Raw genomic sequence first — 144,179 nt, 5'->3', positions numbered from 1 at the left:
CCAAACATGGTATAGTTGTCTTGTGACCTTCTACACACACAGATTGTTCAACTAACTGGAGTATATAGGGGATCCCACAATGAGAAAAGACGCCTCAGTCTTTCAAGCCAGAAGCCCAGCATCTCCATCCATGGGATTCTTCTGCCAGAGGTATGTGGAGTAACCAGTGGAGATACAAAGAACTCTGAAAAAACAGTGTGACATTATAACTGCCCCAAAACCTGAATAGGGAGCCTTTTAAGAGCTGGCCTTGAGGAATGATGCTGGAAGTCTAAGGTTCCCATTAACTACCGAGGAAAGCCAGGAGCTTTTTTGAGAAGGTCTTTGGAATTCAAGTTCTTTAAAATTTAACATTTTAAGTTTTAATGGTATTCCAAGGAAATAGAAGTCAGGAGCTACAGGCAATCGCTTGGAGCAGTGATCACCAGCAGGAAGATCTGCTGGGAGGTATTGCCACTGGTTAGGACCTGTGACAATGTGGGTGGTCACTGGAAGCTACTGCTATGGAAACTCGTGCTAACCACTGTTGGAAGCAGTGGTCAATGGAAACTGTCATGGCCAAGAACAACAGATCCAAGAGCCAAGAGGCTCTATTGGGAATGTCGACTAGAAGCATTAGGTGTCTCTAATAGAAAGCTGTGTCTGCAGTATTCTACCTGAGTTTTGGGGGAGGAGGTGGTTTGTTTTCTTTAAACATGCTTAGCTGAGTCATTCTTGATGTTAAGGGAAAAAAGAAGTATACTATTGGTCTTATTGCGCTCTAAACTAAAAGCATCATAGTTTCCCTCAAACCCAGCTTCTCCATGTGATTCTGCATTTCTATTAATAGCACTATTAATCTACTTGTTTCCCAAGTGGAAACACTCCATTATCATGGAATCCTCCACTTCCCTTTTACCCACGCTCAGATATTTTAACTTTTATTTAAAACTCATTTATAGGGAAAGTAGTCTCAGACCCAGTCACAGTGGGCTCCAGTCACAGTGGTCTTTCATGAGTTTTACCTCCAGGAGGTCTCTGAATATTAAAGGAAAATCCCCTCTTGCTTCATTCAGAGGAAAGGGAAAATTAACCATTTTTAAATATACCAAAGCACTCTCTTCTTAACAAGGTCAGCCCTCTGGAGAAATTATTTTATCACAGCCTAGCCTATTGGGGTGTTTTCAGAACTTAACCTATCTGGAGAAAGATAGATACCTAATTACAGAATCCTCTAGCTATGTGGCCACACCTAAGGAGTGAAAATAAAAACTGAGAAGTATTGGTGAAGTTCATAGGGGCACAAGCTCACCAAAGGACTGAGACCTAATCTTAAAACTATAGATTGCTTACCCTCCCCCTACACCTTATGACTATGTTACTAAAGGCTTATTTACTATAGTTTCTTTTATTCAGTACATCATGTGTACCTTCCACAAAATATTACAAATCACAGGGCACATGGGTGGCTCAGTCAGTTAAGGGTCTGCCTTTGGTTCATGTCAAGATCTCAGAGTCCTGGGATCGAATCCTGCATTGGGTTCTCTGCTCAGTGGGGAGCCTGCTTTTTCCCTCTTACTCTCCCTCTGTGCTATCTCTCAAATAAATAAATAAAATCTTAAAAAAAATACTAATGTCTACTCTCAGACTACAACAGAATTAAACTAGAAATCAGCAACAGAAAGCTAGCTAGAACATCCCCTAGTACCTATAGATTCAACAATACACTTCTCAATAACACGTGGGTCACAGAAAAAAAAATCTCAAGGGAAATTTTAAAATATTTTGAACTAAATGACTGTCTAAGTAGAGCTTCCGGGGCCCAAGTAGTCACTGGGTATTTCTGTCACTTCTGCCTCTTCTTAACCTCTCAGATGCTTCAGTGAGGAGTGGAAACTACTAAGGTCATTCTTTTCTCTCTCTGAAAGCTTCATAAACTGATACTGGGTTGGTCTTTCCTCCATCATATTTCACCTTGATGGTTGAAAGCTACTTCTGCGAGCTATTCCTGTCTTCACAAATCTCTAGACAAAAAGTAGGTACTAGGGACGCCTGGGTGGCCCAGTTGGTTAAGCGGCTGCCTTCGGCTCAGGTCATGATCCCGGCGTCCTGGGATCGAGTCCCACATCGGGCTCCTTGCTCAGCGGGGAGCCTGCTTCTCCCTCTGCCTCTGCCTACCACTCTGTCTGCCTGTGCTCATGCTCGCTCCCTCTCTCTCTCTCTCTTAAAAAAGAAAAAAAAAAAAAAAAAGTAGGTACTAGTCTCTATTCACATGCTTCCAAACTGAAAAAATTCTAAACCATCTTCCAACTTTCCATGTTCATCATTCTTATCACAGATCTCACTATTTGTTGCCAATGACATTTGTTTGGGGCTACTAATTAGCTTTCCTGTTCCTCCACAATTTTCCTTCATTAATGCCACCACCTTAGTATCTCTGGTCCCATAAGTTGGATGCTCCAAAACAGGAAGCAAAAATTATTGTCAAGGTAAACACTATCCTTTCAACGTAGCATTCGAAATCTTCAAAAATTGATATCAAAGGACCTAGTCAGAATAATTTCCTATTACTCTGATATACTTATGCCAAAAACCAAACGGACTTACTCATATTTCCTAAATAGCTTCGCTCTGACTCAATCTAGTCGCTCTATCTGTAAAATTCTTACACTGCTCCTTCCATAACGTGTGTGTGTGCATGTGTATGTGTATGCACGCGTGTGCACACACACTTACATCCACATTTTTATTACAAGTTTTTATTTAAATTCCAGTTAACATACTGTGTAATATTAGTGTCAGGCATAGGATTTAGTGATTCATTACTTACATACAACATTCAGTGTTCATCACAAGTCCTGTCCTTAATACCCATCACCCATTGAAGCCATCCCCAGCATATATTTACATATAAATCAACTCTACCCACCTTTTAAGCTCTTCCCAGAAGTCACTTCCATGAACCCTCTCACCTGCAATGCTTCTTTTTCCTTTAAATGCTCTACGAAACACTCTGTTTATAACTGTATTATGTCACTTAGATCATTTTTACCCATACTCTAGTTCTTTGCTGTCCAGATGGTAGACATAGACACATGTGGTTACTAAATTTGAGAAAATAAAAATTAAATAAAATATGAAATTCAGGTTCTTTGTAATACTAGACATGTATCAAATGCTGAGGAAAGACATGTGGCTACTGGATTCCACATTGGATGATACAGATGTAGAACACTTTCATCATCTGTGAGCGCAGTCAGCTTCACCCCAAGCACCTAGGCTAAAAGCTGGGCGATGATGGTTCCACCAATGCAATGATCAGCAATTTTTTTCCCCATAATAAATACTTTATGCTTTGGTAAAAAGTATGACCCATACAGTATCTGTCTATTTGACTCTACAGTTAGAGCTTAAAAGCAGTCATGGATATCACATCAACAAATAGGGATAGCTATGTACCAAATAGCTATCTTTACAAAATAGGGAGATGAGCCAGATTGTGCCTCCAGGCCATAGTTTGCTGACTCCTGCACTAGAGAGAAATTGAATACAATTATCAAGATGGGAGTCAGGGAACAAGAACAACAAATGTCTACTGTATGTGTAATATAGTATAGATATGCCTATTTTCTGGGTCTTTGAACCATCTCCTCCTTTATAATGAGAATCTTAACAGATGACTTTTAGGAGGCTGCTTTTCTTCCATATTTACCCAGCTTCAAATAAAAATGGCCTACTGAGTGTCCAGGGGGGCTCTTGCAACTCTTGGAACCCAGGAGAAAAAGTGATAGCCATCATGGTAACAAGCCTGTGGGCAGTGGCAGCTCCAGTAAAAAATAATTTGCCTCTAGACTACAACAATTTCATATGCTAAGACATGCATTGTCTCCCCTTCAGCCTCCCCCAGATAATCTGCTACTTTCCCAATCTTTCCCATGACAGGTAATGGTACTGCCTTTTACCTAATCATCCAAGCCAAAGCTGAAGTGTCATCCTTGACTTTTTTCTGCTCACACTGCAGAGTTAGCCAGTCACCAAGTTCTATATCCAAATTACATACTGAATCTGACCTCTTCTTCCTACCTCCACTGCCACAACTCCCATCCATGTCACTACAGACCCTCTCTTAGGTTCCTCCAAAAGCCTCCCCATGGGTCTCCTTCCTGCTTGCTCTTTTACTATCTTTTCTCTATTCAGCAGTGAGAGTGATCTTTCTCAAACATAAATCTTCCCATGGCTTCCCATTAGAATAAAATCCAAATTCCTTAGCATAGTTCACAAGGCTTTCATGGCCTAGACTTTCTCAACCTTCCCAGTGACACTGACTTCTTTCATTCCAGCAACATTGTCTTCTGGCCATTCACTAAATGCCCTGTGCTCAGCTCTGTCTCATGGCTACTCCCTCCACCTAGGCAGACCTTGTCCTGAGAATTTCTAAATCCACTAAAACAGGGTGTCTCTTATTCTCTACCATATCTGTAGGGTACAGAACAGTACTAGAGATAGTCATTAAATATTTTCTGAATGAATGAATATAGAGAATATGGTAAAACAAATGTGGGTGGATATATAGACAATGGAATAATGCAAAAATGTGCCAACTGATGCACTAATTCCAAGGTTCCAAAAGACAAATATCTCTGCTTTGTTTCGCTGCCTGGTCAGATGACTACATTAAGAAAACTTAAAAGTAGCATTCACTCGATACATAAAAATAAACCAGAAACAACAACAACAAATCTTAGTAGTTGCTACTTTGCTGTGATTGATGAAAGATTATGTTCTCTGAGTCAAGGTACTTCATTTATCTAGAGTTCAGAAAAACAGCTTCCCACCACAGAGAAATAAGGACCAAACTAAATTAAGCCACTGGGAAATGAGTTGACTTAATTAATGCTGATTTTCTCAGAAGTGCAGAAAGAATTTTGCAAAGAATTCCTAACACTAGCAAAATTGGCAACAAAGAATGTTTCACACTTGTAATTGAAAAATGTAAAATGCCTATGTCAGTAAATCCCAAAAGTTATCATTAAGGACAAATAAGCCACTTTATTGGCCATCGAAACAGTTCCATGACCTCACCCCAGGCATCCTGACATAGACTGTTGTGGCTGCGTGACATTGGTGGCACAAGGATTAACTTTAATGTTAACTTTCTAATACCATGCTAATTACTGTAAAGTATGTACAACATAATTATGGAGAGAGTGGAACTGGCTGGTTTTCTTTATTGCTGATTAATGTGAAACTCTTTTTTTTTTTTTTTCAAATTAGTCCAATGAAAGGACAATGAGTATAGCCCTCTCTCTTTCAGGGGATCTTTCTTCCCAAACACCTGCATTAATCAGCTCTCCTGGAGTGACAAACCAATCCCATATCTCATGGCTTTTACCAACAAAATTTTATTTCTTACACAATTCCATGTTAGCAGCTCTACCTCAGCAGCTGTGGCTCTGCTCCCATGTGCCTTCACATGCCAGGATCCAGGCTAAAGGAGCAGCCCCTATTTGAGACACAACATCATTATTAGGCTGAGGGTAAAGGACAGGAGATGGAGCCAAATCACACAAGTGCCCTTAAAGCTGTTGCTTGCATGTGGCATTCATACTTCCATTGGGTAAAGCAAATCACATGGCCAAGCTGATAGAGGCAGGAAATGTATTCTACCCATAGGCTGGTTCAGCAAGTTACATGGCAATGGGTGGGAATGGATACACACCCTACAGGGAAGGGAATGAGTCGGCGGAGACAATAACACAAGCTACCCAAGAGCCAGGAGCACAGTCATGCTGAATTATCCTTCCCCTGAATTTTACAACGTTTGAGCTTCTGAAGCCTCCTACAGTTTTTAACTCCTTAATTAAATCCTTGGCCTTGAGTTCCATTCTATTCCTCCATTCAATTCTGTTCTCCCATAGGGCACAAGAATGTAACCCATCTCTTTTTGTAGACTCTACTACCAAACTATGAGGTACCAGACCCACTTGTCATCTTATGTAATCCTCTGTGTATTCAAATAAATAGAAGTCTGAGACGCTAGTGAAGTTGCCAGATTTCTCACTGCTAGAAATTGATATGTCCAGGATGTGAATTCCACTGACTTTCCAACACATCATACTGTTACTATGTGAAGCTGTCTTGTCCAGGAAAGGAAAGGCTGAATATTGGCTGGGTGGAGAGTGGTTTCCAGGGTCATATTAAGGCCTTGGTAAGCTCTGAATTCTTTTACTATGGAGGCTCCATTCTGCATCATATAAAACATATCAAAACAAACCCTCATCCCACACTAAATATAATTTGCAGCTATAAATTTTTTTGAAAGGATGTTTATAATTTTACTTTTAAAATTATTTGGCTACAGGTAGTATTTGATTTATGGTTGGCTATGATTTGTTATTTATTACTATGTATACTTAGGAAATATTTCAAAGTAAGAAATCCCAACTTCCAAAATTATATTCAAATGCAACAAAATTTATATAAATACTAAAATTGACAAGACAGTTGACATACAGTTATATCTGTAGATTTTAATTAATAGTTTATTACTTTCAAAAATTTTTTTTACTTCATTTGAAGTCCATACATATTTTTTTTTCCCCAGGACTCAAACATTTTTCTCAGTCTCTGAAAAGCTCATAGGCTCCAGGATTTGTGCCTATGTTACTCAACGGACTGAATAGCCCCAAAGATGATTTATCCCAGAACCATTCTGGGTGAGGAAAAATGTGTCCTCAAAACGTGGAGTCCAAGAAAAGACAAAGCCTTGAGAAGAAATTAAAATAAGGTCAAATATTGTCCAAAAATCAAAGAATAGAATCTATGTGTGAGACAGCAGGACAAAAGCAAGAAATCTGAGATTAAACCTGAGGAATGGGAGTGAATGGGATGGAGGGGGAAGGGAGAACTTACACAGAGAGATCACTGTAGGCACTGGTGTCTCTGTGCCCTCTGTGGAGATGGGCCTGCTAAAAAGCCGGCATTTAAGTATGGCATCTTCCTGTGGTTGACCTGGGCCAAAAAATGTGCTTTTACATTCTCACTCCAGGTGACTATTCCCCAGGACTTCAGAATTCCTGCACTGACACAGTTCTTACCCTCCTAAGTTTTCTGAGAGCTGTACCTCCCCTTCTGGTCTCCTTCCTTGCAGGAGGGACTCCCTGCCCTCAGTTTCCTCCCTTGGACCTTTGGCTATCCTGAATTTAGAATGAAGGGCCGTTGACTCTGATCCTGGAAAAGAACGTATCTTTTCTGATGTGTTTCTTTCTTCTTGATTGGACTTGTCCAATAGAAATAGTCTGTTCTGTTGTTGAGGTAGATTCCTTCTGTGGGTGAAGTTGATTTCTGCTCCCAAGATTCAAAGTGATGTTCATGTCCACACTCTCTCCCTTATACTTAGACTAATTTACTCATAGTGCCATGTGGCCTCCACAATTAAAGGGTTTCTCTGTGCTGGAACAGCTCGTCCCTCTAACTTTTCCCATTTCCCACTGAATTCATGTTTCCAGTCTGAAGAAGACCACTAGGTTTTCATTTGATTTCAAAGCAGAGATGACGGATGTACCATTTGTAAAACTGTTTCCATAGCTTCTCTCTAATGGTAAAATCAAGTGTCTGTTTACCTAATGCCTGTAAAAGAACTTCTGGAACATATTTTTTTTAAACCAAAAAGAAATATTTTTTTCATCTATAGTAATGAGACCCTGTTTCATGAGGAGTTTGATGACCCTGTTTGATTATGAGTCTGACTCCCAGGCCTTATCTCATCCCTTCTTCACCATGGTGGATAAGGATAAGATTTTTTTCTCAAACTGTCTCTGATCATGGAGTCATTATGTAGGTCTGTCCAAGGTAAAACTCTTCCCGAGAGAAGTATCATCAGAGATAACTTGGCTGCCAGCCCTGGACAGATGTGGAGAAAGGTTGAGGAGATGGAGCAGAGCACATCATGAAGGAGGATAATGGAGGGAGAATCTGGAGCTAAGGGGGCCCTCTATATCTCAACCCATCCCACCAGGCTTCGGGTGAGAAGGCATCTGACCTGAGAGTAACACTGGAGGCCACTGGCTGTGCGTGACAGTGTGAGTGGCGTTCCTTGGAATCACACAGTGCACCAGCTTTGCAATTGCCCACTGTGGACCTGACAAAGGGACCTCAGCCTAGCAACAGAGAAATGGTGTTGGAAGCAGGACAAGCCAGCAGAGGGCAGAGCCTCCGTTGTCCTGGGATTCAGAACAGAAAAAGCCAACCTGTGGGTCTGGAGGAGACCGCATAGTTTGAGACTTGATGGAAGTAACTTTACCACAGTGATGTCCCAAATGGCAATTGTTGAGCATTTGAAATGTGTCAAGTGTAACTGAGAAACTAATGTTTAAATTTATTTAATTTTAATTAATTTAAAATTAATATTTAATGCAGTTGTTGGAAAACTTCATGTGACTGGAATAACTTGGGCATGTGAATCTGATTTTCAGCTTTAAATTTACGCAATCTAAATGCATCATGTTTGTCCCCAAAATTTAGTGTCTAAATTGAGATGGGCTATACATGCAAAATACACACCAGATTTCACAGACTAAGTATGAAAGAAATGTAAAATATTCAATCATTTTATATAATATCATGTTAAAATAATAATGTTATATTGGGTTAAATAAAATATATCATTAATTATTAAAATTAAAAAGTAAAGATTAATGTATTATTAAATGTATTCATACAGTAACAATATATACTTACATATAAATGTCAATCATTTACATACTTTATATAAAACAGATAATTACATATGTAAAATTAATGTGTTTTAGAATAAATTAATATATCATTACAATTAATACATTTTTCTTGTTTCTTTTTACTTTTTAAGTGTGACTTTTAGAAACTTAAAACTTACATGTGGTTCATATTTCTATCACCTATTCCTGTATGTCCTCTAAATTATTTAAAAGTTCAATTTTTCATGGTAAAATACTATGTGAACTATTGAATAACCTCTTCTCCACTTCCAAACATGCCAAGAACATCTTCTCCTATGAATAGGTATCATCTGTGACCTCATCTGTGCTAAAATGTGTGAGACATCCTTGTTTATTGGCATGAAGGAGGCTAATGGAGGGAGCTTCTCAGCAAGAAGCATGAGCTTCTTGCTAAGAAGACTGCATGAGTTGAATCTCCATTCCTTAATCAGACTTTTTCCTAAAATATTGAGGGTGGAGAGCTAACAGGTGGCAGAGCCCTGGACCATTCAATGACATGTGTCTCCAGAAGTCTACTCCAGGAGTAGGGTGATGGATGACATATTTATGAGCTAAACCTTGGCATCTGTCCTGGCTGCAGAAATGAGAACAGACTATTGTCTCTCAGTGGTAGCTGTGGGCTATTCTCTCGCACAGGCTTATGATCAAGCAATAACACTATTTTTAGGAGGTGACTCTGTATAGTTGACAAATCCTGCAATAGTTACATACTGCCTCTAAGCAACTAACACAAAACAGATTGATGAGACTTGCTGCATTTAAAGAAGTATAAGAGAACAGGGAGTAATAAAGTCTCAAAACATATTTTCTTATAAGAAGCTTTCCCCTTACATGTCAACTTCAAAAGTTCAACTCCAATATAGCCAACCTAGACTTTTCATCCATAAGGCATAATTATTTTGTATATGTGCCTACATGGACTAACATAGATAAGTTAAATGACTTTGCAAATTGCCAGGTCCTAAAGCAATAGTTAATGGCACCCATATTCCTTGCAGAGTAAAAATTGTTCAGAAACATTACTCCCTGACAATTCTACATCTCAGAGAGGTAGCACAGTAGTGTGGGAAAATCATGAATTTCTAGTTCCTCAAAGGCTGGCAGGCATTTAAATCCTGAATGCACATTCACTGGTTGTGGGATGTTAGAATGTAATTAAAGCTTCCTAAACCTCACTTTTCCCATCTGTAAAAAGAAGCAGTAATAAATGCCTTATACTTCAATATGAATATCAAATTTATTTGATATTTGCATTCAGTGGATTCTTTCAAGCACTTACTATGTGCGAGGCACATAGTAACTTATACATAATAACCAATCAGTAAATATTCTTTTTTTTCCCCACCTCATTTTATTACTTGAACATCTAATCTGGTTAGTGAATACCCAGGTAAAAGAGCAAAGATAAGGAGAAAATTGAAATAAAGCCCAGCATCATGCCAGTGTAGGCTAATAGGACAACATATAGTCTGTTTTTTTTTCTTTCTACTTGCTTATAATTATTTAGTTTTAAAAGATATTTTAGTGGAAGTCTACTGAAATATAGTCATTTGTTCTTTCCTTTAATTATACTGATATTTGTTGTCACCTAAACATGTCTTGGGGAATGCCTGGGTGTCTCAGTGAGTAAAGCCCCTGCCTTTGGCTCAGTTCATGATCCCAGGGTCCTGGGATGGAGTCCCACATGGAGTTCCTTGCTCAGTAGGGAGCCTGCTTCCCTCTCTGCCTGCTGCTCCCCCTGCTTGTACTCTCTCTCTCTGACAAGTAAATAAGTAAAATCTTTAAAAAAAAAAAAAAGTAGAAAAAAAAGTAAAAATGTCTGGAAATTGACAAAATATAATTCCCATATATTAAACCTGCAGAGATGCCAGATGAGGAATTGAGTCTCTACATTCAAGAATTAACTAACAAAACAAGATGGAAGTATACACTTATTTTGGGGGCTGTATTACACATCATATCAAATGTATTAAAATGCACCCATATTCTTAATTAAACACCCTGTATAGATAATTATGAGAATTGAAATTAGCTCACTAATTGGCATGTTGTTTTGTGCTACAGATAGTTAATGAACTACTTATTAAATCTGATTTACAGTTTGGTATTTTCTTCTTTTGACATGGAGACCAAACCTGTTTATCAAATTACAAACATTTTGTAGGCCTAAGAAAACTTTTGTCCCTGGGCAAGTGTTTATCTGGAATACCCAACAGATGAAAGCCCCTAACATGTTCTAGGGCAGGGCTTCCCATACTTCAGTGATCACCAGAATCCCTGCAAGACTTATTAAAATAAAAACTGCTGGCTCCCACTTTCTGAATTTTTGACTCAGGAAGTCTGGGGTGAGATCTGAGATTCGCATTTCTAACATGTTCCCTAGGGATGCTGCTACTCTTGATCTAGGGACCACAGTTCAAAAATGTACTAGAATCCAGACCTTCCAGGACAGACCCCTAGTGAGGGGAACTGCACTTGTATAAGCGAGGATGTATGGAGCGTCACAGAGGATATTTGGTTTTTACCTCAAATTGCTTACTGTGTGGCAGAACTTAGTGTCTGAAAGACACGGTGTTGGTGCAAGGACCAGTGTAGTTCCATTTTTTTGATCCAATTGTAGAATTCTCTTCGGAAAGTCACTTCCCGTCTCTGAGCTTCCGAGGTGTCTTCATAGAGTGGGTGTGGAGTGTCAGTGAATTCTGAAATGGTAAGGCACAACATCAATGAATGTGATTCTTTTTCTTAGGACTGAAAATGAAAAGAAAGGAGAGCTTCCTACCCTGGAAGAATGTATGCCATCTGGACACTATTGCAAAGCAGAAGGGCAGGACAAATCTTGATGAGAAGGAGCCAGTGTGGCACAGTGTTTGGCTGAGACTAAAGGCCTTCTTCTGTCACAGCTCTGGAACACAGACAGCTGCTGAAAATCTGGGAGGGAACTAAAAGAGCTGTAACCTTGCTGTCCAAATGAGGGTGCCAGCAAGGAAGAAACTGTGGCAGTCAACAACTGGTCGACCCAGCAGGACCCATGTCAACAGAAACACCATGTGACAATGACTGATAATAGCTGTGGTGAGGGACAGAACCATTCTATCAGCCCAGGGCTTGGAAGAGGACTGCCTCCCTTTGTATTCAATAATCCCTAGGAGTTCTTGAATAATTTGCTGGTGGGAGTGGGGCCTTAAAAGAGAGACATTGGGCTCTTTTAATAAAGGTGCTTAGATTTAAGGGCTAACACAGAATAAGAAAGAAAAGTGATTATATTTGTACACTAAAATTGGTGATTTGGTTCATGCTTGAGCTGTATTATTTGTTTCTGCAATGGGGAGAATCAGCAGAACTCAATTTTCTATATCCCAGACCTGGAAAGATCCAAATAATCAGATAAGAAACAGCTGTCATAGGTATTAACACCCTGTTGTCATATGTGTCTATGGATGCTAAGGACTGCTTGAATGACATCAGGTATTAAGGATTTGCTGGATAGATTTCTGGTTTTTGGAACGTAGAGAACTTGAACATTCTCCCACTACAAAGCTAGAAATTCTGGGTAAAATATAACCAACATTCTTTAAAATGCATTGTTGAGCTCTCAAGAATAAAAAGGGGGGAGAATTTTATAGAACTTTCAATTATAAGAAATTTTAAAAGCAAAGCTATGAGTGCAAAATAACACAGAGGCTACCTTGGAAGGGAAGAGGGTTTCCACTCCAGTAACCAAAAGTCTGGGATCTTAGCACCCACATAAGCACAGAATATGAAGCCATTACACCAGGAGGTGGTGATGAAAATAAGACCACCACCTTATGCTTCTCCCCCAAAAGCCTGACTACTTAAAAGTGTAGCCTAGGAAAAAACCAAAAACTAAAAAACCATTAGCACAGGAGAAAAAGTTTTGTCTGACTGAATAGGAAAAGTTCCTTCTGGCATACATAGCTGTTGGCATCCCATGAGCAGTCTGAAGTTTGAAATAGCCCTATTTATGTAGTCTGGGAACCTCCCAGTTAGAGGGTTAATATAAAGTTAGTTTTACAATGCTAATGTCCTCAGTGTGGCTGACTAAAGCAAAGTGGAAATCTTTGTGAAGAGACATGTTCCCAAGGAGGCTGTGAATCAGTTTCATAGATAAAGATGAATTCACAATTCAAAATTACAAAACATATATTAAAAGAATCTCTCATGAGGGAATGTTAGGGCAGAAAAATTGAACTTTTAGACCCCTAAGAATTAACAAAAAAGAGAAACAGAACAACATTTTGGGACAGAGTGGGGATGAGAAATAGGTCTCTACTCAGCAAATGGGAATGGCAGCTAGCAGCTCCCCGAGCTGTGAGCTGTGTTGAGAGGACCCAGAGGCCATGTCCAGGCTCAGTGGAAAAGCCTCATTGTCATGTATGGTGTTCTCTTCCTATCAGAAAAGGTTGCTTGTGGTTTTTTTTGTTTGTTTGTTTGTTTGTTTTGTTTTGTTTTGTTTTTTAATCTCTCTCATTAGGAATGACAGGATCTCTCAGCGACGAAAAAGTTTGTGACCAAAAGAGAAAGAAGTCGCAGTGAAATGTCAGGTCCTTCCCCAGCTCAATCCCTCCTGTATGTTCCTATTGCACTTTGTACACCTGTTTTGATCACTTTCAGGGACTAAGGTTAGAAGCTTACAAATCTGTCTCCAGCAGGACACAGTGAGCTCCCTGGAGAAAGAGGAACAATATTTCATCCAAGTGTGTCTCCCTTGGGCCGACCGAAGTCCTTAGCACCTAGCATGGGTTTAAGGAAGGCGTGCGAAATTGTACTGAAGAAGAGGAGTGAGTGAGCAGAATTAAAAGCCAGAAGGCAGAATCATTTCTAACATTCTTTACATCGTCTTCCCGAATGAGAACCATTCACCCTATCCAGAGCATCCAAAAAAAAAAAAAAAAAAAGATTCACGTATTCATTTTTGTATGCTTTCCCTCCCCCAGCACCTGTCACTATTTTTTGCACATAACAGGTGCTCAACACTTTTTGGGTAATTGATTGATAGATCCCAAAACAAAGCTTCTTGAACAACCTGTCTTTCTGGAATCCTTGAATCCATGGCCTGAGTGGTGACAACAGTTGGTTAGAGGTATCGAAAGCAGCAGTCAGCCCTGGAAGAACCATCCCAGTGGGGCACAGGAAGTCAGCTAATGAAAGGGTGAGCAGCAGAACTGCCTCATAGGCCACGTAAAAAGCCACTATTTTTACTCCTTAAGATATTTTCCACTTCAGGATTGTTGACTTTTCTTCCTTGATCTATCTCTTATTTCCCAGTTCAGTCTCAGGCTTGCTTTCTTCCAGTTTCAAACCAAAATTCCCTCCCCAGAGATATCTCTCCAAACATGGTTTTATGAGGAAGGCTAACAGACCCGGGCTGTGGGCATCTTTGATATGGATGAGAGCACAAACAGCCCTCTCGCCTCCAAGGAGGGCTGCCAAACAGGCCGCCGCTTTAAATAGACAGAACTCCAGCTCTGTCAGCCTTGCCCTCCTCCCATTCAACATGCCCCACATCCGAAATCTCTATCCATCTTTCACACTCCTGTTTGGTCTGGACAAGGGAGTGACTTTGGCAAGGCTCTCAGAATATTCCTCATGACCTCCAGCATTCCTCTTTGCGGTCTAGTCAACCACAGTGGATTTGTTCAGTTTCCCATTTTAACAGAATTTCAGGAGTTAGTGGACCAATTTCAAGACTCCCGTCTGGAGAGATCAGATTACTTAGAGTGGCAGCATCAAATGGATAAGGAGAGAAAAGCTCCATGGGGGGAAAAATGGCATTTGAGCAAGAGCTGAAGGAAGTGGGGAAGACATCCATGGGGACAGGGAGAAGCAGACACAAGGACAGAGAAGGTGGGAGGTAGCTATGGGCATACCAAGGACCTCAGTTTGAGTAAAGTGTGACAAATATAACTGGATGAATGAAGATGAGGAATAAAAAATCATGTTAATAAGTTGGTTGGGGTCAGAGGTGAATGTAGAAGAAGTACAAAGTTATTTTGTGGCAATCCCCAAACACAACCATTTCACTATCAGCTATGCGCCAAGTTCTACCATAGCCACTCAGGTTAACAATGTCTCAGACACAGCCCTCAAAGTTCCCTCTAAGAACCTACAGTCTACTATCTAGTCAGGAGACTCTTGGGAAACACACATTACAGAATAAGGCTATTTTAACCTGCAATGAACAAAGTGCCTCAGGAAGCCAGAGGTACAGGGAAAGTAGGCAAGCGGGGGGCGGGGGAGCAAGTTCAATGTCCTTACAGGAGGAGGTGAATTTTGTTTTGGCTTTTATATTTTGACCACCTTCACTCGTTTTCCCTACCCCCACCAATCTGTTCTCTGTTTCTATGAATTCAGGTTTTTTTGTTTGTTTGTTGTTTGTTTGTTTAGATTTCACATATAAGTGAGATCATACAGTCTTTGTCTTTCTCTGCCTGACTGATTTCTCCTAGCATAATGCCCTCAGTGTCCATTCATGTTGTTGCAAATGGCAAGTTTTGTTTCTTTTTTTATGGCTGAATAATATTTCATTGCATATAGATACCATGTTTTCTTTATTTCTTTATCTATCAATGGACACTTAGGTTGTTTCCATGTCTTGGCTCTTGTAAATAATGCTGCATTCAACGTGGGGGTGCAGATATCCCTTTAAGATAGTGATTTTATTTCCTTTGGATATATACCCAGAAGGGGGATTGCTGGCTCATATGATAGTTCTCTCTTTTTTTTTTTTTTTAAAGAATTTATTTATTTGACAGAGAGAGATCATAAGTAGGCAGAGAGGCAGGCAGAGAGAGGGAAGCAGGCTCCCTGCTGAGCAGAGAGCCCGATGCGGGGCTCGATCCCAGAACCCTGAGATCATGACCTGAGCCAAAGGCAGAGGCTTAAACCACTGAGCCACCCTCATATGATAGTTCTATTGGTAATTTTTTGAGGAACCTCCATATTGTTTCCCATAATGGCTGTACCAACTTACATTTATACCAATAGGGCAGAGAGTTTCCCTTCTCTCTACATCTTCACCAATACTTACTATCTTGTCTTTTTGATGATAGTCTTCTAAAAGGTGTAAGGTTTTCATGTTGTTTGTGGTTCTGGTTTACATTTCCCTGATGATTAGTGATGTTGAACACATTTTCATGTACCTGTTGAATGTCTTTTTTTTTTTAAGATTTTATTTATTTATTTGACAGACAGAGATCACAAGCAGGCAGAGAGGCAGGCAGAGAGAGGGGGAAGCAGGCTCCCCAGTGAGCAGAGAGTCCAATGTGGGGTTTCATCCCAGGACCCTCGGATTATGACCTGAGCCAAAGGCAGAGGCTTTAACCCACTGAACCACCCAGGCACCCCTGTTGAATGTCCTTTAGACAAATGTCTACTCAGTTCCTTTGCCCATTTTAAAATTCAATTATTAGGGGCACCTGGGTGGCTCAGTGAGTTAAAGCCTCTGCCTTTGGCTCAGGTCATGATCCCAGGGTCCTAGGATCCAGCCCCACATCGGGCTCTCTGCTCAGCAGGGAACCTGCTTCCTCCTCTCTCTGCCTGCTTCTCTGCCTACTTATGATCTCTGTCTGTCAAATGAATAAATAAAATATTTTTTAAAAATTCAATTATTATTATTATTGTTTTTAAGTTTTCTGGGTTCCTTATATATTTTGGATATGAACCCCTTTCAGACATATGGTTTGCAAATATGTGAGTTCCTTATTTATTTTGGATATTGATCCTTTATCAGATATATGGTATACAAACATTTTTTTTCCTATTCTATAGGTTGCTTTTTTATTTTAACAATCATTTCTTTTGCTGTGCAGAAGCTTTTTTTTTTTTTTTAAAGATTTTATTTATTTATTTGACACACACAGAGAGAGAGATCACAGGTAGGAAGAGAGGCAGGCAGAGAGAGAAGAGGAAGCAGGCTCTCCACTGAGCAGAGAGCCCGATGCAGGGCTCAATCCCAGGATCTTGAGATCATGACCTGAGCCAAAGGAAGAGGCTTAACCCTCTGAGTCACCCAGGTGCCCCTGTGCAGAAACTTTTTAGGTGATATAGTCTCACTCACTTATTTTTGCTTTTGTTGCTTTGTGCTTTCGGTGTCGTAGCCAAAATATCCTTGCCAAGACCCATGTCAAGATGCTTTACCCCTAGGTTTTCTTCTAGGCATTTAATGGTGTCAGGTCTTACATTTAAGTTTTCAATTGATTTTGAGTTTAATTTAGTGACTGGTGTAAAATAGGGGTCCAGTGTCATTCTTTTATATGTGAACATCCCATTTTCCTGCACTATTTATTAAAGAGACTATCTTTTCTCCATTGAACATTCTTGGATAATATTAGTTGACCATGGGAAGAGATGAATTTGAACAGGGCTTTGGAGAGTGAGATAACCAGAGATTTGGGAATTAATAGGACACTTGAGTAAGAGAAGAAGTATAATTAAGGGACAAAACAACCATGTCTGAATTAGTGGAATACAGGTAAATATTCAACAGCCAGCTGAAAGAGGTGGAAGGTCCTGGTTTACAACAACTGAAAATTTCTAGTGCAAATGCTTCCATGAAAGCCAATTTCAAACAACCAAGGTGAAGTCCATCAGCTTGCAAAATCCCTGACAAATTATCAGTTGGCTCTGTTGAACCCCTAGAGGCTGGCCCCATCACACCCTTGCCTACTTTGAACATACTGAATTTGAGATGATTATCAGACATCTAGATGAAGGTGTCTGGTAAGAACTACAAGTCTTTTGTTCCTCTGAGAAGCTGAGCTAAGGCAGGGTCTTCAAAGTCTCAAGGGTCTGCTGTATTTGGGGAAAGGGGCACTGAGAAGTGAAGCTCTAAGCCTCATGTGCCTATTCAAGGAAAGTAGATGTGTTCTAAATCTGTTTTATGCTTAAAGAGTAAGTATCACTTCGCCAATTTAGAGCACCAAATAGAAGAGTATTTCAGATTATATTCACATTGAAAGTTAACTGCAGATCAGCAGCATGTCCAATATGCTTTTGGAATTACCCTTCCAAATGCCCCGCTCCTAGGTTCTGTACCTGGATGCCTGTTACAGATTTTCCATAATCACTTACTGCCACCTGGTGGGTGAAGGGGTGTAGCACTCAAGGTCAAAGGACCTCAAGCATCAGTTGAACTATCTACATAGTTACAACTTCCGGGCTATACAACTAGGTACTCTGGTGTCATTGTTATTGTTAAAGGGAAAGCCATTTGGAAAAAGATAGTCCCCGCAGTTCAGAGAAATGTACCCAGTGGCAACTTCAGTTATTGCTGGCCGTTCTCAGAGTTTCGACATGGCTGGTGAAGATCTCCGCTGATTTGCCCAGACTTCAGTGACCTTTGAGATACAAGGGAAGCCACTTCTTGAATAGGATGCTCCTGTAAATAGCTCCTCTTAGTGGTCAGTATTCTGGATGGATACTCAGACACACCATGGTTCCCAAGGAATTTCTATGGCATCCGTACATTTAGTTCATATGCCTCTAGTATTTCCTAAATTTAAAGATATCCTATGGGGATATGTCACTGAGATCTAACGATATTTTTAAAAGTTCGTTTTAACCATTTTATTCTATCAATAAGATGAGAGTCCTTTTTGGCAGTCATTATGCAAAACAAAACAAAACAAAACAAAAAACCAAAACCAAAAAACAAAACCCCACACCAATTTTATATATACCTAATTATAAGGGCCAACTAACCAGTTGCTGACTTATTTTATTTTCTTTAATTCATAAGGATGAGAACTTCCTTATGAAAAGAAAAACAAGAGAAGACACAAAAGGTATTTCAAATTAATTGGTTAGGTAACTAAAAATGTAATCACTGCTTTTCATATAATTACCGCAAGGTGAAATTTAAAATTATTTATGAATATGCCCATATGGTTACTATAAAATCTGACTAGGAATGCCAGTTTTCAGTATTATTTATTTTTCCCAATTTTTTAAAAAACTTACTATTTTTACAGAAAAATAATGAACACTCTTCTTAAACCTAGCAACTAATGTTCAGATTTAATTTGAGCAAAATTAAATAAAATATCATTTCTTGCATTTTAGAATGGTAGATAAATGATTACATATGTTTCTATCAAGAGGAAACACCAACATTTGCCAAAAAGACTACAACTAACATCATTGTTAAGGGTGAAAGACAAAGTTTCGGGGCGCCTGCGTGGCTCAGTTGGTTAAGCAACTGCCTTCGGCTCAGGTCATGATCCTGGAGTCCCGGTATTGAGTCCCACACAGGCTCCCTGCTCACCGGGGAGACTGCTTCTCCCACTGACCTCTCTCCTCTCATGCTCTCTCTCTCTCATTCTCTCTCTCTCAAATAAATAAATAAAATCTTTTTAAAAAAAAAAAAAAAAGGAAAGAAATGCAATGTTTCCCTGCTAGGATTGGGAACAAGGTAAAAATTCCACTCACCACTATTACTCCCCGTGATCCTCTAAATTCCAGCCGGTGAAATAGAACACAAGAAAGGAAATAAAAGGAAGATAGATTGGATACAAGATAAAAACTGTCCTGATTTGCAGTTGTTATGATGGCCTACATAAAAAACCCCAAGGAATGTGTCCCGAAAGTCAGACACAAATTGTGATATATTTCCACAAAATTCCACCAAGTGTGCCTGTCTCTCCTGCCTCCCCTCCCACCTCCTTCTCTGAGGCCTCTGCCACCCCTGAGACAGCAGGACCCCGACTCCTCTTACTCCTTCTTTATGATGTTCTACTTCTACGTAATGAATAGTAAATAATCATCATGCCATATAGTTCAGCAACCCGTCTGTTGCATATGTATGAGTGCCTTCATGTGGAAATCTAATAACTATGACAAGAACTGTACAAGATGTTTTTGTGTCTTCCTTATTATCAACTAAGTCATTATATAGAACATCATGTGTAGGACTGGTACGGAAGTGGGTAGCCTATCCTCAAGTAGGCATCAGGTGGGTGATGTTTAACATAGAATAACTAATGTGTAAGTTTTCTTCCTGTTTTATAACTTTGCTTTTAAAGAATTACCTTGTCATACAGTATACCTCTCTCATAATTGGAGAAATGGTAGGTCAGCCTCCTATCACACACAAGTTTTTCTTTTTTTTTTAAGACCATAACAATGTTTCCAATGGTTGTATGGTATATAGGACTGCAATGTTGTATGCTATGAAATTTTATGATGATCTATCACTGTAGAAGCTAGGCTACTGGGAAGCAATCATGTTGATTGTACAAGGCTACCATAAAGCAATCATATTGCTACTTCTTCATTTTTGCTGCATGAATCATTACACCTATAAGTAAATATGAATTTCTTCCTCACATTATCTTTTCATTTTTTTATGTCTAGTATTAGTAGTATGTGTAACACCTACACATATGATACAAATAAGAATATTTATGTAGATAGGGCAGAGATTTATCCTGTAAATGGATGACAAATCCTTGCAGTATGGATAAGTACATATTATCCTGTAAGTGTATATTCTCTTCCTTATGATTTTATTAATAATTTTAATAACATTTTCTTTTCTTTAGCTTACTTTTCTCCAAGAATACAGTGTGCAATACATAACATACGAAACATGTATTAACTATTTATGCTTACTGATAAGGCTCTGGTCAACAGTAGGCTATTACTAGGTAAGTCTTGGGGAAGTCAAAAGTTATCTGAGAACTTTTTGATTATACTGGGGTTGGCAACACTAACCTCCACACTGTTCAAGGGTCGACTGTAATTATTTAAAAATAAAAAACTGCTTGGGTACCTGGGTGGCTCAGTGGGTTAAGCCTCTGCCTTCGGCTCAGGTCATGATCTCAGGGTCCTGGGATCAAGTCCCGCATCGGGCTCTCTGCTTGGCGGGGAGCCTGCTTCCTCCTCTCTGCCTGCCTCTCTGCCTACTTGTGATGTCTCTCTGTCAAATAAATAAATAAAATCTTAAAAAAATAATAAAAATAATTTAAAAATAAATAAATAACTGCTTAAAAAAATCCAACTAGAAAAAAATGCTCGTTGACAATTAATATATATATGTACCGATGTATGGTCTGATAACCTCTTATTACTGAATTCTAAGGGCAAGAATCCAATGTACAAATTATAGCTCTGCTGAACTGTTTTACTGTCCTGTTTATGCCCCAATTCTCATACTCCAGTACATGAGCAACTGCTTAACTCCTTAATGCCTTTGATTTAATGATTCACATGTGTATATCATTCTATTAGGTGTCAAACCCAGGTCCACACCAATGTCTTCTTTGAAACCTCAGAGTTTATAGTACAGTGCCTGGCCTGTATTAGGATTGTATAAAGGTCAGTGAATGAAGGAGCTAGAGCCAAATAAACTGTATGTTAATTTGAAGAAATGGAAGAACGAATGCATGAAAAATTTCAGATAACGGCAACAAGAGTTTACAGGAAATATTGTGGTGAATGGAAAGGTAGACATTTTCACGACAGGAAAATCTTCCAGGGAATGTTCCTCACTCTAGCTGCCCTGGTTAAAACTGAACAATTCCAAGATGGCCAGCAGGGGGAGAACTACTCCTTAGTTTAGAGTTAGAACCCGAACCACTTAACAGGTATCTCCAGCTTTTTTGAAAGTTCACATTAGGCAACTTTGCTTTAACAAAATAAACCTACATGAGTACCTGTTTTCGCTAATCAGAAGAAATATGAAGAGGATCTTTGGCTTTAAAAAGAAGAAAAAAAGCAAAAGTAGCATTCAGCATTTGTTTTGCAGTGCATCTTTACCACGGCAGCACTCCCAGCAGGGAGAGGGGCTCACACCTCCCAGCAGTAAGAGAAACTAAGCCAAGTTCCTTCCCCGGAACTACCCTCATCATCTCAGCATCAAACTGCCACAGCTTAGAATTGTATGTGAGCATCTGTGTTTTATCCTGATTTATTTTGTGCCTGTTAGCAAGAAGGGTCCTAAGGTATCAGAAAAGCCTAAGAGGGGTCACATGGATGACTCAGTCGGTTAAGCGTCTGCTTTCAGCTCAGGGTATGATCTGAGGGTCTTTGGACCCAGTCCCATTTCAGGCTCTTTGCTCAGTGGGGAGCCTGCTTCTCCCTCTCCCTGCTTGTGTGCCCTCTCTCTGGCAAATAAATACATAAAATCTTTAAAAAAAGAAAAAGAAAGAAAAGAGAGAATGAAAGAAAAAGAAAGAAAGAAAGAAAGAAAGAAAGAAAGAAAGAAAGAAAGAAAGAAAGAAAGAAAGAAAAGAAAAGAAGGGAGGAAGAAAGACATAAGAGAAGATACTTTTCGGGTCGGGCAATGCTCAAAACAATTTCCACATAAGTTAATTGTCATTGCTTCTTGTCTGTATGCCATTTCTCCTTAGGAAAATCTTCATAGGAAGGTTCCACTTTCGGGGAGTGGGGGAGAGCCATATTTGTGGCTCTGGTAGTTTCCTATGTTCAATTTTATACAATGCCGGCATTTTGGGGCTAACAACGTTTCTAAAGTAACAGTTGTTTTCTGGTATTTTACTGCTGTTACACACACTGCTGTGAAGCATAGTCATAAACTTGCTGATTACCCCATCTACAATCAGGGCTTACCATCTATTCTGTCGTCATGTCCTTCTCCTTCCTCATTTTTAAAAAAATTATGGTAAAACAAATAAAACATATAACACAAAAGTTGCCTTAACCATTTAAGTGCACAGTGTCATAGAGGTAAGTATATTAATATTGCTGTTCAACAGATCTACAGAAATTTTCCATCTTGCAAAATTGAAGCTCTGTACCTATTAAATAACTCACATATCCTTCCTCTTCCCATCCCCTGGGAACTACCTTCTAACCCTCTATTTCTACGAGTTCGACTGCTCTCGATGGTTCATGTACATAGAACTGTACAATATTGGCTTTTTGTGTTTGGCATATTTTACTTAGCCTAATGTCCTCAAGGTTCATCTATGCTGTGGCATGTGATGGATTTTTCTTCCTTTTTAAGGCTGTATAATATTTTATTGTATGTATAGACCACATTTTGTTTATCCATTCATCTGTCAATGTACATTCCAGTTGTTTTCACCTCTTGGTTATTGTGAATAGTTCTGCTACAAACATGGTTTACATCAACATGGCTTTTTAAATATAAAATCAAAAGATGTGGATCTCAATTTTTAACTCAGCCTTGTTGTTTTCACAAACAACAGAAGATAGATTTTTGAAGCATCCCAACATTCTTAGCACATAATAACATAGGTAGTCCTTTCCTCTGCCTTCAACAGTCTTTGTACCATTTTCCAGCCTCTGTCCACTCCCTGGTCCCAAAGCCAATGCCACACATTTCATGTTGCACTTAGTACCACCTACTCTCAGGTACCAAATCTAATTTGTTGCATAAAAACACTCCAAGACACAGTAGCTTAAAAGAATGATTTAATAATTCTCATGATTCTATGGTTGTGCTCAGCAGGATGGTTCTTCTGGTGGTCTCACTGGGGTCATTCATACCACTGCAGCCATCAGGCAGTTCTATTAGGGCTGGAGGGCATAGAATGGCCTTACCCTCTCATCAGGGGCCTTGGTGCCAACTTTGAACTGAGTCTCTCTTCTACACTGTCTCTTATCATCCAGTGGGTTGGCCCTGACTTCCTTAACTGGTGGTAGGAATGTTTTCAGAGCCCAAAGCATAAGGTGCAAGGACACTTAAGGACAATCTCGTAAGTGGAAAAATGTCACTTTGGCCACATTCTATAGGTCAAAGCAAGTGCCAAGGCTAGCCCACATTTGAAGTTTGAAGCAACAAGATTACACCGAGAAGAAGCATGAAGGACAGAAAGAGCAAACAATCTATTCCAATGGTGAAATGGGGAATGTAATGAAACTGTTCTGGGAGAAAACCCAGGGACATAGAGAAAGAGAAAAAGTGGTTGATGGAGATGTGCAATCTTTTGAGCATGCACTAAATTGAGGAAATGAACCACAGTCCAAGAGTTTCCAACACAGAAACTGTTTATACGCCAACAAAGTGAACAGTTGTATGAGACACAATCTCAGAAGAGGGAAGGAAACAAAATATCATAGAAAGTCGAAGATAACTTCAAGTCCTCTTTTCTCCCACCACTAGTTTAACCTTGGGCTTCAAAACAACAACAAAAAAAATGGATAGGAAGCAAAATATTTCTCCCTGAAACCATAGTTTGAAGGAATAAACAAATGACTCTCAGATACAATTGGAAGATGATCACCAACTCCATCTCTGAGTAAAACAGAATGTGAAACAGGGGTAAGATAAAAAGAAATGGCATTAAACTCAGCAAATATACTCTGGACTAAAACAGGAGGGAGGGAGGGAAGAAAGGAAGGAAGCAGGGCAGAGTGGGAGGGGAGGAAGGAAAGTTTATTTCATCTATTCTGCCTAGACAAAAACATAGGTCAAACAATAAAAAGAAAATAGACACATGAATCCAATAAATAAAAATAAGTTCAAAGAAGATATGATAAAACAATAAAGGTTTTTAAAAAATATTTTATTTATTTATTTGAGAGAGAACAGGCAAAAGTGGCACAGGGTGGGGGGAGGCAGAGGGAGAAGCAGACTCCCCGCTGAGCAGGGATCCTGATGTGGAACCCCATCCCAGCACCTCAGGATCATGACCCGAACCAAAAGCAGATGTTTAACTGACTGAGCCACCCAGATACTCCTAAAAGGAGATTTTAAAAGAGAGGATAACATGCCTAAAGAAATAATACACAAATAATAAATTACAAATAGCAAAGAAGAGAATAAACATGCTGGAAAATGGAATCAGGGGCAGACAGGGATGCTTGAGATAATTACAGTGGTTGGAAATATATTTAAGAAAGATTAATGCAATAATTGAGAAGCTAATAAACGGATCCAGGATGTTAACAGTAAGAGGCTGTCTGGGATGATGGTTATTTTGCTCCTTATGCTTTACAGTACATTTTTACATTTCCAAAATAAAAATGAAATCTGTCAGTGAGGAAATCATTGTTCTTTTAAAAAAAAAGAGGTTAATGGAAGATGGGGAGGTGGTCAGAAACCAGATTATTGGAGTTTCAAACAAGGGGAGAAGTTAGTGAGGAAATAACATCAGGGAATGTAAGCCAGGCACCTGTTGGTCCTGTCTCACTGTACCCTGAACTCCAGGGACAGATGCAACATGGCAGACGCTGTAGGGAAATGAAAGGACCAGGACATACTCAACGCAGAAAGATGGCAGCAGCGAGAGGTGGGAATCACAGATGTGTGGTTGAGGAAGAAGGGTTAATAACAAGGAAAACAAAGCCCTGGAGGAAGTGAGAATTCAGGTCTGAGAAAATAAAAAGAAATCACACTTTCTCCATGAGAGACAAGAAGGAAGGTATGTAGGTGTGAACCCAGAAGCTTGGAAGGGAAAGGAAAATGACAGAAGACAAACGTTTTGTGTAATCTGGAGGAATTCAAGTCGAAATGGGCTTTTTGGAACTGTGATAACCTCATCACAGTGAACAGCAATGCGATGAGGGAATATCATTCACAAAGTGTTAATACGCATCTATTGATACCCGAGGTGCTGGACATTTTCTGCTCTTTGGATGCTTATCGTCACATATACAGAAATGGGTGAAGACACTTCAAATACATTATAAGACTCAAGAGTATTTTTTTTCTAAACAAATTCTACTGATTTTTTTTTCCACATTATAAAAGTAGTGAATTATAGAGGAATAAAAAAGTGAGGCTCACAGTAAGCCCCAGCACTCAGATATAATCACTATAAATATTTTACTGCATTAATGTCCAGAGACAACAAGAGGGGAGAAACTGAACAGGAAAGATATAGAAGAGGAAGGGAAGGAAGAGGAGGAAAAGAGATTTTAGTTTTCCTTTCACCAAAATGGATACATTATCATATGCTATTTTGGAAGCTCTCATTGTTGATTCCTGTACTGTGAAGTTTTTCCACTTTAGTAGAGTTAGATAAAGATCACATCTCTGAGAATATTCTATTGTAAGGATACATTATACTAGTACTATTTTCTCCAACAAGAGTCAACCATTCCAACTGAGTAACATTTGAGATCTTCGTACAATTGTACAATGGCTTCCTCAGAATAATCTGAGGGAACTGATACGTGAGCCATAGTTTATGAACAGTTTTTAGACTTTTGGAATGCAATTATCAAAGACCTTCACCTGGGCCATAACAACTTGTGTGGCCACCCTCAAGGTGCCACTACTGCAGACTAACTTTGCAGCACTGGAGACCCGCCTCTGTTAAAATTCCCACATGGTAAGCCCCAAAATAATGTCACTTGCATATTTTTAAGAGCTAAAACATTTTTTATTTTTACAGCTCTTTTCCTTATGAATGTTTTAATGCAGACGTTTGCCCACTTTTCACTTGAAGAGTTAACAATTTTTGGTTTTGCTTTTAAGTGCTCTTTTTATTTATTTATTTATTTTAAGATTTTATTTATTTATTTGACAGAGAGAGAGAGATCACAAGTAGGCAGAGAGGCAGGCAGAGAGAGAGGAGGAAGCAGGCTCCCTACTGAGCAGAGAGCCTGACGCGGGACTCGATTCCAGGACCCTGAGATCATGACCTGAGCCGAAGGCAGAGGCTTAACCCACTGAGCCACCCAGGCGCCCTTAAGTGCTCTTTTTAAATGGTCATATCTCATGCTATTAATACGCTATTAATGAATTTAATTCTGACTTGGAATTCAGCTGCTGATGGAGTAGAACTTGACGAATCTGAACATTTTCAACATATTCTTCAAGGAGGCAGTGTGACCTGCTGTTTAAGTATATGAGCCTAACTAAGACCTGGGCTCCAGTCCCTGCCAGTGATAACCCACCAGCCAGAGCTAGGTTTAGTATTTTCACTTTACAGAACTGTTGAGAAAATTTATATCACCCATTTAGCACAATGTCTGGAACCAAAGAAACACCCAGTTAAGTACGTTACTATTGTAATTATCACCATATTTGATCTAGTTTCAGAGATGTCTTTGTCATCATAATAATGTGACTGATTCATTGGGTAAATGAATAATCAAATTTGTTATGGTCAACCTTCCATGATGGGAAGGGAGGATTTCACATCACTAATACTTCTTTGTCCATCACTATGTTAGCCAATGTGAGATACCATGGCCCTGAATTTCAAAGAGAGTGAGAAGAGGTAGGAAAACCTCTCTCCTCTGGAGTACAGCAAAGTTGCCTCAAAATGTTTGGTCTAGATCTCCAGCAGGGTTGCTACCGCCGACTTATTTCATCCAGGCCGATGTGTTTTTCCTCACAGCAAAAGCTATTCCCTGAAGCTGATGGATTTGAGGACTGAGAGATGCCCCGTGTGTCTCCACATTTGCCAGTAAACGTTTACAACAGCTCTTTGTGGCTGGAGGGACACTACACACCTTGTAGAGAGGTTCTCACGTGAGATGTCAAAACTCTGAGAAGTTCATTCTTTTCCTCTTCAGTTCACCACGCATGACACTTCCCACAGTAAAGTCAATGAAACTGTATAGTCCACGAAAGGCATTCTTGATCTTATATGTATTGTATTTTTATTTTTATATTTGTATTAGATATATTTTTAAAATTCTACCTCGTGTACTAGGAAGATATCTAGAGATGTACTCCTTTTGAAACATACCCCAGGGAAAACACCATCTGGTATTTAAAAACTAGGAATGCAAAGAATAATTAATGTCAGTGTGGTTGTCCTCTAGCTGCATTTCAATAACCTATGATTCCTGAGCTGTCTTAAATGGATATTTTGGTAGGATCAGCTTATTGGGTTTTATTCACCTGGACATTGTCTTTATTAACCAACTACTATGTGTCAGGCACTGTTCTAGAAACACTGGCTAAAAGATTATGTCTGTTCTCAATGACAGATGAGTTTGGAGACAAGACAAAGAAATTCCTGAAAAGGAATCTATCAATTTAAAAAACATATGCTTAAATGTCAAATGAGAGTTATAACCACTGGGGGGAAAATCCCACAGGGCTGAGTTGTATATCTTATGAAACAGCACACCCTTGACATAAATCTCATCAAAGTTATAGTTTTAGGGAAGAAACTCGAAGGGTATAGTCTTAGCAAATGTAACAAAAGATCACCGGCTAGAAATGCTTAGATAGGGCAGCTTCTTGGGACTTCTTAATTTCCTTATGAGGTTTGTGTAATATCCTCTCTTTAGGATAAGATCCTGCCGCATCCAGAAGCCCTAAGTGGAAGCAAATGATTCTCTTACACCCATAACCACATCGCCCTGAAATTACTTCCTTGTGTGGCTGCAGACTACCTTTAGCAAGCCATGCTTTTGGACCGAGTATCAGGGGCTGAGTACAATTTCTTACTAGATCACAGTGCCATCTAATAACATTTTGTGCAGATTAAGGGACAATAAAATGCATCACACACAGGCAGTTGGTCGCAATTACAGAACAATGACTATCCTGAAGTCCTGTGCTCTGTCATCCCCAGTGTCTGGGAGGGTCTGATCACATGACCATGCTTTAGGGGTAAAGAGAAGAGAACTAGTGTCAAAAGGATATGGGCCTTGGGCTAGATCTTGAAATCAAGATAAAATGTTGGTCAGTAAGCACCAAGGGGGCAGGCATCTTGTCTATTCTGTACCCCAATTTAACCCTTATGTTCATTTCCTTGACACAGAGTTAACACAGCTTTGAAATCTGTTGTCAGTCTTGATCTAATTGAATCTAACCTAGTTGAACGTGATAAAAGTGTCCTATTGAATTAAACAGTGGTAGAGATCTTAAAAACACAAGTACACAGAGGCCTCACAGGTTAACCACTATTTCTGTACCTTTATAAAAGTGAGTAACGCTTCAAAACAGTGACATTGTGTCAAGATCTTGAATAGTTTATGATAGAGAAGGCAAAATTGTAGGTTTCGATCTGGGATTTTTTAGATTGTAAAAATTTGAGCAGGCCGTTCTGTTCATTGAACTGAGAAAATTTTGGTCTCATTTATTTAAAATAATCTCCAGTCTCTGTTAACTTATAAGCCTTCAGTTCTGAAAGTTTCATTTGCTTTATATTACACTTAGCACAATGTCATTTAAGTGTAGGCATAAAAAATTTTGATAGTGAGAAATACCCAGATGTCTTAGGGCAAAATTATTATAGATATAAAAACCTCATAATCTGGATATGTATTAAATTGTTTTGTATCTCTATTCTGGGAAAGCTGAAGTCTATTCTGAGTTCTGAATTTGATATATAATGAAATTCTGTATGAGTTTTAAGTGAGTGTGTTATTTTATTAAAATCTCTCTCCCTGAGTTCAGGTTTTATGGGCAAGTATGAAGTTAAGCTTAAAACTATGACACTGGGACGGAATGAAGGGCACACTTTTTTCTGTTGCTTCCTTTTGACATCTCATGAGGGTAATACAGATTCCGAGATTCTTTTAATTTCTAGCAGACTACAGTTTCTACCATGGCTACAATTTCTACTAAATATCTTTATTTTTCCTTTCATTGCTGTTTATGGAAAGGATAAGTACAAATTTCACGTTGAAATAAAATATATGGAAGTTACAAATTAGATACTTTCCCTCTGGTTTCAGACCATTCTAAATACTGGAAGGATATTTATACATGTCTTTTTTTTTTTTTTTTACCTAGAAGTATGATTGCAAATAATTAAAATGACAAAAACAAGAATATAGGTCACAAATCAGAAACAGATGTTGACTCTGTGAACCTGACATGAACTTTGGATCTTTTTCCTCCTTCCAACAATACAGATGTGGTTAATTGTCTACAGCCCCTTCATGCAGTATCATCCCTGGGAAAACACCACCACCCAGTTCCCTGTCCCCACCCTATACACATACACACACACACACACACACACACACACACACACACACGCCATGCGCATGCGAAAGCAGCAAAGATTCTGTATATAAAATTTTTATTGGTGAATCCACATTTCTTAGCTTAGAGACATATTCTACAGACTTCCCCTCTCCCTCATAATATTTAGACTGCCAAAAATCAAGGAAAATGTCATTGGACTGTAGCCATGTTACAATTTTACCTAACGCTTATAAAAGCACCTGTGATAGGCTTTGGCATGAAGTGTAATCACCACATTTAGTTTCAAAGTTCAAATGCCTGTTCCTGATATAGATAAGCAGGTACCCACAGGGCAAGGCAGGACAGTTAATGCAGCTAATGACAGAAAAAAGTCAATGTTGGGGCTGGTAACAGCCTTTTCTGGAGGATTGGGTGATCTTAGATACAATCTCATCCACCTTCTCTCCTGAAACAGGATGGGGCCAGCTGGCCTAACAACCCTCCGCACACTGACCTCCCCTGCTGAACCTTCGCCTTTCCCCCGCTAAGGTTTGCATTTTTTTCTCTGACACTTCTAAATAATCTTTAAGTTCCACTTGATTCTTTGCTTTGCCATGAATGGGCTGACTTAGCTATGAAATTTTATATGGAAGTTACTTACCTCATTTAAGAAGTACTGATCAGAGGCATGGCAATAAAATTAGGGGAAAATAAAGGTTTTGTTTTGCATATGAAAAGCAAAGAACAGCCTTTATTATAGACAGTAGGTTAAAGACATTTTCACATATAGCCATGTGAATTTACCATTCAAATTGGGGGACTGGAGGCCAGTCACATCTTTTAAATTGATCAAACAGTCAAAGGAGAGATCTGTTTCAAGACAAAAAAAGAAAAAGAACAGCGTGTCTGAAGAAAACAAACTAAGTAGGAACAGATGTGGATGCTCTTTACTTGAGAGTCAGCACAGCATTAATAGTCTGGCTTTTAAGAGCAGGAGATGATTATAACAAAGCAGGAAAAATAAAGTAGTTGTATGTCATAAGTTGGTCATAGAAACACTTGTAGAAAATATCAGAAGAGTAAATGGGAAAATGCCAAAAAGTATCCATCCAAAGGATGTTAGGATGTCCTTTCCTTACCTATTCACCTGAAGAGCTCCAATCTGCACCAAGTTCTAGCCCAAATGTCACCACCTCTGGGAGTCACTGCTGAGACCGTCAAGCAACACCCAGTGTCTCCTCTGTCCTCCCTGGCAGATGGCTCTGCCTATGACTCCATTAAAAGAACTACCACCCCTTAGGGATCATCTACACTTCTGCTCTGTCCTCTTCCTCTCTAGTTTTAGGATTATTAGTAAGGATTATTACTTGTCTTTCTTTGTATTCCTGGTGACTGACAAAGGGGAGAGGCATCTACCTATTTAATCAAGATCTGCTAAGAGGCTTTACATAGAGGCAATCACATGTCTGCATGTGTTTTGAATACATAAAAATCAATGAGACACTTCTATAAAGTATATATCCTTCTGCTAAATGCAGATAAAAAGCTTAGATATTATATATAAAACAAAAAAAGGAAGATTCTGAAAGGTAGAGAGAAGTCAGGCAGGCTAGGGACCTTGGGACCCACGGGACAAAACTGTGATGAGTTCCCCCGTGTTTTTGCTTTTTAGCTCAGATGTCCCAGACTTGGAGCTGAAAAGGTGAAATGGCAACAGAGCACATGTAAAGAAGTCCTAAAAAAGGCCTGTTATCCAGCGAAAGGCCTGGAAGAGTAATGGCCTAGCAAGAGAGAAAACAGGAAATGCTCCACTCTAGCAAACGCCACTGGAAAGACCATAGACCCAACCAGGCCAGTAAAGGCCAAGTGGGGAGCCTAGACTTCCAGCCTCGATGGGCTGTCATGCAGTACCCTAACTCCCCTGACAGGGTGGGATCTGAGAGGGTTGAGTAAACAACTGGTGAATTCATCCCCACCTGGTCATAATGAAGCCTCCCCAGCATTCCTGCCCACAGTATCAGTGGACACCACAGGGGAGCAGTGACAAGGCCCCCTGCACACCCCAGGCAGGAAGGCATCAATGGAAGCCCAGTGGGGAACTGAATTCCCACCCTGCGCAGCAATGACATGGGTCCCATCTCGTTCCAAGTGTCACTGGAGGCTGAGTGGGAAACCTGGACTTGTAGCTACACCTTGGAGGAACTAGACAGTGCCCCTAAGTCCCCCACTAGATTGATGTCAGAGAAAGTCAGCTAAAACAGAAAGTTTAAATAAGATCCACAGTCATGTAATATCTAAAATATTCAGGTTTCCACCGAAAATCATTCATCATGCTAAGAACCAGGAAAATCTTTTTGAATGAAAAAAAGATAACAGATGCCAACCCTGAGATGACACAGATGCTGGCATTATTTGAAAAGAATTTTGCAGCAGCCATTGCAAAAATGCTTCAGTGAGTATCTATGAATTATACAGAATAAATGAAAAAATAAAAAATCTTAGCAAAAAAATAAAAATTCTCAGCAAAGAAATACATGATATAAAGAAGAACCAAATGGAAATTTTAGGGAAAAAAAATAAAAAATAGAAAACTCAATGGTGGGGGGTTCAAGAACAAAATGGATTAGAGAAAGAAAATAACCAGTGAACTTAAAGATGAGACAACAGAAATAACCCAAACTGAACAATAGAGAGAAGACAGATTGGAAAAAAGCAATGTACAAACCCTCAGGACCCTATGGGACTAAAACAAAAACCAACAAAACTTCCTAAATTATTAAATAATTTTTAGTACAAATTATATTATCTAAAGGATTTTGTGGCCTATAGTCTGTTCAAGAATGATCATCATAGGAAGGACAAATAAAAAAATTTTGGTGGACTAATATAACACCTAAATCAAACCCACATAGTCTACAAGTGAAGGAAGCCCTTGAAGGTTCACAGGTAATAGTCACACTAAAAGGTATAGTCTATGTGGAGGAGAGGTCAGGTTCATTTATCATGACCACAAAGAAGATGTAAAGCAATGGTTATACATTCTTTCCAAACCCAAGAAACTTTAAGATAAACAGCTCAGCACAGTTCTGCTGCTGGTGGGGTCATTTTGGGGCATAGAGAAAAACATTCCTGCTGTCTTGATGGAAAATGTTGCCAGGCATGCATTGGCAAGTTCTCTGAAGTTCCATGAAGACATTTTTAATAGTCTAAAATAACCACTTTTAGAGCTATTTTCAACCTATGTTCACTACCAGTGAACGGGATGGGAATATCTTTCTTTCTTTTTGTACAAATACAGAATAAAATTTTATAGCAGGTAGACAGACTGAATTACTCAATTCACAGATCTTCCCTCAAAGTTTAACTTATTAAAAACACTAAATCCGAGGAAGCCTAATCACAATTTACAAAAAACCAAACCCACAGGATTACATATTTTGGTTTTGAATGGGTGTCAGCAAAGACAGAAAGAGGGCCTTAGAAACATTTTTGCTACTGCTAATTTTTTTCAGTTAAAACTAAAATGAATGAAACTCCAAGTTGGAAAGAATCCAGAATCACCTTTAAATCCTTGTGAAAATACTAAGGTAAAACAGGCTATTCCAATCCTATCCATTAATGCTGAGCTTGCCAGTTCCATAGAAGTTTATTAGTGAAAACAAAATTCAAATATCTGGCGTCCAGACAATGTTCACAGCTACTTTTGCCCTTAAGAGAAGTAGAAGAGCAGTTTTAGGTATGGTGTGTCTTTATTCCCCAAATTGGAACAATTCTTACACATTCAAACATGTGCGAGACTCAGTAAGAGTATTTTCCTACTGCCGGGCGGAGGCCACGAGGTTCCCTGAGATGGTTGTTATCACAGAGGATTCTCAGCTCTAACTCTGGTCGGCAGTTTCCAAACAAGGCGACAGCGTGAATAGAGGACTGTATAAAATAAAGGTTCTTTCAAAAACATCTATGGTGTGTTTTTGGAATAAAAAAATATCAGTCTTCTTGGTCAAAGGTTGGCAACCGTGTTTTCAACTTTAGAATGTCTGCAACGGGCTCTTTTCGTTCTTGAAGGAAGCTGAGTCCAGTGATGAGTTCAACGTCCGTGATCCGAGCTCTGTGTAACTTCAGTAACTCTTCTACCCATGATGACTCGGGCTTCCCATGCTATGAAGGTGGGGGGAAAAGAAACGTCACTGGAGAACAATTCGCGTTCCCTACCAGCACTCCTTCTTCCCATTTCAGTGAGTTCCGACCCTCTGGCTCCCAAAGGGCAGATGCTCCGAGCTTTGTCGGCATGATCCCTGTTCTTGAGTAGCTCACTATCTAATATATACGATACATCTTTGTTGAATTAGATGTGGGAATTCCCAAATTTCCCAATTTGGGAAAAGGCAAGTATACGTGGAATCGGTGCTCACGTATTGCATTGGTGCAAGAAACGTCAACAGTGTGAGGTTAAAAAAATGTTGGAAAACAAAAGCAATGTGGCGTGGTGGAAAGAACATGGGGATGAGCATAAAGAAACTTGGACCTAAGTCCGGGTCCTACCATTACCGTACCATGTAAACTGAGGCCAGTTATTTAACACCTGAATCCTGATTCTCTTACCTGCTCCTTCCTTACAGGAGTGTTTTGAGGATCAAATGTGATGATGTGTGCAAGTGCACTAAAAGAACACCGGTTTTTATCAGAACCAGTTACGTACATGGGTGCAATGAAGAGAGGGTTGGGGGGTGCGGTAGAATGCAACTCCATTTCTGGGGAGGTAGTGAAGTCTCAGCTAATAGATCAAATGATAAGTAAAGGCACATGCTCTGACACATGGAAGCAGAGCTGATAGCTGAGGCAGGGAGCAGAGATGGAAATCATACATTCGTGGTAAGTATGCATTTCTCTGAATATGGCTCTGGGGAAGGTCAGATGAAGAAGGTATCCACTGGATGGTGGGTTGCAATTGTACATTAAAGACATCCTCCAATAAAGATTTTTGTACCCTTGGGACATTATTAGTTGGAAATGATAAATATAGACTTTCCACATAAAAGGGGAATGGACCAATAATCTCCATTTTCCATTAGCCTCCAATCATCCCTGTATCCAGGGCTACTTACTGCCCCACTCAGTCTCCTTCTCTGCAATAACCTTCACTCTGGCTCTTGGAGGAATAATCCTGACTCCGTGGACTACTTGGCCAGTAGATATTTTCCATCTGTCCCAACATACACATGAACAGATAAAAAGTACAGGCAAGGCATCTGATGTCTCAGGCCAATGTCCTGCTAATCATTAGTTGCTACTTCAGAGATGAAACAGAAGGAATCAGTCAGGATGTGTGATATACCTTCAAATAATCCTCTCCCTGGTTCACGTCCAATATTTAGTGTCTTCTAGGTACACTGCTATTATAGAATTTGATAAAATGTTTGCATTTAAGATAGTGGCACAATAGCTTTTGGAATGGTAGAGATGGTGAAAAGGAACTCAGAGCTTCACTCATGATACCTGGCATCATTTTGCTCAGGGAGACCTAAGCATAAGTCTCTTTGGGAAGAGGGCCCAGAATTCAGACATGATATCTAGAGAAGAAACCATCTTTGGCCCACGTGTGCCACATGCTAAGAATAGTGGAGAAGGAAGACAGGAAAGGTCTGGGTCCCTCAGAGTGTTATTGACCCAAGACTGTCTAATTCTGGACATCCTGTCACCTGAGGTACCCGTTAATTGCTCAAGTCACTGTAAATGGGTTCTCCATTATTTGCTGCAGAACAGAACACTAACTGATAACTTTAGTGACAATTCAATCTCTTGAGGAAGAGAAAGCAATGAAGAAGAGAACACTTAGTATGTATCCCACAGTGTCCACAACAGTGACCAGCTGGTGGATGTAGATGCCCAAAGGGCATCCAAATAGGTAAAACCCCGTTATTCCTTCCTTAATTCTGAAGCATAAGGAAAAAGAACTTAATGAGAAATATGTTCTCTGAGGACTGGTCAATTCATTCTCAGTTTATCAGAGGAACAAATAAGTGAAATATCTTCATGAATTTTAATGAATGACACACAGGCTTTTAGATCAGGGATGACAATGGATCTCTGTATTCTACTCCTGGGCCTACAGCAGAAGCTACCGTCTGCTTTGTTCACTGCTGTGTCTTCTGGACTAAGAGTACCTGGAAACATGTATTTATTGAAGGAATGAATGGCTGGATCCAAGAAGGGATCAATGAATAAATGCAGGGAAGAATGAATGAGTGATGATAGCACTCTCTCCTACTGAGCTCAGACTGGGGCCTCAACATCCTTTTGCCCACAGGACTCCCAACTAAAACACCCATTCGAATGAGGCTGGTGAGAAAGCTACATCGCTTTGCCAACTTAGGTCTACACTTAACATTGTGTAACTTCGACGGACAAAAAAAGAAAAGTGGGAGGAAAACAAAACAACAACTAGAAAAAAACAACAACTAGAAAATCTGGGAAGTACTCTGAAAGAAAAAAAAATTGGCTCACTATGGGGAAAAAAACTTCCCTAAAATTTTAAAACAGTCTTGATGTTCGAAGACTAGGTTTTGTTTGTTTGTTTTGGGGTTTTATTTTTTTAAATTCTGATCAAGTAAGATAACATAAAACAATTATTTCCAAACACTGAATGACAAAAGAATAAGAAAAGATAATTAGGAACAAACATGACTTTTATAATAAAGTGATATAAAGAAAATTAATCTGAAATACTACCTAATCATAACTTTAGGACTAATTTATAACAGTGCTGACACTTTAGGAATTATAAATCCAGGTTTCAAACAAAAATAAATTCATAGTTCAAATAAACCTAGAATTTAGTAGAGGCAGGCAGAGAGAGGGAGGAGGAAGCAGGCTCCCCACTGAGCAGAGAGCCCAATGTGGGGCTCGATCCCAGGTCACTGGGATCATGACCTGAGCCGAAGGCAGAGGCTTTAACCCACTGAGCCACCCAGGTGCCCCAGGCACTAAGTTTTTACATTTTGATTTGGTTTTTTTGTGTTTTAATGGGCAAGGGTGGTCCTCTCCAAAGATATACCATCTCAGAGTATCAAATTTAAAATCATCCCACAAAGTACATGTAAAAGCACACCCTTTCAAAGTACATGCATATTCACATTCCGTTTTTTTTTTTAAAGATTTTATTTATTTATTTGACGGACAGAGATCACAAGTAGGCAGAGAGGCAGGCAGAGAGAGAGGGAGGAGGAAGCAGGCTCCCTGTGGAGCAGAGAGCCCGACGTGGGGCTCGATCCCAGGACCCTGGAATCATGACCTGAGCAGAAGGCAGAGGCTTTAACCCACTGAGCCACCCAGGCACCCCCACATTCCGTTTTTACCCACAGTGATGTCAGACACGACACATGCAAATATACTTATATTCATTATGGTCAACGTTTAAGGTGATACATGAACAAAGGCTACTTACCACACAGCTCTCACTATTGTCAGTCCTGTGAGGCAAAATGAAAGCTAAGGTGTCTAACTCATCACACTGAGAGGGAGTCTGGAATGTGTTTTTACAACTTGTCAGCACAATGAAGAAGTGAGTTGGGATCAGAATTTCTTGATTACGGATGACTCTGCTGTTTCTGGAAAATATGACAATCTCCAGTTTAAGAAAGAAATAACTCTCTTCTTTTTAGTGAATATTTCGGTGAAGTATATTTTTAATACAATGAATCTAAAAATAAAATTCAGTCAAATAATTAAATAAATAAATATTAAATTACTAAGAAGTTAGTAATCATAATACTTCAACATGTTATGCTAAATTGAAAACAAATTAGAAGACAGGTAAACACAAGCCAAATAGTTTTTATTTTCTATAAAAATTTACTAAACTTCAGATTTTTTTTTTTTTAGTTCTACCTTAAGACACTGGAATTGAGACATGAAAGAAAAAAATACATCTTTCTAGAACACCTACAACCAAGATTCTGAAGCATTATTGATAGTCTTCTCAACTCTGTGCAGCTATGCAAAGACAGGAGACGGAGAGGAAAGTGGTGTGGGATTTTTTTTTATTCCAGCCCTTCTAGAGAAGTCATGTTTCTGTGAACTCTCCTTTGTTTTAAAGGGATTTCCTTTCTTGGGGCATCTGGGTGGCTCAGTGGGTTAAAGCCTCTGCCTTGGGCTCAGGTCATGGTCCCAGGGCCCTGGGATCAAGTTGCGCATGGCGGGGGAGCCTGCTTCCTCCTCTCTCTCTGCCTGCTTCTCTGCCTACTTGTGATCTCAGTCTGTCAAATAAATAAATAAAAATCTTAAAAAAAAAAAAAAGGTGGATTTCCTTTCTCATCCCAATAACTTCTTTTAAATTGCAGCATATTCTTCAAGATGTCCCAAGTAATACTTTACCTCATCTTAATTCTACTTCCTTTGTTCTGAAAGCTAGGTTTATTTATCTGTTTTTCAGCATCTTTCCAAATTTAGGGTAGTGGGAGCCTCATCTTCAATTGTAATCTTATGTGGAACCATAACATAGAAAACTGATTAAAACAGAGAGTTCTGGTGGAATGCAAAAGATATGGAGCGCTCTCTCTCTCTTAAGATTTTATTTCTTTGAGAGAGAGAGACTGAGAGAGAGAGTGAGCAAGCACAAGAAGGGAGAGGGTCAGAGGGAGAAGCAGACTCCTGGCTGAGCAGGGAGCCTGATGCAGGACTCGATTCTGGGACGTCAGGATCTTGACCTGAGCAGAAGGTGGTCACTTAACCGACTAAGCCACCCAGGCGTCCCTAAAATTCTCCTCTTTACTTACTTTATTGCTGTGATCTCAGGCAGTTATGGTGGGTCCCTTACGACTCCAGGGATATAGTAAAAAACAAAACAAAACCCCGTCATTTGACAAACTACATTACAAACTAACGTGTCACAGATAAACTTGGGTGAAGAATCGTCCCTGAGCCTGCCTGAGAGAGAAGTTCTCAGCAACCAGCTAAATCTCCCCTGACATCTCATTCTCATTATCCTGTGCCTTAATAGTAATATTACTTCAAAAAATCATGCTGTTATTGTTTTATGAAAGATCAAATGGTTTCTAAAATGTTCCGCTGCTGTACTTTACAAAAACAGCACCCACTGGCGGTTTCTTTCAAGACGGTCACTCAGGCTCCCCCTAAAAAAGGGTTAAAAAGGGTAGGTAAAAGCTGCGACATTCGCCCAAGGCCTGCCCTAGGACACTGCAGCTTTTTAATTCTGCTGATGCTTCCAGGCAGGATGCCTCTAGCCACACCACAAGGTTCCTTATTTTCTAACCAGCAGTAGTTAATGAAGATGGTATCTCAACAATTAGCCGCACAGAGATTTTAAACACGGATGTTACCTTCTTAACAGATGGCAGAGTTCAGTGTTTAATCTGAGCTCAGGAATTACTCATCTAAGCAGAGTCGAGGAGAAACACTCCTTCTTTCCTCTAAAAAAATTTTACTGAACACTGAGCAAAACATCGTAAGATATTTCAAGGGGCTTCCGGTATAAACAGAAATATCTTGTCCATCAACACAAACAGTTTCAGACAGAAAAGGCTCCGCAGACTCAACTGGATGGTAATCCCACACGACGGCTGTTTTTAAGAGGAAATGAAATATGTTCTTACTGCTTCAGTGTCTCTGAGGAATCATAACATCCATCGTAATCAGAGTCAAACACAGGCCCACTGACCACATTGACGCCATTTCTTTCTTCCGCATACCGTTGTAGAAGGGTGCCGTGGAAGTAGCGCCATATTACTGGAACAAGAAGGGTGTCAGTGTAGGTTCCAGAGAACAAGGTGCCATGCTGTCATGTGAAATAACTCAACAACCTTCTTCAAAGTTAGCATTGTAGTAATTACTGACAAAGCCAAATGTGGCTTCAGTCTTAGTGTGAGGCCAAAAATGCCCTGTTCAGCCCTGGCTTTTGGCCAGAAGAGACAAACATTGAATTCAACACTATTTTGGGCATCCCTGACTATATCCCTCACCATGAACATAAAGAAACAAGGCAGGTTATTCAGATTTACTGTTAATATCTGAAATTCCCTTTGAAATATTCACAAGTATTCTACACGTAAATTAGAGTTAAAAATTTCCTTGCACGTAAATTAGAGTAAAAATTTCCTTGTATGCTCCATGTTTTGAAATTCTATATGTCACCTGAGGAATAATTTAAATTTATTTTTGTAAGGGTTCCAAATACAACGATAGTTAAAAATGATGCAAAAATCTATTCATTTCAAGGTCAAAAACAATTATCAGCAACTCCCAAATGTTAAATGGGAAAACAAACTGAAAGTTAATGTGTTAGTAGACTATATAAGCCAGATAACTTAGGAAGAATGTTACATACTTTTTCCATCAAAAAATGTTATTTGCAAACATGTAAATACAGAGTAGAATAATAGGTATTAGAATATATCATAATTCTAACAGCTGTAGAATTTTTGTGTACTGGTATCGTCAAAGTTAAGAATGTGTAAGAATGTATACCTCTAAGAACATACACCTAAAAGAACATGCTTGACAGTCATTTAATTTAGAGGATCAGTCTTCATAATATAAATTATGCCTATAACATACAGAAATTAATTGAAATTGTGAGATACGGGGTTAAAATTTTTTACCTTGAAAACTCTGGTACATTGGCACTATATTAGTATTAAGCAATGCTTCAGAATATAGTTGATCTGAACCTTTATTTAGTTCTATAAAGAAAGCAAAAAAAGACAACTATTTCATTCTTCATGAATAACATTAGAAATCATACTTTCTCATGGAGGGCACTTGAAAAATTAGCTGAGTATCACCTTAAACCCATAAAACATTCCTAAGTACAGGGTCAAGGGAAAGTGCCATGTGTTTGGTCAAGTTCCCTTAAAAAAGTAAAATACTTAGATCTTTTCTTCTTCAAGATGAATTTATCAAAAAAACAAAAGCTTAATAACAGCCTAAATTAAACATATTCAAATTTTACATTATTTGCCTATTTCAACTAACAATGTATTGTTTTGACAACCCTGTTTCCTTAAACTCTTCTACGCTAAGAAGGAAAAAGAGATTATCTGGCTTCAGAACACCACCTACTACCCAGAAAAAACATCGCAGGATTTCTGCCTCGAAATGCTGTTCTTTGTAGGGATTTTCGGCTTGGAGTTGGTCTATTCTCATAAAGCAACAGCCAAGTTCTGACTTCAGACACTTACTCTGGGGACTGGGCTGGATATGGAGAATATTTGAGCACCTAGAGCCTTCTGCTTTTTGCCTTTTAAGGACAGCCTGAAAATGTCTTCTCATTAACACACAAATGTGCCACATTTAAAAACAGAACACTTAACTTCAAAAAAGAAAAAAAAAGCTCTTCCCTAGCAGCTCCATTTCTGTGAAAGAGCGAGCACCCTTAGGCTCTGCCTATCCCTACTTCTTAGGTGAATTACATTTTTCCGTTTTTTAAAAAAAATATTTATTTATTTGAGAGAGAGAGAGAGAGAGAAAATGAGTGAAGAGCAGGGGTGAGGGGCTGGGAAGGGCAGAGCCCAGAGGGAGAAGCAGGCTCCCCACTGACCAGGGAGTCCAACATCCCTGGACTCTGGGACCAGGTCCTGAGCCAAAGGCAGATACTGAATGGTTCATCCAAGCAAAACCTAAAAAGTTGTCTAAAAGTCAAGCTTCAGACACTTTAAAATTTTCCCTAAGAGTTATTCTTCTCATTTACCATTTTCACCAATTAAAAAAACAACAAGATGATGTATCCGGCCTCAAAAGGAAAAGAAAAGGAAGAAGAGAAAGAGGCCAAGAGAAAGGCAAGGTCAGGGAGGTAGAAACTTACGTGGTGGGTAGAGGAACCCATAGCTCAGTTCAGCATTATTTTTATAAAAGGAACACTTATGGACAGGATTAAAAGAAATTCGAAGATCCTGGTAAAGACAGTTGGAAAAGTCTTCTGCAGAGAAACTGTCCTGAAAAACAAAATGAAAACAGCCATTAGGTGTCAGGCATCTAAAAGAAAAGAAGATGGCTTTATGAGTAGCTGAAGATGCATCACACCATTTGAAAACAGAGCTCTGGCTATCCTTCACCATTTTCCCATTTTTCTAGTAGTATATTCATTTTTTTCTGATATGCAAAAACTCTTTTATGATAGAAGGATATTAGTCATTTATCACATATGTGCAAATATTTTCCTATTATGCTGGGCTAATTTAGTGTTGTTGTTGTTTTTTTTTTTTTTTTGTCAACTGCAAGCTTTTATATACTGAAATACTGATTTGGGAGATCTGAGCCTATCTATCTTCCATACACAACTGCACAGACTCCAACTGGGGGTGGAAACAGTGTAGCACAAAAACCTCAGGAGCACTGAAGACTGAATTTAAGCAGCTTTGATTACATAAGTCAACCGAACATTTGAACAGAATCAAAGAACATTGTAATTATGGCATGAAACAACAGTAAATCTGATGGGAACCTACAAAAAAACTGGGCAGTCTCCTACATATCACAAAGTCAAGTAAAAAACGTGTTTACAAGTGTTGGGAGACCGTCTTCAAAATCAGAAAAATAAAATTGATGGTAGAAACTTTATGGAATTATGTGAATGTGTATGGGTGCATAATATATATATTTTTAACAAAGAAATTACATATACACACACACATAGCCTTCTCTTTTTATTTGGCATTCTCAGTGACTATTAACAATAGTTTTATTTTTTAAATCCTGCTGCTACCCTCCATTAAGCTCTCTCAGATCCCCTTTCCATCCCTTAAGGGCATCCTGTAGCTTGCCAGACATTCAGTTTCTGAAAATCTGGTTGGTCTAGTTTAAAACTTCAATTTGATTAAAATCTCAATCTCATCCCCTCCCCCATTCTCTCTTTCAAGGCTTATCTTCTGTTTCTCTTTCCACCACAGCAGCCAGGGGGCAGGGGTGAGGGGGAATTGTGGTCTTATTGGGGGGGGGGTATTTGCCCCCAACTCTTTTCAAGGCCTTCTTGTGTTCTGGGAGGTGCGCAGATCCCTGGCCTCTCTCTGGTCTGGTCTGGGTGCGGGGTGGGGGGGGGGTCTTCCTGTAGGTGGTATATGCAGAGACATCACTAAGCTTTTATGACCCTGCCCATCAGTGAGGACCCCCTAAGGTGAGCGCAGTGAAGGAAAATCCAGACAGGGAAAATACAGCTATGTATTTAGAGATGAATCATTGTGCCTGACTGCAAAATTGATTTCATAAAATTATAAATTAGAATCCTAAAATATTAAATCAAACATAAAGCAAGGGAGAAACTTTTGTTGCACGCACACCCCTCATTTCACACAAGAAGACATCGCTTGGAGTCTTAGAGTCACACAGCGAGTTTGTGGTCAGGCTAGAACGAGAACTTAATCTTCTAACTCACAGTTCAGTGATCTTCTAATCCAGAAACTGATGAGAGAGCCAAGATTAACTGACCCAAACTAACTCGGCTTTCAATGTTTTGCTTAATGATAATTTGAAATAATCAAACATAGCTAAAGAGGCGACCAATACTTGCATTTCTGCGGACGGTGTAAGAGGTCCAAAGGGGCATCAGGATGTCATGGCTATAAGCACTCACAAACTGGTGCTGGTAGAGGAGACAGACGGAGGTGTTCCTCTGCAGGACTCTGGGTCTTCCGTAAGGTAAAGTGCTGCGCTTAATAACCTTCTCTTGGGTTGTAGGGGAAAAATGAAACCACCATTCAAACATACTTACTGTGAATATAATTCACAGTATATAATATATTCTGTATGTACATACAGAATATATTATATATATATATACACATATGTGTGTGTGTCTGTGTATAGTGAATATGTAAGAACATACTTCCTTACAGAGTATATAAGAATCCATTCATCCAATTCTCTACTTAACCCTACTGAAAAGTTATTTTGAACTGTAAAATAAAACTAAACACAAAGAGCAGAACCATAAACAGTTAAGAAAAGGGATTCATTGTAGTTTTTGCCTATGAAGATTCTGAAAGATGAATGTAAGATCAAGATATCACAAGAAAACACTATGTGAGATTACTACAAATTTCAGCATTAGGACTTTAAAAATATTGCTAAAATTCTTCAACAGTATTTTAATGACTAGGATTCAGGGAAAACTCCAGACAGAGAAGTTTCTGGATGAGATGGGTGCTTAGAAAGCAAAAGTTCACAACTAAAATTATGAGACTGAGCTGAATGAAACAGTAATAGTATAGATCATGTACTGTACTTTTTCCAAGTGCCAAGTCCTTTGTATATATCATCTAATTTAATTCTTCCATAACCCTGCAAATTAAGGTTATATGCCCATTGTACAGATGAGAAAACAGTAGTTTATAGAGAATGAATACTTTTTCCATGGACATATAGTTCCTATGCTCATATTCAAACACAGATCAGTTCCAGAAATGCAATCCTTTACGACAAGGTTTTGTCATCACAAGGCCATCAAAGATATCTCTAAACATTTACAGAGATTTTATTTTTATTTTATTTTATTTTTGAGAAAGAGAAAGAGAGAGGGAGAGCACATGTGAGTGGGAGGAGAAGCAGAGGGGGAAGGAGAGGGAGAGAGAGAGAATCCCAAGCAGACTCCACACCCAGTGTGGAGTTCGGTGTGGGGCTCAGTCTCAGGAACCTAAGATCATGACCTGGCCTGAAATCAAAGAGTCAGATGCTTAACTGACTGAGCCTTCCCAGGTGCCCCATATTGACAGAGATTTTTATACAGGTAAATTCAACTTGGGAATTATGCAGAATTTGCCTCTTATTACAGAAGGAAAAAACTGAGCCAAGTAACAAGGATCAGAGACTATATCAAAGTGTATCAGAGATTGTATCAAAGTGAGGCTGAACATCCCAGTCAAGACTGACAAATGACTGTATATTAAGCATACTCTTCACTCAAAAGTTATAAAGAAATAACTTTAGATAAACAAGCCAATTTATACTCTCTTATAATGAACTAAGAAGCAGATGAGATAGAAATCTAACAGGTGTTTACAATGGAAATCTGAAGGTCTCTTATAAAGCTATAAAAATCTTCAAGATCTCAAACCACCTCCACTATGTTCATAAAGAGTAATTCAGCTTCCACTAAATATATGATGTGCTGTAAATATCCCTCCCTTCCATAGGACGAACAGTCTAGACCATCAAGCAAAGACATCTCCATGTTTCCTCAGGTGGTCTCCACTACCACCTTTAAGTTACTGGTTGTTCTCAACTAATGCCCCCAAACCAATGTTCTGTGGTTAACCTGGCTGAGAAGAAGCCCACTTTTACATTCCAAACTCAAGGGTAAACATGTCTTACCTTCTGCCACAGTCAAATTCAACTGTATCTCAAAATCCACAACTGGTAAGACCTAAAAAGTTAATAATACGATTTTAAGCAATAAGAGACACAAGGTTTCGTTTAGTTCTATTTTTGTTTTGAGACATGTTTCAATCTTGTAACAAACAACTTCTGCAGCATAATTAGCCCATTATGGGACAAAGATAAAGCCATCTTGTACAAGTCAAACTTATTTTTTTGACGAAAAGGATAAAAGTTCAGATGACAACTGCAACAAGACAGAACTGCTACCCAAGCACAGCACTATGAATGAAAAACAAGAGTCGCTCCTTTATCATCTTTATCACTGCTCTGAGAGTCTTTCTACCAGCCTAGAACAAAATGGAAAGCATATCCCAACCATTCCCCAAATCTCTCTCTTTAGGGACACTTATCAGTTTTTTTTTTAAAGATTTTATTTATTATTTGAAAGCAAGAGAGAGAAAGAGATCACAAGTAGGCAGAGAAGCAGGCAGAGAGAAGGGAAGCAGGCACCCTGCTGAGCAGAGAGCCTGATGTGGGACTCGATCCTAGGACCCTGAGATCATGACCTGAGCTGAAGGCAGAGGCTTAACGCACGAAGCCACTCAGGTGCCCCTAGGGACACTATCAGTTTTGTTCACTTGTCACATATTTTCATCTTCTTATAACTATATGTTAAGACAGGAATAAAAAAGAAAGAGTGCCATATATCTATTTCATACCCCCCAAATATGTGATTTTCCCTCTAAATTTAAAATTAATTGAGAGATATTTTAGAGAAGGAAAGCTATGATTGGTTGATAATCAAGCCCTCACTGCTAGGATAACAGCACAGACTCCATGATTGAGGATGCTCCAGGACTTGGCTAGATTTCTCCCAACCTGCATCCAAGTCAAAAGTCATAGCACCAAGGGATAAAGACGGAGGTGAAAACGCAAAAACTAGGAAGAGGAAAAATAAACAGTAAGAGGGCAGCATGTGTTCCATCAGAATTAAACATACATAGATATTTATGCCTACCCACAGATTTCAATTTGATCACTAAGTGTTTCTATGGCATAAGCTATGCAGAGGGCACCATAAGATCCAATTGGGCTACGCTTTGGTCAGTACTTACTGAGGGACGGCATGAGCAGTCAAGGTTACGTCTGGGGCTTCTTGCGAAGGGGCACTGCACCACAGGGTGAACTTCTCTGGGATTCTCTGGGGTGTAAACAGGATTCTTCAGAAGGTGGTTAAGACTCCCATGAGTTCCATTATTAGGAGCAGGTCTCAGATTCAGTAAATCTGCATGATTCCAAGAAAGGTAAATGGTTACTTAGAGGTTCAAAAACAAATAAATAGAAGACTTAGCCCATGATTTTAATTTTTTTTAAACCCTATCTATGCAAGAGTTCTTTACTTTCCACCTAAAATGAAACTATGAAATGCTCTTGAATTTTGGAGCATTTATGACTATGCTATTCTTAATAATGGGATTTAAATGGGATTACTGATATGTACACTGTACTTCTCTATGGAAACTTGTGAATTTTAGTGTGTATGGCTATAGTAACCGCCATGCATGCTTATTATATGCCAGTCACTGTGCTAACGTATTTTTCTTACTTAATCCTCAAAACAATTTAATAAGTTATTGCCGATATTTGGTAGATGAGTAATTAGAGTGTTGTGCCTAAGGCCTCAAAACTACTAACGGAGTAAGACCCAGGATTCAAAACCAGCTTTGTCTGAGTCTGACTCATGCTCTTGGCAATAACCACAGCAAACACTTCTATAGGAAAGCACTTAGGATATGCCAGGCACTGTTTTATGTGCTTTAGGACATATGAATTCATTTAAGCATATAGGCTCCCACTAAAAGAATTACACTGAGGACATATTTAAGGTTTGCAAACTCCCAGTACCATTGTCAGGAAAAGGAAGTCATATTTAAAACTCAATATCCAACCATAAAAGTACTAATGAAGAAAGTACTGGGTAAACGAGGAATATATCTAATGGAAACTCCTCAATTTCTACAACCCTGAAATTGTCATCCATGCAAGTATTACTGCTACCAGAGGTTCCGCCTGGTTTGGGTCCCCTTCACAGACTCCAAACTCTTCCCCAGGCTTCTACCCCAGACCTGTTTTGACTGCCATATAATGAAGCCCATGGCCTGGCAAACTGGTAGGCATGGGTGACGTATGGCCCTCCCTCCTCTGAGTGCCCCACTTTACCTGTGTATAGCCTCATGGAAGAAATGTAAGTCATCAGATGGCACAATCCCCATATTTTTTTTCAATGACTCTGGGTCAGGAAGAAGGAGATCTGGCTCCCCTCATCATCCTCTCCACACAGATGCCCACCATTGACCTACTTTCGATTATCCCATTCCAGCTCTGTTTTCAGAAGAAATGAAGGAAGCCTGTTCCCACTTACCACACATTAAATTATAGACTTCGATATTTTCAAAGGAATCAACTTCAAAGCGGTGCTTAAATCCAGGTCCGTAGCCAATAAAGAGGGCCTAGATGGGCCAGAAAAGTAACAGTGTGTCAATTCATTTCCCCTGTGTATGCCGCTGGTGACAAAAAAGTATTTTATATTAACCACGCTGTACATACATAAAGTGGTTAACATAATGGGAAAACTACCGTGTCCATGGACTTGGTGGGATACTGACTGAACCCATGTTGCACATCTAATCTAAGGACATATGGGATACTTCTCTCAGCTTTGACTTGACAATCAGAATGGAATGGATGATGAAATCATTGTTCATCTGTGAAATGTGATATAAAAGTCACTCTGCCCATTTCACCCAGTGCTACAGGCATCAAATTAAATCACTGTTATGAGTATATTCTGAAATTTTAAATTTATAGGTAACTGTAAGACATTTATCTTCATTTAGAACAAAAATATAATACCCTTTCTCCTATTAAATCACTACTTTTCATTTACAATGTGGCGATATTCTTAATGGAGCACAAGTATATACAAAATAACTATTAGAAATTTAGTATGAGGTAAAAGTCACATGTTCATGAAACATGAATGTAAAATTTTAATGTAATGCCCAAAGTAAAAGTTCTATAAAATTATAAGCTACATTAATTCTCATTCAACACATACAATTACATTCCATGTTTCTAAGTGTATAACTTTATATAGTTTTCTTCAGATATAAATCATTATTTTTTTAAGTATAACAAGTTTACTTACTTGCATATTTGAAAATAAATTGTCAGAACCATGGAATCCATTTCCACAATGTTCCTTTTCTGAAGGAGCCCTAATTTTGATATAATATGAATTAATGATACAAAGTCTATTCACAGTGTCAGATTTATAATCATGACATTATTTCTGTTCATAAACAATAAGTTACTATTTGGTTAAACTAAAAAAAAGGTAAACAAAACCACTGGGCTTGGGAAGCATTAAGGGGTTATCTTTTATTTTGTAGATAAATCAACTGCATAAGCAGTGTGGCATAGAAGGGAAAAATCACTAGCATTGACACAGAACTAGTTCTGAACCCTGACTATGCTATTTACCAGCTGTGACTTTGGCAAGTTAGTTATCTTCTCCTGGTTTCAATTTCATCATGTTGGGTTGTTTGTACAAAATAAATGGCTTAGGGCGCCTGGGTGGCTCAGTGGGTTAAGCCGCTGCCTTCAGCTCAGGTCATGATCTCAGGGTCCTGGGATCGAGGCCCACATCGGGCTCTCTGCTCAGCAGGGAGCCTGCTTCCCTCTCTCTCTCTCTCTCTCTGCCTGCCTCTCCGTCTACTTGTGATCTCTCTCTGTCAAATAAATAAATAAAATCTTTAAAAAAAAAATAAATGGCTTAGTCTAAAGATATCTTTGGAATACAGGAAATGTCTGTGAAATATTAGTATATTATTAATATGAGATAAGGACAATCCTTTTCGTCATCATCTCCACACAGATGCCCACCATTGACCTACTTTTGAACACTAAAAGCACAGCTCTCTAGTGAAAGGAGAGAGACAGTGAGATGTTGTTCACTGCTTAGGTTTTGTTTTACAGCATGGCTTCCTGGCAACCATCAAAAGAGTTAATTACCATGTTTTGAGATATTAACAATATTAACCATCCAAATAATTTTCCAACGCACCAAAAAACCGAGGTGCAAAAACAACTCTAAGAAGAAAATAATTGCTCGTTATTATAAAGAGCTTTTACCAATTGTTCGCTGGATTTAAAGGTATTATTAGGATAGCTGTCATGTGCAGAAGAGATACAATGCTTAAATGGTAATGCAAATGTAGACATAAGAAATAATCAATATGGATGTGAGCAGAGCAGCGGTTCCTAGCTGGGGGTGGATGGCCCTCCCCCGAGGGAACTTCTGTCAAAGTCTGGAGCCATTTTGGTTGGCACAACTGTGAGAAGAGTGCTTTTTCACCTAATTGGTAGAAGCCAGGGATTGCTCTCAAACATCCTACAATGCACAGGACAGCTCCCCACAACAGAGAATTATCTGACCCAAAAGGTCAACAGGCCAAGGTTGAGAAACCCTGGGCTAGAGCAGAGAGAATCGCATTTGTACAGTTTTCATATAACAACATTGTTGGAAAGGGTCCAAAGGGTACACTGAATTACTAACATATCAGGGCTACATTTACCTGGAAACCATCAGAACTTACAATGCAAGTTGCCACTTAGGGTCCAAATAGAATGTCAAGGGCTCAATCCTGTCATTTTTGGCAAAGTGCAAACGCTTCGGTAAGAAATGTTTCAGGTAAGGTTTGAAGTGCTGGTTTGGTTCCCGGCACTGAAATTATAGACGGTAAAGAAAAACTCTTATTTCCATATTTTCTTACATGTTAACTTCTCTTGAAATTGTTTAATTCTATATGAATTTTTTCTGATAAAAATTTTACCAGCCTGCGTAATGTCACAGATGCAAAAATAATTGTGTTCTTACTACTTATACAATGTACCAGCTGACCATTCCCAACAATTCAATACTCACATTTTTTATAGGAAATTAGATCTGATGCATAAAAACCCTAAAACTCTTAGACTATGTCACTCAATTTTATATGATTTACCGCTGATGATATTCTTTTCAAACACCTACAACTACAATGTTAAGAATTTTCTTTAACACTTAAAACATATCAAGTAAAAAAAAAAATGCACTGTAGATAATTCATCACCAAGACAAAACTTATTAAGTGGGCATAAAAAAGACTGGTAGGAAATATTTAATAATGCTAACAGTACCTATGGTGATGTAGCTATAAATTTTTTTCCTTCTGTTTTTTTCCAATTATTTCTTTACTTTCATAAAAATTAAACCATGACAGTAAATGAATTCTTAAAAACTTTTTTTGGAAGATTTATTTATTTATTTGAGAAAGTGGGAGAGAGTGAGGGGGGAAGGGGCAAAGGGAAAGGAAGGAACAGATTCCCTGGTGAGCAGGGAGGCTGACATGGGCTCAATCCCGGGACTCTGAGATCATGACCTGAGCTGAAAGCACACATTTAACCCTTTGAGCCACCAGCCTTCCCCTTAAAAACTTTCAATGCCAGCTTACTGGGACATGTCCTTAAAGATCTTTAAAAACAACAGCGCAGGGGCACCTGGGTGGCTCAGTGGATTAAGCCGCTGCCTTCGGCTCAGGTCATGATCTCAGTGTTCTGGGATCAAGCCCCTCATCTGGCTCTCTGCTCAGCGGGGAGCCTGCTTCCCCTTCTCTCTCTGCCTACTTGTGATCTCTCTCTCTGTCAAATAAATAAATAAAATCTTAAAAAAAAAAAACAAAAAACAGTGCATCTAAACTCTGGCCTACATACTCAAAAATTCTAATGCTAAAATCCCAAGAACAGATACTGAACCTCTTTTCTAAATATATCTTAAACAAAACTAACAATAACTAGATCATGAAAACATAAAGACACTCACAGAAAGATTTCTGGCAAGGTCTTCATAATCAACTGAAGGGGAGCAAAGATAAGAATTAATTGTTGATGGTATGCCACAATTAAAAATAAAACAAAAATGCTGAAGTCAGACTCAAACTCTATTCTTCAATACCAAAACAAGTTTCAAACAGCTTATTGAAATCATTACGTATTAGTTATTGGCAAGAATGAGAGATTGTTAGGAACCACTCCATGCCTGTGAAATTGTGTCAGACTGTTAAATGAAAAGGCAAGTTACAGAGTATCTATCTATCCATCCATCTGTTCATCCATATGTGTGTCCATCCATCTGACCATCCACCTATCTGTCCATGCATCTAGCTCTAGTATTATGGCCTGGTATAAAAATTAAAAAACAAACACATCTTACATAAGCATGCCAGATATCTAGGAAGACCTATTCCAAGCCTAGCAACGTTTATCTCTAGAAAGAGGAAATGAGTTGTGAATAACAGAGGTTTAGGGCAACTGCTACTTTTTACTTTACATATTTTGATATTTGATAATTCCAGAATTTTCAAATAAAAAGGACATGGGGGACCATAGAAGAGAGGGCAAACAGATTAGTTTTGAAACCAAATTTGCATAGCAAGACCACAAATGTAGTGTACTCTGGACTACAAATCAATAAGTGTGTAGCTTTCCAAAGATTCTTCTGGCTGTACTTTACAAAAGTTTGAGAAAATTATTCAGGTAAAAGAACATGTATTGTATATACATCTTATGTCTGTATATTGGTAAATAAATACAGATATAGTTTTTGCTTTAATTTGGAAGATAGAGGCCTAATGAGGTAAGGGTGTCATCAAGCTTAGCCATCCCATCCTAAATCATTCTGGGCACTGACCCCACCTGTATAGTTCTTATAACAGGCTTTGTAACAACCGTATACTACTTTTATAAATTAAAACAAAATACTAATTAAAACTTGCCAGGCATGTAGAGAGTCTACGCTGAGTGTCACTATGTTAACCTACTGTTTAATATCTGCATGAACACTTTCCTGCAGTAAATTCTATTTCTCCCTGTGAATATTCAATAGTTCTACGGAAACATACAGCATGCAGTGCCTGCACCTAACCAGTTCCAATAAATGTCACACAAGCTTTTTTTCTCTTTCTGTTTCAAAGTTAACTGTAACAGAAAGATAAATAAGACTTGCTGGTGGTATCTAAGAGTTACCAAAGACAGCAATCAGAAAGTAGGCAATAACAGAGGTGGAAACAGTTAGGAAATGGACCTCACTTGCAAAAGAATTAATATTTTTAGAAAATTTCCTGGCAGTTGGGGTTCCACATGTAGTCAAGAAAGAATGTGAAATTTCTTCTTTTCTGTTTACAAAACACATTCTTACTGTGTTTTGGAATGGTCAAGGAAAGTCATTTCTGAGGACAGAAACCAGTTGTTTATAGAATTTTAAGAACTACAGAAGTGCCAACATTCCTCCTCATAATAGAATATTATTCCAACAACTCTAAGCTATTTTAATGGAATGTCATTAATTAAACTTGAATACATATAGCCGAACTTTTCAGTTTTTTTTTTTTTTAGTACAAGTAATCTCAAACCTAACACAAGTAAAACACAGACTATAACATAAAATTGTACTAAGCTCATCAAATAATATGCTTAGCAATGAATAGCAAAGATAAGTGGTTAGACCTGTGTCTTCACACCCAGTGCCTTTATAAAATCTTTCTGGGTGCAGAAGATCTGCACTGGAGAATTAATCATGAAAAGGAAATTAAGTTTAACCGTTGCACTTTAGTGTAGAGATAGAATAATTTAGAGGTATGTATTCTGAATGTAATCATATTCAATGTTAGCAACCAAATATACTTACATGAAAAGTACTTATCTGGAACATCAGAGGGTCTCAATCGAGCTGCAGGTCCATATACAATTTTAATATCTTTAACATCTCCCAAATATTTATTCAGATACACATATTTCTTGCAACTGCCTTGTTCCATGCCTGGGAGAAAAATATTCTCAAACATGTGGGAACTTTAATAAGGAATTTTACATGTAGAAGAGAATTTCTTTCACTTCCAGAATTTAATTCACTAACTATGTGCTGAGTGCTCACATTAGTTAAACATCTAACAGGTAAGTCACAGAATTTCAGCCATATATACCACTTCACCCCCCCCCCCCCAAAAAAAAACCTTTTTCCCTTCCTTCATCCACAATTAGTTTAACATTTCTTATTTATGCGTTATAGTATCTTTTTATGAGGAAGAATATCACAGTCTCAAACTGAAGAGAGACGCCTACTCATTTTCCCCAGATCACCTAGAATATGAATGGTAGCATAAAATTCTCAGTCTCATTCCAGAACTGTAGCTTCTTTGAAACAGAACTTCTTACAATCATTTCTAGAAATAGCTTTTAGGAATTTTTCTGAAGCAAACAATAACAACAAGAAAAAAACAAAAAGAAAATTGTTTTCTATTTTCTTATGCACTCATTGCTTCTGTACTCCCAAGGCTGTTACACAAACATGTTCTAAAGGTCATAGTAAGAAAAAATGAAATTAACATAGTGCTAGAATTTATACTCCTTCTAAAATCAGATTTTTCATGCTAGAGAAAATAAGAAAAGCACATAATAATGTGTTCAAGTTAAATCTAGAACTATTAGACTAGATTTACCAAAATTTAATATTACTTTTTTTTTTAGCTATCTAAAATTCCTAGTGTAAACCTTCCCCAAATCAGGAGATGGGTGCACTGTTATTGATAGGCTCTTAGGTTTCTGTGGATTCTGTGTTTTACCTGTACTTTATGTCTAATATAATTTTTTCCTAAAAACTTTCCACAAAAAACTACATTAAAAAAATTAACTATAATAATCAGAAGAAATAAGGTCATAATAACTAATCAAGGAAACTTTTTTGGGAGCACCATTTAACCTGAAGGGTAAATGATGCAAAGTCAGATTACCGTGATCTGAAATAAGGATAAGGTTCAGGCAACGATGCAAGTTCAGCTCTTTCAGACCATCCATCAGCATGCCAACCATGTTGTCAACCCTCTGCAATGCTCGGATGACCTACGAAAGGGAAGCGATTTCATGTGATGGATTCCATACTAATGGCTATTTCTACATAAAGCTATCTCTGTTAATACAGGGAAGGTTCAGTGGATGCAACTATTACAATGAACTGATTTACATTAGGCTAAGCCACGGCAGGTAAGGCAATGCCCATTAACAGAAGAAGGGCCAAAAAAAAGTGGGGGGGGGGGCAAATCCCACACATGCTCAGTTATAAATATTGGGAATGACACCAAGGGGATCTGATTGTCTAACCTGTCAAAATGTTAAAATTATTCATGAAATGCTTTTTACAGTTCTTATATTGTATTTGATTTTTAAAATTACAACTAGGAATACAACTCATTATTTCCTTACAAACTATATGTATTTTGAATATGTTGTATCGCAAGGACACAGAAGAGCAAATGGTTTTAGCAACTTGCTTAACTTGCTTTTCTGCTCTCCTTGCAAAACCACCTGAGGAAAATTCTTGGCAGTTCTACATGTGTTTTCTGTTGTGCATCAAATCTGTCTTGTCTCTATGGTCAAGTAATTTCACTGTAATATGAAACAAGCTCCCTCAATGCAGTCTTTCATTTGCTTAAAGCTACCCAAGTAATTCAAACTAGAATTTTTAAGTATTAAAATAAAGTGGGTTCCAATGTGCCATTAGAATTTAATAGAGGTTACACGTTGGTAACTATAATATAAAAAGCAATGGGCTCAATCTTGAATGCAGATGAATCAGAAAAGTAGTACTTTGGCAAATCTTCAGTGAAATTAGAAAAGGCAGCACTGACCGTTACAATTCATATGATCTGATGATCAGACAACTACAAAATGATACTTAGACTTATTTGTAGCCAAACTGACCTGGACAGGACACTAAGTTCCCTTAGTGAATGAATAAAAATTACACTAGCATCTGGCCAATTGTCAAACCGACATAACGCTGACAAGAAGTTTTCCCCTTCACCGATGATAATATGGTTGCGCTGTCCGCCATGCGTCTTCCTTACCCCACGTCTAAGGACCATTTGTGCTTAGTTGAAGGACAGAAGCAAAGCAAGGGCACATAGAATTACTAACTACATTGGAGCTGCTACAGATGGATTTTGATGGAAAGATCTAGAGAGTAAATACAGACCTAGGTTGAGGGTCAACTTCCCTCTCTCTTCACGCTCTTTTAGCTAACAAGATGGCCCCCAAAAGAACCTATGCTCTAAGGGGGCAAATTTGGAGTAAACCCAGGGAAAAGGGAAACCAGGAGAAGATGGATTAAGCAGGTGTTTTAAACTCAAGTGAGAAAAATGAGCCTATGTTCTCCCCTCCTGCTGTTGCTGAAGCAAGAATTTAGAGCAAGTAGCACTCTCAAAACCATAGCTCGCAACAGACACATGAAGATAGGCTCTGCTCTAGACTCTGAACTAAAGAGTCCTTAAGGCTCACAAACAACCGAGCTTGGGGGTGAAATTCTAGCTATTCCTAGTCTTTCATCTCCTAGAGTCACATGGGGAAAAAGATAACAGAATCTGAGATTAGGGACCGGCTACACTGATTCTCCTTTCCTCCTGACTAACAATACTCACAGATCCTTACTTCTTCTTTTCAGATCTCAGGTCACAGATAAAATATACATCATAAGAAAAGTCGGCTTAGAGATACAAAGAAAGAAGCTCAAATCATTTTCTGTTCTAATGCTTCCTCTGCTCCAAGGTACAAAAATCATATGGCCACACAAACACTGAAAGCAGTATTTGATCTTTTAAAGCACTATACCAATTACAACATGGCCAGGAGTGAGCTAAGCTCCTTAAAGAGTGTCAGGTCAAATACACTGACAACCTTAGTCCATGAGCTGTTTCCCCATCTCTAGCTTCCAAGTAACTGCTCAATAAAACCACAGTAATTTCAAATTCTCTATAGTTTTGACAAAACTTCCTATTTTTTGATGCTCAGGCTCTGTTGTGAACATGAGCTCAGAGATTAGAGATATATCTCCTAGGGTAGAGAAGTCACGGGAGGCTTCTTCTGGCATCTGACTAATTCTCTTATAATAAATAGAAAATTAGAGTTTTTCCCACTTATAACATTTCCAAAGACCCCTTACTTTTTAGGTTGATATAGGGAGAAACGGAGTGGATAAAGGCTTTGGAATTGAGAATATGGAATTTACCCTCAGTTTGAGTTAGCACTGTCGAAAGTACAGATGAGACAAATTCTCCCTACCATTATTTTTATGAAAGGTCATTCTCTGGTTTAGTAAAATTGTGTTTACTACTCATTCCAGAATCATGGAATCTTAGAGACTGGTCTAGAAACCTGCTTCAAAGCAAGGTTTAGTTAGAAGCAATCACTGATAAAACAATACTTACTTCACTGCTGACCGGTCCATATGAATGACCTGAAGAATCTGGTTCTTCTAAATACAGAGTGTAAAAGTGTGGTCTAAATCAAACAGCATCAAAATGTAATATTTTATAAACACATTGTAAAACAGAACGGAAAAAATAACTTAACAATTGATAGTGAGTCTACAACAGGGCGCCTGGGTGGCTCAGTGGGTTAAGCCTCTGCCTTCAGCTCAGGTCATGATCTCAGGATCCTGGGCTCAAGTTCAGAACCGGGCTCTCTGCTCTGCAGGGAGCCTGCTTTCTGCCCCCCCTCTCTGCCTGTCTCTCTGTCTACTTGTGATCTCTCTCTCTCTGTCAAATAAATTTAAAAAATCTTTTTTAAAAAAATAAATAAATGATAAAAAAATAAAAAGTCTACAACACTGGGATAAGATTTCTAAACTTGCTGAGAAATTATGTACAGGTTTGGAGTTCTTCAAAATGCTCCATAAAAAGAGTTCATTTGGATACAAAATGCCAGAGACAAGTGCAAAGTCTTCTTGCAGCTCATTTTAAAATATTGTGTAATTTCTATAAAACAAAGGAGTATTTCCCATAGAAATTAGGCCTCTACATACCTTTCATCTTTAGGAAGCTGCAACCACTTAAGAATAGTTAAAATCCTTTCTTCAAAAGGTATTGAGCTAAAATTAAGAACAAGCAAAATGAAACAATTTGTGACAATTGTTGAGTTTAAAATATCAGTGATTTTCTTATGCAAAATAGCACTGAAAGACTAAAACAATCCCATGTGTTATCTGTGTTTGAAGCAATGCAGAAGTTTTATTTGAAAACTCAATAAAGGAACAAAGGTTAAGCTTTACACATAATTACACAAATTAATTCGTTAGCCCGTCTTAATATAAGCTATGCTCAGACACAACTAAAACAAAGTCTGTTCTACAGAAATGCTTCACTCAGCAAAGCAAAAGGAAAATAGAACAATTTTTTTTTTAATTGGGGAGGCTGGGGGCACCTGGGTGGTTCAGTCATTAAGCATCTGCCTTCAGCTCTGGTCATGATCCCAGGGTCCTGGGATCAAGCCCCGCATTGGGCTCCTTGCTCAGCGGGAAGCCTGCTTCTCCCTCTCCTACTCCCCCTGCTTGTGTTCCCTCTCTTGCTGTGTCTCTCTCTGTCAAATAAATAAATAAAATCTTTAAAAAAAGAATTGCGGGGCGGGGGTGTGCCTGGGTGGCTCAGTGGGTTAAGCCACTGCCTTCAGCTGGGGTCATGATCTCAGGGTCCTGGGATTGAGCCCCGCATCAGGCTCTCTGCTCAGCAGGGAGACTACCCCCCCACCCTCTCTCTGCCTGCCTCTCTGCCTACTTCTGATCTCTGTCTGTCAAATAAATAAATAAAATCTTGAAAGAAAGAAAAAAAGAAAGAAAGAAAGAAAGAAAGAGAAAGAAAGGAAGAGAAAGAAAGAAAGAAAGAAAGAGAAAGAAAGAAAGAAAGAAAGAAAGAAAGAAAGAAAGAAAGAAAGAAAGAAAGAAAGAAAGAATGAATTGGGGAGGCTGTAGGGGCACCTGGGGGAGCACAGTCTGTTAAGTGTATGACTCTCGATTTTGGCTCAGCCATGATCTCAGGGACATGAGACCAAGTCCCGTGTTTGGCTCCTCACTGGGTGAGAAGTCTGCTTGAGATTCTCTCTCTCCCTTTCCCTCTGCACCGCCCCCGGCTCACACATTCTCTCTCAAATAAGTAAATTTTTAAGGAAAAAAACAAACAAATAAATAAATATTTGCTTCTTGTATCTACTCGAGGATGTTATTCCTGTATCTGAGAAGAGCAATTGCTACCAGGTGAATAACCTGTGTGTCGATACATTCTATAAAGCGTACCTCTTGGACAGCTCACTTGCTCATGACTCTTAAAAAGCCACAGTCACCACAACTTCCTATTTTATTCCTGCCCAAGGATCTGAATGCAAACTCCAACATGTACCAGCACTTCTTAGAAAACCTCTAGAAAAAACTCAGCCTAGTTTTGCTGTCCATCCATCTATCCAAAACTTACATACCCTCCATCTAAAAGGTAACTGAGATAGAGTTCTTATTCTGACTGTTCTCATGTTTCATCCAACACATCACAGAAATGCTGGAACTTAGCACTTGATAAAAAGGAGAAGCTGAGATTTAGAACAAATGAGCTGTTCTGAAAAAAGTGCGTATATACATACCCATTATACATTTTATAGATGTCTGGGAGAATTCCATTAATTTCCACATCTGATCCTGGCCAAAAAAAGGTGCCACTTTTCAGGCCTTGATATTTCGTGGTGAGCCAAATCTGGGGAAGAGAGTGAACGCAAGTCAGAAAACTATACAACCGTGCATCTGTTAGGCAAGTATGTGTTCATGGGACATCAGTGCATTCCCCCCAAGTGCTACAGGATTTCTGAAGTGAAGGAGCTTCAGCAGTGAGATTACAGAATAATCAATAGGACACTGGACAGGAGCAACATGAAATGAAATAGAGAGCACTTAACCTAAAAAATATAGACGCCATCAGCTGGAAACCTCTGCAACTTTCAGAGCCCTAGCCTTTGATTTTAACAGGCTCCCCTTGCAAGAAAAAAATATTCCCAAACACACATGTGTTTAATTTGTTGACATTTTTATTATGTGACTAACACATATTAAGCACTTCCTGCCAATTATAATTCTAAATAGTATCCCCAGAAGCATCCCAATTATTAATTTGGTTAATCCTCACAATAACCCCCTGAGGTAGTTAACGGAATCATCTACAGTATAAATATAAGAAAACTAAGCCACTGAAAGAATAATTTGCCCAAAGTCACATAGTTTCAAATATCAGCACTAAAATATGAATTTATACCCTGCAAATTAATCATCATGCTTTTTTTTCCTTCTAAGAGGAATACTGAGACTATCCAAAAAGACCCCACAGAATTTTTGTGGCAGTTTTTTAAAAATACAAAGAACACATATAAATCATGGCCGGAAAGAATCTTCTCAGCATATACAAATGAAGTCAGAGTTTACCACCTTTTGTAACAGTTTTGTATGGATCAAAATATGGCCCCCAGACTATGGCTACAAACTGCTGGTACAAGAAGGTAGAATTAAGCAGAAAAGAAAAAAAGTTCAGAATTTCCCCAACCCGGCTATGAAATAAAACTACACCCACTGCACAATGATACAAGATTTAGGATTATCACCATTCTCCTTCATGTACAAAAGGATGGCCACAGACAGGATCAATGACATAGGTTATTAAAAGCTCCAGGGAATCTGTTATTTTACTCTGATTGAAAGAGATGAGAATAATTTAAAAAACAAACTATTTTAGTAGCTAAAACAAACAACTCACTGGTTCTCCTTTGTACCACACAGGATTAAATTTCTCCTTACTTTTAAGTGCAAAGAAAGCGTTAATTTTGGGATCATATATTTTATTGTCAATTATGCCATGGGATTCTGGATAAAGTCCCTAAAAAATAGAAAAACAGGTTTTATGCAGCTTGTGAGGGTTTTTTTTTTTTATTTTTTTATTAACATATAATGTATTATTAGCCCCAGGTGTACAGGTCTGTGAATCTCCAGGTTTACACACTTCACAGCACTCACCATAGCACATACCTCCCCAATGTCCATAACCCAACCACCCTCAAGTTGTCAGATTTTTTTTTTGTTTTTTGTTTTTTTTTAAGATTTTATTTATTTATTTGACAGGATCACAATTAGGCAGAGAGGCAGGCAGAGAGAGAGAGAGAGGAGGAAGCAGGCTCCCCGCTGAGCAGAGAGCCCGATGTGGGGCTCGATCCCAGGACCCTGGGATCATGACCTAAGCCGAAGGCAGAGGCTTTAACCCACTGAGCCACCCAGGGGCCCCTCAAGTTGTCAGTTTTTTAACATGAAATAAAGTTCAAGAACGAAAGCACTGAAGAGAAAACAGGTAACTGAAGCTGCAAGAAACTTAATGTAGTTTAAGGAGAGAAGAACAAAACATCATGACTATCAAAACACAACCAACTACTCAAGATTTTATAATATAGTAAATGCATTTTAAATTATGTAACAGGAGAAATTAAGTTAAGAATGGTATGGATGAGGAGCTATATAAATAGGCAGCCTCCCCAATTTTTTTTAAAGATTTTATTTTTATGTATTTATTTATTTGAGAAAGACAGTGTGCAAGTGGCGGGGGAGGAGCAGAGGGAAAGGGGCCGGCGGACTCCACGCTGAGCCCAGCCCAACGTGGCCCGGATTTCATAACCCTGATATCACGACCTGGGCCAAAATCAAGAGTCAAGTGCTTAACCAACTGAGCCATCCAGCACCCCTACAGCCTCTCCAATTTTTTAAAAAAGTGTCCTATTTTCCTTTTGCATTGCTGAGTAAAGCATTTCTGTAGAACAAACTTTTAGTTGAGTCTGAGCATAGACTTGTATTAATATAGGCTAAAGAATTAATTTCCAGGCTTCAACCATAATGCCTAATGAATTTGACTATTTTTCTGGACTCCAATTAAACTGGGAAACTTTGAAACAAAAACAGGGCTGCAAATCTATCGGGAGTCAGACAAACTGGATTGCTTAAACTTATACATCAAGGTGATCAGAAAGACAAGTTGAGAACCCATAAATGTAGGACAAATTTGTACAAATAGAGTAAGCTACAAAACTATAAAAAGAAACAAGACACAAAAATTGGAGAATCTTAAACTGAAAGGAAACCAAGAAGAGTCTTTAGTCACTTCTTTTCAAGATGGAAAAACTGAGACCAGAAGGTAAAGTGACCTTCCCCAAATTACAGATAATTAGTGGCAAAGACTAGGTTTCCTCGCTTAACCACGTATTGGAAAAAAGTGATCTGATGTCTAATTATTGGCTCAAAAAATGCAACATTTACATCTCTCTTCTGTGAACATACAAAAGTTGAAACTTGGAGCTTACCGTGACAATGCTATAGTGATTGGGAAAAGTTTTTGTTGGATATACTGGTCTCATGTTTTTGGCGTATGTTCCACAGTTTTCTATAAGGGAAACAAATTAAAGATTGTTATTAAATGCAACTGACAATGTGTTTACTTCATCTAGCTTTCCTACCAAATAAGTCTAAACAGCTTTAAAAAAAATAACCCAGGAGGGATTTCTAACCATATAAAAATTTAGAGTTAATTATAAATCAACATTGTAGAATCAAATGCAATGTTGAGTTAATTTTTCTCAAAAAAATATTGAACAAAATAACTAAGCCAATGAAAGAATTATCCCATACTTATCAATAATATTAAGTTCCAGAAGGAGCATGTACAATAATGACACCTACTATATCTCTGTCTGATATTACTTAGTGGTCATATACCTAAGTTATAAGAGGTAGTTAAAAAAAAAAAAAAAAAACCTGCACTGATGCCAAAATCTGCAAAATTAAAACAAGGCTGAAGCAGCAGCTGAGGGGGACAATGTCCCCGTGTGAAAATCCAGAACCATCTATGTCTGGACAAACTCAACACAGCTCTAAAGACAAAAGGCATCTTCTTGCTTCATGCTGGAGAAAGCACAGAAGCTGGACTGCTCTGGATTTGGCCTTGGTGTTATGCTCACGGTATCATGCTCCTTTTCTCCTGCCTCTACTACTGAGAAAAAAAAAACACAAAAACTAATGATTCTAGCATTTCAATAAGTCACTGCTGAAAGTGTTCCTCAAATTAGCAAGTGTCTATCTATCTCAATGCCTTCCAAGCAGGGCAGAATTACAGGGTATGTCCCTTATGTATCCAAAGCTAGGGCTTAGGCTGACTATGTGCTGGTTTCTTTTAAAACTTCACATATAGTACCCACAACTCCTTAATTCTGAACCCGGGATGCCATCTTTGGTGCCATGGAAATAAATGGACCCCCTAAGGGTCACAAAGGACCAGATTCAGGCCTTAAAGCCTGTGGGCCTAACTGCTAAGAACAGAGCCTTCCTTGACCATGCCCGCTTTTTTGCTAAAGATTTTTTTTCATGTCAATGATTACTTATAAAAATTATTCTCTTCTAGGTAGAAATTAAAAAGAGAAATTTTTTTAAAGTTTCCCAAAATTATTTTGGTTCATCATAAAAGAAGTAAAATAAATGCACATGTGTAATTACTGAGAGTGATTTTCATATTTAAACTAATCTCATATACTCAAGGCTAATAAATAATATTTTAAAATTCCAGAACACTAAAATCATTGTATTAACTTCTATTTCAGCCTCACATTACACTGTAACTACTTAACTGCTCATCACTGAGAATGAGCCAAGTTCTACAGTTTTTATGCCCATATGCAATTTTTTTCCTTTCTCAATAAGCAGTGATGATACAAGTGATACCCATATAACTGGGGCTTAATGTGATTTAAGACTTGAGCATTAATATTAAGACCACTCTACTACTGCATCAATAACTTACAGAATAATCATTCAGTTAAGGCCTTATATGAGGCAAAGAAATTGGAAGGATGCTACATGATACTATAGGATAACTAGCAAATATTCTACACTACTAGAATCATATCAGAAATACTTTCAGTTTTGAAAATTCCATTTTAAGATGTAATAAATATCAAATAAATGATTTTTCCACAAAAGGAATCCAAAATTCTAAGAAAAAATACATACATACATACAGGTATCTATAGTGTGTGTGTGTGTGTGTGTGTGTGTGTGTTGTGTGTGTGTGTATAAACTGTATTACCTTAGAAGTATTTAAAAGGTAGCTTCAAAGTAATTATAATATTGGAGACTAATTCCTTATCATCAGATTCAACTACTTCATCGTAGTGATGTTTGGTAAAACACATCCTGCCAGTATTTTTCCAAAGAAAGCCCGCATCCCTAGTCTATCTCACTGAAACAGTGACACTCCCAATAGTGAACTCCGAAGTTACTCACTTAGTTTGCTAATAACAGGAAGAAGGCCACCCCAGGTGTGTAAATATTCTGCCCTGAAGCCATCCAAGGAAAATAAGAGGGTCGGAGGCATTTCAAACCTGGATAATGAGAAAGGGAAAAAAAAATGTTTAAAAAAGCAGATGGAACACACATCCAGTGAAGGTTCTTTTCCTTCCTTGGCACAAGTCCAATGAAGATTTCTCACTTAGGTTAGCATGTGATCTAAAGGAAACTAACAAGTTCAGCAAACATCCTTATAAAGGAGATTTCACATTGATATGCAATATACATGCTTTTACATTTCATTATCTGTATGATATATACATATATCATCAAATAGGATTTCTCAAGCACTCAGACCATGTTGAACCACTGTATGGAGACTAACATATATCATCAAATAGGATTTCTCAAGCACTCAGACCATGTTGAACCACTGTATGGAGACTAGCATTCATAGTCCCTGCTATTCCAAAAGCTGGACCAAATGCTACTAAAATATAATAATATTTTCCCAGTTTGCAGAATGCTAATAAATAGCATTCTCTAAATTACGTTTTTGTTTCCAGTAAGTTTTTTCCTGAACAACCACTTTCCGATATCATCTCTATGTGAATCTGCTAGATGGTAGTTCATATCACATAAACTATATATAAAATTGAGTTTTTAAATTTACTATACTGAAAAGACAGTACTATTTAGTAGAGATGTTTGAAATGTATTCATTACTTTTTAATAAATAAACAAGGAAATGACCCAAAGCTAGGAACAAACAATGAGGGTATGTGCGCGTGTGCACATGCACATGCACACACACACACACACACACACACACAATGCACGTGGTGTGGAAATCCAAAGGAGGAGAAACATTTACAGTGATGTGCTCAGTCAAGGAGAACAACTATGGGCAGCTGTTATACGGCCAAACCAGAACAGGCATGGTTCAGAACTTCTGAACTTATAATAATACCTGGTGGACAGTAGGAGAGTTATAGATCACAGGCTAACCATAAAAGAACTTCCCACTTAAAGTTTACTCAGTAATTTAAATGACAGTAAATGCCTAACTTTGCCTTCCCTTTTTTTCAATTCTACCTCCTCCTCAGCTTACTCTCACACACAAACACAAAAGAAAAAGAAAAAAAAAATTGGTATGTAATTTCCACTAACTCAAGTTTGCACCATAGCTCAGTTAGAAGATTCCAGAATCAGATGCATAGGGTCTCAATGGTTCATCACTGTATAAAATCATTTGTATTCACTCAACATAAAACATAAACTGCTCATCGTGCCACCAGGTAAATACTTCTAGTATCATAGCACAGGTTCCTAATTACGATCTCATTGTAAAGAAAGGAACAGTTACATTTCCACTAAAAGGATCAATATTACAACTGAAAAATCATGATCAGTATGTAGAAGGAAAAGAAAGATTAAAATTCACTAAATCTAAATTTTCCAATAAATCTTGGACTTAAAGGACAGCACAAAGTACAAGAGAGGTCCCTTTGAAAAAAGTCTCTTCTACTGTAATTTTTTGGTTTGGGTTTAGTTTTTGCTGCAGCTACTACTATTGTTTTAAACAAAAAAGTACTCTCTCATCCCAAAGAAAAGAATACACATCCTATAAAGCAAAAATAAATTATATACACCAAAAAAATAAGCTAAAGCACAGCTTTAAAAATTTTAATAGTTTGGAAAAAAATGATGACTTTAAAAAGATAAAAATGTATTTCTGAAGATGAATAATTCAAATTATACGAGGTAAGAGATCTCAAGTGGAGTAGAGATAAATGTATGTAACATCTTCATAAAATCCCCCCTCCCATGAATTGCACACAAATTTTTCTGATGGCCTAGCATACATAAGGTACTGTGCAAAATACTTTAAGGGTAAAAAGAACCAAAATGAATTATAAAAATTATGCAACATTCTCCCACAGATACATTGCTTATCCCTCTAATTTATAAGTGAACCAAAATACAAAAAATTAAAAGAAAACTGTAAAGTAATTTGCTATAGATTTAACTCTCAAAGCTACAAATGGAAGTAAAGGGTCTTCCTTCCTAAGGAGAAAGACAAAAGATTTCCACCCACTGCTCATGAACACTACAGACTAAATAGTCAACAACCTTTTTTCTGTTAGCTTCTGGAAGGGGAGGTCATTCCATAATTAACTCTATACCACCAGTGCCCAACACAAGGCCTGACTAAAAATACCATTTAGTGAACCAATGATTGGTTATTATTTTTATCTTTTCAATTTGGAAAGAGAAAAAAAATAGTACCTCAGAAAAATAGCATTTCAGAACATCATCTTACCCTGCTGGACACTCTGGCTCATTAATGTTCTCACATGTTTCTTCTACCCAACTTTTCTCTCCTAAAATATTTTCAAGAAATAAGACAAGTTGAACACACTGAATAGTACCAATGATTGTGATGCTGGGAGACATTATGAAAGGGTCCAAAACCAAAATGTTAACAGATATATAGATAATATGGGGCATGATTCTAGGAAAATACAACAAATACAGAAAGTTACACTGTTTCATAGTAAGAGTTAGTTGATATCAGAAAGAAAAAAAATGTGTAATTGTAAGACTAAAACATATTACTGTATTCGTGAGAACTGAGAGGCATCTTTTTCACTCTTGAGTTGTTAATATTTTCAGGCAAAATTTACAAGCCTCCTTTTTTTTTTTTAAGATTTTATTTATTTATTTGACAGAGAGAGATCACAAGCAGACAGAGCAGCAGGCAGAGAGAGAGGGGGAAGGGAAGCAGGCTCCCTGCTAAGCAGAGAGCCCAATGTGGGGCTAGATCACAGGACCTTGAGATCATGACCTGCACCAAAGGCAGAGGCTTAACCCACTGAGCCACCCAGGTGCCCCTACAAGCCTCCTTTTATCTATCCAACAACATCTTCTAGTACTAAATCCTCGATATCATAGTTCCTCTCATATCAATTGCAAAGAACCCTGGGACAAAACATCAGCATAGCATCAGTTTACATAATATCCTATGACCCTGGGCTGTAATTTCACATCTGTTCTTTCAACACGTGGAAGTCAGCCAGGACTGCAAAAGACATCTTTCCACAAGGCAGCATGAAATATGGAGCTGATGTTAAAATAACATGAAGGGGGCGGTAGCGGGAGAGGGAGTGACTACGGCTAGAACAAGATTTGCTGAGTGTAGACAGTAGTAATTCTTTACCCGATGGATGGGTACAAAATTCACTGCGTACTTTCTTTACTCACATGTGTTTGAATCTTTCCTTAGTAAAATGTTTTCTTAAATATTTTCTCAGCCAACATAGTTGATCCCTAGGTAAGACTCATAGTATAAAAAATGACCCCTCTGCAAAACCCCACCACCACCAAGGAGGATGGCGGGCTGCCGTGGAACAAGATGGATGCATGGAGAGCTGACCTCGGCACACGGCGCTATAATTGATACAGCAGTCGCCCTTGTCTCTGCAGTCATCGGAACAGGAGCAAAGGCTTCTGGACAACCTTTTTTCACCACATCTGAATTTGCTGCAAGTCCATATACGTTCTAGAAACAAACAACAAAATACACGTTAAGGTCCCAATTCAACACATCTGACATGGACCCAGACTTGCTCTCTTCTGGAGCAGGATCCACAAGACACCATGAACACTTTCATAACTCGTAGTTCCTCACAGAGCCTGCCACCGCAGTGGTCGAGCTGAACTAACAGACAGAAAACATGCAAGAAACAATTGCTATTATGCTGCTAAAAAGAACAGAATTTCATCATTTTAAAACATGGACAAACATTATTATCATATAATTCAGGCTTTTTCCTCCAACCATCTTCAGGGTTCTCTGAATTTAATCTGAACCTAGCCCGTTCTCATTTAAATATTAAATATGCAAGTCATATGTAGAGAAATCCAAATCAAACTGAGAATATTTCCATATTCTGATTATTTTATTTTGAAGTGTAAGCAGACACGTAAGTACACTGAAACTAATGTAACATTCTGTGTCAACTCTACACTTCAATAAAAAGAAGTAGATGTCTAAGAACTCTTGTTGTAATGAGCCCACACTGAAAATATTCATATATTTCAAGCAGCCTTTTGACGTTAAAGTGCAAATTAGATTATACTGGCTTTCAGCATACGTTAAAACGAGGCATGGTTTGGCTAGCCATAAAGGGTTAAATAAGGCAAAACTTGTAATTTTTTTTTCTCTAAGGAAATACAAAAGCCAAAATTTTAAAAATCTCGAATGAGTTAGATAAATCACATACCTAAAAGATGCAGAACTTATCTCTGATCTTTCACTAATGTCCATGGTCCCTTCTTTTTCCCTGCATATTTTTATTTACCTGGTTCTATACATGTCTCCTGGTAATCCAGACAGCAGTTTCCAAGGTCAATGCAAGCAACATCACAGCGGCAATTCCCAAATGTTCTCTCAAAGCAACGACCTTTGCAACTTTTAACTGAAAATAGTGAATACTGCATTAGAGCTTTCAGATCACAGAAGCACAAAGCAATCAACTGATAGACTTAAGATAGATAGATTCAAATCCTACCTGACAGAACACGGACGGTGTAATAAAGGCACCCAAGAATCTTTTCAGAAATACACACAGAAAGTGGCACAAATAAAAGGCACAGAGTTTTTATCTCTTGTCATAGAGAAATAGAACTTTTAAAACTGATTACAAACCCGACTGGGGCTTGTAAGACTTAAATCCTTACGGCTCGGTAAAGAAAAGTCAGAAGGAGGACTTGTGCTGAATGTTTTACGCTCAGGAAAGACTGGCTTCAACAGCCATAATGTTCTCTAAAATTTCGTATGTGAGGTAAGATTTTAAAAGTGATTCTCTGAATATTTCAGAAAGAGAAAGAATGCCTGACATACCCCACCCCCAGTCTGGATTTATAAAAGAAGTAATGTAATGTCCCTATGCGAGCTTTCTGCTGGAGCGACCGTCCCCATCACCTAAAACACCCATTTAGCCTTTAGGCCCAGCCTAATGCGTGAACTCCCCAGTCAAGGTATGATTTCCTTTTTTGAAGCTTTTATAAAACCTCGTCCTTCCCCTACCCTCCCCCACCCCCGTCACTTCCTTCCATCTGAACTAGGGCATTTGGTTAATAGCCTGGTCTCACACTAGACTCCCAGCTTCCTAAGGACAAAGACCACATGTGGATTTGGCCCAGCATACTGTGTCCCAGCAGCCCACAAGACGCTGGGCTATAGTTGGTACTAGCAAGTTTCTGTTAAAACGGATACATGGTGGATATGGAAGGAAGACTTTTTATTAAAAACAATAATTTTATGTTATAACTGTTTACTACATACTTGGAAAAAGCTAGGTTTTCATTAGATTACTAAAATCCACTTGTAAGATAATACAAATCCAACAGAAAAAAGCAATAATCCTAGCTCCTGACCACCAAGGCCCACAATTTTAAAAGCCATGAGGGCACGTAACAGTAAGTTTCGGGTTGCCCAGTGACACTGAATGGTTACTTAGTAACCCCGCCAGAACTGCTTCAGAGACTAACTCCCTGGGGAAAGAGTGTCCTAGGAATCCCTGGAGAGAGGTAGGGAGAGGGCTCCATGGGCCCAGCACCAGAATCTTTAGGCCATTATTTGCTTGTTTGTTTGAATTTTTTTGTTGTTGTTTTGGGGTTTCCTCTTTGTTTGGTTGACTTTTTTGGTCCAAGCCCCTCTTTGTTGTTTTAGGATGCAGTTTTGCAAATAAATAAAATTTTATATAGCTAATTCAATGAAAGAGCTTCAAGAAGGCTCAAACCAGCATCAAGTCTGCCATAACTATGGACCACTCACAGATTAGGATATGATGCTTTTCTCAATCATATTCTGAAGTAGTCTAAATAGCAACACACATACACACATGTGTGTGTGTGCATGTGAATTACTACAGTAATTACCTTCTTTGGCACAGCTTGGTTTCAACCCAAATATACAACCAAGGATTGTTGTTAACACACAGACTGACAATACCTGCAGAGAGAAAAAAAAATTATATGGCTTCAAACCCTTTTATTTCATCAAATGTCTCTAAAGTTGCTGGTGCTGCTCTGTTTCCTGATGTCAGGTCACATGGATGTCTGTGCTTTGTGAAAATTCAAACTCCACACCTAGGCTTTGTGCATTTTTCTTTATGTATGTTATACTTCAAGAAAAAGTTTACTTAAGTGTTAGCAAACGAATCTATGCCATCGAAGATGAATGCTTCCAGAAACTTCTCAGTGAATGCAAATGAATCCAGTCAGAATTTGGAAATAATTAAGGGAAGGAGAGAGGAAAACAATCTATTTAGAGGTTCATTTTCTTAATTCTTTCTTAATTCTTCATTTTTTCTTAATTCTTTCTTATTTGTTAATCCACAAAAGGCAATATGAGACTAGTAGATGCCTCTTTTACATAATTTAACTACACAAACCTAAACAATATCCTAACATCCCCCATGCCCCACAGCAGCTTGTGGGAACAGGCTCTACTAGACAGGACTAGGCACCTGCACTGTGGGCCCAAACGTTACCACAAACTGGTTGTATAACTTGGGGGAGATCACGTACATGCTCTAGACATCAGATTACTCCCCTATACAACTAAAGGGCTAGACTACATGGATCTCTAAAAATCTTTTCAGCTCTAACATTTTGCCACTTTCTCATTCTCCACTCTTGGGGCCTTTGGCATTTTAAGATAGATAGATACACCAGAAAGAATTTTTACTTGAGAATTAGAAAAGGAGCAAATAATAATAATAATAATAATAATAATAATCCATAGAACAACCCTCAATATTTTTAGCAGCATGCAGTTTCCTTGACAGATCTCTGGAATCTCACTTTGCAGGAAAATCCAACAAACCACGCATTCAGTACCAACTATGTGTAAAGACTGAATTATGCACAGGAAAGAGGAAGAAATGCCTCAGGGAGCTTCTATCTGTGCGGGAAAACATAAATATGACAGCATAAATGGCTCATATTTGGCAGGTGCTAGAAGCAGCTCCCATTCCACAGTTGTTTAAAGAAGGAGAAAGGTTGCAGTGATTGGAGAGAATGAGATCAGAGAAGGCTTCAGGGAGAAAAGCTTTAGCCAGGACTCTGAAAGGGGGAGATGATGGTATGATATGATAGATGATCTGATAGAGAACACTTGTAGGAGGAAGGACCGCATCAGGACAGTTCTGAAGGAAGAAATGGAAGGCAGCAAATGAACAACGAGCAGCCTACTTTGGCAAGAACAAAGAATATGCAAAGGGGAATGGATGTAGTGACAGGTGGAGTGGTGTTTCCCCAAAGCCAAGCTAAAGAGATAACACAGACCCGAGGAATGAGTAAATGGGACAAGGTGGATGGTGGGTGCAGGCTTTTATGAACTCGCTCCCACAAATGGGACACCAAGTTTAACTGTATATGTCAGTTGCCAGGTTAAGTACTGGATACTCAGTAATAAAACAGACATGACCTTTGTCCTTGAGGTGCCTAATGTCAAGTGACTGCAAGAACTAAAGAGAAAGGAAATAATAAGTAAACTGAACTGGCAGGTCTGACTTATTTCAGAAGAAAATAAGGGTAAAGGAAAAGGGAGCAAGAATATAGTGGGTCTCAGGCACCTGGGTGGCTTGGTCAGTTAAGTGCCTGCCTTTGGATCAGGTCATGATCCCAGGGTCCTGGGATAGGGTCCACATCAGACTCCTTGCTCAGCAGGGATGCTGCTTCTCCCACTGCCTGCCTCTCCCCCCATCTGCGCTTGCTCTCTCTTTCTGACAAATAAAATCCTTAAAAAAAAAAAAAAAGGATATAGTGGGCCTCAAACACAACAGGGTCTAGGTGAAGTCTTTTCCCTAGGAAATCAAAAACCTAAGTGTATGTATATCCACTGAAATAGGGAGTCACCAGAGGAAGAGGTTGGACAAACAAGTCAACAATGGCAAACAGAACAAGGCACTAGCAGAGAGCACGAACAGATTTCCCTAAGCCTTCAATGGTGGTGTAAGCAGGCACAAACATATGAAAGGTAATTTTTAAGTCTCTATCAAAAACACTAAAAACTCTGTCGGAGATGAACATATAGGGAAATGAAAAAATTGTAAAACTCATCGTATTTAGTATACTATAATTTAAAACATGGAGAATTAAAGTCTTCATGATAATAAACTTATGAAGAATGTTTGAACAGTGCTTTATCTTCTCATCATACAGCTTACAATACAGAGTAAATATCTTTTCCAGGCCTTGGCAAACCACCACATTCCTTTCCACGCTTAATTTTCCATCTTTTAACCTTTGGACTTTTAATAACGTGAAGTATCTCCATGAGTTCCTTTAATATGAATTCTATTTTTTTTTTAAGATTTTATTTATTTATTTATTAGAGAGAGAGAGAGAGAGATATCACAAGTAGGCAGAGAGGCAGACAGGCAGGCAGAGAGGGAGAGGCAGGCTCCCTGCCAAGCAGAGATCCCAGTGTGGGGCTAGATCCCAGGACCCTGGGATCATGACCTGAGCCAAAGGCAGAGGCTTAACCCACTGAGCGACCCAGGGGCCCCCCCTTTAATATGAATTCTTATGCCAGTGTCCCTTGTTCTAGGACATCCTCATCCTCTCCATCATGACCACGCTCCTCACTATATCCATAAACTCACCATCCCTAAGCTCCTCTGGCAGCATAGCTAGCTACAGTCTGTGGATAGAGGCAGTGTTAACATTCCTACAGTTGGCTTTTTCTTCCAGAACCCCATTTACATGTGAACTGAATTTCACTTCTGGCATTATCACTTTTCTTTCCGTTTCTGAATTTTTACTTTCATCAGCTAATTTTCTCTTTCAACCATCCATCTGTATAAAATGTCATGTACATTTACCACCCACGGACAAGGAAGCAACACAACTGCTTGCTTTGCTGTCTGTGAATGATCAACAGATGCATAGTAACAATCACTGATAGACATTAGAAAAAGCCATGTTGGTCACTGGCCGCCATATGCATCTGTTATTTACATGGTGATTTGTGGACTGAAAAAGCTAGCAGCAAAAACTGTACTCAATGCAACTCCTCACAGTTAATAAATCTTGGTAACTGAAACTTGAACCACGTTGTTGGGGGACTGGTGTTCATGAATTAAACTGTGGTAACTGAAAGTGAGCATGCCACAAGGTCATGTCAATCTAGGGTCATCTGTACTCTCACAAGGGGCAAGAGAATTGTCCAAGCATGCTTATTTCAAAACTGTCTTCACAATAAACTCACACAAACAAAAATCAAGAAATAAGCTCATTTTAAGAAACTGGCTTAAAAAGTCAGTTTAATCTACACCATCTCAGGAGGTTAGCCTCAAAGATAGGCAATATCAGAAGAAGGCTGAGAGGAAGATTAAAAAAACAACAACAAAAAACTGAGATACAGCCAGAGGAAGTTAGAAGCCCCTGGTGATGGACATCCTCAGTTTTCTTGGGGAACTAAGAATATCTCTTGGGAGTGAAAAAGTTTAGCTGGGGCCCTGTAACGAGGGGCATAAGACATCCCAAGTGAAGAATGGTTGCAAATCCATGGTGCAAAGAAGACTGAGTCAACAAGAGAAAACTGCAAAGACCTTCATGCTCTGGGAGCCCAGCTGAACCGGAAATCATGGATTATAAATGGTCCAGGTAGCCTGCAATTTCCAAGCTGGGAGTGGAGGGATGGGACAAAAAGATAACATGGCGTGGGGAGAAAGGAAGGCAGGGGAAACTGAACAGAAAAGCTGACAAGAATCAAATTATGGCTGTAGTGGCTGAAAAGGGTTGGGAGCATGGGGACACAAATGTGAGAACTGGTAGAAGACAGGGGATCAGGCAAGTGTGGGAGTGGGAATGAGGGAGGGGGCAAGGAATGAGGAAGAATGGAAATTATGAGCCTAAAAGGAATTTTAGAGTCTGGGTTCTCAGAAGTGGGGCAGCTTGGAATGGAGATGAAACTAAAAGGAGAAACCTGAAACTGGCATAAAATGTTTTTTGGAAGTAAGAAGACCCAAAAGTTCTACTACTTATGCTAATAATCAGAGTTAAATTTATACCAACAAATAAAAAAATCACAGTTGAAGAAATTTATTTATATTCTGAAATGTATTTGTTTAAAATACACATTCCCTCACTTCTGTAAGAAATTTAGTCATGGAGATATATTACCAACAACTGTACAGTTCTTACTAATCATAAAACAGAATGTGTGAACGGTTCCGTTATAATGACGTCTCATCTTGAGGAAAGCTACAGGACGATCTGGTGGTAAGCAAGCATTTAAATCCCAAGCATTAAGGAGGAGCGCCTGGCTAGCTCCATCTGCAGAGTGCCCACCTCCTGATCTTGGGTCAGTGAGTTCAAGGACCCTGATGGGCAAAGAGGCAACTTAAAAAAAAAAAAGAAGAAGGAGAAGAACAACAACAACTAAGTGGGTGATCAAGTCAGACTGTGAGTTAGACTGTGAGGGAAAAATCAACGTTCAACAGTCACTACGTGTCACACAGTTAACATCCAACAGAAATACCTTGTGAAAAAATACTGCTTCTAGCAGCCAAATATATCTAAAAATAAATCCAATAACTTACAAGCCTAGATGATGAAAACTACAAATCTTTACTGAAAAGCAATAAAAAGGTGAATAAAAAGAGAAAAATGAAATACACAAAATTCTCAATTGGGGCGCCTGGGTGGCTCAGTCAGTTAAGCATTCAACTTTGGATGTCAAGGTTGGGAGTTAAGCCCCGCAAAATACAAATCAAAATAAGTAAGTAAATGGTAAGCATGGGTTTAAAACACACATGATATATGCAATCTCCACCCTCCCGTTAAGCTGAAGGGGCATGATTTTTTTTTTCATTACCTCTTCATTGCTAAAGGATGTTACTTAGATTTATCTTTTTAAAGATTTTATTTACTTATTTATTTATCTGAGAGAGTCAGAGAGAGCACCAGTGGGGAGGAGAGGGAGAAGCAGGCTCCCTGCGGAGTCAGGAGCCTGCCACAGGGCTTGATCCAGGACACTGAGATCATGACCTGAGCCGAAGGCGATAACAGACAGAGCCACCCAGGCACCCCTCAATTTATCTTTTATAAGATAATGAAAAGCATGGAAACGGAACAAAATATGACAATAGGGACAATCAATTCTCATCTACAATCACATCCATAAAAGATGAAACTTACATCACCTACTACTGTGTTATACAATACCCAATCAGAATAGTTTTTAATAGGAACTTTCAGAGCTGTGAAATCTAATTCAATTTTAATTTCCTCTCAAAGTGGTTTAAGAAAGCAATGTCAGGGACGCCCAGGTGGCTCAGCTGGACAAATAATTGTTGAGCTGAAAATCAGCCAACTGTGACTTCAGGCAGTTAAGGATCTGCCTTTGGCTCAGGGTCATGATCTCAGGGTTCTGGGACAGAGACCCAGCATGGGAATCCCTGCTGAACAGGAAGTCGGGCTTCTCCCTCTGTCCCTCCCCCACCCTTCATTTGTGTGTGTGCTCTCTCTCTCAAATAAATAATTTTTTTAAAGCAATGTCAAAATTCACTACTCATTTTTACCTCTATAACAATTTAGGTAGTTTTCATATTTTGATATTCTCTTAAAAATTAGAGACAGAACATTTTATCTTAGAACACATGGAGCTACCAGAGACACAGGTAAATTATTGGAATGTTTTGCCTCTACATTAGAAGGATATTTATTTGAGAGTTTCCTGCTTGTTTAATTGGGGTAGTTAAATCATTAGGCCTTTCTTGGACATTTAGTTAACCAAAAGAAATAGATACAAAGAAAGCACTCAATTTTATTTTTCTCAGATTCCCTCAAATACAGTGGCATTAATATAACAGATATTATTCTTTATTGAGCATTCATTCATATATGAGTGTCTACTTGTATGCAGTCCCTTTACTAAAGGCCAGAGAGACAAATGAAAGCAATAGAAATGAAGCAGGGGAGGGAGGGTGGAACATGGAAATGAATGATTACAATGGAATGGGACAAGAGCTATAGCAGAAATATGTAAAAAATGTTAACATGCTAATAGCACAGTGGAGAGAAGAAAAGGAAAGAATGGTGATCAAAAAAAACAAAAAATAAAAAACAGAAAACACTTCACAAGAAGAGACTTGGAGAGAAAGGAGATTTCCCCCTCCCTCAATAAATAGGTATTTGAGTGTCCACAACATGCACTGTATTTAGGTTCTGTGGGGAAGCACAAAAATAAAACAAAAAATTATTTGTGGCGAAATCCCTAATCTCAGAGTATACCATCTAATCAGGCCAAGAACTCCAGTTTATTGATGATAAAGACAGGAAATGGTGAGAAGCGGCCTAAGAATTAAATCACATGGTAGCAACAATTTGTGCAATTGGCACCTTGTGCAAAGCCAGATGGGTACAGAAACTACCCCCAGTCTAGGAGACAGAAGGAATGGCGTAATAAGCATCACTTCTCCAGTACCATGCAGGAGGCACTGTTCTCAGAGTTTTAGATCAAATCATTTCATCTTCACAATAACATTGAGGCAGATTATTGACATTCACCCAGTTTAAGGAAACTGAGCTGCAGAGAGCTGACAAGTCGCAGGAGCAAGATTTGAACTTGGGCAAGCAGGCTGTAAAGCAGTGGGGCAGTGGGGGACATGGGAGTGGCTGAAAGGGGGCCACAGTCTGTGGGGCAGTTAGTGGGGAACTGCTGGGGCATTTAAACATGGAAGTGATATGACTGGATTTATAAATTCTAGAAAAATCCCTTGGCAATGTTATGGAAGGCTCTGGTATGAGTCCAAGTGTGAAGTAAGAGCCTGGACTCACCCACCTCTCCTTCCTCAGGAGATGCTCTGTCCTCCTCTGTCCTCCTCACTCCCAAGCACTACAGCCTTCACCATGTTCCATGAGATGGGTCTGTCTCTGACTAGACTGTGAGTTCCAGGGAGGGGTAATTAACTCATTTCTGTACTCTCTGTGTGTAGTATGGTGCCCAGCACACAGTAGGCATTCGACCAATAATTGCTGAGCTGAAAATGAGCAAACTGTGACTTCATTAAACAAAATTTGAGGGGCGCCTGGGTGGCTCAGTGGGTTAAATCCTCTGCCTTTGGCTCAGGTCATGGTCTCAGAGTCCTGGGATCGAGCCCCACATCGGGCTCTCTGCTCAGCAGGGAGCCTGCTTCCTCCTCTCTCTCTGCCTGCCTCTCTGCCTACTTGTAATCTCTGTCTGTCAAATAAATAAATAAAATCTTTGAAAAAAAATTTTTTTGAGAGAAAACCATAAACCTGTCCCTTTTCTTCATCTGACTTGACAGGGTCAATCTAAGTGCCTTGATATCTATTCTATATAAATGATGCCTACAATAAATATAAATGAAAAACTTTCTTTTTTTAGGATATGGTAGACTGGTATTTGATAGATCTCATATTCACATATGACAGATGGACTGTAAATGCTCATCCAAGGTGAAGATGATTAGCTGACCTATCACATTGCTTATCAGTCTTCTGACCTTTAAGCATAGCTGCAAGCTCTCTGATGAAAACTTTGTGAGAACCCAGTTCTATACAGGGCTGAGTCTTCAGGCAAAATTTTTTTTTTTCCTAGTGAGTATTAGATCCTCAGAAACTTCCACAGGGCATCTGAAGGGATACCAGAGAAAATGTCATATCCTTGAGGAACTTTTAACTATTACAGAGTTCAAAGTATCCTTCAAAATAACTGCTTGAGTGGATTTAGGAACTTTTGAAAAAAATAGTTCTAACTTCTGCTTAGCCTTTTACACACTCAGTATTATTTTAGTTATGTCTGACTTAATTGAAGATTCTCTCAAATGACAGTGACATTTTACATAAAGCAATTTATATGAGTGAGCAAATGAAAATGAGGAAGAAGACACCAAACACTGACCAAGTCCATCTCTTTGGGGCAAACCTCACAGTAAAACTCTGAAGAAGTTGATTTCTGCCTGGCAGAAAGAGTTTTAGGTTCAAAATGGCTATGGTTCAAATCCCACCTCTCTTAATTCATTTTGTCAGCATTCAACAAATATTTCTTGATAGACTACTACATGTGAAGATTGATCTAATGCTGGGACTACACCAGTGAACAAAATGATTTCAGTGTTCTCATGGAGCTCGTGTTCCAGTGACTTCTAGACAACCACAAACTGTGTGACTTGGAAGCATTTCATATCGCCATTTAACTTTATTTTTAAAAACCTCTAAAGGGGTGATAATACCTACCTCTCAAAATTGGCACAAGCTTTGGGCATAAAAAGTACAGAAAGTGCCCAGATTGGTGACTGTGACACAGAGGTGTTCAATAAATGATGGTCCCTACCAGGAATAGCCAACTCACTAAGAGCACTTGAGCCCATTAAAGATTCAGGGACAATATAACCAATGTTTAAGCAAACTACAGGGTATTCTTTTTAAGATGCTGGTAAAAGAAATGCCATAAACTAGTATATTAACATTTCCCCTCCCCCTTATTTTTTTCTGCAGAAATCTGTTTTCAACAGCAGTTGAAGACCATGCAATGGTTTAAAAAAATCTACCCAAAAGATACACTAGAATGAGAAAGAAAGCAGAATGTTGTTTTTCATGGGATGGTGGTACTGGTATTTTTAATTATTTCTATACAGCAGCTCTCCAACCCATGTTGATGAAAAAGGGATCCAGGTAAACAACAATCTGTATATTAGAGTACCACAGATCCATGTCTGCCCACTTAACAAAGTACAGCCTTTAACTGATCCAAGCATTGTGAGTATAAGAACACCTTAAAATATTCCTATTCTTTTGCTAAAAAATTACACTTCTTGCAGCTTATCCTAAGATAAAAATTTATGTACAAATATTTATTACAAATGTTTACATGCAGCACCACTTACAAGAAAAAATAGACATATACACAACCTCCAATAGAAAGTGGCTAAAGAAAATATATTTTTGTAATTGAATATTATATAGTCATTAATGATAACGTAGAAGAAATTTTACAGCATGGGGAAAGATACACTAATGACTACAAATTGCAAGTAATAAAATAAAATGGGCAGTGTTGTTCTAACTTTCTATTATACATGACATATCTTTTATAAATAGTCTTATCTCTGCCTGATAGGCTCACAAGTGATTTTTTTTTTCTTCTTGGTACTTTTATTTTCCAAATTTTCCACAATGAACCCATATGCCAGAGGACTAAGGGCACTAGGATGTGGATATTAGTGACCCAGAGTAAAGTTTTCCTATTCTGGCATTTAGGTATCTTTAGCCCAACCAGAAGCTCCTCCCTGTCCATTTTACTCTAAGCAAACTCCAATCAACAAATTCTGCCTCCATTCAACCTATCTAATCCCACTTTTTTTTTTTTTTTTTTTTAGTATTTACTTATTTGAGAGAGAAAGAGAGCAAATGTGTATGAACAGGAGAAGGGGCAAAGGGAAAGAATCTCAAGCAGACTCCAGGCTGAGCTGAGCATGGAGCACCTGAGATCATGATCATGATGTGAGCTGAGATCAAGTTGGACACTTAACCAACTGAGCCACCCAGGAACCTTCCCAATCCCTCATTCTTAACTATCAGTGAACAGCCATGATTCACCACTCATTTGAAGTCACCCTACAATACGAGATAAACAGAAAGTATAAGATCAACATGAAGGGGGAAAAAAAGGAAGAGGAAGAGAAAAATATATTAGAAGCAAACACCTAATTAGTATTCTCAGTGGGATTAAAAAAGATATACGCGGGGCGCCTGGGTGGCTCAGCAGGTTAAAGCCTCTGCCTTCGGCTCAGGTCATGATCTCAGGGTCCTGGGATCGAGCCCCGCATCGGGCTCTCTGCTCAGCGGGGAGTCTGCTTCCTCCTCTCTCTATCTCTGCCTGCCTCTCTGCCTACTCGTGATCTCTATCTGTCAAATAAATAAATTAAAAAAAAAAGATATACGTAAATCTTCAAATCAAAGATACTAATATCAAGCTTCCAGAATAATAAAAGAAGGCTCATATTTATTCACAGCATTTTAAAACTCCAGAACATGAATGACAAAAAGATCTTTAAGCTGTGACAACTTTAAAAAAAATAAATTTAAGAAGAGCAATAAAAAGTTATAAGATCAGAGTTAGTTTTTCCTTGGAGGTTTAGTAGAATTCATTGGTAAAGCTCTCTGGGCCTAGAAAGATCTGTATAAGTTTATTAATTTTCTGCATCAATCTCTTCATGGGTTATAAAATTATTTATTTTCTAATTTTTCTTAAGCCAGTTTTGGTAAGTTATTTTTCTTCTTGGACTTTTTCACTTCATATATATTTTCAAATATATTGATAGAAAGTGATTTATAATAGCCTTTTGTTATTTCTTCAGTGTCTGTAGATCTGTTTGTGGTCCTTCTTCCATTCCTCCTCTCCTTTTTGTCTTAATGAGGCTCACCAGAAATAATACTCCTTTTTAAAGAATCTACTTCTTGCTTTGTCAGTCTCCTCTTTTATTGTTTTTTTTTATTTTTTTTATTTTACTGATTTCTGGTCTTATCTTTATTTTTTTCTTTCCTTCAGTAGCCTATGTTTTATTTCCATTTTGTTTTGGGTTTTTTCCCAAGTTACTAATATGGCTATTTAGGTTATAGCTTTACAGACTTTCTTCTTCTTTAATATTACTTTTATTCTAATTTTTAAACTCCTTCAGTCATTGTTGTTTTATAAGTTCATTTAGATTTACCCAAGTATTTATGACTTCATTCATTTTAACACATTTTCCTTTGCACCTTTAATCTGGAATCAAGTGGAATGTATTTCCTTCTGCCTGAAGTATTTCTTTTATAATTTTCCTGATGGCAGATCCTCTCAGTATTTGTTACTTTATACATGTCTTTATTTTGTTCTCATTCTTGAAAGATATTTCTTCTGGGTACATAATGGCAGTTTCGCAATTATCTTCCTTCAGCACAGTGAAGATACGGTTATACCACTTTATGCTTTTAATCATTGCTACTGAGAATTCAGCTGTCTGTTACATTTTTGAAGGAAATGTCTTTTTTTCCAATACCTTTAAAATCTTTTTATTTTTACTTTCATATTCTGCAATATTATTCTGTCATTTGCTGATATGTATTTCTCTTTTTTTTTTTAAATTCTGCTTAAGAGTTAAGGAGCTACTTAAATCTGAGGACTGGTATCTTTCATCAGTTCTAGAAAACTGTCATCTCTTCAGATAGTATGCATTAAAGGAAAAATGGATATTAATGGGAAAACATTAAACTATAAAAAATGACCTAGAAACTCTTTAAAGAACCAAATAAAATTTATGGGAATAAATAAATGAACAAAATTCAGTGACAAGGATTCACATCAGAAGAGACACAGTGAAAAACAGAATTAGTAAGCAGGAAGGTAGTTCAGAAAGTATCATCTAACATGTATCACAAAAAGAAAGATCACAGGAAATTACCTTTCTTCCAATTCACTATTATTTTGTCTATATTCTCTTTTTTTTTTAATAAGTGAATTTTTATTTTTTTAATTTAAATTAAACTAATTACCATATGATGCATTATTTGTTTCAGGGATACAGGTTTGTGTTTCATCAGTCTTATATAATAGACAGTACTCATTACAACACATACCCTCCCCAACTACTAAGATTTTTTTTTTTAATTTTTAAATTTTTTTTTTATTTCTTTTTTTGGGGGGTGGAGAGGCAGATGGAGAGAGAGAATCTTACGCAGGCTCCAAACCCAGCATGGAGCCTGTTACAACCTGAGATCATGACTTGAGCCGAAATCAAGAGCTGGACACTTAACTGACTTGAGCCACCCAAGCGCTATTTCTTCTATATTTTCTTCAAAAGTAGTCAAGAGTTTTATAATCTGAATCTGATAACAATACCATCTGAAGTGCCTGCTTCTGAAGTAGGGTATTTCTGATGGGTTTTGCTCACTGTGCCATTTTCCTCTATGTGCCAGGTTGTTTTTAACTGTGTTCTGTTCATTGATGTTGAAAATTTTCAGGATTCTTTAGAAGCCGGGGATGGAAGTATTTTCTTCCAAAAAGGATTTATATTTGCTTCTGCCAAAAACACAGAGAAACTTCAAGTTTGAGACCACCTTTATAGCTTAAGGTAGATAAAGTGAAATCAACTTACATATATCTTTATTTATGGGAAATAAACCATAAATTATACAATAGCTAGGTCTTTCACAGACTGTTCTAACTTCATACAACATAATACATATGTAACACATTTATAACAATTCATAGCATATAAGATAAATAAGCATGCACAATTTCTATACAGAATGAAATTATGACTTCAAAACTTTATTTCTGTTTATGATAGCTTTCAGAAATGTACCTTTTATATTTCTGTCTCTTTTATCTATTGTCAAGCTCATCAAACTCAGTTTAAGAAATAGTAATGCTTGCTTGTACCATATCAGGGAATATCCAGTATGGTAACTGTCTTAAGTAAAATGTCCTTTATCCTCACAATTATGTTAGATTTGGCAATTATGGAAATAGTGATATTTTTTATTATCTCATTAACAGGTCTCAATTAAGAATCAGAGAAAAGTCATTGTAGTAATATTTATCATCGGATGACTGTACTAGGTTGAAGACTAGAATTTGTAGACAAAAGGAGGAGCAGATGCTAAAGCAAAAGAGAAATAATTTTGTAAAGTTTTAAGCAATAACTAGCAATTTATTAAAGCATACACACACACACACACACATACACACACACACAAAATGACACAAAACCTAAAAAATACGTAGGGTCATGGTAGGCAAGGCTATCTGTTACCAAACCACTGCTTCTAAGAGCAACTAGAAGGACCAATCAGAAGACTAGTAACAGGGGCGCCTGGGTGGCTCAGTGGGTTAAGCCGCTGCCTTCGGCTCAGGTCATGATCTCAGGGTCCTGGGATCGAGTCCCGCATCGGGCTCTCGGCTTGGCAGAGAGCCTGCTTCCCTCTCTCTCTCTGCCTGCCTCTCTGTCTATTTGTGATCTCTCTGTCAAATAAATAAATAAAAAAATCTTAAAAAAAAAAAAAAAGAAGAAGAAGAAGAAGACTAGTAACAACGTAACAGAGGGGAAACAATTCAGTGGTTCCTTTGGATCTGCAAAGATCCGTGTCTATGAGGCACAGCTTCTTACTACCTGCTCAAGCCCAGCTGCTGAAGTACTTCAAGAAGCCCTCTATTACAAGCAAGCTAACATCACAAACTATAGCACTGTTTCTCAAAGAGATCCTAGTACGGTGGATAAAAAAAAAAATCTCCACCCCATAGATATTAGTATAGCAGTTTCCTCAAACATGAAAGGGAAAATACTAGCTTTAAAAAACACAAAATAAAATAAAATAAAATGAGCACTATTAAGACCGGAGCCCACAAAAACAAGCTTCAAAGACCTATCACAGAAATTCTGGACCTTCTAAAACTCCATCATCAATACATTTTTTTTTTTCATAATACCAATTAAGAGAACTACTGAATGTATGCTATCATTTCAAACAGTACTTGCTTCTAATTTGTCAGAAATAGTGTTATCAATCTGCTGGATTTTTTTCTTAATGGCAAATACTTCTCATATTTAATAAAGGGGGAAATCACAGCAGGCTTAGTTTAATAGACTTTATAAACCTAGATTCTGGTTGTGAGTAAGGAGAACTGTTCCCCAGTGAAAATCCATACACTCTTCTTTGGAATATTTGTGTTCTTTTTTCATATCTTTAAAAAGAAAGAAGAGAAATAAAATCAGAAGGAGGTAGAACAGTTTAGTAAGACACAATTATTATTTTAAATACTGGCTCTCTTAAATGCTAGCATGTATCACGCTGGAGCTCTAGGCATTTAACCCTTTCCTAAGTGAGAGAGAAAGGAAAACAGCAAATAGGTATTTTGTAACAATCAGGTATGATACAATGTTCATATAAAACAGAGAAGACAATGCCCCCAATCTAACATAAATCTGTCAGGAGATGATGATAAAAGAACATGCAGTTTAAGATAATTATTTTGAATAAATACATTTCATATTTGGTTGAACTAGTCTCTTGGGGTGATAAAATATGAGATTCTTCCCTAAACTAGAATTAGTGAGCCAGAAAAGGTTTTTTTGGCACCTCTGATATTTAAGCAAATAATCATTTCATCAATTCCCTGATTTTCAAAAACATATTCTAGTTAAGCAAACATCTGAAGAAAAGTACCAAAGAAAGCTCATATCAATAGCCAATAGGGCCTTGTGGTGATAATTAAAAAATAACTTTTTTAGGACAGGTTAAAATAAAATATCAAATTAAAAGGGTGGGAAATATAAAGTAGAAACAATGTTACTAAGTTTACCATAATCCACAAGGAAACTATTAAAATCTTAGCCATTTTCAGTTAAAAATATAAGTATGGCAAAATTGTGGCCCTAATCACAAAAGACCAATAACTCTCATGGCTTTATATCCAAATAAGGATATGTATTACATTTGGAGCTCTGTGATACCAAGGAAGCCACATCATCTATCGTCCCCACATTGAGTTGGACTGAGTATTTTCTATGGTCCCTGATAAATCTAAAATATCTATGAATCTACCTCTGACAATTGATCCTACCTCTATTTGGATCACTCCTGACCCCATCTCCTATACCCTACTCTCTTAAGGAATTTTACCCTAACTATGTACATGTATTAAGATTCTTGGCTGACTATGGAAAACAGTATGGAGGTTGGTCAAAAGATTAAAAATAGAACTAACCTATGATTCAGCAATTGCACTACTACATATTTACCCAAAGGATACAAAAATAGTGATCTGAAGGAAACATGCACCCCGAAGTTTGTAACAGTATTATCAATAACAGCCAAATTATGGAAAGAGCCCAAATGTCCATCTACTGATAAAGAAGTTGTGGTACACACACACACACACACACACACACACACACACACAATCCTCAGCCATGAAAAAGAATGAAATCTTGCCATTTGCTACAACATGGATGGAACTAGAGAGTATTATGCTAAATGAAATAAGTCAGTCAGAGAAAGACAAATACCGTGTGATTTCCCTCATCTGTGGAATTTAACAAACAAAACAGATGAACATAGGGTAAAAAAAAAAGAGAGAGGCAAACCAAGAAAGACTCTTAACTACAGAGAACAAACTGAGGGTTGCTGGAGGGGAAGTGGGCAGGGGGATGGTCTAAATGGGTGATGTGTCTTAAGGAGGTTTATAATAGTGATATTTAGTGATAAATCACTAAATTCTATTCCTGAAACTAATATGACACGGGATGTTAATTAAATCAGAAGTGGGAGTCAAGAAGTCACTTGAGCCATAGCCAAAATTTTTCGTGGAATGCTGCAAAGCCTCCAGAGAACTGAGTTATCTGGGGCAGCAACTCTTTTTCCTATTATGTTCACTTAATATCTTTCCAGTTTTAATAATAAATAACTGACATACATCACCATAAGTTTAAGGCATAAAACATGATGGTCTGATTGATATATATTGTGAAATGATTACCACAGTAGGTTTGACTAACATTGATCATCTCATAGATATCATAAAAAGAAAAACTTGTTCATTTATTTCTGTTTCAAAAAGTACCAAGCCCTTCAAAGAGAAGACTACCCAGTATTTGTAACTTCTTTTCTTTTCTTATAATTTTTTTTAAGATTTTATTTATTTATTTGACACAGAGAGAGATCACAAGTAGGCAGAGAGGCAGGCAGAGAGGGGGTGGGGGGAAGCAGGCTGCCCACGGAGCAGAGAGCCCGATGCGGGGCTCGATCCCAGGACCCCAGGATCATGACCTGAGCCAAAGGCAGAGGCTTAACCCACTGAGCCACCTAGGTGCCCCAGTATTTGTAACTTCTGGCTGAGTAAGCAAATCACTTCTCTCAGAGCTCACCAATTGCTTTCACAGACCGTTTCTCTCTAAACTTAAAGGTCAAGGGGTAAAGCAGCAGCCATTGGTGGTATAAAGTCATGGTTTCAGGAAAGAGACTTAGCTTTAGTGGCAGTTCCACTCCATGACCTATATTCCTGCCCTGTGTTTTGAGATGTGATCACCTAATCAACAAGATGGGTAACAAAATCCCTCAACGCGAAGCAGGATCACTCTTAAAAAGGCTGGGGGGGAACTCCTCAGATACAGTCTCCTGCCACTAAAGCTTCCATTTATATCCACAAATGGAAACTGCCCACAAGGGATCACAGAATTATTAAAAAGCCACACTTTGTTCTTGGTTTGATGGTTTCTTTAACTGTGGTTTGTTTTCAGTTAGCAAAATACATTTTTGTGGCTTCTCTTTATGTAATCTTCTCACTTCCTATAGTCTCTTAAGAAATGCAGTCTACTGAGATAAGATCTTGAGGAAAGTGTTTAGTAAACTGGATTTCCATCTCTTGACTTATAATAAAATAAAATGAGGGGGCCCCTCCATGGCTCAGTTGGTTAAATGTCCTCAAACTCTTGATACTGGCTCAGATCATGATCTCAAGGTCATGAGGGCGTGGAGCCTGCTTTAGAGTCTCTCTCTCCCTCTGTTTCTCTCTCTAAAAAATAAATCAATAAAGTTTCAGGGGTGCCTGGGTGACTCAGTCAGTTAAGCGTCTACCTTTGGCTCAGGTCACGATCCCAGGGTCCTGTAACCCAGCTCTGCATAGGGCTCCCTGCTCAACAGGGAGCCGGCTTCTCCCTCTGCCTCTGCCTACTGTTCTCGCTTGTGCTCTCTATCTGATAAATAAATAAAATCTTAAAAAATAATAATAATAATAAATAAAGTTTCAAAACAAAAGGACAGATGGAATGAGTATTTAAAAATTTAACACGAGGGCGCCTGGGTGGCTCAGTGGGTTAAGCCGCTGCCTTCGGCTCAGGTCATGATCTCAGAGTCCTGGGATCGAGCCCCGCATCGGGCTCTCTGCTTGGCGGGGAGCCTGCTTCCTCCTCTCTCTCTGCCTGCCTCTCTGCCTACTTGTGATCTCTCTGTCAAATAAATAAATAAAATCTTTAAAAAAAAAAAATTTAACACGAGGGGCACCTGGGTGGCTCAGTGGGTTAAGTTGCTGCCTTCGGCTCAGGTCATGATCTCAGAGTCCTGGGATCGAGCCCCGCATCGGGCTCTCTGCTTGGCGGGGAGCCTGCTTCCTCCTCTCTCTCTGCCTGCTCTCTGCCTGCTTGTGATCTCTCTGTCAAATAAATAAATAAAATCTTTAAAAAAAAAAATTTAACACGAAATCACTAGAAGAAAAATATGAGCAAATATTTTTATAATTTTAGGGTAGTGAACACCATCATAAGGTTGTACAAAATCCAGAAATCAGAATGGAGAAGTTAATACATTTGATCCATAAAAATAAGGAATGTCTGCAATGCCAAAGAAAAAGAACATCAGCCATAAGAAAAATGGGGTAAGGGAAACTAAGATAAAATGTTTTCGACAGGGGGAGCCAGGGAGGCTCAGGCAGTTAAACATGTAACTCTTGGTTTTGGCTCATGTCATGATTTTAGGGTTGTGGGACCGAGTCCCATGCTGGGCTCTATGATCAGTGCAGAGTCTGCTGTAGATTCTCTCCCTTACCTTCTCCTTCTGCCCCTCCACTGCTCCCCTCTCAAATAAATAAGTAAAATCATTTGAAAAAATCTAACATTTTGAACAGGTTAAAGTCCCTGATAGATTATGAGCATATAACCAAGTAGAGAAAGATAATCTGCAGTTTTAATATACCAAAAGTAATAAACTAGTTTATCCAAAGTAAAACGGACAATAAAATTATGGCATTCAACTTCATTACAAGTAGAAGAACTGTCAAGAGTTCTGTTTTAGCCAATGAAATGAACAATTAACAAAAAGATTAATAATTGCAAGTGTTGGCAAGGATGTAAGGAAAAACATGCACTTTCTCACTGCCTTCATAGAAGTATATGCTCTTTTCTCAAAGGTCATTTAGATTCATCTATCTAAAATCAAAATGTGCATAATCTCCACTCCTGCAATTCCAAATTTAATAATGTATCGGATAGAAATTTTCACACAAGCGAAAGGCTATGCAGAGACATTTACTTATTACAGCATTATTTGTAATAGCAAAAGTGTGCAAAGAATCTAAACTTCTGATAATAGACAACTGAATAAATATAATGCATTATGATAAACCCAAACGATATAAAATACTGATCAATTCTTGGCAATTACGTAAATCCATCACTGAAATGCTTACACTTAAAGCCTTCAGCCTCCATGTAAGCAGTCTACTCTGAGGCTATCAGGCTGTAAGCTCAAATTACCCTATGCATAGATCTAAGCTGTGTGAGGTCCTGAAACTACATGAAATGGGGGTTGAGATGCCCAGCCGGCACCTAGATGCTCCATCTCCAGCTGCGGCAACTCCAGCCGCCATCTGACTACAACCACATGACGGACCCTGAGTGAACCACATCTGCTCTGCCAAACTTCTGCCAAAGTCCTGACCCATCAAATACCACTAGAGGGTTTTGAGTCTATAAAACTGATGACCAGACACTGAGAAGAAAGGAATTTATGAAGCTGGCAGAACCAACTAGTACGCTCTCTGAGCACAGGAGAGCATATGCTTACTTTTCTTTTCCCCAGGATTTTATGCCTCCGTCATCCCAAGGTAAAATGACCCATGGAGGCATTTAAGAGTTGACTCTGCTTAAAGCACACAAATGGTCAGTTTCATTCAGCTTCATTCAGAGGTAATGATCTGATTCTTCATCACTTCACGGAATGAAGGGTAATGCCTGAAAAATACTCCACAGAGCGACATGGGGATGGGAGTGATGTGAGGCGTACTTTGCTTCCTTTGGTAAAGGCACAGAGAATTTAGGCACAAACATTTCTGTAAGTCCACTCCTAATTTTCAAGTGGAAAGCAGACTTTTGGTTATGAGTATCAAGAATATTAGTAAACATTTAGGGAAAAAAAATAGAACAAGACGAGACTGGAAGTCTGAAACACCTTGTAGCACCAGAAAGTAAATGAAGTGCTAAACACACACACACACAGTGATGGGAGGGATGTCAAAAGGTACAAACTTTCAGTTATAAAATAAAAAAGTCCTGGGGATGTAATTAATGTACAGCATGGCAACTGTAATTAAAAATACTCTGTTATATATTTGAAAGTTGTTAAGGGCACATCTTAGAAGTTCTCATCACAAGACAAAAAAATTTGTAACTGTGTAATGATGGATGCTAACTAGACTTGCTGTAGTGATCACTTTGCGATATACCTATGTATTGAATCATCATGTTGTACAACTGGAACTAATATAAAGTTACATGCCAATTATATCTCAATAAAAAAATTACAATCCAATTACTCAGTGTATGAACGTCTCCATTTCACAACATTGTAACCCTCACTATTTTGAAATTAAAGCAACTTTGTCAACTACAATTTAAAAAAAAAAGCCAACTATAATTTAATTTTAAAAAGCTGTTAATCCATAAAGAAAACATTATTAGTAAACATTTAGGAGAGAAAATAGAACAAGATGAGTTTGAAAGTCAGAAACATTCTGTAGTACCAGAAAATAAGGAAGTGTTAAACACACACACACACACACACATACACACACACAGTGATGGGGTAGGTCAAAGGGACACAAGGGCCACTCCCAATGGCCAAAACCAGAACAATTTGAAAACCAGAACAATATGAGCAAAAATACAAAGAACAGATTTCTGGATTATAGTCCAAAGGATAAAATAAGTATCAGTAAGTACAAACTGAAATAAACAAATGACTAAATAAATAATAAGTGGAGAACAGACAAATCTCCCACATAGAAGAATTCCAAATAATTTATGTAGATACTCCACCCTCCAGGTAGAACTTACTCTAGTCTAATAAAAGTGTTGGCTAGGATTCCAGAGTACAGGACAGAAAAGTACAAAAAGGAGTATCTCTAGCAATGAGGAACACTGAAAAACAGGACCTCAGTGGTCTGCCTCCCAAAAGTGAACATTCCCACTGTAATCATGAGAAAAATGTCAGACAAATCCCAGTTGCAAGACATTCCACAAAAGACATGACTAGTATTCCTCAAAATTGTCAAGGTCATCCAAACAAGAAAAGGCTGAGAAACACAGCCAAGAGGAACCTACAGAGATGTAACAACAGAAAGTAATGTGGTATTCCTGGATGGGATATGGGAACAAACAAAACAGGTCATCAGGGAAAACTAAGGAAACAGGAATAGAGCATGGACTTCAGTTAATAAGGCTTTAACAGCATGGGTTCATTGTTTGGGACAAATGCACCATAGTAATACGAAATGTTAATCATCCCAGCTCTGGTTTCACCAACCTTTTCCCTCTGCCCCCTCCTGTCGTTAAGGTGGTAGCAGGTTCTTTCTGTTACCCTTTATGGGGCTGCCTCATTGTCACACCAGTCCATTTGGCTTTCAGTCCTTCCAACAGCTTTGCAACTTATGTCTTATATTAAATTCTCTCCCTTTTTTTTTTAAGATTTTATTTATTTATTTGACGGAGAGAGACACAGTGAGAGAAGGAAACGAGCAGGGGCAGAGGGAGAGGGAGAAGCAAGCCTCAGGCAGAGCAGGGAGCCGGATGTGGGGCTTGATCCCAGGACCCTGGGATCATGACCTAAGCTTAAGGCAGACACTTAACGACTGAGCCACCCAGGTGCCCCTACATTAAATTCTCTTGATGAAATTACCAGTATGGTCTTTTTCTGATTGGATGCTGGCCATACAGCAAGGGCTCTCTCTCTCTCTCTTTCTCTCTCTCTCTACAAGGGCTCTCTCTCTCTCTCTTTCTCTCTCTCTCTCTCTCTTTCTCTCTCTCTCTCTCTCTCTCTCACACACACACACACACACACCAAGGGCATAATCTAAAGGCATAATCTAAACTAAACTGAATATAGGCAAAGAAGTTTCCATTTTGAGGATTCATTTGTTTTTAATTCTCTATCTCCTAGATACAAAAAAAAAAAAAAAAAAACTTTTTAAATTAAGTCTTGCTTCAGCGGGATTTCAAGGAAAAAAAAATCACTCCCAAAATAATCATGAAAAAGGTTTATTTCTTTTGAAGCTACAATCAAGAAAGATATGAGTCATTAAATTAAAAGTACTATTAAATGATTTTAGAAAAAAATGTTTCAAGTTAAGCTCATGAGATAGAAGAGACAGGAAAAGTAGTTCATTTATGGGACAGGAAAGCCCTTTCTACCCCCAGGCCAAGCACAAAACAGATGGGCTAAAAGGTAAGGAGCCATGGATTTTATCCAAAAGCCAGTTTTTCTTGCCTAGGCAGGTATCTTGCCTTCGCAGATGGTAGGTCAGAGATAAAACACAAAAGATGGAGAAAAGACATTGTGCTCAGGTAAATTTCTGTGATTGGTTTCTGCTTCCCCTCCCACCCCAAATAATTTTTGTACCATAATGACAAGAGCAACTTGTATTTATCCTTGAAAGATAGTCTGGGGGGGAGGGTAACAGACAACAAAAAAGACAACTATCCAGAAGATTCCTGGCAAGTCCTCCCAAGGACAGGAAATGGGAATAACAAGGAGATAACACCATAGTTAATCACAATTACAGTGGAAACTTAAGACAGAACTTAAAAACTGGTAAGGGATACACGGACTTATAATTTAGGAAGGAACATAATTTTAGAAATGTGTCACCTTTTAATGCGTATATTTAGGCTTAAGTCAACTTAATTACACTCAATCATCTGGATAAAAAAAAAATCCTAAAATTACACTTGTAAGAACATTCACAAAGTAAACCTTTTGAGCAATTTCTTTTGTTCCAACCAATGTTTCCTGAACAAAGAACATTTCTTCTATGTACATGTTCATTATTACCTGCTGGAATAACTACAAAAATGAAAAAAAAAAAAAAAAAAAACCAATCCTATAATATCACAACCTTCTAGCAACAGAAGTTTGTAAGATGCTAATGTTCTCTTTGTCTCTATTGCCTAGTCTGGTAGTGACTAGCTCTTCACTGTGGAACACTTGAAAAGTGGCTGGTGTGACAGGAACTGAATTCCTTCTTACTTAACCTTAATTAATGTAAATTTCCATTTGAATAGCTACTTGTGGAACTTACAACCTAAACAAAAAGAGAAAGTAGTTATGAAACAGCCAAGTAAGAAAGTAAAAGCATATTCTTTCTTTAGCCACCATGCTCTTTAATTTGTCCCTACTGATGTAGTTTTGGAATGCCAGTGATCTGGTGTTGGTGGGGTGTGGTCCAGAGCTGATGATTGAATTCTTGGGATGTCTTCTGGGACAACACGGTAGCTTTATTAAATCACACGACCCGTGGGCAGAAAGCTGCTGCACCAGTTAAGTGGGGTGATGGATTATACAGTTGGGAGTTAGGAGAGGTAAGGAAAAGGGAGGTTTTCTAAAGAACTTTTATGTGTTGAAGAAGACCTACAAGATACTGGAATCCATTGTCAAGTTCAGGTTGTTTTTCCCTCTAGTAAAGCATTAACATGAAGGTAGTTGCCAGTTTCCTTCTGGAAGTTAGGTTATTGATAAGAATGCATTTTTCTTGTAAATCACTAAGACATTTTGTAAACTGACAGAGGCTCCCGCCATTTTGGACTATGATTTCTATTAGTTAACCATTTGTTTTTTTCCTTCCCCTAGTTTTAGGGCAGGCAGGAGTGTCAGGAATGTCACACAGATCCCACCTGCATGTGGGTTCGGGGGGCGGGGGCGGTCAGCTCCTGCTTAGCCCTCAGCAGCTGGCCCTCTGCTCCCTCATCACTACCACTAAAGCTAAAATGATCATTCCAAAATGTACATCAAATTTTGTCACTAACAATGAAAATAGAAATAAAAATAAACAGAAGAATACTTCACTGATTTCCAAGTGCTCTTGAAACAAAAAGCAAAATCCTTATGACAGTCTGCAAGGCTCTGCCTGGACCTGGCCCCAGGTCCCCTCTCCAGCCTCGTCACACATCACAACCCTCTCCTTACCAGCTGCCCTGGTCTCCTCCCAATTCTGGGATGGACCACGCTCCCGGCTATCCCAGGGCCTTCTATCCCAGGGCCTTCATACTTGGAGCTGCCCCCCTTCGGAAGCCTCTTCTGCACACCAGTCACTTCCCCCAGGGCACCTTCAACCTCTGTAACTAAGCCATCTTCCCTTCAGGACTCTCCCTCAGGACCTTGGGTAAGGCTTTGAGGCAGCTCTTATCACTGAGACAATCTTACAGATTCTTTAATAACTGTCTGGTCCTGTGGCGATGGATCCTGAGAACAAGAAGGAAGTCTTTCCCTTCCCCAACAGCCATTTAGATGCCGGCTTCTCACAGGAGACTGACTGGTCACAGAGTAGGGACTCGAAATGGTTAAGTAAGTTACCCACCCTAACAATAACAATTAAACCTAATCTAGCATCTACACTCTCACATATTTTTCTAATTAGTTTACGTATATTAATTTATTTAATCCTTAAACTAATGAGGTAGCTAGCTACTGTTTTTATCCCCATTTTGCAGGTGAGAAAACAAGGCACAGGGAAGCTAAGGGACTTGCCCAAGGACACACAGAAGTTCCACTCCAGTAGTCTGGCCTTTTAGCGCTCAACTCTTTGACCTCTATATGAGTAAGGGACAGGGGAGACAGAGCCAACAACCAGCTAAGGAACGCTTCGTCTTGGATCCCAGGGAGAGTAGTCAGGTAAGAGAAAGGGGGGTAACAACAACAACAAAAAATTATCACTCTTGGGGTAGGAAATAGAAATAATCAATACAAAATGTATCTGGAAAACAGTGCAATTCTGGACTATAACGGAAGGTATGTTCAGGAGAGCTAGGACACTGTGGAACAGGCATCTTTGGAGATCTTGGCTAACTCTCAGTTGGCATAGTACCATAAGAGCAGAAGTTGAAAATTATCTAAGTCTTTCAAATATCTAAGTCCAAGTTAGGCATACAATATATGCATGTCCCATACACTACAGAAGGGACACAGGGTCCCACCGACTTGGGGGTCCCAGAACTGGACTTACCAGTCTTTGCCTGTGCTCCCTCTTACATCACGCAATGGCGCCAATCCAAGGAGGAAGAGTGCTTCACATGGAGCCTGACAAAGAGTCAACTCCATAGAGGCACTTATAAAAATCGCCAAATACTTCAATAGCTCTTATCACGCACAAGGGTCTGCTCTAAGTGTTTCACAAATACTGACTGATCAGTGACTGACACAGTAGGTCATTGGCCTCCAGCACCGCTGGGAATGGATGAAGCTGTTGGTGCCCAGCCCCCATCTGGTAACACTGTTAACTGAAGCAATGAGAAAGGCAAAAAGAAGACTGAGCTTAGAGGTATGCACCTACCCTTGTATGTGACGTTTAGGAAAACTCACCATTCAGTCATAAGAGACCTGAGCAGTGGAGGTGAAGCTCAGGAACGACTAAAACAAACAAAAACAAAAAAGTGTTCTAAACATTTTTTTAATTCTTGAGAACTGAGTAAGTCTGAGGTATCAGCAGAGACGCTTTCAAAGATGACCCCATGAACTAGCAAAATAAAAGTCTTGAAACACTATTCCTGAAAGATGAAAAATCTGTCTAGCAATAACAAAATCTAATAATGGAATATAAATGAAAAAAAGAAAATGGAGCAGCATCTGTTGTATGATCCCATTTTTGTTTAAAAAAAGTAATACACACAAAGAAAAGTCCTGAGGTAGGAAACAAAAACAAACAAAAAAACTATTACTAGCAGATAATAAGAATGCAATCTTTATTTTCTTCCTTATGCTGTCCACATTTTTTGAATTTTCTGAAGTATGCAGTATTTTTATAACGAGGGGAAAATACTACAAGCTCTCTATACTATACAAAGATTTTAGACCTAGAAGAAAGCCACCTAATCCAAAACCCTTGAATTGTGGTTAAAGAAACTGAGAGTTAGAGGAGCAAAGCCAATGTTCAAAGGTCACAGAGCAGCTAATTCTTGTGACTCCAAGTTTCAGACTCTTTACTTGCCCGTCCCTCAAGACATGCTTGAATCAGCCCAGAAAAATCACTGTTCTCTTTTCCAAGTTTCCGAGAGATGAGAAATGTGTCGATACTCTTATGTATCAACATTCCTCACATTTACTTCTTTGGAGCTGATCGGTAAGGCATTTTAGTGTACGAGTTGTTCTGTAGTTCTCTTGTTAATTCAAGAGACAAGACCCACATAGTATTCATAATGCTAACCACACCCTTCCCACCTGAATAAACTTCATTCACCTGTTTCCTAGCTTCCAGAAGATTCTAATCTCAGTGATGCCTGGTGGCATTCATAGCAAACCAACGTGTTTGGATGACAAAGTATTATGGAATAAACTCTGTGCCAAGGACACTGAACGTGATTCAAAGCCACCTGAAAAAGCCCTGCTCCAAGATTTTTTTGTTTTGGTTTTGTGTCAAGTGTGCTGTGGATGGTTGAGAAGGTACTGGCAGTGGAAACTCTTGACATAAAGAGCTCTGTTTGATGGTGCAGAGCAGAAGTGAAATCTGCCTGACACTCTGATAGATGGATGTTTGAATTGGAAGGAAATCAGCATGCTATCAGCTATGGCAGAAGATTGGCTCTGCAGAGAGCAATAAAGGACAATTAAAGGACAAGCCGGGACAGAGTAAGGAAGAGGCAGTTAAAGAAGCAAATGAGAGTACAGGGCAGTTCCAGAGACCCAGAAACTGTACATGTAGAGGCAGGTTAGAGACCCTGTATGTCATGTCCAGACGCACAGCAAGGGTGATGGGCTACTTTATATTTTGTTAAGAGTTTATTCATTTATTCGACAGTGAGAGAGGAACACAAGCAGGGGGAGAGGGAGAGGGAGAAGCAGGCTTCCTGCTGAGCAGGGAGTTGGATGCAGGGCTCAATCCCAGGAGCCTGGGATCATGATCTGAGCCTGAGCCAAAGGCAGCCACCTAACAACTGAGCCACCCAGGCACCCCTCAACAGGCACCATTAATCAAGGCACCATTAATCAAGGCACCCTGAGGTCCAAGGAAAGAATAGGACCAAAGGCAACCGAGCAGTTGCACCATTTCAACAGAAAAGCCAACACAGGGGAGCCCTTTAAGGAACACGGAGTAATTTTTTTCTGAAGCACAGCCTCATGTATAAAATCTGGGGAAACACAAAGCTGCGTGGGCACCCCAGCTAGAGGAATTCGGGTTGGTGGGCCTTCTGTACCCCTTCATCAACCTTAGGGAGCACTGCTCCTCAATCTTGAATGTGTAGACAAATACCTGGGGATCCGCACAAGTGCAGATTCTAGATTTGTGGGTCTGGAGTGGGGTCCAAGATTCTGCACTGTGTACAAAGGCCAAGAAGGTGACGCTGATCTTCCAGCCTGCGGACTACACTTTGGGTAGAAAGGCAGTGCATGCTGTCTGAGTAAGGAAAAATAAAGAACTCCGTCACACTGAAGCTTATTTCACAAGAAAAACGACCATTTATTCAGGGCACATTTTGTGCCCAATTTTTATATGCTACTTAATTCTCCTTCACGCCATCCTACGTTTGGATCATCACTATTTTATTGTTGTGGAAGGTGATCGTCAGGACTCTTAAGTTATTTGCCAACATCATTCAAACAGCTAATGACAATTCTGGGATTTAAACCAAAATCTGTCTGACTTCGAAACCATTTATCAATAAAGTACAGGGATAAAATTAATAGAATTTTGAGACATTCTTAGAAAGTCCCCCAAGTTTCTCTGAGCCATGATTTTTCATCTCTAACATGGAGGTCATGGCAGAGCTGTGGTTTAGACCAAAAAGAGGCAGTAGATGTAGAACTATTTTGAAATCTAGAAATGATCTTACATAGATTAAGTCATAACTAGCTGATTCTTTTTATATTTCTAAGTCTCATTTAAGATTTTATTTATTTATCTGACAGAGACAGCACAAGCAGGGGGAGCAGCAGGCAGAGAGAGGAGGAGAGGCAAACTCCCCGCTAAACAGGGAGCCCAATGTGGGGCTCGATCCCAGCACCCTGGGGATCACATGACTTGAGCCGAAGGCAGACACTTAACTGACTGAGCCAGCCAGGAACCCCTCATTTCTTAAAATAGTACTGGAATGTACACCTTTCCTTAAAGCCGATATTCTTAAAACTTCTGGTCTCAGATTTCCTTTATATTCTTACAGAAGATCTTAAGAAGCCTTTTTCACACAATTGTGGACATTCTTTAAAACCACACCAAAATTCTACAAGTGGTAATCTCTTAAAGGCAAAATACAACATAAAACTTGAGACAATATTTTTTTCATATGACAACACTAAAATCCAATAGTCTACCTTGCACTTTGAAGGAAACTTGCACCCATTCATAGTTTAATAAATCCTCCATTGGTCCCTTGAAAAATACTGGTTTACCAAGTTATGTAGTTCTTCCAAATGCTAACAAAATGTCTTACAGCTTATGGAAAAAAACCCACACTCCTTACTATTTCCATCAATTTCTTCAGAAAAGTCTTTTTTTTTTTTTTTAGGTTTTATTTATTTATTCGAGAGAGAGAGTGAGAGAACACAAGCAGAGGGAGTGGCAAAGGGCGAGGGAGAAACAGGCTTCCCTGATGAGCAGAGCCCCATGCTGGGGCTGGATTCCAGGATCCCAGGATCATGACCTGAGCCGAAGGCAGATGCTTAACTGACTGAGCCACCTAGGCGCCCCTTCTTTGGAAAGTCTTTAAAAACTGGGAAGCTATCAGTTGTACAAGAGAAGATACAAGGTTCTCCAAAATTCTAATTTTTGCTGAAAAGACTGGGTTTTATCATGGGCAACAGATACCTTAATTTGTTTTCCTTGAAGAGACAAGCTAACATTACATATTTTGAGAAAATGTGTGCCAAATGCGAAAGCCTGAATAACAGTGCGTCAGTTGTTCTTTCAAATAAAAATGTTCTGTGAAAAAAGGCAGCTAGTTCAGCTCAGAGCTCAATCACAGAGTTTCCCGCCAGAAAACCACAGCTCTTCAGTGTGCAGCAGATTGTGGACAAATACTTCCCATCTCACACCTACTGAAGAGATCTGTCACTCAGGGTTGAGATTTAATAAGACTTAACTCACTGAGGACATTTTTACTGCCTTTATCTAGTACATTCTTTTAAGCGAAATTGGCTTCTTTGTGGTGTAATCCCAAGTGCAGAACTACTGGCCTAGTCGCCCATTGCCTGGATCTGGGCTAAGGGTACAGCAGTGCCATTGCTTTAATCCCATCAGCATAAAGGTCAGCCCCATGAAAAGGGCAAAGGACATCACTATTTTTGTTAAATCGCTTGGAATTCATGATCTCCCTGAAACGCTTAACTTAGGGACACCTCAAGGACCCACACACCACAGTCTGAGAGCTGCTGCCTGAAATGTTTTGGCTTTTGAAAGTTTGTTCTACCTGTGTTGTTTTTTGCTTATAAAACATATTTTATTCAAAATAAAGGTAGTCTGGAGCAACGACAGACTCTGTGTGGAAACATTTCATAATGACAGTTGTACTTATTTTGCTGCACAACACCTCGGTAAAAATGAGTTCCTTGCTGCAACTGTCTCTCCGTGACAGACCACATGCCCCAGATGCTTGCTAATGTCACCAAGCTTTTCAAGGGAAGGAAATCAGCTTTAGGAACAAGCTACCTTCTCTGAATTATTTCCTAAAAATCAAGATAGGATGCTCTTGAAGGATCTCAAACCACACCTGTAATAGAATGTTTGCCACCTAAATCTACATAAAGTCCCGAGACTAGACACCGTGAGAAGATGATCCATCCACAAAACAGGTACATTTGTGAAAATCCACTTCCTCCAAAGTGACTTTCTATCAGGCCTCTCCATTTTCCTAGTCTAGTACATTTAAAAATGTATTCAGAAGGGCACTCAAAGTAAGATGAAAACCACATTCCCCCAAATTTGTAGACACTGGAAGCTCAGAGTAACATGTGATATTGACATCACCATGATAAAAAGGCAAACGAATGGGATGCCATCAGCCATTAACCCAGAATAAAAGTCTGTAGTTATGTCCTTTTAGTTATCAGAGTTTTCTACTCCCAAATGCTATGACTTTTCGCCTGTAAATCTGACCCACTGTTTCCAGAAGCGGAGTAAATGAACCAAGTCCATCTGAAGAACTCGAGGTACTTAATCTATTATGCAGAGTCTTTGTTTCATTCCTATCTTGGTCTGCTCAAATTGCTGTGACAAAATGTCACAGACTCGGTGGCTTAAACCACAGAGATTCTCACAGTTCTACCGGCTGGCAAGTCAAGGATGAAGACTCTTCTTCCTGGCCTCTGTCACTCATGATGTCTTCACAGGACCTTTTCTCAGGGTGTGCCAGAGAGGGGCATGGGGGAAGGGAGGGAAGGAGACAGCTTGCATCTCCTCTCCTTCCCATTCCTGTAAGGCTACTAATCCCATCATGACAGCCCCACCCTCAGGACATCAGCCAAGTCTAATCACCTCCCATAGGCCCCACATCCAAATATCGTCACATTGGGGAGTTATGACTTCACCATGTGAATTTGGGAAGGACACAAACATTTAGCCCATAACAATTTCAAGCCTCTACACCACAACCTCTGGGAATGGAGCCCAGCAATCTGTTGTCCTTAACAGTTTCCGGCTGTTTTCCTAAGCGTGCTGCAGTTTGAGAAACCTGATTGCACCCCTGTGAGCCTGTTTGCCTAATCTGTCGATGAGAACTGATTGTCACTATACTTTCCCGTTCCAGAGTTGCCGACATGCTGAGGATCAATTAAAAATATACGGGAAGGGGCACCTGGGTGGCTCAGTGGTTAGTTAAGCCTCTGCCTTCGGCTCAGGTCATGATCTCGGGGTCCTGGGATCGAGTCCCGCATCGGGCTTTCCCCTCTGCAGGGAGCCTGCTTCTTCCTCTCTCTCTCTCTCTCTGCTTGCCTCTCTGCCCGCTTGTGATCTCTGTCAAATAAATAAAATCTTTAAAAATATATACATATATACGGGAAAATGCTTTCCAAAATGGCAAAGTGCTTTGTGAATAATAATCATCTACTTTTACCACCTACATTTCTACCAAATCTTCTTCTAAAAACTAAAAGTAGGAGTTCCTGGGTGGTTAAGTCAGTTAAATGTCCCACTCTTGATTTCGGCTCAGGTCATGATCTCAGGGTTGTGAGATCAGGGAGCCTGCTTAAGATTCTCTCTCTCCCTCTCCCTTGGCCCCTCCCTTTCTCTCTCTCAATAATAGAAAAGTAAGAATAAATAAAATTAAAAAAAAATAAAAAATAAAAGTGAGGGGCACTTAGGTAGCTCTGTCAATTAAGCATCTGACTCTTGGTTTTGGCTCATGTCATGATCTCAGGGTCCTCACATCAAGCCCAATCTTAGGCTCCCCACTCTGTGGTGAGTCTGGTTGAGAGTCTCTCCCTCTCCCTCCGCCCCTCCCCTCTCTCTAAAATAAAAAATATAAATGAATAAATAATCTTGAGAAAAACTAAAAATGAAGAATAAAATAAAATTATAGATGTTAATTCTTATAATTATACCTCAAATAACTAAAATACTCAGGAAATAGAGTGTTCTAGTTAATATGCAGCTGAACATTCTGGTCACTTATTTGAAAAACCCTTTTAAATATATTATTCTACATTATTCCCATGGTAAATACATACCTTGGATTTTATTTGATGCCTAAGGACTTCAGCTTTCTGAGTATAAGATGTTTTTGCTGCATAAGATGTGGGCTTGAAAGAGTAATCTATGTTCTGCCTTGAACTCATTGTTTACTTTCTGTTGGCGATATTTCATAGTTGATAAAGGCATGTTTATTTTAACCAAAAGTAGATCTCTAATTACAAGTTGTATTCTAAAAGCTTATATATTCCTAAATCATTTGAATCATTTGAAATGTTTCTCTACCAAAATAAATATATATATATATATATATATATATATATATATATATCACAATTAAGTTCTTTAGCTTGAAAAGCCCTAATACAGGTGAAATACATTTGCTATGAGTTAGAAGTCACAATGAAATTGATCAAACCCAATCTGAATATAAAACTATTTTCATTTACCTTCATGTTGGTATCTGAGAAAAAAAAGTTAACTGGAGGAAGATGAGAAGGCAATAGATAAAAATTTCTATAAATAAGGATGCCTGGTGACTCAGCCGGTTAGGCATCTGCCTTCCACTCAGGTCATGATCCCAGAGTCCTGGGATCAAGTCCTACACTGGGCTCCTTGCTCAGTGGGGAGACTGTTTCTCCCTCTGCCTACCTCTCTCTCTGCTTGTGCTGTCGCTTTTTCTCTCTAACAAATAAATTCTTAAAAAAAAAAAAAATCCGTAACTATTTTAAATGGGTCAATGGTCCTCAGTTCTTGATTATACAGAACACACAAGGTCTCTCAACACAGCCATGAGAGATTCTCTTCAGAGTCATGAATAGGATATAATGGAGACAGGAGACAGCAAAACTGTTGTCCAGAGTGAACTGAACAAGCAGAATGCAAGGGAATAAAGACAGTGTTGAAAGGATGCCTGTGCATCCGTGGAGCGGACACTGTGGAGGTACCAATGTCGAAAGAGAAAGAGACCAGCATAGGACTCAGAGCAGAAAGGAAGTAACTGAAAGCAATGCTGAAGGAAACAGTACCCTGCAAAAGCCACGAAGACTGAATGTGGGGTATGAGAGCAAAGTCACCAACACAGAAGGGGCCTCCATACAAGTGAGGCAGACTCTCATTTGCACCCGCAGGATGACCTAACCTGGGCGAGCTGGATGGCCACACTGGAGCTGTCTGTACCTGAGAGCATGGTGGGTGGGCAGATCCCGTTTCTGAACCCACGTGATCACAGAGGCTGTGTCTGGCCTGTCCTAAGGCATGCTGGCCTTGGCTGGAAGCTTTTATTTATAGCTGCTTCACTGCCTCTTTGATCTCCCAAGGCCCTAATGAAATGCTATCCCAGTTTTGATGTTACTCCTGAATGGCTACCTAAGTGCCGTATGGATTAGCGCACCTATATTTAGATTCCTGACTTTCAACTGGCCATATGGTCTGTGATTGTATAGTCAGTCTTCCCCTCTGGCCCTTTTCCAAGGCGAAGTGTCCCTTGGTCTGAGTAAAAACGCAGTGCATTCATTCATTTGACCAAAAGGCGACACTGAGTATCAGGTGCTGTCTGAGGCCCAGTGCTGAACACAATCATCTTGCTTGCCTCCTAGAAACGTTTGATTCATTTTCTCACAACATGTGAAACAAATACCAAAAGGGTCAAGTGGGAGACTTCTCTGGGCTCTAAGATGCTCTGGTCATTTTGAAATATGCTAAACAATGGTTGGATGGATATTACATTTCAACAATGCAAGAGCAATGCCGATTCCTAGTCCCATTAAGAGCAAAGAATTAGTGGCACCTAGTGGCTCACTGAGTTAAGCAAGCATCTGAACTCTGATTTCCGCGCAAGTCCTGATCTCATAGAGTTGTGAGATGGAGTCCCACATCAGACTCTGCATGAGATTCTCTCCTATCCTCTCTCTCTGCCCCTCCCACCGCTCAGGCTCTCTAAATAGATAGATAGATAGATAAAACCCTTTAAAAGGGGGGGGGGGGCAGAGAAATATCTTGAATGTTCTCCATACCCTATTTTAGAGATAAGGTAATGTGTTGTAAAAAGGGGAGAAAAGCTTACCAAATTAGTAACTTTAATACGAATTAGTAACTTTAATACCGAAACTTCTGATAAACAAGGGCGACCTCTGCCACTTAACAAAGAACTCTTTCACTGAAAGATGAAAATCTTTAACCACCACCACCACCATCACAAAGCCCTTTACACACAGGTGGACCTGTATTCATAAACACCGCAGAAAGTCACAAATACAAAATAACACTGTAGAAGGACACACTCACTGGTCAATGGAAAAAGGTACTGCACTGGGGCTGAGAATTCGCTGCCCTCTAAAATGATACCAGAGAATAAGGATTATTTAAAATAAATCTTCAAGTCTGACCTCAGTGGAAGTCAAAATTTCAGTTCAAAATTTAATTTGGAACTAAGGAAAGGCATCCGGTATTTACCACATCTGCTGGAGCATCTCCAGAGTAATACTTCTACTTGCCCTCTGAGTTTTCCACAGTCTGGCTTGGTGCCTGGGCATAAGCATTTCCAGGGCCCACGGCCAAAAGCCACTAGAGCCTGCAATTCTTTCCCTGGACTCAAACACCGCACCAAAGAGAAGCAAGGGTAGAACAGGATCTTCCCCTCTTCATCCACTCTCACATTACTGCATCATTTAAGATGATCTGAAATATCTTCAGAAAAATGCCAAGCTGCCACTGATTCTCTCTGGAGGGCAACTCATGTACTTATCCTGCTAGATAGAAACTGTTTGGCTGAGGACCAGATCAGTGGATGGCCTCTAGTAATCTCAACCCCGGTTGCAATCAGTCAATCCATTTCTTCAGCTTTAAGAAAATTGTGTGCATGTTTAAATTGAAAAAAGGAATCCCATAATTGCAGGTCCTTTCTAGAAGACTTGTCCCAGAACTCTCTGATGTCAATTGTCAAATTCCTTCTGGAGACTTTTCCCTTTAAAAGTGCATCATTTGGGGGTGGAGGGGGAGGGGAGAGGCAGGGTATTGAAGTAGGGAGGAAAAAGAAGGATGGGTAAAAGGTTCCACATTCACTTGAGTTACTAATTAAGATTTCAAAAACATTGCCATGAGTTTAGGTGTATATTTAATGTCCCACAGTATTTCATTGAAGACATAAGGTAAGAATTCTTTGATGGGGGCGCCTGGGTGGCTCAGTGGGTTAAGCCGCTGCCTTCGGCTCAGGTCATGATCTCAGGGTCCTGGGATCGAGTCCCACATCGGGCTCTCTGCTCAGCAAGAAGCCTGCTTCCCTCTCTCTCTCTCTCTGCCTTCCTCTCCGTCTACTTGTGATCTCTACCTGTCAAATAAATAAATAAAATCTTTAAAAAAAAAAAAGAATTCTTTGACGATTCGTCTTTTTACAACAAAGACTCCACCTATGGGATAAGAAACATTCATGACGTCGACTGTGAAAGGAAGACCTCAGACACTTCCATGTCCAGTACCCTGGTTACATCATGAGAGCACAATGGAATGCTGTTTGGCCAGCTGATGGTGCATGTCAAAGACTGAAATGCACATTTTAAAGGTAGACCTTTGCTGATGGAGCTACAAGGAAATGAGTAGATAAAGTTTAAAAACTGAATATAGCAATTGGCAATTCAGCAAACTTCCAAGGCTATAGGCATTTAGAAATGATTTCACATTAAAACTGCACACAGATTCACTGTACAATTACTGAACATCTGGTAGTGTGCTAAACACCTGAAAATATGGATACTGAATAGTTTTAGTGATCATGTTATAGAAGCGAAGGTTGACCATTAACACAAACAGAAAAGGTGACTCAAAAGACCAAAAGTAAGTTCTCATCCTAATGCAAAAATATATGTTGAGATACAAACATTATGTGATTTTTGACTCTTTGAACCTTAGGCTTAAGTTTTAATTACTGAGCATATGATACCATCTCTTTAGTCTAGGAATTTGGTTCCTCAAAGTATTGTAACATCTCCATGATAACTAAAATACAGTCAAAATAGAAATGCTTATGAAAGGAAAGTAGATTTCAAATATCAGAAAAGATATTCTCTACACAGCATTGTTCAATCATAAGGTAAGTGATATTACTCCCACATAATGCAATAAAAATGATTTATGTCTCTCTTTCAATTTACTTCCCCACAAACATCGTTCCCATTGGATCTTCATAATAATCCTATGCAATGGGCAATGGAGGTGATGTCCTCATTTTAACAAATAAGAAATTGAGGTCTGGGAGAGTTATACAAGGCCTCAGCATTTACTGACTAAACCAAGAACCCAGGCTCTGACTGTCAGCATAGAATTCCCTACCATAGGAATGAACCCCACCCCCCGCCCGCCACATTTCATCAAATTTACCTTGGATCCTGCAACTGTCATAATACAATAGCAGAAGAATAATGGCTACTTTTGTTAGCATGAAAAACCGTGTAACCTACTGTTAAAAGAGTGGACAAAGAATCGTCAGCGTTTCTTCACATTCGCATAACATGAATATTGATGGGATTTCTGTAAAGCTGCAAGGAAATTCCTAAGCAGAGCCAAAAGAAAAGGCATTTCCTAAAGTTCCTGATAAAACTTAAAGAACCCTGTTAAATCTTTTCAACTGAAATCAGTTAATGCAAAGAAAGTCATCAACATTACCCCCCAGAGTCGCCCCCAAAAAAGATTAAGAAGGGAAAAAAAAATGTTGGGCTTGCCTAAGACCAACAACTTTCAGGCTGGTCATTTTTCCCTTCTAAAAACTTCGTACTCTGCTGGGGGACGAGAGGTATTTCTAAAGATGGCCATTTTCACAGCCTGGATTCCTAAACGGGGCCCTCAGAAGCATCCGTGGCACACGTGAGCGTAAACGGCTCCCCCGGGGGCCAAGAGCAGGAACGCAGCAGGGAGCAGGGCTGCGAGCCCGAAGGCGAGCGCGTGCAAGCGAAGAGGAGCGGCCGCAGCGCTGCCTCTCTCCGGGTCCCCGGTGCTGACCGCGCCCAGGGCGCAGGAGCCGGGCGCCGCCCTCCCCGCCCTCCCGGGCGCCGGGCCGGGCCGCGGACCTACCAGCGAGAGCACCTTATAGGTGTTGGGGTCTTTGGCCGTGCGGGCGCTCGCCGCCTTCTCCAGCGGCTCCTCCCCCAGGTCCATGGGGGCCAGCAAGGACTCAGACGCCTGGCCGTCCCCGGGCGCCGCGGCGGCGCGACCGACGCTCTGGTCGCGGCCGTTCCCCGCCGGGCCCTCCCGGGGAGGGCGGCCGCCCTCGCCGCCGCTGCTCCCGCCCCCTGTGCTGCCGCCGCGCTCCATCGTGGCCCCCAGCGCTCCAGCCCCGCCGCCCCGCCGCGCCTTTAATAGGCTCCGCGCCGGCTCCGCCCCGCCCGCCGCCGCGCCCGCCCCTCGCCGCCCGACCCCTGGCCCGGCGCCCGCCGCCCAGCGCTAGAAGTGAGGGGAAAGCAGCTCAACGCCCCGGATTATTTGGCTTCCTGTCTGATTTCGGGCACTCTGCGTGTCGGTTATTTTGGGTCCTTTACGTGGGCGCGTCTTTAACTTCCCCCAAAGCCTTCCCCTCCCCGCGCCCCGGGGCACCTTCTGAACACTTGCAGGAATCGCCCTGCGTGGCCTCGCGGCGCGGGCTGGGCTGGAATTGCAGAGTGTGGTCTGCAGAGGCCATGAGATCATGGGGCCCCAAAATAGAGCGGGAGGCGGAGGAGAAGGATGCAGCAGCGGCCGGTGCGGCTTCTCGGCGGCGCGAGAGCAGAGTCAGGCGACCGGTGTCTGTGCTGCGACGCGCAGAGAGGCTGGAAGGGTCGGGGGTGGGACGAGGCGACCTTTTCCTCCTGCGTAGAAGCAAGCGAAAATTCCCTTAAAGTCCTGCTACCCACTGCTCCGCTACTCTGGGAAAGGAATAACCCACCTTAAAATAAATACCTGGTGTAACTAAACCACTCATACATCAGGGATACTCGGTTTTCCGCGGATTTATGTGGTTTCTGGGTTTTTCTTGCTGATCTTGCCTTCATATATTTACTTATTAGTTCCTTTAGTCTTTTTATGGTGAAGGCTTCAAAGTGTCAATGCTGCCTCATCCTGAGGTAGACGCTGACCCTTGGTTAGGAGTATTGAATATTTTGTACTTTGATACTTTATTTTTAAACGAGGACACGAACGGTAAACTATAATTCTTGATGGGTTTTGATTCACCTTTGATTCTACAACTTTCAATTTTCCTTCCTCATCAGAAAAACCACAAGCGTGTAGTGAAGTGATTCTTGTCAAGAGCCAACCAGTGACTTTCAACTGCTTTGCGATGCCAGGGACCGACTGTGGGGACCAAAGAAAGTTATACATTCCAAAGACAATCGTCAATTCATTTTGACTGCCCAAATGTATACAAACATTCTTTTTTAAAAAAATGAGAATAGAGGGGTGCCTGGGTGGCTCAGGAGTTAAGCATCTGCCTTGAGCTCAGGTCATGATCCCAGGGTCCTGGGGTCCAGCCCCATATTGGGCTCCCTCCTTGCTGGGAAGCCTGCTTCTCCTTCTCCCACTCCCCTTGCTTGTGTTCCCTCTCTCGCTGTCTCTCTCTCTCTGTCAAATAAATAAAATCTTAAAAAAAAAAAAAAAACTGAGGATGGATATTTAACAGATATAAAGTGTGTTTTACTCCCTTTAAAATAGTCAAATTTAAGATGCTTTCTATTTATACTGATTCATTCATTCATTCATTCATTCATTCACTCAATAATGAATCTTTCAATTCACTCTTTGGCTTCCAACTATGTATACCATACCAATATGAATACATATTTCTCAAGTAGTTGAAGGGGGTGAAGACAATAAACAGCATCAACAAAAAATTAAAACCCAAGTCCTAGATGCATAATAGAGTTACAAATAAGATATTTTCAAAGTTTAGTGAAAAGATAATTGACATCTGGAAGAAATAAAAGCCATCCCTCAAAACATGACTGAGCCCTTCTTTCGTTCATTCTTTCTTTCTTTCTTTCTTCTTTCTTTCTTTTTTTTCTTTCTTTCTTTCTTTTTTGTTTTGTTTAATTACCTTGAGTCAGCTTACAAACCACCCAAGAGAAACAGGTTTTCACTATTTCATAGTCACATATTTTTTACCCCAAGCTTGGCTCCAAGTTTTCCTTTGTTTCCAAAAATCTGATTCAAGGACAAAGATTTGTGCCACAGAGACTGGTCAAATGAGTGTCAAAACTTGTAAAAGAAAGTCAACAGAAACTTCCAGCGTGGCTTTGAACCTGATAAAACAAATGGAATCTGTATATTGATCCTAGACATCCCAAAGCAAGGAGGAAATCACTCTCCAGGCTTCCCCCTGTGGGAAAAGAGCACACAGAGTCAGTCTGCAGAGGCACAAACTCAACTTCCATCAATGAGTGGGGTGCCCCCTGCAGGTGACCCGTGGGCTCTTGTGACAAGGGTGAAGGTTCACATAGGATCCTGTCCCTGCCCCTTGTAGTCAGATAGATTTCTCAAGAGAAACAGGAAATTTTAGATGTTTGTGTGAATTCTCCAGATCGCAAAATTTTTGTCTACAAAATTCAGAAAAACAATTTCTTTAAACACGTGAAAGGCCAAACAAAATGTAACACATCTGCAGGGTGGGCCTGGCAAACAGGCCACCAGGATGTGGCCTCTGTCTTACACTCTGGCCTGGCTGGGGCTTGTCAGGATTTCCATGGGTAACTATAAAAGTCTCACTGAAATTTTAAAATCAGAGGACTATGAATGGATCGCTTGAGTAGGCCACTTATCTTGCTTCGCTACAGACATCACCATGCCTGTAGAGACATCTTTTTGCCTTGATCTTGTTTCTACTCCAAATTGTCTGAGGGACAGCTTCACCCTCCAAAGTACAACAGACCTTTCATGGTTAGTGCAAAGTTAGTAATAACTGTTTCATCCTTGGTCCTAAATGACTCTGCTTCAATGATTGAAGACTGTAATCTAGTATAGCAGTAAAGAGGAAAGTCTAAGAGTTAATAAGATTCATGGGGGGCCTGGGTGGCTCAATCATAAAGCCTCTGCCTTTGGCTCAGGTCATGATCTCAGGGTCCTGGGACTGAGCCCTACATGGGGCTCCTTGCTCAGCAGTGAGCCTGCTTCCCCAACTCCCACTCACCCAGCTTGTATTCTCTCTCTTGCTGTGTCTCTTTCTGTCAAATAAGTAAAAATAAAACCTTTTTTAAAGAATTTTAAATTTAAATTTAAATATTTAAATTTTAAAGAATTTATAAGATTCCTTAAGTTTTATTCTGCAGAAGTATGTAAACACTTCTCCTCAATGCCTGAAACTTGAGACACTGATAAGACCAAAACACCAAATAAAACCAACTTATCTGTGTTTGAAGGATGACTTCTTGACATGAGGAAAAGTTCTTTTTGGCTCTGAAAAATGGAAATTATTTTAGTAATTATTTTACCAGCTGTTCTAGAGCTGGTCCAGCTTTCTCCAATTCCCAGTAAAACATGAAGCCCAGCCTTAACAGGAAAAAAAAAAAAAAAAACCCACCACATGGACCTTTAATCTTTCTGAGATATAGAAAAAATTATTTTCCACATGTTAATTTGTTTTTAAGATTTTGTTCGACATCCTTTCTCTTTCCTTTTTGTAAGTACAAACATGACGCTCTGGGAGAAGCTTGGATAACTACGTGACCTTGTTCAGATCACAAGAACTCTCTCAGTCTTGGCTTCTTCATTGATAAAATGGTGTTACAAATAATACCATAAAATTACATAGTTTTCTCCAAATGCCAACAAGATGTGTAACATTTCCCCAACTTACACAAAAATGTAAATGTCTCCTTTCATATATATTTTTAAAGATTTTATTTATTTATTTATTTGACAGAAAGAGCAGGAGAGCATAGGCAGGGGGAGTAGCAGAGGGAGAGGATAAACAGGCCCCCCACTGAGCAGGGAGCCTGATATGGGGCTTAATCCCAGGACTCTGGGATCATGATCTAAGCCAAAGGCAGTCACTTAACTGACTGGACCACCCAGGTGCCCCTCCTTTCCATATTTCAATCACTCAACTCACATCCCTAACAGAGAGAATAAAACGATTTCATTTTCACATATACAATCCATGATTTATACTTAATTTCTGGAAAGGTTTGAGAGCTGCCAGTAAGAATGCATCTGCAAAGGGGGAGCCTATGGGGTCAGGAAGGGATGCTTGCCCCTCTGGGATGGAGGAGAGATGGCTTGTTATCAGGCAGATAGCAAAATGAGTGAAGTGTAAAATGCAATTGAGAGTAATAAAAACTGTGGAAACATGGAAAACACATATCCCATCTAGAGGGAGCTGCTGTCCAGGCCTTCACTTTCTGGTTGTCTGCAGTCTCTGCCACTTCCCGTTGTCCCTTATATTTCATTTCCAGCAAAACCTCAGGGTGCCAATAGTCTGCATGTATGTCTGGTCTCTGGGCATGTACTCTTATGTCTTCTGAAATGATGTTGGTAAATGTCTGATTGTTTTCTTGGCTCCAACAAATCTCAGAACTTCTTTCAGCTCAGATACTTCTCAGTACAGCCACATCCTCCATCCAACCACGATCTGAGCTCTTTATATTTGACTCTCTGAATTAGGGTCATCTTATCACTAACTGTAAGGTTTACTGTGTAACTCTATTGGCTCTCAGCTCAGTACTTTCCACATCCGCACAATGTATGCAGGAACTTGTGAATTGTTCCCTCTGTACAGGAAAGTCAACAAAAGCTCCAGAGTACTCCTCAGATTCTGCCTGACTGTATTAGTGAGGGAAACAATCTGTCAACAGTTCCTCCCGTAGGCTCCAACAGGAAGTAGAATAAATGCATCTGTACTTCAGGCTTTTTGCATGACCTACCTAAGGCTTACCCCCACCCAGGATTTCAGCTCACAAAAGGTAAAGCTTGAGGACATGTAATTAGCTAAACATGACTTGAATTTCAGAAGAAGATGGAGTGTGGAGTTTAGAAAAAAAACTATTTGAAGAAATAATGGAACAAAATAATTGAATAAATGGAGGCTCCTGGGTGGCTCAGTTGGTTAAACGTAGGCCTTCAGCTCAGATTATGATCCCAGAATCCTGGGATCGAGACCCACATCGGGCTTCCTGCTTGGTGGGGCCTGCTTCTCCCTCTCCCTCTGTCACTCCTCCAATGATACCACACAAAACTGAGATCTATACAAAAGCATAAGATATGTGGGAAATTATAAATATTTGGATAAATATAAGGAATTTTTTCTCATATAATCTTTTGTTAAAAAGATTTATTTATTTGAGAAGGAGCACACCCATGAGTGTTCACATGTACAAGGTGGTGGTGGGGGAGGGGAGAGTGAGTGAGAGAATCCTCAAGGAGACTCCCCCTGAGCAAGAGGCCAACTCTGGTCTTGCTGGATCTCAAAACTCTGAGATCATGACCTGAGCTGAAATCAAGAACCTGCCACCCACCCCAAGGAGCAAACCAGGTGCTCCTCTCATATGATATTTTAAAAATAGAATTCTTTTGAGCAAAATTAATGACAGCTCATCATGGGGTTGGCAGTATATATAAAAGTAAAAGATATGACAGCAATCGCACACAAGATGGGAGGCTGAAATGGAAATTTACTGTTGTAAAGTTCATACCCTATAGGTGAAGGGATATGAAATTAATGGAGGACAAGTTATGACATGTTCAAAGCTGCAACTTTAGGTCAACTACTTATAAAAAAAAACAAAGAGCTAATATGTCAATATTGGAGATAAAATGAAATCATAATTAATTACACAAACTAACCCCCAAATGGGGAAAAGAAGAAAAAAGAAACAAACAAATAAAAGATGAGAAAATGGAAAATAAATAACATGGTAGATTTAAATCTACTTACATTGACAATAACCTTAAGAACAAATGGGTTAATATCTACCTTAACTAAAGGGAAAGTTTCCATATTGAATAAAAATGCAAGACCCAGCTTTATGCACAAGATACCCACTTTAACAGTAAAGACAGGTAGGATGAAAGGAAAAGATGGAAAAAGATATGCCATGAAACACTGATCAAAATAACCTAGGATATTATAATGGTTTTAGACAAAGTATTTTTTATCTTTTTTTTTAAGATTTTATTTATTTATTTGACAGAGAGAAATCACAAGTAGACGGAGAGGCAGACAGAGAGAGAGAGAGGGAAGCAGGCTCCCGGCTGAGCAGAGAGCCCGACGCGGGACTCGATCCCAGGACCCTGAGATCATGACCTGAGCCAAAGGCAGTGGCTTAACCCACTGAGCCACCCAGGCGCCCCTAGACAAAGTACTTTTTAAAAAATTATCAAGGATCGGGCGCCTGGGTGGCTCAGTGGGTTGGGCCGCTGCCTTCGGCTCAGGTCATGATCCCAGGTCCTGGGTTCGAGCCCCGCGTCGGGCTTTCTGCTCAGCGGGGAGCCTGCTTCCTCCTCTCTCTCTGCCTGCCTCTCTGCTTACTTGTGATTTCTCTCTGTCAAATAAATAAATAAAATCTTTAAAAAAAAAAAATTAAAAATTACCAAGGATAAAAGACATTTTCTTATGATAAAAATTACCAAGGATAAAAGACATTTTCTTATGATAAAGACATATCTTATGATAAAAGTTTATCAAGAAAACATACTAACCTCAAATGTGCATGCACTTAACCAGAGAATATTAAGCAAAACTGTGTAAATTTGAAAAAAAAAGAAATCTACAGTAATACTTAATGATTTCAACATTCCTCTCATAACTGATGGAACAAACAGAACATCTGTAAAGATACAGAAGAGTTAAATGACAATATCAACCAAACTGATGAAGCTGGCATATATACAAAACTCCACCCAACAGCTAAATACACATTTTTTTCATGTGCTATGGTATATGAACCAATAAAAATTATAAGATAAGCCTCAGTATATTTAAAGAATGGAAATCTACAAAATATGTTCTCTGAACATGATAGATTTAACCTAAAAATAAAAACATTCCCAAATATTTGGCGCTTAGATAGCATACTACTCCAAAAAAAACCTTGAGTCAAAGAAGAAATCACAAGAGAAAATAGAAAATATTTTTAACTTAATGAAAATGAAAACACAGTGAATCAAAATTTGTCATAAGCAGCTAAATCAATAGTTATAGGGAATGTCATGACATTTAAACTTATGTTAGAAAAGAAGTCTCAGGAGCTTGGGTGGCTCAGTCGGTTAAGTGTCCAACTCTTGATTTTGGCTCAGTTTGTGATCTCAGGGTTGTGAGATCAAGCCTCATATTGGGCTCTGTGCTGAGCATGGAGCCTGCTTAAAATTCTCTCTCTTCCTCTCCCTCTGCCCCTCCCCACCTCTCCCTCCCTACAAAAGAAGAAGAAGGAGGAGGAGGAAGAGGAGGAGGAGGAGAAGGGGGAAGGGAGAGGGGGAGGAGAAGAAGAAAAGAAGTCCCAAATGAATGATTTAGAATGAGGTGAATGAATTAAATTTAGAGAAGCTGAGGGAAGAAAGTAGTAAGGAGAAGAATAGAAATTAATGAAATTGAAAATAGAAATAAGTGAAGAAAATCAAGGACACCAAAAATGTTTCTTTGAAAAGCTTAATCAAATTAATATAAAACCCTCATTAGACTTACCAGGAAAAAAAGAGAGAAGTCACAAATTCCCAATATTGTGAATGAATCAGGTGACACAACCACTAGGAATCCTCCAAACATTAAAAGGATACAGGAATATTATGAATAATTGTATGTGAAATTCTAGAAAGGCAAACCTATAGTGAGAGAAAGCATATGAGTGTTGACTATGAGTGGGCACAGAGGACTTTCTGGAGTGATGGAAATGCTTTATATCATGATTGTGGTGGTTACATGACTCGATCCATACATCTGCCAAAACCCATGAAAAAGCACACCTAAAATCAAAGACTCTTTCTGCATACAAAATGGGCCTCAATAAGTCCGATTTTTAAAAACTAAAAAATAAAGTAATGCAAACAGGGACTTCTGGGCAAAGGTGATGGATCAAACATATGTATTTTCTTTCACTTTCTCCAAAACCACACTCAAACAACAGAATGACTTGTTACACGCATATATCCACCCGACAAAGAGAACTGGAGAAGAGATGACCAGAATAGCACAACATTAGGTGGAAAAACAAGTGGATACTTGGTAACTGCTTTAGGAGACCAAAGAAAGTGTCACCCTAAACAAAAAGTAAAGAAAGCCAAGATGCAACTAGATTTATATATAAAATGGGCTGCACTGGGTACTTCTGTTAGAGGATAGAAAGGTCAGACTTAAAAATAGGACTATTGGTTAAACATCTATTCAAGAAGCATGGAGAAGGGAGCACCTGGGTGGCTCAGTTGGTTAAGTGCCTTTGGCTCGGGTCAAGATTCCAGGGTCCTCGGATGGAGCCCCGCATCGGTCTTCCTGCTTAGCAGACAGACTGCTTCTCTCTCTCCCTCTGCCTGCTGCTCTGCTTACCTGTGCTCTCTCTCTACCTCTCTGTCAAATAAATAAATAAAATCTTAAAAAAAAAAAAAAAGAAGAAGAAGAAGAAGAAGCATGAAGAAAGCCAGAGTCTCACCCTGACCCCATGCAGTTGGTCTGTCTCTTCTCCCTTGTCAACAGAAAACTGGATGTTTATTCTGTGGAGAAAATAAAACACAGTCTTTGGACTCGAGGACTCCAGAACTGAGGGTAAGAAATTACCATATTCATTTACTTAACTAGTTACCACTATCAGGAACACATTTATTGATTATCTACTATATAGCAAGGGCTGTACTAGAAACACTGGCAATAAAAGCAAACAAAAATACTAAGAATTGTCTATCATCACAAGAAGCTCCTAGTTTGGTGGGAAAGACAGAAATCCTGACAGTCCATTGTGAAATAGCAGGTTGAAAGCTATGAATGGACAGCACAATCTGTTAGGGCCCATAGAAAGGATACGGATCCCAAACTGAAGGGCCAAAGACCTGATGATCATTGTCGCTTATGCCCCCTCTAGTCTGCTTTAGGAAACCTGTTCCATGGAGAGCCACCAGAAGGGGCATAGCACCACCCCTTTAGTCATGACTGATTTGATCAGAAACATGCCTCACAAGAAATCTGGCCCATCCGCTGATTCTGCCTTGACTGAGGTTGTCTCTGATTTGAGCTGTGAGGTTTTCTGTAGTTGAGAATTTTGCATCAGGCATAGCTGAAAAATCATGATGTAGAAAGAGCAGCTAACCCGTGTGCAAGCTGAGTCGTCAGGGGAATCTGTTCTCTCCAAGGGAAGCGGAGTCCAGAGGGAACATGATGGGACCTCTGGATTTTCAGCACCCCAGCTCAGCTCTACTTTATGTACTATCTTCGGATTTTACCTATTGTTGAGTTCTTAAAGGAATTCCCCTCCTTTTTTGCCTTTAGTTGTTTGTGTGTGTGTGTGTGTGTGTGTGTGTGTGTGTGTTTTGTTTTGTTTTTTCTTTTTGCCTCCAGTGGATATCTTTCCTTAGGTACAAAAAGACTAGAAGTGGGATCATGGGAGACCTCCTGAAGAAAAGGATGCCCCGGCAAATCTTGAAGAACTGTTAGGGGTTAAGTCAGGCTAAGAATAGGGAGAATGGGATCCCAGGATGAAGGAGAAGCCCATACAAAGACTCACAGACCTGAGAAAGTGTGGCTCTTTCCAGAAACTGCACCACAAGTAGTTGGGTACCGTGCAGGCATGACAACTGGAGAGAAAGAGACAAGAAATGTGCAGTTGGCATCTAGGTGCTGAATGGATAAAGTGACGAAGTAAACTCTTGGCCTCATTCATGTCCTCATTTCTGCAACTCAGAGAAGATAAATAAGATGACTGGAAAGTTTGGCAAGGCAATTAAAAGACAATGAGTTGTGGTGTTCTGGTTCCAGGAGAAAAATTTACAGCAGTGTGGTTATGTGTAAATATCCTACTTAGAAAATTAATTCGGGGAGAAAACTTTCAAAATATCTTCTTTTTTTCATGAGCTCTAAGAGAGTTCATTTTAATAAATTAAATGTAAGATGAATGGAATGGTAATTATTCACAGGTCTCAAACTTTCCATGTGAATCTAAAACAAAATAATTCTGAGTCTTTGCTATCAATTGAGAATTGAAATTAAGATTAATGTTCTTATAACAGAAAAACTAATTATCCAGAAATCTCCATATTTTTGAGATTATCATACTTCTTTATAAAGAAAAATCAAGGTCTTAAACTTGCAGAATTTTTTTAAAAATTTATTTGAGAGAAAGAATGAGAAACAGCATGAGAGGGGAGAGGGTCAGAGGGAGAAGCAGGCTTCCCGCTGAGCCAGGAGCCCAATGGGATCCCGGGACTCTGGGATCATGACCTGAGCTGAAGGCAGACACTTAACCAACTAAGCCACCCAGGTGCCCCTAAACTTATTAAAGCATGCAAATTAAAGTGGAAAAATTTGAATTTTCAGGGAAAAATTATGAATAATTAATTCTGTTTACTCCTGGCCATATATTTCTTGATCATAGAAGTCCTTCTAGAGTTAATAAAACATATACTAAAAATTTAACTCTTTTAGGGGAGCCTGGATGGCTCAGTCAGTTAAGCATCTGCCTTGAGCCCAAATCATGATCTTGGGGTCCTGGGTTGGAGCCCCACATCTTTGGGCTCCCTGCTCAGTGGGGAGCCTGCTTCTCCCTCTCCTTCTGCCCCTCCCCCTGCTTTGCTCTCTGGCTCTTTCTCTCTCTCTATCAAATAAAATCTTTTAAAAAATTTAACTGTTTTAGTAAAATTAAATAAAATTAAGGTGAAGATACACTTTAATATGCATAACTATTAAATAGAAAAAATGCTTTACATATTTTTACATCTGAAGATTTGCCAATCTATTCTTTATTATAATGCATTCACATGCACATACACATATGTTTATCTTTCTATGTCTATACATCCATCCACTGCACAACTATAGGAAACAATTCGACAGTAGGAAACAACATATTTGAAGGAACACGTAACTTTCAGTTTCTGAAGCCGTAATCAGGTCTTTGACGAACTGAAATACTCAACAAATTTATTTCACCTGGCATGGAAAATAACTAATAATATTAACTTATTTTATTGCTTGTCGCTGTGTACTGATCATGGTACTGGAGACTTATGTCATTTATGCTTTTTTTCACCCCTTTTTTACTCATTTATTTATTCATTTATTTATTCATTTACTTATTTACTTATTCCTTTATTCACTTAATATTTATTGAATTCCTACCATAAACCAAGTGTAAGTATAGGCTCGGTCTACAATGGTAAAAGAACATCAATCTTCTGAAGGAGTTTAAGAGTATAATGAAGGGAGATAGATATTAATCAAATAAGTGTTGAGAATTATATTTAAAAATTGTAATAAATACTATGATGAAAAGGTACAAGGGGCTAGAAGGTAGATACTAGAGTATCTGAACTAATCTGTGGTAGTGGAAAGATATGGCCAAAGGAATTCCTGAGAAAATGATGCTCGGACCAAAACTTGAAACATAAGTAGGGCTTAAACAGGAAGTGAAAATGAGACCACGGACCCAGATGATTTTGAAACATACTTACACTGGTTTTGTAACATCTGTATAGAGGAAGAAATGAGATAAATGGACCACGAGCTGTAAACTGGAGACCTCTCAGGTATCCGTTCTTTATCTGCCAATTATATGGGTTCCTTTTTATACATGAGAATAATTTAAGATTTCAACATCCCCCCAACATTGCCAGAAATAGTTTTGGGATCCAGATGGGGAGACACTGGAATTAACAAGTAAAAAAAAAAAAACTTGAAAGGGATAATAACAATAATACACCTTGGAAATGTGATTCGAATATATGCATTTTGAAAATAGGGAGAGAAATAGTAAATTAGATGAAATATACATTTGAAAATTGATTCAAATATGTATTTTGAAAATAAGGGAGTCACATAAATGAGAAAAATTATACATCCAAAAGGAGATTCAAAAAGAAAGCAAGTCACAGAATGAGGTTGAGAAAAGAAATCCATAAAGATATTTTTTGTTTTGATTCACCTTGAGTTCTGAAGCACTACAAATAACAAGTGGTCTCTAGGAGGTTGTAAGAAGAAATTAAACGTCCTGTGCTTTTTTTGCCTCCATCACATAAAGTTATATTTTCAGAGCTATTTCATAGGAATGAATGGTTGGCAAATTAAAAAAAAAAAAAAAAGTAATGTGAAGATTTATTTTGGCTTTTTTTACACTTTGCTCAGAATAGAGATATTTGAACTTTGGAAGTCACAAATTGTAAACTGTATCAAAATTTTATTTTAGTAAATGATTACACTTCTTTCAAAATAGGAGGCTGTAGACTCTGGATCACAGTGTTAGGTCTTTGGCAGTTGGCTTCCCAGCTCAAAGAGGAGGCTGCCATGTGAGCAGAATAGGCTGGCCCCCCTCTCCAGCAGTTGCTCTATTGTAAACACAAGTGAAGTAATCCCAAGAAGAGGCAAAAAGGGCTTTAAGGATTCACTCAGGCATGCTCTTCTGCTCTCTGGAACTAAGCGACGATTGAGATTGTCTAGAAAACAGCTGTTGATGACAGACCCATCTGGTAAGCAGCTGAGACACGAAGTTGCTTTTTCTGAGCAAAGGCTTAAAGCCAATGGGATCTCTAACAGGCATTGATACAAACAGGCACCTTGTAGAGCCTTGTTGCTATGTGACTCTATGACAGGGAGAAAATAAATGATGATAAATAAAAAAATAATACTTGTGGGGCTGATGGGGTTTAGGGCAGGCTGCCCCAGAATACGCTATTTGGGCATATTATTTGAATTAAAGTTACTTAAGAAACAGCCAGTACAAGAAGAAGGCTCTGACTCTCTTTTCTGACTCTCTAAAAGCAGGAAATAAATCTCCCAGGTGAAAGACACCTTCCCTGCATCAGGATATAGAGACATCCTTATTGCTAGAGAGCGGGAATTCAAAGCCAAGTAAGCTTTTTGTAAACAAACTCTGCTTAGTTTCCTCACTAATGAGTATTGAAATCTAAGTTTCCTTGTCCTGCCAGTTCTTCACAAATGTATTCTTTCTTTGTCTAAAAGGTATAAAAGCTTTCTTCATTGATCACATCTTTGGATCTCTTATTCTTATGGGGCTCAGTATATACAAAATTCAAGGTGTTTTTCTCCCATTAATCTGTGCTATGTTAGTATAAGTACTGGACCAGCCGAAAGAACCAAGAGGGGTTGGAGGAAACTGTCTGCTCCCTAACAGTCCTTTCACAGTGGGCAGGATACTTATGACATGCTCCAGGGTTATAACTGAAAGATCCTAAGGCCTCTGGCTAGCACCAGCAGAAAGTAAGAATTCTTACCACATCTGCCTCCCAGGTCTCTGTCTGCAGGGTTCCATGGAAGCAAAAGTGATGAAATCCCTTTTCCCCTTTTTCTAAATTTAGATTATCAGAAGAAAATATTTGTGGAACTAGTTCCTGAGGTATAATGACTCTGGTAAAGATTTTAGATGAGTGCTGTCATTTTGTATTGATCTTTTCCTTCCAGACATGGCTACGATTTCTCTGTGTTCCTATTATGTCATTCATCATAAGAAGGAAAAATCAAAGGATAAAACTCAGGTAGAGACCCTATAAGCCTGTTGTTTGAGCTGGCCTCACAGACTGATGAGTTTACGGTTCTCATCAGACCAATGTCTGTTTATGAAAATGTTGCTGTGGGTCCCCTGTGTAAAAACGGGATGAGACTTTTCCTTTTGTCTTATTCTATGTCTTGAGCATGTGCTTTATGACCAATGAGAATATTCTTTCTGGTCTCCACCATTCGGAAGATGGACTCAGTAGGGTTCACTTTGGTGGTCATTTGAATGGACCAGGTTTCCAAGACACAAAATTACAAACAGCATTCCCTTTGTCTAGCCATGCCAGCTCTCAGGGGAATTGTCATGACAGGTCCCAGTCCATAAGGGGACTTTGTCATCTCAACCTTTGTTGTCTGCTAGTACTAAAAAGTCTCATTTCTATAGCACCTGCCAATGTCACAGATTAGCGGGTCTGTGACTGGAGAGGCATCTCACGTTCCAATAAGAGACCAAAAACAGCATTTTCACTGCACCATCCATATTGCCTATGCAGTGAAGTCCTTTGCTTTCTTAGACTGTCAGGATCTGTGAGGGCTACATCTCTTGTATTCTCTTATAGGATGCCTCTTGCATTTTTGGTAAAGCCATAAAAAAAGCTTATTGGTTTAAGTCACTCTTTGGATCAGTATAAGAGTCTATTCATCAATGATTAAAAATGGATCCTTTGAATTGGAAAAACTACTATATTTTAGAGAACCTAATCAATTATCCTTATTGGTACCTATGGAAAGACCAAATTAAAAAGTGAACACAAAATATATGATGGCTAATCTTAGGGACTCCATTAACAAGATAAAAGAATAGAAATTAAACTTAAAATTAAAGTCCACGTCCAACGTAAATTCCTCTTCTTAAAATCTCACCCCATCTCTTCAGACTCTCTTAACTCAAACTCCTCCACTTTCCCCAGAAAATCTCTTAAACCCTCAGCAGCTTGTTTTAACTTCACTTTCTCTACAAGATTTCCAGAGTACTCCAGCCAAAGATGTAGGCCAAGGTCTACAGGTCACTTATGTAAATGCTAAAAGCCAGGAAATAAATTCAGAAACAAACAGGATGAGCAATAAGGTTCATTTTGTTAGGCTTTATAACCAGACATTGTCAGCTTCAGGTCTTCCTAAGCAATGTCTTTTGTGACTGTATCTAAAATGCTCTCCCAAAGAATTCATATTCTCTAGACAAGAGAACATAGACGTCTTTTGATTTCAATCTTAATTGGAAATTTTTCAACTGACTGAAAAAGGCAAATTCAAAATACAGTGGTAGAGTGGGTAAATCAAATTCTAAGCACTATAATGGCAAAGCCTACCTAATTCTTTGAAGATAGCTTATGGAAAGACAGATTTTTTAAAAAGTTAAAATCAATGATTTTTAATTTATGTATGGACTCTTCAGAAAAACAAAAGCATGACTCTAAGCGATCAGAATCCACTCAGATCTTTTCTTATTTGCCTTCAGACATTTGCAGATATTATAAAGAAACCAAGATATTGAAAACAAAAGTGTTCTGTACTTAAGAAAAAGAAGAGGGATGCCTGGGTGGCTCATTCAGTTAAGAGCCTGACTTTAGCTTGGATCATGATCCCAGGATGCTGGGATAGAGTCCCAGGTCAGACTCCCTGCTCAGTGGGGAGCCTGCTTCTCCCTCTGCCTGCCTCTCCCCCTGCTTGCGCTCTCTCCCTCTCTCTGACAAATAAAAACAATCTGGAAAAAAAAAGTTTTCAGTTTTTTACCATTAAATAGTTAAAAAAGAGTGAGAGAGAGAAAAAGGAAAAGTGGGAAAATTTAAATAATAATTATTTCAGGTTTCTGGTAATAGACAAATATATCTCAAAACTCTGAGGAAAGAACTTACATTGTTTCTCTGTTCCTTGAAGTTATAGATTTCATCATCATGCCTTTAACATGTAAATACAGCCCACTAACACCTGAGACTAAGGGGTCTGGGGAGCTGGAGTGTGGGTGGAAGGGTTTTGGGTAGGGGAGAAAGAGGACTTTAAAAAAAATACAAATGCTGAAAAGGCTCCTTTGCTCAAACACTAGACCACAGCTTCCTTAAGATTGCTTCCAGTGACAAATAGAAATCTGAAGTCTTCTCCACAAATAGTAAAAAGCTTTAGCTATCTGAATGGATACACTTACTCCAGCTATTTTTCCATCGTTAAACTAGCAAATTTTATATTGTTATACCTGTTTCATGACTAAATATTTCAAATCAAAGCTATAGGATCTCTATTTATGTTTGTCTATATGTATGTCTATAGTATGTACATTACAAATATGGTATTTTTCTACCTCTGGATGGCATTGCCAAAGTTAATTCATAAAAGAGCTCTGTTTAACTGGCTTAAAATTAAGTGCTTATAAATTATTTATAATTCTCAGAAAAAAAAAAAGAAACTAACCCTACTGCTTTTCAAAATCACATGCCCTGGGAAAATATTTGATATTAAAGGAAGTTTAAGTTTGTTGGTTGAGTGATTATGGACATGTCTTTAGAGTTCTCAGCGTTCAACATAATGCTTTTATTCTACCTCAGTTTACTAAAAGTTAAGTAAACTCATGTTATCTCTGTTACAAAATTTGTCAGCAAGAAAAAAACAAACCTAAGATACTTGCTAACTGCTTTAATTTCTCAAGAAATTCTCATGAGGAATCTAAATATGATTGTTAAGAACACATGAGTTAAATAAATGCCAAGTGAAAGTTTTTAAAAAGTGAATTTTCAGCAATGATTGCATTATGAAATGTCTACTCATAGTTTTCTGAATCTACTTGGTAACTTCCAGAACTTCAACCCTTAAGATTTTGCTAAGTTAAATTAAATTATTGGGACTTACTGAGTGTCTAGATCATTTCCAAGTAAGATGAATACTGAAATATTAATTGCTGAACAAGTCTAAGTTTACCTACTTTTGACCTCTTTTTACAAAGGAACTAAAGTGATTTGGGTGTATTAGTGAATATGTCTTGTGTTATGTTAAATAAATTGTGCTATAAGGAAATGAATGCTTCTAGAAATTATGAAATGTATTTATAATTTTGGCAATCTAAGAATACTGATGTAATAGCTCATAATTGTTTACTTTTAAATTTTCACTAGAAATTAAGGTTTCTAAGGCTTTCAAATTCTACTTAATATAATTAAGGCTACTAGAAATAAGGGAAATAACTCTGTATGCAAGAAAAGTAGGATATATGTTTTTAGAAATCAAATATACAAGGAATAAAGATGCATTTCTGTTGAAGGGGGAAAAAAGTAATTTTGTCCTAAAACAAAGCTGATTATTTCAGAACAGGAAAGATAACAAGGAACAAATTAAAATAAACATAGATAGTTGTACAAGGTTTATGAAAAAGGAATCTTGGGCAAAGAATTTTATATGTGATCGAATTAGATACGATTGAATTAATTTAAGGGTTTTTAAAAAATAAGCTTGAATATCAATAGTGTACCTATGTCAAATCAGAACTGAACTTTCTTTCATCTCCTAAACAGACAAATAAGTCCGCTTGGACTATTGGTCTGCTCCTCATAAAAGTTTATGCTCCTCCTAAGAGATAATAAAATGTTTTTCTTCACCTTTTAAGAAAACAAGAGTTCTATGTTTTCCCAAAACAATTTCCTATATTTATCAGGTCTTTGATTACTAAAGAAAACCTAGTCCTCTTGATATTCAAAGAGCTAAGTTTTGCTTGGAACTATGTAAGCTTCTCCTTCTTCTTCTTCTTCTTTTTTTTTTTTTTTAGATTTTATTTATTTATTTGAGGGGGGAGAGAGAGGAAAAGAGGCAGAGGGAAAGAACACGAGCAGGAGGAGGAAGAAGCAGACTCTGTGCTGAGCTGAGCTGAGAGCACGAAATGAAGCTCTATCACCAGACCCCAGGATCACAACCCAAGCTGACGGCAGACAACCGACTGAAGCTCCCAGGCACCCTGAGAACTATGTAACCTTCTATATTTGCCCATGAGGTCTGTAATTGGTTAAATAGATAACTAGGGATTGTTTCACAGTGACCTATGATTCTAAAGCCTTTTGATGTTTTTGACAAACTTCCCCCAAATCAAATTCTAAATAGTCTTTTGACCTCAAACTTAGAGAATTTTAAGAGGATCCCTGGGGCATCTCAAAAGATTTATTCTCTCTTCTTGTAAGTGAGAAATGTCACACAAGTTAGGCTTACTTAGTATGTTAAATTACATGGGAAGCATTGTCAAATAAGTGATGATAACCCTTCTTAGGTTATATGGTATAAGTGAATGTAAATAATATGAGTGCTCTAAAAATTATAGGAAATTCCTAGAATTCTGATATGTCCTAGTATAATGTTATCAATCATAATTATATAATGTTATATATTATATAATGTTATCAATCATAATTCCAGATATTATTATCTTAAAATGTTGTGTGTCACAGGAATAAATAATCTTGTCATTGTAATGAACTGCCTTGTAATGAACTCTCATCAGATATTTAATTGTGGCTATTTTAAGTCTCTTTTTTTTTTTTTTTTTAATTTTTTTATTAATTTTTATTTTTTTCAGCATAACAGTATTCATTATTTTTGCACCACACCCAGTGCTCCATGCAATCCGTGCCCTCTACAATACCCACCACCTGGTGCCCCCAACCTCCCACCCCCCACCCCTTCAAAATTCTCAGATCGTTTTTCAGAGTCCATAGTCTCTCATGGTTCACCTCCCCTTCCAATTTCCCTCAACTCCCTTCTCCTCTCCATCTCCCCTTGTCCTCCATGCTATTTGTTATGCTCCACAAATAAGTGAAACCATATGATAATTGAATCTCTCTGCTTGACTTATTTCACTCAGCATAATCTCTTCCAGTCCCGTCCATGTTGCTACAAAACTTGGGGATTCATCCTTTCTTTTTTTTTTTTTTTTTTTTTTTTAACAGCTTTATAAACATATATTTTTATCCCCAGGGGTACAGGTCTGCGAATCGCCAGGTTTACACACTTCACAACACTCACCATAGCACATACCCTCCCCGATATCCATAACCCCACCCCCTCTCCCAACCCCCTCCCCCCATCAACCCTCAGTTTGTTTTGTGAGATTAAGAGTCACTTATGGTTTGTCTCCCTCCCAATCCCATCTTGTTTCATTTACTCTTCTCCTACCCCCTCGACCCCCCATGTTGCATCTCCTCTCCCTCATATCAGGGAGATCATATGATAGTTGTCTTTCTCCGATTGACTTATTTCGCTAAGCATGATACCCTCTAGTTCCATCCACGTCGTCGCAAATGGCAAGATTTCATTTCTTTTGATGGCTGCATAGTATTCCATTGTGTATATATACCACATCTTCTTTATCCATTCGTCTGTAGATGGACATCTAGGTTCTTTCCATAGTTTGGCTATTGTAGACATTGCTGCTATAAACATTCGGGTGCATGTGCCCCTTCGGATCACTATGTTTGTATCTTTAGGGTAAATACCCAGCAGTGCAATTGCAGGGTCATAGGGTAGTTCTATTTTCAACATTTTGAGGAACCTCCATGCTGTTTTCCAGAGTGGTCGCACCAGCTTGCATTCCCACCAACAGTGTAGGAGGGTTCCCCTTTCTCCGCATCCTCGCCAGCATCTGTCATTTCCTGACTTGTTAATTTTAGCCATTCTGACTGGTGTGAGGTGATATCTCATGGTGGTTTTGATTTGTATTTCCCTGATGCCGAGTGATATGGAGCACTTTTTCATGTGTCTGTTGGCCATCTGGATGTCTTCTTTGCAGAAATGTCTGTTCATGTCCTCTGCCCATTTCTTGATTGGATTATTTGTTCTTTGGGTGTTGAGTTTGCTAAGTTCTTTATAGATTTTGGACACTAGCCCTTTATCTGATATGTCATTTGCAAATATCTTCTCCCATTCTGTCAGTTGTCTTTTGGTTTTGTTCACTGTTTCCTTTGCTGTGCAAAAGCTTTTGATCTTGATAAAATCCCAAAAGTTCATTTTTGCCCTTGCTTCCCTTGCCTTTGGTGATGTTCCTAGGAAGATGTTGCTGCGGCTGACGTCGAAGAGGTTGCTGCCTGTGTTCTCCTCGAGGATTTTGATGGATTCCTTTCTCACATTGAGATCCTTCATCCATTTTGAGTCTATTTTCGTGTGTGGTGTAAGGAAATGATCCAATTTCATTTTTCTGCATGTGGCTGTCCAATTTTCCCAACACCATTTATTGAAGAGGCTGTCTTTGTTCCATTGGACATTCTTTCCTGCTTTGTCGAAGATGAGTTGACCATAGAGTTGAGGATCCATTTCTGGGCTCTCTATTCTGTTCCATTGATCTATGTGTCTGTTTTTGTGCCAGTACCATGCTGTCTTGATGATGACAGCTTTGTAATAGAGCTTGAAGTCCGGAATTGTGATGCCACCAACTTTGGCTTTCTTTTTCAATATTCCTTTGGCTATTCGAGGTCTTTTCTGGTTCCATATAAATTTTAGGATTATTTGTTCCATTTCTTTGAAAAAAATGGATGGTACTTTGATAGGAATTGCATTAAATGTGTAGATTGCTTTAGGTAGCATAGACATTTTCACAATATTTATTCTTCCAATCCAGGAGCATGGAACATTTTTCCATTTCTTTGTGTCTTCCTCAATTTCTTTCATGAGTACTTTATAGTTTTCTGAGTATAGATTCTTAGTCTCTTTGGTTAGGTTTATTCCTAGGTATCTTATAGTTTTGGGTGCAATTGTAAATGGGATGGACTCCTTAATTTCTCTTTCTTCTGTCTTGTTGTTGGTGTAGAGAAATGCAACTGATTTCTGTGCATTGATTTTATATCCTGACACTTTACTGAATTCCTGTACAAGTTCTAGCAGTTTTGGAGTGGAGTCTTTTGGGTTTTCCACATAGAGTATCATATCATCTGCGAAGAGTGATAGTTTGACTTCTTCTTTGCCGATTTGGATGCCTTTAATTTCCTTTTGTTGTCTGATTGCTGAGGCTAGGACTTCTAGTACTATGTTGAATAGCAGTGGTGATAATGGACATCCCTGCCGTGTTCCTGACATTAGCGGAAAAGCTTTCAGTTTTTCTCCATTGAGAATGATATTTGCGGTGGGTTTTTCATAGATGGCTTTGATAATATTGAGGTATGTGCCGTCTATCCCTACACTTTGAAGAGTTTTGATCAGGAAGGGATGCTGTACTTTGTCAAATGCTTTTTCAGCATCTATGGAGAGTATCATATGGTTCTTGTTCTTTCTTTTATTAATGTGTTGTATCACATTGATTGATTTGCGGATGTTGAACCAGCCTTGCAGCCCTGGAATAAATCCCACTTGGTCGTGGTGAATAATCCTTTTAACGTACTGTTGAATCCTATTGGCTAGTATTTTGGCGAGAATTTTTGCATCTGTGTTCATCAAGGATATTGGTCTGTAGTTCTCTTTTTTGTTGGGATCCTTGTCTGGTTTTGGGATCAAGGTGATGCTGGCCTCATAAAATGAGTTTGGAAGTTTTCCTTCTATTGCTATTTTTTGGAACAGTTTCAGGAGAATAGGAATTAGTTCTTCTTTAAATGTTTGGTAGAATTCCCCCGGGAAGCCGTCTGGCCCTGGGCTTTTGTTTGTTTGGAGATTTTTGATGACTGTTTCAATCTCTTTACTGGTTATGGGTCTGTTCAGGCTTTCTATTTCTTCCTGGTTCAGTTGTGGTAGTTTATATGTCTCTAGGAATGCATCCATTTCTTCCAGATTGTCAAATTTGTTGGCGTAGAGTTGCTCATAGTATGTTCTTATAATTGTCTGTATTTCTTTGGTGTTCGTTGTGATCTCTCCCCTTTCATTCATGATTTTATTTATTTGGGACCTCTCTCTTTTCTTTTTGATAAGTCTGGCCAGGGGTTTATCAATCTTATTAATTCTTTCAAAGAACCAGCTCCTAGTTTCGTTGATTTGTTCTATTGTTTTTTTGGTTTCTATTTCATTGATTTCTGCTCTGATCTTTATGATTTCTCTTCTCCTGCTGGGTTTAGGGTTTCTTTCTTGTTCTTTCTCCAGCTCCTTTAGGTGTAGGGTTAGGTTGTGTACCTGAGACCTTTCTTGTTTCTTGAGAAAGGCTTGTACCGCTATATATTTTCCTCTCAGGACTGATTTTGAACCGTTGTGTTTTCATTATCATTTGTTTCCATAAATTTTTTCAATTCTTCTTTGATTTCCTGGTTGACCCATTCATTCTTTAGAAGGATGCTGTTTAGTCTCCATGTATTTGGGTTCTTTCCAAATTTCCTCTTGTTATTGAGTTCTAGCTTTAGAGCATTGTGGTCTGAAAATATGCAGGGAATGATCCCAATCTTTTGATACCGGTTGAGACTTGATTTAGGACCAAGAATGTGATCTATTCTGGAGAATGTTCCATGTGCACTAGAGAAGAATGTGTATTCTGCTGCTTTGGGATGAAATGTTCTGAATATATCTGTGATGTCCATCTGGTCCAGTGTGTCATTTAAGGCCTTGATTTCCTTGTTGATCTTTTGCTTGGATGATCTGTCCATTTCAGTGAGGGGAGTGTTAAAATCCCCTACTATTATTGTATTCTTGTCGATGTGTTTCTTTGATTTTGTTATTAATTGGTTTATATAGTTGGCTGCTCCCACGTTAGGGGCATAGATATTTAAAATTGTTAGATCTTCTTGTTGGACAGTTCCTTTGAGTATGATATAGTGTCCTTCCTCATCTCTTATTATAATCTTTGGCTTAAAATCTAATTGATCTGATATAAGGATTGCCACTCCTGCTTTCTTCTGATGTCCATTAGCATGGTAAATTCTTTTCCACCCCCTCACTTTAAACCTGGAGGTGTCTTCGGGTGTAAGATGAGTTTCTTGTAGGCAACATATAGATGGTTTTTGTTTTTTTATCCATTCTGATACCCTGTGTCTTTTGATTGGGGCATTTAGCCCATTAACATTCAGGGTAAGTATTGAGAGATATGAATTTAGTGCCATTGTATTGCCTGTAAGGTGACTGTTATTGTATATTGTCTCTGTTTCTTTCTGATCTACTACTTTGAGGGTCTCTCTTTGCTTAAAGGACCCCTTTCAATATTTCCTGTAGAGCTGGTTTGGTATTTGCAAATTCTTTCAGTTTTTGTTTATCCTGGAAGCTTTTAATCTCTCCGTCTATTTTCAATGATAGCCTAGCTGGATATAGTATTCTTGGCTGCATGTTTTTCTCATTTAGTACTCTGAATATATCATGCCAGCTCTTTCTGGCCTGCCAGGTCTCTGTGGATAAGTCTGCTGCCAATCTAATATTTTTACCATTGTACGTTACAGACTTCTTTTCCCGGGCTGCTTTCAGAATCTTTTCTTTGTCACTAAGACTTGTCAATTTTACTATTAGGTGACGGGGTGTAGACCTATTCTTATTGATTTTGAGGGGGGTTCTCTGAACCTCCTGGATTTTGATGCTTATTCCCTTTGCCATAATGGGGAAATTCTCTCCAATAATTCTCTCCAATATACCTTCTGCTCCCCTCTCTGTTTCCTCTTCTTCTGGAATCCCAATTATTCTAATGTTGTTTCGTCTTATGGTGTCACTTATCTCTCGAATTCTCCCCTCGTGGTCTAGTAGATGTTTGTCCCTCTTTTGCTCAGCTTCTTTATTCTCTGTCATTTGGTCTTCTATATCGCTAATTCTTTCTTCTGCCTCATTTATCCTAGCAGTGAGAGCCTCCATTTTTGATTGCACCTCATTAATAGCTTTTTTGATTTCAACTTGGTTAGATTTTAGTTCTTTTATTTCTCCAGAAAGGGCTTTTATATCTCCCGAGAGGGTTGCTTTAATATCTTCCATGCCTTTTTCAAGCCCGGCTAGAACCTTGAGAATCATCATTCTGAACTCTATATCTGACATATTACCAATGTCTGTATTGATTAGGTCCCTAGCCTTTGGTATTGCCTCTTGTTCTCTTTTTTGTTGTGAATTTTTCCGCCTTGTCATTTTGTCCAGATAAGAGTTTATGAAGGAGCAAGTAAAATACTAAAAGGGTGGCAACAACCCCAGGAAAATATGCTTTAGCCAAATCAGAAGAGATCCTGAATTGTGAGGGGGGAGAAAGGGGATAAAAAGGGGTTCAGAAAGAAAGAAAAAAAAAACTATTAAAAAAAAAGAAAGTCAATAAAGAAAAAATATAAAAAGAGGAAAAAATATATATATATTAGATAAACTATTTAAAAAACGTTAAAAAAAAGAAAACGGTAAAAGTTAAAAAAAATTTAGCAGAAGAAGAGAAAAAGAAAAAAAAATTGAAAAAGAAGAAAAAAAAAATTAACTGAAAGGCTAAAAAATCATGGGGAGAAAGCCATGAGTTCCGTGCTTTGCTTTCTTCTCTGGAATTCCGCCGTTCTCCTTGGTAGGTGAACTTGGTCCTGGCTGGGTTTCCCGTAGATCTTCTGGGGGAGGGGCCCGTTGTAGTGATTCTCAAACGTCTTTGCCCCAGGCGGAGTTGCACCGCCCTTACCCGGGGCCGCGCTGAGTCATCCGCTCGGGTTCGCTTTCGGGAGCTTTTGTTCCCTGAGCGCTTTCCGTAGAGTCCGGAGGATGGGAATGAAGATGGCGGCCTCCCGGTCTCCGGCCCGGAGGAGCCGAGAGCCCGGGGCGCCACTCCTCAGTGCGCCCTCAGAGAACAGCGCCAAATGACTCCCGTCACCCTGGCCTCCGGCCGCGCTCCGAGCTGACCGAGCCTGCGACCGGTTCAAGGCAACCCTGAGCTGAGAGTCACTCCTCGGCTCTGTCTCTGCAGCCGGCTTCCCCGTTCTAATACCGGTAAGCTCTGCGACACTCAGACACCCCCGATCCTTCTGCGACCCTGCGGGACCTGAGGCCGCGCTGACCCCGCCTGGGCTTCACCCCAGTTAAGCCTCTGGAGCGATGTCCCTCAGCGGAACAGACTTTTAAAAGTCCTGATTTTGCTCCGTTGCTCCGCCGCTCGCCGGGAGCCGGCCCCTCCCCCCGCGGTCTATCTTCCCGTCGCTTTGGATTCACTTCTCCGCCAGTCCTACCTTGCAGAAAGTGGTTGATTTTCTGTTTCTGGAATTGCTGTTCTTCTTCTCTTCAATCTCCCGTTGGATTTGTAGGTGTTTGCAATCTTTAGATAAGCTATTTAGCTGATCTCCCGCTACCCGAAGTAGTCTCAGCCTGCTACTTCTCCGCCATCTTGACCGGAATCCCCAAGTCTCTTTTTTTTTTAACTTATAGGCTGTTATTGTTTTATTCAGATGCTTTTACAAAAGCTTCCTGCAAATTTGTTTCATCTTCAGAGAAATTCGTGGGAAGGAATCTGACAAATACTCTAGAACACAATCTACTGATAACTTTTCAGACCCTATCACTGAACTAAATAAGAATTTATAGATGCCTCACTGGGGAAACTGATGGCTTCCTAAAACTTCTGACAAAAGACAGATCAACAAGAGTTAATTAAATGGGACTGACTGAACTGAGGAGGATGATTATAATTTTTATGATTTTTCCTTTGAAACATTGCTAATTTTTTAATGTTTTTGTCTTCCAGATCTAAAGAAAACTTTTTGTCTTTTTTTTTTTTTAGATTTTATTTATTTATTTGACAGACAGAGATCACAAGTAGGCAGAGTGGCAGGCAGAGAAAGAGAGAGAGAGGGGAGGAAGCAGGCTCCCTGCTGAGCTTAGAGCCCGATGTTGGGCTCGATGTGGGGATCAATGGGGGCTCGATCCCAGTACCCCGAGATCATGACCTGAGCCGAAGGCAGAGGCTTTAACCCACTGAGCCACCCAGGCGCCCCCTTTCTGTCTTTTTCTTAAGCTTCCTAAGATTTAGACCAAAGAGAAAACATTTATCTTTTCTTCCCTACCTGATCCCTCCAAATTTGGCAACTGTCAGTGAATATTTTTCATATGTTTATGGCAATATAATTATTTGCATAAGTTCAATAAAAATCCACATTTCACATACTTTGTCATTGTTTTCATTGCATCATTTCTGTGATGTGTCAAAGACATCCTAAGTACTTATGTGGCCATCTGTTTTGTGGAATCCCAGAGTAGTCACAAGATCTACTAAAAAAAATACTTCTTTCTCAGATTCCAACATGTTGGGTAAATCTGTCTCCTAAATATATTTACTCACACAACTTCCTCCATTGATTGCAGATATTATTAGAGGATTCTTGTTTGAAGAGTCGAGATTCTCTTTGGCTGACGAGAAGGGAAAGGGGAGCAGGAAGAAAGGAAAGCACACTACTGAGTTGTGCCTGATATCCATCGATCCCCACTGGACTGCACCAAAATATAATTTGTTGAAGGGTCTGCTGCTGTTTGTAAAGGTAGTTGAAGAAGTATCATTTTGTGGTGAGAAAAGGCTTTGGAATCAGAACACTTTGGTGGGAGTCCTGGTTTCTCTATTTAATGGTTGGAGGACCTAGCCAAGTTACCTAACTTCTTTCTGCTTTGGTTTCCACATTTGAAAAATTGGGATAATAATACTATCTGTTCTGCCCATCTCAGAAAGGCTATTTGAAATACAATGAAGATCATGGACATGAAAGCACTTCGTAGGGACGCCTGGGTGGCTCAGGTCATGATCCCAGGGTCCTGGGGTTGAGCCCCGCATCTGGCTCCCCGCTGAGTGATCTCTGTCTGTCAAATAAATAAATAAAATCTTAAAAAAAAAAAAAAACCACTTTGTAAATTTTAAGGGACCATTAGTGTTGGTGCTGATGTTCCTGTTATAATTACTGTGGGGTAGTTGCAAACTGAAGCCAAACCATTTATTCCTAAAGGGTGAATTTGCCATTTTGGGGTGGTGATTCATTTACCCAAAAATTCCTAGGATTTCATTTTTTAGTTTCAAATTAAGTATTGGTAAGCCTCACTTGTAGATGGTACATACTTAAAATTAATGCTCATTTTTAATTTCATGCCATGACTACTGAAAAAAAGATTCCTTCCCTGAAGAAAGCTTTATAGGTTCTAACCACAGAGGCAAACAGGTTTTTTTCTTAATTGCTCCAAAGGACGGTCTATCCTGAAGTGATAATTGTATAAATTTGAAGATCTGTGTGAGGATCCAAAGTAAATGTCTAAATATACAGAACTCAATGCAAGAGAATAACCTTTTATTTCAAAATAAAATTTGAGTTTAAAAATAAAAGTCGGTGTGCTTTTTTAGAAGATCTATGATAAGATAAACAGACCCGCCCTCCCTTTCCCCAACCCTGACTATAATGACCTTCATTCCTAAAGAAATCAATAAGACTTCTTTGTTGCTTACTATAACTTCTTTTTCACCCCATCCTGACCTATTTTTACTCCCTTTACACCTCTTATTCCAAGGTGACATCAGCTTTCAGGTAAAAAGCAATATTCAAATATATTTTCATATGGAAGATTCTGAATGTTTCTTGATGCTTGCCCTACTTTCAATATCCCCTGTGTTTTTCTTTCCAGGGATATATTGTTATTGTATGCTATACATAAGATAGTTTGTATATAATACAATAATTTTGCTGATGTTAAATTACTCTTTGGCTAATAGTAGAAATAAGTATTTGAAAGATATACTATTTTTTAAGTATTTTGTTTTTCTTTTCTTTTTTATTGAAGTATAATTGACATATAATATTATATTAGTTTTAGGTGTTCAATGTCATGATTCAACATTTATAGACACTACAAAAATGATCACCATAATAAGTCTAGTTACCATTTGTCACCCTACAGAGTTAATACAATATTATTGTACATATTCCCTGTACTGGACATTCCATTCCCATGATTTTATTTTATAACTGAAAATTTGTACCTCTTGATCCTCTTTACCTATCTTGCCCACCCCCAACCTCTTCTCCTCTGGCAGTCATCAGTCTGTTCTCTGTATCTGTGAGTCTGGTTTTGTTTTATTTTGTTTATTCATTCCTTTTATTTAATAGTTTCCACATTTAAGTGAAACCATATAATATTTGTCTTCCTTTATCTGACTTATTTCACTTAGCATAGTACCCTCTGGATCCATCCATGTTGTCAATAATGGTAAAATTTCATTATTTCCCTTCCTTTCCTTTTCTTTCTTTCTTTCTTTCTTTCAGAGAGAGAAAGAGTGCACATGTCCCATGAGAGGGGGGCGGAGGGGCAGAGGAAGAGCTAGAGAGAGATTCATAAGCCGGCTCCACACAGGGCTCAATCTCATGACCCTGATATTATGACCTGAGCTGAAATCAAAGTCAGACGCTTAACTGACTGAGCCACTCAAGTGCCCCAAGATCTTCTTTTAAAATCAGATTTGTTGTTTTTCTTTTTATCAAATTGTATGAGTTCTTTATAGTTTTTGGATATTAGCTCCTTATCCAATATATGATTTGCAAATATTTTCTCCCATTCAGTAGGTTGCCTTTCATTTTGCTGATAGGTTCCTTTGCTGTGTAAAGCTTTTTTAGTTTGTTATAGTCCCATTTGTTTAGTGTCACTTTTGTTGCCCTCGTCTGTGGAGTCAGGTCCAAAAAAATATCACTAACACCTTTGTCAAGAAGCTTACAGCCTGTATTTGCTTCTAGGAGTTTTATGTTTTCAGGTCTCACATTCAAGTATTGAATCCATTTTGAACTAATTTTTGTGTATGGTGTAAGAAAATGATTTAGTTTCATTCTTTTGTATGTAGTGGTTTAGTTTTCCCAACACCAGTTATTGAAGAAACCGTCTTTTTCACATCATGTATTTTCCCCGGCTTTGGCATAGATGAATTGATCATATATGTGTAGGTTTATTTCTGAGCTCTCAGTTCTGAAAAACAGCCCTTTGAAATGATTTTCCTGCAAACAGAACAATGTTACAGTGGGAAATAATTCAGATCATAAAAAATAATCACTTGGCTTGCATAGAGGGATCTAAATATTCCACCAATATTAGAACCAGTCTGTGCACAGGTTTTAAATTTGGGAATTATATTTTAAAAATTGGGGAACCATGGCTTTATTCCACAAACAGCAGGCAAATTAGAAAAGAAGAAAAAACATGCTTATCAAATGGAATTAATTCCAGTTGGCTGTTTTTTTAAATCAAATCACCAGAATGACTGCCAGATCTATTCCTTAGGTGGCATGCCACAGACTCCTAATAGAACCAAAATAACAGGAGTGTTTATAAAGGTGAACCCCTATAGGGAAGGGAACTAAGATATTCCAGTGGTTTACCCCCATCTTTACCCCCAAGCCTCAGGATGACCAGGAACCCTGGTGAAATCACCCATACTTGAGACAAAAGATCTTCTGTGGGGTATATTAGACTTTCAGTGAGGCATGTGAATTCTGGGGCAGGGGAAATCGATATTATGATATAATTTTATATTTAAAAAAGCCAAATAAAAATTTTTACTCTGGGGGCAATTAAACATCTGACTCTTCATCTCGGCTCAGATGATGATCTCAAAGTGGTGAGATCAAACCCCATCTCCAGCTCTGTGCTGGGCATGGAGACTGCTTAAGATCCTCTCTCTCCCTCTCCCACTTTCCCTCCCACCTCTTTCCACTCATGTACATGCGCACACACACACACACACACACACACACACACACTTTCTCTCTCTTTAAAAAAAAATTCTGGGGGGCGCCTGGGTGTCTCAGTGGGTTAAGCCTCTGCCTTCGGCTCAGGTCATGATCCCAGAGTCCTGGGATCGAGCCCCGCATCTGGCTCTCTGCTCAGCAGGGAGCCTGCTTCCCCCAGCCCCTTCTGCCTGCCTCTCTGCTTACTTGTGATTTCTGTCAAATAAATAAATAAAATCTTTTTTAAAAATTCTAAAATTTTGAATCATTTATTATTAACTTGGTTTTCCAAGAGGACATGGATTTTGAAACATTGACTTTTATTCAGACTTTTTTTCACTTTTCTGCTTTCTGTGGGAATTTGCCCGACTTTTCATGACAGGACCAAGATCTGTACTGAGAATGGGCATCGATGAGCCCATCAGCTTCCCAGGGTGCAAGAGAGAGACAGAAACCCAGCCTCCATAAACTCCCTGACCCAGGACACAGATGTTCTACATCTGCCTCCACCCTTCTCCTTCTCAATAAGCCTTCCTGTAGAAATGTAAACCCAATGCCCAAGGTTCCTACATGAAGCTTGAGTTATATGCCTGGACAGTGAGCTGATGGAGCTCTGGATGAGAGTTTGGCTACAAGGAGGGTCGCCATTTCTGACAGAGCAATTTTTCTTCCAAACGAATCTCCTGGGAAAGAGTAGGATGGAAAGGAAGGAGGGGAAACCTGGCCCACATTTATCAGTATGGGTTTACTTAAGCCTTTTGCTAAGTAACCATAGAAAAATACATTGAAACAACAGACTTCATTACTACAAGCAGAAAGTATTTTTTCATGATTAATTGCTTCTTAGGTTCCAATTTTTGAAATACAGCTCTGCTGATGAGAATGTGCTAATAGATCTCAAAAAAAAAAAAAAAAGAAAAGAAAAGAAAAGAAAGGAAACAACCAAACAAACAAACAAACAAAAAACCATAAACAAAGTTAAAATGCATATGCTGGAATTATCAGAAACTATTGACAACATACATGTTGTGTATTGATCATTTCTTATGGTAAAATAAAGATGGAAGTGTGTTTACCACACAGAGTAACCAATGAGATTTAACAAAAAGATTGATGAATTGGCTGGCCTTCTTGATCAATGGTGATTCCAGCGGCGTGAAGACTAAAGATTTTGTGGTCTCTGCAACCTGTAATCAAAAACGGAGCACCTGTTGTACATAGATCCGTCTTTCAAGTGCCCCAACGACCCCCAGCCTTAGGAAGCTCCAGTCTGAAGGTGGTGGTCATGCCGGTCTATAGCTCATTCATGCGCTCCGTGACATAGACTCTGATTCCAGAAACCAAAGCCTCCAGGTTCCAGCATCTCACCATTAACCAGCACTGCTGAAATTATCCAATCATTACCTTAAGAATGCTTTCATTGGCTTAATGTTTTATCTATCTATAGCAACACTTTTTAAAAAAATTTTTTTTTGTTTATTTGAGAAAGAGTGGAGACAAAGAGCAAGTGGGAGGAGAGAAGGGAAGAGGGAATGGGGGAAGCAGACTCCCCATTGATCAGGGAGCCTAACTCGGGGCTCAGGGCTAGGACCCTGAGATCATGACCTGAGCTGAAGGTGGACACTTAACTGACTGAGCCACCCACGCACCCCCTATAGTAACACTTTATTTACCAAAATGCAAATATTCTTGAGAGAAATAACAGAATATGATCTATCTAGAGCTTATAGCTCAATGGAGAAAAGTTTATGAAAACCCAGGAGCTGGTTCTGATAGGGAAGGAAGAGAGAGAAGATGAGGGTGAGGAACATCTGAAATGACTGTGATAATAAGTCACACAAATGGCACTGTGGACTCTGAAATCAGCTCATTCGTTTGCTAGCCTTGTCTTATTGAACCTTACCTCGACAGCATGCCCCTTTGGGATAGCTTAGGTTTTGAGGATAAAAGAAAGAAGCAGAAACTAGCGAACAAGATAAACCAGAATTTCGTATCTAATGAAGCAAGTGAAAGAAGATGGAAGATCTCTTGGTTAGGAGAGGATTAAAGCATCCACAATAAGTGGGTAGGCACATCTGGAAAAGGGTGTTCCAGAAAACAGGCATGGAAAAGCTTTAAGATCACGCATGGCCTTGGTATGAACGGATGCTCTGTACTACCAAAGTATTCTGGTTGCCCTGGTTTTGGCTGCATTCCAGTGTCCTCTCTGCCACCCTACCCACCTAGGGCTGTCACATCCACTCTCTAACAGCTTATGATGTCCTGCATCCCAGGGACCCTTGGGTTCCTAGGTTGTTCTCAGAGTTCTGTCTTCAGAAAACAGTGCTCTTAATATCAGCGATGTGATTGCCCAGAAGTCCTCACCAGAGGTCTAATCTACTTCCAACGTAGAGCTAGCAGGTCAGAAATAGGTTTCATCTCATCAGGCCCATGGAATCCTTTCAGACCCTCAATCTGCCTGCTTTGCTAATTTGTGAACTATTTTCATCTCCACTATAACCACTGTCACCGCCATCAAGGCCCCTACACCCATTTCTTATAGACATTCATCTGTTTGTGAGACAAGTATTGGGAGCCTACTACCTGCCTGGCACTGGGAACACAGCAATGGTGGGAAGAGACATGAATCCCAGCCTTCCTGGCCCTTCCAGGTTCCTGGGGTGCATGCAGACAACAGGGATAATAAATAAATAAATTATATAGTGTGTGAGAGAGTGCTAACTTCTATAGAGAAGCATAAGTGGGGGAGGGGAGGGAAGTATTTGGGAGAGGTGGCTGCAACTTTAACCATGGTGGCCAAGGAAGGCCTCCCTGAGAAGATGACATCTAAGTAAAGACAGGAAGGAGGTGACGAACGGCATCTGGGGCAGGAGTGCTGCAGGCAACGGGAGCTGGAGAGAGCATAGCCCTGAGACCAGAGCCTGTCTGGCCTTCCTGAGGACTGCCGCTGGGAGGCCCTGTGGTTGGAGCAGAGCTGGGGAGGGAAGATGAGAGCCCATGAAGTGAAAAGGGTCAGGAGGCTGTGTTTTGGAGGTGAGAAACAATCCTTATCTCCAAATCCCACAAAACTAACTACCATTGTGAGACATTCCCCTAGAGAGCTTCTTTTGGGATTTCGTATCTTTTATATCCAAGTGCAGTCAGAGGATTTACTGTCCATATATACATGTTCTGCCCTGTTTGGAGCTTCTGACATTTTTAGGCAATATCCTCATATATTTCATGGTTACTTCGATGGCAATTAGCTTGATAGGTTTTTATCTGGGCCTGCATTGGCTCTCAGTTGCTACAGAGATGCAAATCTGCAGAGATTTTTTTTTTTTTCTGTTGACTTTTCTGCCGATCAATTCAATAGCAGAGGAGGTACACAGGAGGGTTCACAATCAGGGATCTGGGCATTTCTGAGCCATGACACTAAGAATACGGAGATAAGGTAATGACCCGCAGAAGGTGGGAGAGGACGTTATGAGTTCTATCGGAGACACACTGGCCTATTCCTGTTGCAAGGTGTCCCCACTGCTGAGATAAGCTCATCATTCTTCCCTCCCACTGAATAAATGCCTGCTTTTCAACAAACTATTAGTACTTTGATTAAGACTTGCCATCTTTTGAACTATTTTAAACGATTTTGTATATTTCATAGTACCCAGTGTCATTGTAATTTTTTAATGAGAAGAAGTCTTTTTTTTTTTTTTTTAAAGCCCAAGATTGAATCCAAGGAAGCATACAGCAGTGAATACAGTTGAATTGACTCCGGAGTCTAACCCCGCCCTGCATTTTTTATAACCATAATGATGTTTCACACAAATGTGAAAAAGCAATTTCTTAGAACTTACTCTGTACCAGACCCTATCTTGAGCACATATTAACTCTTTACATGTATTAACCCATAAAAATTTTTCTGATATATTCTATTGTTATACCATTTTATAGATTTAAGAAGTTGATGCTTAGAGAGTTTAAGAAATCTGCAGTGTTGCTATGTGTAGCTGCCAAAGGCACATATTTTCATTTATCAGGAAAATATATTCAAACCTTAAGAAGCAATAAGCAGACTAATACCATTAGATCTACTTGTGCTGTTTAATACAGTGTATTCCTTGATGGATATTTCTGATGGACGAGGGATATACTCCTTTTAGTGTCTTTAGGTAGAGATCACGAACGTCATAGGAAATCTTGGCTTATTCAGATCTTACAGGCTCATCAATTGGCCTGAAAACATGGTAAAAATAGATGTAGATACATTATCTCACTTTTCCCATATCTGAGTCCAGTTTCAACTGAGGAAGTCAGAATTATGTGTATAGGGAAAAATCATGGAAATAAACTAACTGAACACTGTCAGTCCTGCTGGAGCTCATGCAGGTTGCTACTCTATGACTTAGTCGTCCTTTCCTTATCTCGGGGTTAAGAAATGCAGAAATATCTCTAGGAAATGAATTAAGTAGAAAGTACATGAAGAGTCTTGGCCATTCCTCTTTTTAACCATATCAGACTGGGGAGTAATGACACTAAGACTCAAGAAGAGCTCCCCACTGGGAACACTAATGAACCCAAGGACACATCATTTACTGTCCTTGAGGTCAGGTCACTCAAAAGCACACAGAGTGCCAAGTGTCTCAAAATCCAAAGTCCCCATGGTTTCTACATTAAGATCTTCCACCCACTGCCCCCCCCAACATTTCCTTGTTCTCATTTCATTGCCATCAACTTAAATCCATGACATTGACATAAAGTGAGTCTCTCTTTATAAGCTTGTACCATTCTAGAAAAGTTCTAATTTACACTCTTGTGCAATTTTTATAAACTCATTAATGCTGTTTCTTGGGGCATATTGTCATTTCACACATGCCATCTCACTCGAAGAGCACCATCCATGCATATAAATTTGTATTTTAAATTTACATATTTACATATATTTAATATACATATACTATTTTATAAGCCACATTAACAGTCACATGAGGCACATGTCATGATGCCTCAAACTTTTTGAAATGTCACATTTAAGAAGAATATAATTTCTGATAAATCATTTTTTAGTCTTGAATTAAAGTGGGTGTGTATTTATGATAAAACAGCATGGTAATAACATTTGAAAAATTCCAAAAATTTTTTTTCTTATCTCTCAATATTTTCAAATCAACATTCCTCTTCTAAACTTAAAAAAAATCCAAATAAAATCAATGTATTTAATAAATACGTTTTGAGTAGTTGACATGTGCCTTGAGCCCCTACCACCTGACAGAAACCTTGGCTGGGTGATGGAAACACAATGAAGAAATGAGCACCACAAAGATGACCCTTGCCCTCATGGAGTTTAGTGTCTAACGGTGGTGCTAATCACACCAAGGAATATAACTATAAGCAAATAAAGATGAGGGCAAGATATTTAGGACTTACCAATAATTCAAACCATTTATATGATAAATCATTTTATCAATAAACTATATGAGGATGCATAGCAATTGTTTGGGAAGTATCCAACTGGTTGCCCAGCAACAGCACTTAGAGATCCAATCAGTACATAAACTTCAGTATGGCAGAAGTAAGCTCTGTATCTTGTCCCCAGACTTTCTGTTTGAGTTGGTATTCTCTTTATCCTTTCAGTTGCTTAGGACAAAACCTTGGTGTCATCTTGACTATTCCTTCTCCTTCAATTCTTTTATCCAATCCTTCAGCAAATCTGTGGCTCTAACTTCAAAATCCATATGGAATCTGACCACCACTTCTTACTCCCACCACTGATCTCACTGAGGTCTGGACTAGCCAAATAGAAGTGATATCGAATCTTGTATGGAATTTTACAAATACCCCCAAATGGCCTGTCTTCTACATTGTCCCTGGAGACAGAGAAACGTAGGAGATGTAGTGTCACTTGAGGCTTACGGCTAAGTCACTCCTCTGCTCAAAATGTTCCAGTCCATAATACCCACCAATTAAATGCACAACTCTACAGGGGCCATTTTCCCTCTGACCTCACCTTCTGCTCCCTTGCCCCTCACTCCCTTACTCTACCATCTTGGCCTCTTGCTGATTCCCAAACTGGCCAAGAACATTCCCCTTCTAGAGCCTTTGATCCCCCTGTTCCTCCTGCCTGGAATGCTTCTCCTCATAGATCTGTATGGCTCACTTAATCCCTCACCTCCTTCAACTCTTTGCTTGAATGACATCTTTCTAATGAAGAAGCAGAATATTAGTGTGGTCCTGTCTCAGCTGCAAAGCAGGGTGTTAGTGCTGTTTTATTTTAGCTGTCCTGACTACATATTTTCTTGCTGGGGACATTGGCCCTGACTAACTGTCCAACTAACTCCTAACAGTCTTCGCAGCTGAAAGACACAATAATCTAACACCAAGTTTCTATAGTCAGAAACACCTAAGGACAACAAAATGGACCCATTAATAGTATACAAAGTTATAAAACCAGAAAAGACAGGCTCATTTCTTGTGGCAAGTAGTATAATATTGACAAACGACCGAAAGAAACAGGAATAAAAATGTATTCAATTTTGCTTTTTGGTTATCTTTTGTGAAGAAAAGACTTCAGACCAAGAATGGTGGAACAAGCATTATCATTAACAAACATTATTTATAAAATAAAATATTTGAGATATGTGAAGCAGTGAGAGAAAGGGATGCTACTCTGAACCAGTTTATCCCCACAAATTGAAATAGTAGGCTCTTAAAATTTCTAAGCCATTTCTAGTTACTTTTAAGAAGCAAACTGGAAAATATTTGCTGCGCGACAGATGAGAGCAGAGCCGCTATAACTACAATTTCCTAAAGCAAATCGCACAAGCCGTAGCTTACCTTTAAAACATGCTTACCTTTAAAACATGTATGTCCAGGTACTGGCACAAAAACAGACACATAGATCAATGGAACAGAATAGAGAGCCCAAAAATAGACCCTCAACTCTATGGTCAACTCATCTTCGACAAAGCGGGGAAGAATGTCCAATGGAAAAAAGACAGTCTCTTCAACAAATGGTGCTGGGAAAATTGGACAGCCACATGCAGAAAAATGAAATTGGACCATTTCTTTACACCACACACAAAAATAGACTCAAAATGGATGAAGCACCTCAATGTGAGAAAGGAATCCATCAAAATCCTTGAGGAGAACACAGGCAGCAACCTCTTCGACCTCAGCCGCAGCAACTCCTTCCTAGAAACATCACCAAAGGCAAGGGAAGCAAGGGCAAAAATGAACTATTAGGACTTCATCAAGATCAAAAGCTTTTGCACAGCAAAGGAAACAGTTAACAAAACCAAAAGATAACTGACAGAATGGGAGAAGATATTTGCAAACAACATATTAGATAAAGGGCTAGTATCCAAAATCTATATAGAGCTTAGCAAACTCAACACCCGAAGAACAAATAATCCAATCAAGAAATGGGCAGAGGACATGAACAGACATTTCTGCAAAGAAGACATCCACATGGCCAACAGACACATGAAAAAATGTTCCACATCACTCGGCATCAGGGAAATACAAATCAAAACCACAATGAGATATCACCTCACACCAGTCAGAATGGCTAAAATTAACAAGTCAGGAAATGACAGATGCTGGCAAGGATGCGGAGAAAGGGGAACCGTCCTACACTGTTGGTGGGAATGCAAGCCGGTGCAACCACTCTGGAAAACAGCATGGAGGTTCCTCACAAAGTTGAAAATAGAGCTACCCTATGACCCAGCAATTGCACTACTGAGTATTTACCCTAAAGATACAAACGTAGTGATCCAAAGGGGCACGTGCATCTGAATGTTTATAGCAGCAATGTCCACAACAGCCAAACTATGGAAAGAACCTAGATGTCCATCAACAGATGAATGGATAAAGAAGAAGTGGTATATATATGCAATGGAATACTATGCAGCCATCAAAAGAAATGAAATCTTGCCATTTGCAATGACATGGATGGAACTAGAGGGTATTATGCTTAGTGAAATAAATCAATCGGAGAAGGACAACTATCATATGATCTCCCTGATATGAGGAAGTGGAGATGCAACGTGGGGGGTTTAGGGGGTAGGAAAAGAATAAATGAAACAAGATGGGATCAGGAGGGAGACAAACCATAAGACACTCTTAATCCCACAAAACAAACTGAGAGTTGCCGGGGGAGGGAGGTAGGGAAAGGGTGGTGGGGTTATGGACATTGGGGAGGGTATGTGCTATGGTGAGTGCTGTGAAGTGTGTAAACCTGGCAGTTCACAGACCTGTACCCCTGGGGCTAATAATACATAATATGTTTATTAAAAAATTTAAAAATTAAAAAAAAAAGTATGTCCACTTAAGTAAGGAAAGTGTTAAGGTCTAGGCAGGAGAGATAGAAGGCCCCTGCCTCCCCTGACTTGGCTCATGCAGGGGGCTAGTGACCAGGCTCACAGAAATCCCAGATGTGGAGAAATGCTGAGGCATACAGAATCAGAGATAAGGGAACATAACGAGACTACCTCGTTTGTCCTAAATGTCAGAGACCAGATATCTCTATGACAGTTACAGCTGGACCCCTAAAAGTTATCAAACATCAAAGAGAAAGTAAACATGGTACTATCAGCAGTAGAGACATCAAGAAGATTTCTGTTCCCTGGTCTGTTCTCCATAAAAGACTGCCAGTGAAAACCCACAGTGGCAACCCATTCGGGACCCTTCTCAGTCTAGAGAGCTTTTCGTTTTTATTTCTGCTCCCTCATTCACTTAATAAGCTTTCACTTCACTTCACCCTTTCGTGTCCGCAAGATGCATTCTTGGACTCCGTGAAACCAGAACCCCACAACCCTGTGCCCTAAGGGAATAACAGGAGCCAATTAATTCATGAAGTACAGATTCATTCATTTATTCAAAAGTCACTGAATGCCCACCACATGCCAGGAGTTCAGGAAATGTCTCCTGAATTTAAAAAATCCCCACCCTCATGGAAAATAACACCATGGATTTTTGTGTTTGTTCCTTGGTTTGTTTTTGGTAACCAGGGAATCAAGGCAATGCCAGAGTCAGAGCACCTCTGGACCTCCAGAAAGCATCTGACAAAGTCTTTCATGGGCCCCTCACAGCCGATTGCATGGCGGGTCCCTGAGCGATGAACGGTGAACAGAGTAGAACACTCTGCAAACTTGTTACAGATCAATACCCCATTGAGAGAACTCAGAAGGTGACATGGGTCTGATCTGAGTGAGAAGTCCCATTCAGAGAGGCTGGAAAGGCCACTCGCCTCAGCGGAGCTCACCTCACCTGGAGGAAGGAGTTCAGTTCCATGCACTGCAATGGAAAGGAATATCGTTAAACCAAGGACGAACACAAGTATGTTGAGGAGATACACAGACTGTCATGTGAGGAGCTAAGGAAGAGAAACACACACACACACACACACACAGGTGTTTGCCCTGTGTGTGTGTGTGTGTGATTCGGGGGATACATAACAGCGACCTCCATTCTAGAAAGAGTGCTACAGGGTGAATGAAATCTAGGAAAAGACTGAACATCTTTGAGTCAGACCCTCCTCTGGGGCATTAGCTCATTTTGTTAGGCGTTAGTAGGACATTAGTCAGGACCAGCGACCCCCACAAGAAAATACGGAGTCAGGACAGCTAAGATCAAACAGCACTGACATCCTGTTTTTGCAGATTAGACAGGAGCACACTAATACTCTGCTTTGCAGCCCTTGCAGAAATGACTTCTGCAAAACATCCTAAAATAAGACAACCACAAAGCATTTGTCACTACCACGGGCAAGAGGCAGTTAAGACATAAGGCCCTGGGTGGCTCAGTGGGTTAAACCCTCTGCCTTCAGCTCAGGTCGTGATCCCAGGGTCCTGGAATCGAGCCCCACATCGGGCTCTCTGCTTGGTGGGGAGCTGCTTCCCTTCCTCTCTCTCTGCCTGCCTCTCTGACTACTTGTCAAATAAATAATAAATAAAATCTTTAAAAAAGAAAAAAAAAAGCCTTAAGGCCCCAGATGTCAGCAAAGAAAGACCATCAGCACAGAGACAGTAACGTCATAAGTAGATACGATACGTGACCAAAGCCCTGATTGGTACGACTCAGCACACCCTGATTGCTGAAGAGAGTCCCGCAAAAGAGCTCACAAAAACCCCTAAACTGAGAAACCCCATGCCCTCTGAGGGC

At 39.1% G+C, this 144,179-nt stretch overlaps 1 protein-coding gene across 1 annotated transcript; it reads right to left on the bottom strand.

Annotated features, from left to right (window-relative positions):
• Window positions 1-29,663: 29,663 nt before the first annotated feature.
• On the bottom strand, window positions 29,664-105,151 carry ENPP1 (ectonucleotide pyrophosphatase/phosphodiesterase 1). The gene is made up of 25 exons (XM_047733702.1): window positions 104,904-105,151; window positions 69,107-69,179; window positions 67,525-67,641; window positions 66,597-66,722; window positions 65,484-65,544; window positions 63,158-63,255; window positions 61,186-61,265; window positions 59,601-59,720; window positions 58,444-58,553; window positions 56,843-56,908; window positions 56,247-56,319; window positions 53,778-53,886; window positions 52,676-52,807; window positions 50,813-50,844; window positions 49,548-49,675; window positions 48,098-48,167; window positions 47,312-47,399; window positions 46,005-46,174; window positions 44,884-44,935; window positions 43,085-43,239; window positions 41,384-41,513; window positions 40,182-40,262; window positions 39,177-39,309; window positions 37,010-37,172; window positions 29,664-33,723 (listed from the first exon to the last, which is right to left on the bottom strand). Exons 1-25 carry the CDS (start codon window positions 105,141-105,143, stop codon window positions 33,553-33,555), a joined length of 2,778 nt encoding a protein of 925 aa, XP_047589658.1. The 5' UTR covers window positions 105,144-105,151; the 3' UTR covers window positions 29,664-33,552.
• Between the last annotated feature and the right edge of the window lie 39,028 nt (window positions 105,152-144,179).

The sequence above is a fragment of the Lutra lutra genome, chromosome 6, assembly GCF_902655055.1.
Source record: "Lutra lutra chromosome 6, mLutLut1.2, whole genome shotgun sequence".
NCBI lineage: Eukaryota > Metazoa > Chordata > Mammalia > Carnivora > Mustelidae > Lutra > Lutra lutra.
This window is presented reverse-complemented; position numbering and strand designations above follow the sequence as displayed.

Bases quoted from the DNA above. Each gene is read 5' to 3' on its own strand.
- ENPP1 (XM_047733702.1), bottom strand. From the start codon at position 105,143: ATGGAGCGCGGCGGCAGCACAGGGGGCGGGAGCAGCGGCGGCGAGGGC. The intron at 67,642-69,106 runs GTAATTACTGTA...CACTATTTTCAG, and splicing joins ACCAAGCTGTGCCAAAGAAG to TTAAAAGTTGCAAAGGTCGT. The intron at 58,554-59,600 runs GTGAGTTGTTTG...TCTCTTCCCCAG, and splicing joins TGTGGTACAAAGGAGAACCA to ATTTGGCTCACCACGAAATA.